Raw genomic sequence first — 126,442 nt, 5'->3', positions numbered from 1 at the left:
TCAGATCAGAAAATTCCAGGGTTGTGGATGAGAGAAAGGCTATGCTATGAAGATATGATTACTGAGACATTGCCAAGCTGAAATTAGAATTTTTGTGAACATACCTCTGTCCTTCAAACATGCAGATTTGTCCTCTATTTCTGGAATTGCTGAGCTGCTTCTGATTGGCTGTATCAAATCTCACAGGATCCTAGATAAATCTCACAGGATCCTAGATAACCAATGTAGATAGAGACGGTATTTACGGTTATTACAGTCTTTATTATAGTCTTCATAGAGCCATATGAGCCATGTGGGGAATTGTGGTGGGGGGAGTGTGTTTGGGGATTGTTATGTGTGTTGGACCTGGTCTTTGGGTGTTAAGTGAATTTCATTGTATGGGTATGCTGTGTATACATGTACAATGACAATAAAGTTGTTATTATTATAGGGTCTGCAGAAGCTCTATTCCAAGTCAATACCTTTTCTTTTCATCACAAAATTAGAAGTATTCAGATCAAAAACACACATTTTGGTATTAGATTTTTTTGCAGACCCACCTCCTCTATACCTGGTTTGCTATTAGAATTAACAGTATTAAATACTTTTTGGGGGGAGATGATGGAAAACAATGGAAAATGGAGGGTTTTTTTTCATGTTTCCAGAACTTGCTTATGGTTGCTAAGTAACTATGCAAGCAAGAGACCTGCACAATTCCTTACTTGGTTTAGCCAAAATATTGCAGCACAATTTTTGCTATTATTCAACTGGATTTTTCTTTGCTCACCATGGATTGAGAATGGTGTTTATAAGCAGGAGAATTCATATATGTTTGAAATTGAGTAGATCAACTATCTGAGAAATACCATAAGACAATCCCTGTTTCTCCCCCGAAGTGACGAATGTGGACGCACACTGGATACTTGCTGTAATCCACAGATTTGGATGCTTGCGACTGTATGGAGATGAGTAGGACCTTCAGTGTGAGTCATAAGACACTTTAGTTCTGTTACTAATGTCCCAACCTAAATAAACCACAAAGTGACTGCTTTGGGGGTGGAACTAATTAAAGTAACCACCTGACTGGTGCTCTACTAAAGTTGATTTCGTAAAGCAGAGCTGAACAATGAAAATTCTTCTTTTGAAATGATGGTGCAGGCAAAAAAAAAATATATATAGAAGACTGTTATAATAAGGCAATGTAGAATCTTATCTTCCTTGATACAGCAATTTTGAATACACTGTTATAAGTTTGGTAGTGGACGCTTCTGAATCTAGTACTGTCCAGAAGTGCCGGGTTTTATATTCTTTAATTTTAGTGTATCTGAATGGCAACAACTTGGAGAACGTTTATAGTAATATGTTGTTGAAGAGATCTTATACCAAGGTGTGATCCTTTTATTCTTCTCAAAGGATTTTTGACATATTAGATGTTAATCTTTAAACATTCACTGATATTTGCATTATGGTTTAATAAATCAATGAATGTCAAGGTTGGATTTATTTACATACAATAACACTTTCAGCACTGGTCAAAGAGAGAAATTACAGGCAGACGAGTTACATCCATCCAGCCAAGATATCTCCTAGTACAAATGGCATAACCTATTCATTTTATATTCCCAGAGTCATCCAGAGCAGGGGTCCCCAACCTTTCGGACCTCAGGAACCACTAAATTCATAATTTTAAATCCCACAGACTACTAATATGATCTGCCTAATGACCAGCTGGTTGGGCATGGCTAGATGGTCATGTGACTGGGTGGTCACTCACATCGAGGGGCGCCTTGCTGGCCTCCACTCACCCCTCTCCTGCCAGCCACTCCTCGCCTCCCTGCCCGGGCTCCTTAGGGCCCCAACAGGAAGCAATTGTTGGAGCTAAGCAGCCACCACAAGAAAGAGTTGGCAAAACAGCTCAGTTCAAATTGGATCTGACCAAGAAGGAGGCTCAGCAAAAGCACCTCATTCAGGACTACGAGCATAGGGTTTCCAAGCAGAGGGAAGACCTGCAGGAGTGCAAGGCCAGGTACTGGTGCCTGGAGGCTCAGCGGGCTGAGATGGTCAGCCAGTTCTAGGCCATGATGCAGTTCCACTGGAACACCGGCTCCTTGCCACCAGCGGCACTTCCGCACCAGGAGGCTGAAGCAGACCCCAAGTTGGAATTTCTGCCCCCTCCGACCCACACAAAAAGACCCTGAAGGGGGAGACTCTCTGCAGCAACGCAAACATTTATTGCATGTATCCGGCCCAGGGGCCATAGTTTGAGGACCCCTGATTTAGTGCGATATAAATAAATGCAAATAATTTTCCTGTGGACCACTAAAATTTTCTTGCAGACCACCAGCGGTCTACGGACCACCGGTTGATGACCGCTGATCCAGAACATGTCTTTATATTTAATTGTTATGTTTTATTGATTTTATTGTAACACTTTTGATTGCTATGAGCCACCCAGGATCACTGATTGTCAGGCAACATACAAGTATAATAAATATTATTATGCTTGATCGCACAGTCAGTCCAATCCTGTAACTCTTTGGATCTTTGCTGTTAATGAAATATTTTTATTCATTATCATCTTACTCATGTATGTCACTGTCTTCCCTCTTACATCAGAAAGAGTCTCATAACACTTTTCAGATTAGCAATTTTTACTAAAAGCATAAGCTTTCCTGAACTAGAGCAATATGTGGGACAAACAGACCAACCTCTGCACAAAGGAATTAATGGATCCAAGCATAACCTCAGGACTCAAAACAAGGACAGAGTAATATCAAAGCATTTAAGTTTCCCAGGAGACTCCACCACAGATCTCATTAACTATTTTAGAAAAACAAACTTTAATAACACAAGTGAGCAAGAGATTGCTGAAGTCACTTGCATGAAATAGTTCCAACAAACACAATGGGTTTTTAATGCGCTCCAACTATTAATTGATAAGGTATTTACAATTGTCTCACCCAACCTGCTCCTGCTTAACCAACCTCCCTTTCCCCTTCCTTTTCCATTACAGTTTAAATCCTAGATCAGTTTAGCCACTACATGCATCTGATATAGCGTATGCCTTAATAAAAAAATTATGTCTGAAAAGGTGCTACCAGACTCCTTGTGATTTTTGGCTACCATAGACTACCATGGGTATAAATTCACAGTGCAGTTTATCTACTTTTTACTCCTTTTACTCAGCACACTGTCATTTTCAGCTAGTCTTGAGTCCAAAAAGATAAAATGTCTGTTTTCATATTAACAGGATGCAGGATCTTTTATTTAAAGCTACAGAATTGTTGATCGCCTATTTGGCTGTCTTTTTTTTTTAAAAAAAATTAAAAATACCAAGGTTAGCTGTGTAAAGTGAGTGTTTATTTTCAATCCCGGTTACTTATCTTTCTACCGGTTTCTAAATAATTACCAGTTTATTGCATGGTTGTTTCATTAATTGTCAGCAGATGGGGCTAATACTTTAACAAAATCGATAAAAGCCTGATTGGCTGGCTGGGATTTACACATTTTATTCTTTACTATTAAAAATATTGCTTCTACCAATTGTGTGACCAAAGAGATGCTGTATCAGCCTATTCTGAGTATGAGGACAGAGCTTAATAATGTGTTAAATTGATTCTTGGCATGCGTTTTTGTTTAAAAGCAGTAAGAAGAACCAGAAATCTAGCAGATGCTAGATGGTTCATCACTACTTTGTAATCTGCTTTCTTTTTGCTTTTTCTTAAGGAACACTTGAATTACTAGCCCTAAAGCTAAGAAACTGATGGATTGTCATCGTGCTCTTAGACAAGATTTTCTTTGCAGGGTCCTTGTTACTGAACTTTGTCAGTACCCGGAGTCCTTGGTGATGAAGACAATGACTTTGTGGAGTCCTTGTTTGCATACAGACCTTTTGTTATCCAACTAGCTAACATTTTCAGTACTGGATATGTTATGCCACAAACAACCAAGCTCAGAGAGCACCAAGCACCCCACAGTTCAACTTGGAGCTACATATATTCTCTTCTATAAGATTTTATATGTCTGAGTGTATCCTGTCTGAGTAGATTAATGTGCTTCCTTGTGATCAAGATAAGCATGTTGTTGAATAGAAAGTAGCTTTGTATGGTGGCAGGAAATGTTTTGTATAATAAAGACTGCATGAACTGCAATTAGTGTTACCTTATCTTATCGTACTTTCTTTTTTGGAACTCAAGGTAATGTATATGAAGATCTCTTCTAATTTTATTCCTATGATCCACTCTTTCATAGATATGCTATTAAGTAGTCCATAGTCACCTGGTTACCTCCATCTCTGGTAGGGATGTGAACATGGATATCCCTGATCCCAGTCTGTCACCTCAACCATTACATTGCAGCAAATGTTTAACTTTGATCCATCTATTTTTGCTGTGTGCAATATTCCTTTCTTTGTTTTTATAGGCAGGGACAATCATTCACACAACCATCCTTCCTTTTTTTCCCTTAAACCAAAATGCCACCATGCATTCAACATCAATCAATAGGCCAGGTGACAACTTGTTGGCTTCTGACCCTTGCCTTCCCATCCTCATTGCCCATTAGCAGGCAAATTAAAGCCCGGGCTTATTACAGGTTTACAAAACTGGACCATTGAAGTATGCAAAGTAACAATCTATGGTTATTTATTGATTATGACTCTGCATGAACTGCATGAAGTAGAACTTTATCTTCTCAGACTTGTGTAAGGCAAAGCAATAAATCCTGATTCTCCAAACACTCAACCCTGTATGCCAGAATTCACAACAATTGCTAATAGCCAAAAATTCACAGGCTAGAAAAGCTGCTTTATTGTAGATGAGAGAGGGAGGGGGGAGAGGGAGAGGAAGAGAGGGGTGGGAGAGAGAGAGAGAGAGGGAGGGATGGAGGAATGGTGGAACAAAGAATTCAAGCCCTTTATGTAAGTCTCCTTCAAGGTTTAATTCTAGATTTTTTTTCCTCCTGTCTTTTCAAGTCAATGGAAATATGATAATTTTCTTACTGCCCTTGAGAATAGGAAAATGCAGAACTTTACATAGTAATTATTTAGGCTGAAAACTGCTAGTTTTCACCTTGTCAGCTTCAGCTCTAATACTACCTTCCTCTATGTTTTCTCTTTCCTCTTGCAACCATTTTTATCAGCATCACCCAGGTATCTCTTCCTTCCTGAATATGTCCTGTACCAGAGTCTAATAAGGGCCACTGTTGCATTTCCAACCTAATCTGGATTTGCACAGAACAGACATAAATTATGATGCCAAGCTTCACTTGGCTGTGTTTTATTTAATATCTGGATGTCGAAGACTCTGGCTCTTGGAGGGTCAAACTGACCCACCTCCCAATAGGCATCTGATTGCAAAATGTCCCCTTCCCCACAAGCACAATGCTTAGTTGAGGTTTCAGAAGACAGTATTAACAAGATGCTTACATAGTCCACTCTGCTATCTATGAAGTTGAAGTCTCAGATGTGTGGGCCGAAGTGTAGGAGCGGGACTACAAAAAAAATAATGGCATCTTCCCTTCCCACTTATCCCTTGCCACAATTTCCTGATTTTCTATCTAGCAGTCTTGGAATCACGTAGACAAAGTTGTTGGGATGTCCTGACAAATGAGTTCATTTCATGTTAGACATTCCCACTTTAAACTGCCCAATCAAACCTTTTTCATTCCAGCCCACATTCTGTGCAAATGGTTCCATATCAATGGTATTACTCTTGTACTAAGTGCTTACCCTGTCAGTGATGATGGATTTTGGGGTTGGTGATCTTTCGTTCTAACTGGATTGTTGGAAGATAAGACCCCAGGATTTTCAGAAAATTGTCTGAAAACTATTCTGCTTCAAAAGATCGGTTGCCCGTTTTGCACCTCTCTTACTTGTTAGGACATTTATAAATCCTATTCAAGTTCAGTTTGTAAGAAAATGTTTACATCTGAGGCATCTGTATGATTAATATTGCTTGAGGAAGGTAATGACTTTGCTGGATTCTCATTGTTTTTGGCAAATCCTTGGGGGACTGTACTTGCTACAAGTGTTCAAGCAGTGGCTGCCAGATCTTCGGTTGAGATTAGTATGGACGCCACACATGTGGCTGATTCTGCCCCACTTGTCAAATTAGCTGATTATCATGGGTTGCAACTTACTTTTGATGTTTGAGTAAGGCACTGGTGACCTGAATATTAGCAAGTTGGCAAGAGGAGCTGTAGCTATTGTTTAACTCTGAATTTTAGGTAGAAAAAGGCAGATCTTGCAATCAGATATCATGCCATTATATCTATCTATTGTCTTCAGATACTTAATCTCATATCCAGGAATATGCTTACAGCTGAAATATATAAACACAATCCAGCTAAATGTTGTTTTATTGCAGACAAGGTAGAAGCCCTGTGGCATAGAAGATCTCTCTCTCTCTCTCTCTCTCTCTCCCTCCCTCTCTCTCTCTCTCTCTCTCTCTCTCTCTCCCCCCCCCCCCACAAATCTGGATTTAAATTATAGGGTTGGGATTTTCAAAGTAATAGATATTATTACTTTCTTCTCAGCCTTAAGTTTGCAAAACATCTGCTCAGTCTTAAGATTGTGGTTCTCTCAAGCCTGAGAACTTTTTGTTCCCACCTTTCCAGCTTCTTCTGTGGGAGCCCCAGCCCTGTGGAATGAACTGCCCCCGGAAATACGTAAGATCTCCGACCTCCGGGTATTTCGCTGTGCACTGAAGAACCTGTTGTTCCGCCAGGCCGGGCTATCGACATGATAATTTTAAATTGGGGTATTTTAAATTTCTGGGGTTTTAAATGGAGCCAAATTTATTTAATAATTTTAAATTTTAAATTGATGTTTGTCTTGTGTTTTAAATAGGCTGTACACCGCCCTGAGTCCTTCGGGAGAAGGGCGGTATAGAAATAAAATTATTATTATTATTATTATTATTATTATTATTATTATTATTATTATTATTCTTTGACCAATGAGTTATTGTTATTACATGGTATAGATTATATAAAACAATTTAAGTGGTAAATAAATATTTAATGTTGGAGCAAAGGGGTTGAAAGTTTAATTTCAAAGAGGACTTTAAAAAGGGAGGGGATAGGAAAGCATGTGTGATTTGCTGAAAAACAAACTTCCAGGGTTTGAAAAATGAAATTGTAGGGAGTTTGATCAGGATTTCTGAACTTTTTGTCTGGGTGTTTGTCTCTTCAAATCAGTGTTGACTCCAGGCAATACCGAGACTAGTCCTTGTAGTTTTTGTGGCAAGATTTTCAGAAAGGGTTTGCCACTGCCTTCTTCTTCAGGCTGAGAGATAGCAACTGGCCCAAGATCGCCCAGCTGGCTTTGTGTCTAAGATAGGACTAGAACTCACCATCTCCTAGTTTCTAGCCTGGTGCCTTAAGCTATTCCACCAACTGCAGAAAGTTTGAGAAATACCAACGTATATAACACGATACCTGAAGCTTATTCTTTGCTTCCTACAATACAGGCAGTCCTTGTTTAATGAGAATTCATAGTTACAACAGTGATGAAAGTGCAATTTTTATGACCAATCGTCACATTCACAACTTTCATAGGTCTGTAAAGCAAAGGAAAGCTGAAATAAGATCATAAGCACAGTTGTGGGGTGGTTTTTTTTAAGTGACTTCACTTAATGAGCGAGTTGCTGGACCCGGTTGTGGTAACTAAATGACAACTGCAAAGGAAGTATCTGGAGAAACATTGGTATTATTGGGCATCATACTGGCACTGCTGGCAGGAGACTTTGAAGTTTATATAACAGCTGAATCACATTATTCTGCTTCCCCCCCACTTTTTTTCTTTTCTTAAAAAATTGCAATAAATTCTTAGCTTAGTCGCTGAGGGATAGGCTTACTTTTAAACTGACAAAGATTTTCGCAGCCTGTTTAACATAAAATCGATACACTTCATTAAAGAAATGCAGCCCTGCTTCGTAGGATTTCCCCAATTAATTGCAAACAGTTTTCTAGAAGCCACCATTATTTGCATGTGTCTTATTTGACTCCTGAACATTTTGCAAAGGATAGATGGAGAAGAAATAAAAATAGTCGAGGAGGGGTGGCCCCGTGGTATATTTCAAAAATTCAAGATGGCCATGGGGGTCCAATTGAAAGCCTGCCTGTGTTTTTTTAAGCTCACCACCATCCTATCTCCTGTTGTTTTGGCAGCTTTTTGAAAATGCGAATTTGGAACATAGAAACAGAAGACAGCTCTTTATCAGCACTGAAAAGCCTTAGTCAATGGTTGACGTGAGTGTGTGTGTGTGTGTGTGTGTATTGTGGGGTGTGTGTGTGTGTGTTGTGGGGTATGTGTGTGTGTGTGTGTTGTGGGGTGTGTGTGTGTGAGAGAGAGAAAGAGAGTGAGTTAGGGACCCATTTAGGATTTAAAGTTTCAAAATCTTCTGCTCCAAATCCCAAAGCTCTGAGCAGGGCCAAATGGTGTTATATAAAAAGCATGAGTATATTTAATGTGCCCATTTTTGTTTCCGTTTTAAATAGCAGCTGCAGGGGCCTGTCAAGAATTGCAGGAGTCAAGGAAGGGTTGCTGTAAAGAAAATGAAAAGCTCTGGTCTCTACATTTGCAAGAACATCATTCATACACCAGGGTGTGAAGCTGGCATTGAGCCAATCTCTTTTTTTTTTTCTTCTTCCCTGGGACAAAAAACAGTAGACATGATTTGGATATCAGTACCATTTAAAGGAGTGGAATTCTGGTTCTGCTCTTATTTGACAGTGGAAATTAGTGTTTATCTTTGATAGACAGTCATTATTTTTTTCCAGCTCAGGCTCCAAGGATTAAAGAGGATAAGCTATGCTGTACCTAGGAAACATCTGCCTTCTCCCCAAAGCATTTAAATCTAGCCTTACTTGCTACAAAAAATTTAAAAAGCAAAAATATAGAGTTGGAAGGGGATTTTTTTTCCTTTTCTTTTGGTTTCTAAGTTGTTTTTTACTTTAAAGGTTGCTTTGTTAATTATATATGTTAAGAATGTTGTAAAAAGCACAGATGTATAATAGATTAGCTGCCAAACTCAAGTAAACATGCCTGGAAAGTAGTTTAGGAGGCCCAGAATAGGCTGCATGGCACATACAACTGTACTTTCTCAGAGAAAAGGATGCTTGGAAGGAGTGGTTGAGCAGTTGTCACTGCTGCTGCCTACCCTTCAATTGCTTCACTCTGTTCCAAAGCAGAGCCAACCCTGCACTTCAGGGGTAAAAAATCCCGGATCAGATCGGATCGCCTGATCCGGTAGCGATTTTTTTCCCCGTGGTTCGGCGATCCAGTAGCGATCACCACCCGGGTGTCATTACTTCCTGTAATGTTTTTTTACCTTCTGTGCATGTGCAGGTTTTGCACATGCCCAGAAGTTCTGCGTGCGCATGTGACGCAGCGCATGTGCTTCCGAACCGGTAAGGAAGGTAAGTAGATTTCACCCCTGCTGCACTTGGGTACTTGTTAAGTGTGCTATTCATTTTCAAGTGTGAGAGACTGTGGGGAGGCTGAGGAAGGAATGGATGAGATGGAGATGAAGATGGAGATGGAGATGATGATGATGATGTATGATCAATTCATTGTTGACTCTTAGCAACCAGATTTTCTCCATGATGGTCTATCCATGATATAAACAATGAAGAGACGATGGATGAGTTGATACCTAATTTTTGATTTGATGGGTATATATATATATATATATGTAAGTTTTCACGGGTATGTATGTGTGTATAGTTAATATTTCGGGTTTCTTCCCGTGTAATTGTGGATATATCCCTAAAAGGTAGAAGCGACGTTTCGACAGAATCCCATCTGCCATCATCAGGCTTATGTCAGCAGTCTTATGTCATCAGGCTTATGTCAGCAGTCCCGCTCGTCATCTTCAGGCTGGTGTCTTCGGCTTCGTGCTTGTGTGAGGAAAGCATGATCGGAGCTGTCGTCTCTCTATAAATACTGGTGAGGAGGTATGGGGTGCTGGCTTTGTTGCTGTGAGCGGGTTGGTTGCCTGTGTTGTTACTTGATGAGTTGATGTTTGCAGATTAGTCAGCTGTTTCATGTCATGTTCACCACCATCCAGAAGCCAGACCATGGCACCATCACCAGCTGCTGCATCCCCCTCCGATCCCCACACAAAGCAAACTGACACACGCCATGAACACATGGCAAGACCTCAAACTCGGAGCCAAACCAAAGCCCGGGATGTGGCATCACAGCCATCTGCTGAGGACATTACATCAAAAAACTCAGGATATCACAACACTGGAACTCAGGATGTTAACACACAGCCCATTACCCAGGTCGTTAAAACACAAAAGACTAATGGGCACACAACAAGGACCTCACCCACACAGGATGTTACGAAACAGCTGACTAATCTGCAAACATCAACTCATCAAGTAACAACACAGGCAACCAATCTGCTCACAGCAACAAAGCCAGCACCCCACACCTCCCCAACAGTATTTATAGAGAGACAGAGGCTCCAATCATGCTTTCCTTGTACAAGCACGAAGCCGAAGACACCAGCCTGAAGATGATGAGTGGGACCTCATCTAAACGTCGCCAAGATATTCTCAATCTTACACGGGAAAAGACCCAAATATACCAAAACTTGCATATGCATTGGAATGGAGATGAGGCAACTGAATGGATTTTGAGCGTTTATTGGCTGGATGCCCTTCTTGACACCTACACAGAGTTTGCAGACAATTACTCATTGCACTCAGAGAAATATCTACCGTTACCTAGGATCCAGCTCACAGCCTCTTGATTGTGAGGTGAGACAACCTCTCGACAACCACGCCACTCATGGGCAGCTATACAAATGTCTTGAATAAATAAAAATCATATAAATCCACTACGCACAAGTGGAGAGAAATCTGAAAAGGTGCATTTCAGATTTCTCAGAGAAGCTTGACTGGTTTTAATGTACTGTTAATGAAGGTGGAAAATTCTTATTTGCATTTCCAAAATTCCATGTTTACTTCTGATTAGCATTAAAAATACCTTCCTGAAATCTGTCTGTTCTTGCTTGCTTGGTCTTGCCAATTGTGTTGGACCTTAAACCAAGGAACTAATGAAAAAGAAGCTTCTAGTATCCTTCAGCCAATAGGTGTTGCATGAGCATATCACATCTTTGGGCATTAATTAATGTTAATATTTAATATTTAATCCATTATTTTAATATATCATGAATATTAATATAGTAACATAAACATTTTTCCTCCAGAAAGTAATTTGATACCTGCAACACAGTGCATGAAAAATAGTTAAGTAGTGAGATTCTATTTAGGATTTCTCTGCGAGCATTGAGCACACGATTCCAGTGAATAGAAATAACTGGGGGAAAGAATTTGGACACCATCCAAATACTTTGCAGGCCTGTGGGTGGATTACATGTACTCTGTTAGCTTCTCAGGGTTTTTTTTTTCCCTTAAGGAGAGCTTCTTTGATCTGCTCTTGAAACTTCCCCACCATTTCTGGGTTTCTGTTTGTTTGTTTGTGTGTGTAGTATTTCTGAGTAGAAGGCTTATAGAGCCTTCTTATAGAGGCCACCAAACACTCTGAGTGTCTCTCTGAATCATGGGCATTGAATATCAAGACAAAAATCCATCTCAAGTCTTTTTACCAAATTCTTCTTTTTCTTTTTCTTTTTTTTCTTTTGTATGTGATTCGGAAGATAATGTTCAGCTTTGCTTTACAAATTCTGGTAGTTCCATGCCTGTATGCAGGTTGAGAAACCCTGATTGTTCCAGTACAAAAACAGGATAAGCTGCTTTAGTGAATTTGTATTTGATAGCAGACAGCAACTGCCCTCTTTCTGCATTGAGAAATAGGAGTCTTCCAGCGTTGTAGTCTAGCAGGATGCCAATCCGGGCAGGCTGTTCAGTCACAATAATTTCACTCATCTCGCCATTGTGCAGAACTTTAAATGCAGAACTGCAAAGAGCAAAAAAATATAAAATCAGTACAAATCTATGGCAAAGGTCCATCACAGAATTTGTTTAGTCCAACACTATCTAAATCTCATCTAATGCCAACCTGACTGCAAAGGCCAATTTGTAACCGACTCCTTGGATCAACAAAAAAGTTTCTGAGATCTGAAAAGTACTATGCACAACTCCACCACCTGTTTAGAAAGAGATCTCAATAGGTTACTCTATTTTTAGATCTTAGGAATAAGGATCTGGAATCCCATCGCTTAACAATGCATTCCAACATTTCTCTTTTCCAATGAGAAAAACCCTGAATAAGAACATAATTTAATTAGAATATATACACAGGATCATTTATGGATTTATTTCAGGCAAGAAAAGCAATACCTATTTTCTCAGTTATTGTATACTCTTTGGGATATTATATATCATTTATCTGCTTCATGTCCTTCCAAATGCATTGCTCTGCATTTACCTGCAGTCTCAGGCAGGTTTCAGGTGGGGAATTTTTATTCTAACTAGGAATTAGGAGAGTTGCAACTCAACAAATTAAAAGGATACCAGATCAAGAGAGGGGCAGCTCTGCATCATGTATTGCCTATAAGCAAGATGATATATCTCTCTTAAGTAGTGGGTTTCAATTTAGTTTGCTACCAGTTTGCTAGTGCGTGCGAAGCTTCTGTGCATGTACAGAAGCATCCAGGCGGGAGCAAACTGGTAGCAACCCACCACTGCCTCTCTTCCTTCTAGATACAGAACTGACTGTACAAAAGCAATTGGTAGATAAGAAGAAGTTGTGTCTTCTCTGGACTCTATCCTCCACACAAAAACACAAAGCTTAGGAAAACAGGCAAGGCACATTTGCTGATTATTGTAACATTTTGCTCCCTAAACCCATTGGCATATTTTAATGTTAGAACTAGTTTGGGGGATTTATTTATTTATTTTGTTAATAAATGTTATTTCTTTAACGATGTTGTTTAACAATGTTATTTGTTTAATTTATTTGGCACTCATCACACCACGGGGCTTCTTTATGTGGCTTACAACAATAAAAAGGAAGAAATAGAAAGAAGTGTAAACAAAACAGAAGTAAAATAATAGAACAAGAAAACAATGAACAAGAAAATGAGAATACATCAATATGACAACAGAAGATGGATGGATGGGAAGCAGAGATTGAGGGGGGTGTTAATCTACCAGTTAACCTAAATTAACCTACAGTATAGGATGACAAATGGGCTATATAGATTCCAGTATTTTTTCCGTATGGAATCTAACAATGGGGCCTGAGGGAGAATACTCTAGGTCTGACCTACTCATCCCCATATATCTCACTTTACATATGCATTTCCACACAGAAATAAGGATCACCATAGTATTAATCAAGATGCTCATTCTTACAGGCTGCTGAAATAATTACTAAGGAAATATATATGCTGCACTTCATTTCATTAAGCACTCATTTTGAAATACAGTATTACAGATACTAACCACCCTTTTCAATGGATGATGAGTGCTAAATTAAAAATACTAATTAGATATGGAGACGAGAAGTCTGAAAACCACCACAATGTGACCTTATCTGCCAGAAAAACGAGACAGAGTATATCACTAGAGTACTATTCCTAGCTAACGATCATCCAGCATTGCAAAGTTCTGGATTCCGTCCAAGGAAACTGGTCTCTCTTTCGCTCTCAATACCAGTTATATCATCAGGATGACCTCGAGCGAAGCAGCCGTGGGAGCAATGTATTAACTAGGCAGCAAATTGCCCCAGGATAAGACAGATGGATCTCATGGTTGGAGGATTCATTACAACAACAAATTGCAAGGGTTCAAAGCTCTGCTCCTATTTCAGTTAATGAAAATTATACAACCAGAAAATCAAGAAGAGGACTTTATGGTGAAATTTTGTTCATCCCATTCTCGTAGAGAGAGAGAGAGATGAAAGCTTGCATTCAAATTTGTTTACAAATTGTTCAATTTCAATTGTAAATGAAACAGCATGGGGATGTTGATGAAAAACTGCCAACAGAAGTATGGAAACAGGCAAAAACAAGAAATCCTAATGCAGGAAAGAGAATATAATCTAGTAGAAACAACCGATGGATGAAATTTGGATTATATCAACAATGGGGTAATGTTAAGATTATGGGATGTGATAGTTTTAGTCACAACACAAAAAGGATGCTGAGGAAGTGGAAACAGTACAGAGAAAAACAACAAAAATGGAGAAGCACATGGAAGTCAAATCCTATGAAACTTGGTTATAAGAACCAGATATGTTTAGCCTAAAGGAGAGAAGACAAAAGCAAAGCATGATAGCAGTCTTCCAATACTTGAAAGGCTATCATAGGGAAGCAGATGTAAATTTATTCAAACACAAACTCAAAATAAGGAGTTATTGTCTGACCATGAGAGCTATTACACCAGGGGTGTCAAACTCGATTTCATTGAGGGTTGCATCAGGAGGGCCGGCGTGGGCATGGCCAGCTCGACATTACTTATGTTGGGGGCACCTATGGTGGCCTGAGCGCTCTGCCTGCAAAAACGGGTTCTCAGGTTCCGTTTTCAGCTGTGACGGCCTCCTGCAACCCTCTGCCAGTGAAAACGGAGCTTGGGAGATCTGCACATGGCCCCTGCATGCTCCATTTTCGGCTGTGATGGCCTCCTATAATCCTCTGCCAGTAAAAATGGAGCTCCATTTTCGCTGGCAGAGGCACTCTGGGCTGGTCCTTCGCTGTTTCCAGGGCGGCCCTGGAAATTTTGAAACAAGTCATCTTCTCTGCTTCTGACGGCGATTATTTTTATTCTCATTTGCGCTAATATTCTATGACTATTACTTCCAACTTGTTATTTTGCCATCAATTCTCTTTTTTAAGAAACTTACCTTGTTTTTGTGGAGCGCTCTCTCGTTCATTTGGATGAGGAGGTCCATCAGAGGAGTGTTCTGTCCCCGTACCACACACGCACCCCCACAGATGGCCCGGAGTTAATAAACCACACGACAAAACTCTTTGAAGATAAAGCTGGCAGCAACCCAGTGGCTAGCTGCCAATTCAGACTTTACTCACACAAAACAAAGATTAGACTGCAAGCATTCCGATAAAACAGGCAGAGTTTCAACAATACAAGGATTAATCCAAATGCAGTCCGATAAAGCAGGCAAAGTCCAGTAACGCAGAGATCATGGATTATTTCCAGTTTTTGCTCATCACAAACTGAACCGGCCACCACACCCATATTTATACCCTGTGGGGTGTGGTCCAGTGACTCAGCTAATCTCTGGCACGCCTTCCCCTCTGCTGTGCACGCTTCTCCCTGTGCCTCTGCCGTGGGTCCAGACAGCACTTATCTTCTTCATCGCTGTCCACCTGTGGCTGCGGGGACGTGCTTGGCTCTGAGTCTATCGTTTGGCCTTCGGTGTCCTCCAGAGGCATTGCCAGAGAGGAGGGTCCTGGAGAGGGAGGCCTTGCCAACTCCTCTCCCTCACTCTCAGAGTCTGCATCTGTCGATAGCCCAGGCTCAGACAACGGAGTCACAACAAGGAGATGGGAGCTGTGTCAGCAACGCTGAAGCCTTCCCACTTTTTACACTCAGTGATTTCTGCCTTCCTGACTTATTTGAAATGCCCCCCTCCCTCTCAGACACAGATGCATCTGACTAGGGAAAATTTGGAAAAATTCAACTTTCTGCTCCAAATTTGGGCATTAATTTCAAAAGACCATCTGTGCCCACTACCGAAGAAAAACATCCAAGGTCCCTTCCAACTCTGTTATACTATTCCATTCCATTCCATTCCATTCCATTCCATTCCATTCCATTCCATTCCGAGAAGTTTCAATGAGGAGCATCTTCGTATTACCTTGTTTTGCTGGAGCAATGTAAGCACCAAGAATTGCTTTTCTGTCCCAGGTCACTACTTTCTAGGAGTGTTGAAGAGCAGATCCCAACCTTGTAAGCTCCACAATCACTGACGGTGATTTCCCAGTAATGCCATCCTTGAGCAGGCAAGAGCTCACCCAACACTGGTGGGCTTCTGCACAAAGAGATGACAAAGAAAAGTGGCCTTGCATTCCAAAACAACCATGCCAGCTCAAACACTAAAGAAGTCTCAAGCCTCCTAGCTTTTCACCATAACCTGGTTTAGCATAGTGGTGGGTTTCAAAATTTTTTACTACCGGTTCTGTGGGTGTGGCTTGGTGGGCATGGCAGGGGAAGGATACTGTAAAATCTCCATTCCCTTCCCATTCCAGGGGAAGGTTACTGCAAAATCCCCATTTCCTCCCGATCAGCTGGGACTCGGGAGGCAGAGATTAGATGGGGGTGGGGCCACCTAGAGATGGTATTTACCGGTTCTCCGAACTACTCAAAATTTCCACTACTGGTTCTCCAGAACTGGTCAGAACCTGCTAAAACCTATCTCTGGCTTAGCAGTGTTTGGAGTGAGAGAAAATCCCTTTCCCCTTTCAGAACCAATAGAAAGATAAGAAATAAATGATGTAAAAAGACTCTGATGTCTGTCAGAAGGACACCTTTATGGAAACAGAATGGAACAAAAGCAAAACTGGAGAGGAGAAGTCATCAAAAGAAAGATTGAGTTTAATAATAGTCCCAATCCAGAGAAAGAAAATCCAGTTTAAATTCCCCAAATGCAGGTGGGCAATAGCTTAGAATTTGGTTTGTTGATTCATAAATCTCTCTTCTTCCAGATGATGTGGTTTAGAGTGGAGCAGGTTACCCTGTTCACCTGCTTGGGCACAAATAGACGTAGATGTACATGAGTGGAGAACAGAAATATACAAATGCAACACATGTGCACCCACCCACACCCACACCCATACAGGCAATACATATATCTCCATTCTGATTAGCCCCTCTCTCACACATACACAACATATCTGCATGCACCCCGATACCACTAACATACCCAGGCAATATATATTCACACATCCTGAGTCATCTCTGGAGAGAAAGTCTGTATGGATGGATGCAATATGTAATTTCATTACACAGAAGAAATATGCAGGCACTTCCTATGGCTACTATTGGTATAGGGGTGGAAAAGGATTCCAGAGGCTTTCCCTAATGCAGTGGTGGTATTCAGCCGGTTCTATCCGGTAGCGGTTGCTGCAGGAAGCTCCGCCCACCCACCTGGACATCATCACGTCCCGTTTTGATGCTCTGCGCATGCACAGAAGGCCCTGCGCATGTGCAGAGGTGGCATGTGCGCTCACATTTGTGAACCGGTAGTGAAGGTAAGTGAATACCACCAGTGATGGATTGCTCTCGGTTCGGCCCGGTTCGGCCAAACCGGTAGCGATGATGATGTGACGTCACCGAACTGGTTCTCTGTGACTGGGAGCTGGGCCCTCCTGCTCGCCCCCCGCTTTATTTCTACCTTTATTTCTTGATTTTTAGCCCAGCTGACAGGCGCGGCAGAGTGGATTGCAGTACCTCAGCTGGCCAGAAACCCAACCGATCGCGCACAAAGCGGGCACGCAAAGAGAACCGCTAGTAACACCGGTTGAAACCCACCACTGAATACCACTCCTGCTAACATGTTATGTTTTCCAAACCAACGGAAAGTGGGAATTAAAGAAATAAGAAGGGGCTCAGAACTCTGTCAACAGGACAAACTCTCCAAGAACAAACAGAATAAGATTGCATTTGGCGTGGTGGGGAGATGCTGGCAGAAGAAGGTTGGGTTTGAAAATCCCCTTCAGATTCCTCCAATTCATCTTTCTGGGAGAGTCAATTGGAAAATAATTTAGAATACATCTATTAGAACGAAAATCCTTTCCCTCCAAATTACATGACCCTGAGTAAAGTATATGTAATCCTCCAGTGCTTCCAATGAGACATACACATACATGAATGCGTCATTGGGAAACAGCAAAAAATGCACACGCAGATGTAACGTGTTATTTCATCACAAAGACAAAATAGAAACATCCTCTGCTTGGTAAAAGAATTGGAAAGAATCCCAGAAGACATGCCCTGCATTCTTCCTCTATCTTGTTTACTAGTTGGGATATGTGGAGAAAGGGTTACAGAGTTCTACAGCATGTAATAAACATGATCTTGATCAAGACCACAAGCAACCTGCTATTTAAAGGACAAAAATAACCTGTGTAAAATTGAAATTCCAGGGGCCAGTTGGTGCTGCAGACTGGCTGGAGAGGGACCCAGAGTAACACACCAAAGCAGCAAAAGAAAAGAAAAATCCAGAAATCATTCGGATATTTTGATGGATTTACATGCATCCAAATGGATGGTTTTCTATTCCTTGAATCCAAACCATTTGGCAAAGAAAACTACCCAACAAAGACTTTTTAAAGATGACAACATATGCTGCTATTTAACTAACCTGAAGTGGAAAAAAGAAAAAAGAGGAAAGGAAAGGAAAGGAAAGGAAAGGAAAGGAAAGGAAAGGAAAGGAAAGGGAAAGGAAAGGAAAGGAAAGGAAAGGAAAGGAAAGGAAAGGAAAGGAAAGGAAAGGAAAGGAAAGGAAAGGAAAGGAAAGGGGGAGGCAGGGAGGGAGGGAGGGATGGAGGAAGGGAGGTTGGAAGGAAGGAATTTTCCTTCTATGCAAGAAGTCTGTTTTCTTTTTTTTTTATGGTCTCTAATCCACATATCCTGTTTAAAATATTATCCAACAGAAAGAAAGAACAGGAGTCAATAAAAACTTACCCAGGGAGATTAGCATCATCCGGAAGGGATATCATGGTTCCATTGGGTGATACTTGCAGTACAGGGTGAACAAGTTCTCTCATTATATGAAATCTTGTTCCTATTGTAATTCATAGGCAAAAAATAAACACCATTTCATGAATGGGGGAAATGGCTGTTCATGTTGTATTATAAAAACTATAGAAACCACTATTATTGTCTAATATTGTGTGAGATTGGTAGGCCTCCCCATTTCTTTTTCAACTAACATTGAGAAATAAGGGTCTTTAAAGCCAACTCTAATACACAATAGCAATAGCATTTAGACTTACAGCCCATTCTAAAGCGGTTTACAGAGTCAGCATATTGTCCCCAACAATCTGGGTCCTCATTTTTCGGATCTCGGAAGGATGGAAGGCTGAGTCAACCTTGAGCCTGGTGAGATTTGAACTGCCAAATTGCAGGCAGCCGGCAGACAGCAGAAGTAGCCTGCAGTACTGCATTCTAACCACTGCACCACCGCGGCTATTTCTGATTTTTTTTTTTATTCAAATCACTGGAAAAACCATCACATTTTCCCAGACTAAGATTTGATCTAAATTTAGAAACTTGGATTCATTCTGCTAACCACCAAACCATTAGAACATTATGCTCAAAGGCAGAGCTCACCCCTTCAGCACTAAAGAGCAAAGGAAAAGGATCATGATAAATTTGGTCTATTTTCCTATCCTACATGAGAAAGGCAACTAAAAATGATTCATAAGAATCACAAGTGCTTCCTTTTGCATTTGCATTTTAGCCTAATTTGCAGAGCTAATGTGCACAATTTTCCACAGATTTTTTAAAAATGTAAATGTGCACAATGCCATCTCAATGTAATATTATTTTTACAATATATAAGTTTCCCAATCAGACTTTTTACATGTAAATGAACACAAAGTACACTTTTAAAAAATGTAAATATTAAGCCTGGGAAGTTGAAAAAGCATCCCAAAGAAGGGATAATGACAAGGTCCATCTCCAAGTCCATGAAGTTACCAGGAGTTCAGTTCAGCTAAAAGGAGACCTTACCTTTTCCCTCTTATATGCTTCCTTTCAAAACACAAACATCTTCATTATTGATTTGTTTTTTCATATAAATCAGAAATAGTCACTCCCCCTCAAACGCACTTATTCATTACACTTTGACTTGGTCCAGAGAAAAATTGACAACTGGAGTTTCTACTAGGGAAGGAGTTGCATTTTAACTCAGATACCTATTTGGAGAATTTCACAAAACATCTGCCACCGAAATTTATGAGGATTTAATTTGCACACCTATCTCTAAAAGCAAGATCTTTTTTTAAAAAATTTTTTGATTTATATGCCACCCTTCTCCGGAGACACAGGGTGGCTTACAATGCGCTAAGCAATAGCCTTCATTCTTTTGTATATTTATACAAAGTCAGCTTATTGCCCCCATAACTGGGTCCTCAATTTACCTACCTTAGAAAGGATGGAAGGCTGAGTCAACCTTGAGCCTTGGCGAGATTCGAACCTGCAGTAATTGCAGGCAGCTGTTCTTAATAACAGGGTGCTTTAGACCACTGTACTACCAAGGCTCTTTTAAAGGCAAATGGCTTGCGTATAAAGAATCCTATTGCAGAAATAATTAGAGGAAAATCAGATGGGGCCATAGTTGTGGGTAACAAAGGTAGGAAAACCAAGATTGATTTAGGAATGTTAGGTATAAACTGATGAAATATATCTATCAATTTTTTTTCCTCATTTCACTATGAAAGATTCTTACAATCTCTGAAAGCATAGCCAATTGAATCAGTGACCATTAACCTATTTACCTCTGAAACAAAGTACTTGGAAAGCAACCAATATAGTATTCACTACCAACTCATATAGAATATGTGTTTGATTTTCTTTTGATAAATGTCCGGAATAACAGCATCCAGGAAGGCAATTAATCCAATCTTTTGCAGAGTCACAACCTTCAAATACTATTTATGCTCCCAATACAATGAACTGACCCATCATAAACTTCCTTCTGCTCATATAGCTATTGTGCACAATACAATTAAGCCAAACAGTCAAGGTTAAACATTAAAAGTATACAAGCCTGCCTTGTATACTCTAGCCTTCAATTGTTCTCCAGAGATATTTTTTTTGCCATAATTCTTTTTTGTATTCTAAATATAGGGGGGATAGTATACTTTTATACATTTTATCAATTTGCTATCAAATGTAACATATGGAGCAGCCTTTTATCACTTCTTTGTATTTCTACACATCTTTACTAAATGCAAACTTCCTATCAGTCTTTACATCAAATATTCCATCAAGTGGAAGATAGCACTTAGACTTATATACTGCTTCATAGTGCTTTTACAGCCCTCTCTAAGTGGTTTACAGAGTCAGTGTATTGCCACCAACAATCTGAGTCCTCATTTTACTGACCTCGGAAGGATGGAAGGCTGAGTCAACTTTGAGCCGCTCAGCATCAAATTCCTGGTTGTGGGCAGAGTTAGCCTGCAATACTGCATTCTAACCAGGGGTGGGTTCTACTTACCTTTACTACCGGTTTGCAATGGTATGCACAGATTGCTGATGACAACATCCGGGGCAGTGGGTGGGGCCTCCCGCCAGTTTTACTACCGGTTCTTGCAAACCGTTCCGAACCGGGGACAACCCACCACTGATTCTAACCATTCTAACCTCCAAGGCTCTGGTGAGATACTGGCTGACATACATGTTTGTGTCTCGAGGCGGGGGGAGAATAGACAGTTTTGGCATGATAATTCCAAAGTTCAGCAGGTCTGATTTTAAGCAAATGGTTTCATCAATCCATCAAATGTCTTCCCAAAAATACCTGAACTACACTTTAACTACACTTTAATATGTTTCAAGCATGTGGCTATTGGTCCCTCATCTGAATAAACAGCTTTTTTTTTAAACCAAAAAAGTATGCTATATGCAAGAAAACATATTAATATTTGTACATTTTCTCTATTTGTTGTGAAGTTTTCCTTAGTTTACCTACCTTTTGTTGAAATCAGAGCAGCTTCACTTTGTTCACTTATTCCAAAGGTATTAACGGCTCTCACATAGAAGAAATAATTTACGTTTGATTGTAGGTGAACCTTTTTTTCAGGCTGTCGAATTCCAGCTAGAGATCTGAAAAAGCAGAAATATGTATGGTTGACATATTAAAAAGTCTTATTTTTTCCCCTTCAAAATTCTGCCTGATCTTCAAAACAGAGCAACAAATGACAGAAGCTGGATCCTTTTTCCTATGGAAAAGATAAGGAAGGAGATAGAAATGTGTTTTTGTATAGCAATAGCACTTAAACTTATATACCGCTTCACACTGCTTTTACAGCCCTCTCTAAGCAGTTTACAGAGTCAACCTGTAAACCTGCCCCCAACAATCTGGGTCCTCATTTTATCCACCTCGGAAGGATGGAAGACTGAGTCAACCTTGAGCCTGGTGAGATTCGAACTGCCAAATTGCAGGCAGCTGGCAGTCAGCAGAAGGAGTCTGCAGTACTGCATTCTAACCACTGCGCTACCGTGGCTCATAATGTTAATATTACAATATTAGTTGAACATGCCAAAAACTTAGAGAAGTGAATTGGTGAGTATTTTCATTATGGCAAATAGGAAGAACAAAATTGAGACCAAATACTTGTCCTCAAAATGATTCCCAATAGATGATTTCCAATTATTAAATCATTCCATAGCATCTCCGTCTGTCTGTCTGTCTGTCTGTCTGTCTGTCTGTCTGTCTGTCTCTCTCTCTCTCTCTCTCTCTCACACACACACACACACACACACACACACAGCATTTTCCCCAATCATTTCTGAAATAAAGAGATTCTGTAATAATTGAGATTGAAGTTGTATATGGAATGACTACAAAGTTTATATTAGATGGAATTTGTGGAACTCCATAATGCAATATGCAAAGCAATTTCTATCATGCAAGATCATTATTGTAATATTTCACTAGTGTCTAATGATGCTGATCAGCTGGATAGCAGGAACAGGAATTAGTGGGATTTGGCAAGATCCGAAGGCTACACCTTTAAAGCAAAAGCTCAATTGCAATTAGCCTTATACTTTTACCAACGTAAGATAAAGGAGCTCATGTTATCATAAGAAAGCAGCACAAGCATGACATTCATTAGTTACAACAGAAATAACTTTGAAATCTCATTTTAGATTACATAATCTTCAAAATAGAATCTTTAATGTTTCTTTTTCATGCCACAGGATTCTGATACTAATAGAATATAAAATAACCTCGCCTACTATACTGTATATATATGTATATTGTATATTCTTGCATACAGTTTATATTCTGTATATTCTCTGTATATTCTCTTAGGCTATATCTGAAGTGTATGGAATTTATCAAGATCAGAGCTTGATTGTGTGCATGGAGTAGTCAAAGCAACTATTTTGCAGCATTACAGTGATAAAAACTTCATTGGTTTGTAGCATAGGGCTGTGGATACGATATTCACCAATAGTTCTTTATCAATAAAGAGACAAAGAAGAAACTTCTCATGCAAGTTAGTCCATATTCCTTTCCCCCCACATGTATTTTACAAGAAATCTATTTTTAGGTTTTTTAAAACAACAGGTAGACCACATCTTGTGTTGGAGGTACTACTTTTCAGTTTATAACAATGTTTTAGTAATATCAGGCAAGTCCTGAAACTGATACTTGCTCTTTTTTACTTTTGTTCTCAAACTTAATAATTAAAAAAAAAAAACACGGCACGGATTGTTTTCCAAAGCACGCATAGACATTTACTTTAGATTAACAGATTTTATAAATTTCTGTATTGTTGCCTCCTATTGGATGAACCAGCAGTGAGAGAAATAAATGAGAGTTCACAACATGGCTAATGCGATCCTCCTCTCACCCCTTTAACAATGTTAAAAACCACTGTCTGACCCCCATTTTGAAAGTTCTAGCTTTTTTTCTTGCCAGGATTTCACCAAAAGCAGTAAAAACTGAAAAATCCAGAGGAATTCATCTATTATTTCTTCCATAGCTTTTGTTTTTCAGCAGTACACATTGTTTTGTAAGTTGTCCAAAAATCCCCTTACTTCCACATGCCTTATGAAGGATTGGTCGCTATGCAACTAGAATACATTTTCTCTAATTGTTCATTATCTCCTCCCTCTTTTTTTTTTTAAAAATGTTGAATTATACACTAACTTCAAAAAGAATGATTTTTAGCCAGGGTGAATTTCAAAGACTACCAGATTCTTTTTAGGATTTAATCTGAGCTAAAGCTCTTTATAATTGGCTTGACCACTCTTCCCACAAAATCAATGCTGTAAAGTAAATACGTGATTTTTTTAAACTTGGCTTGGTGGAATAGAAGGAACGTTCAGGAAGGAGAACATAACCACCTGGGGGAGCTATCCGTCTATTTGCAACACCCCTGGATCTGTAGACCTTCAACTTTTAAGAAAAATGGCTGAAATCTTGCAACATCATCTCTTGGGAAGTCTGATATTCTGAATTAGGGATGAGTGTTAAGAATTTAGTGAGATTTTAGTCTTTTTTATGTTGAAAGAGCCGTACCAGCATCGTTTACCAGGTGAATGAACAGAAGATACAGAATATAATGTTGGGTAAGAAGAATTATCACAGTAGAGGTGCTGTATCTGTACAGTACTCTAAATCAGGGGTCCTCAAACTTGGCAGCTTTAAGACTTGTGGACTTCCTAAAGCTGCCAAGTTTGAAGACCTCTGCTCTAAACCTTCGTAGAAGTCTATCCAAACCTTACATTACTCTCTGCCAACTTGGTACTTTCCAGGAGTTAAAACTGCATTCTCTTCTGCCTAGATTTTTATCAAAGGCAAAGGAAATTTTTAGAGTTCATTGGTAGATATTTTTAAAAATCAAAGGTCCAATTTCTGGATTCTCTTCTGAGCGAAATCACTTGAACCACAGCCTTAGTTAAGATTAGAGCAGTAACATTGCACAGGGCTTGGCACTTTGGTATCAGTAGCCTCCTACACACCATTCCACATCCACAATATTTTCACACAACAAATCTGCTCTTCCAGATCGCTGAGGAAGTGCCAACATATGGAGCCAGCACAGAAAACAAACCTAGGCTTCCGGTGAATGGAAGCAAGCAATTTCATGTAGCTCTCTCTCCCGCATAGGGATGACAGAATGGCACATTTCATTATAGCAAACACCACTTCACAGACTATTAATGTGGATTCTAATATGGATTCAAGGATCAAAATGATTTGAAGGAGCACATTACTGAGGTACACACTCTGTGGGGGTTAAGTAACGTCACACCCATTCTTCACAGAAGCACATAAGAGGTGGTGCTTGTTTGACATTGTTTTAAAAGACACACATACACCCCTTCACAGAAGCAGGAAGGGGTGGAGCCAGGGGTGAAATCCAGCAGGTTCTAACAGATTCTGGAGAACCGGTAGCGGAAATTTTGAGTAGTTTGGAGAACCAGCAAATACCACCTCTGGCTGGCCCCAGAGTGGGGTGGGAATGGAGATTTTGCAATATCCTTCCCCTGCCACGCCCACCAAGCCACTCCCACAGAACCGGTAGGGAAAAATCTTGAATTTCAACCCTGGGTGGAGCCTGGATAACATGACACCATGTTATCTATCTTTATGTATACCAGGGGTCTCCAACCTTGGCAACTTTAAGACTTCTGGACTTCAACTCCCAGAATTCCTCAGCCAGCAAAGCTTTGCTGGCTGATGAATTCTGGGAGTCGAACTCCACAAATCTTAAAGTTGCCAAGGTTGGAGACCCCTGATGTATAGTACCTCTGAATCTAGCAGGTAAAGAATCAAAAAAGTGTTCCATTTAAAATCCAAGGTGCAAATAGGATGGGGGAGGGGGCAAAGATGGCACCGGCACACATATAGCACCCATGAGGAAAGAGACAGCAGGTCACTGAATGGAAGATAAAACAAAAGTCAAGGTGATTTTCAAAGGCATGCTTTGAAGGCATTTGAACATACAAAGAGTGGGACTTTATTTAAATTGATCAGGAGAATTAAAAGATTTTCTGTTGCTGTGTAGGAAGTTAGCACCCACCCCTCTCCTAGGAAAATGAGATATTTTGGGAAATATTAAAAGGGCAGAATATTTCCCCTAAAAGGGAGGCAGAAACTCAGCCCACCCCCCACCTTTATCAATGGGCCATCAAGGCCTGGGCCAGTCTATTCTACATAACAAAGATCTACCTCCTTCAGGCAGAGCCATAATAGGAATCCCAAAGCCCTTTCATTACATCATCACCCAGCAAGAGTCAACCAAGCTTGGGACTCAGGACAGCCTACAGAGTTGCCCCTGCATGGCCCCATGGGAGTCTGACAATCAGTCAGAATACAAACTCAAATTCAAAAGCCCAGAGTGAGTATAAAACTCAGGCACTTTCAGCATCTCTGCTTTTTTTCCCCCAGGACCTCAAACCATGTTGTCCTGTCTACCATTAAAAACCATCTTTCCAAGCAATCTCCATGTTTCCAGTGTCTTTCTTCCCCACTTGGAACTGAACCCAGAAGGATATTTCTTCCAACAGCTGATAGGAAATGAAAAGACCATTTTTTTACAGCAACCAACAGCATCTTATTGTTGGGGCACAGGAGAAGGACAGCAAAGGAAGTTCATCTTCAGATAATTAGTGTGAAATTGTGTGGGGCTTAAATGATTAAATCCAGCACTGAATTTGACTCAAAAATCAGATTGCTAGCCACAGCCAATGGCAAGATACAGCATGATATGATTCTATTGGCCAAGGAAAGTCATCTAATCTAAAATTATGCACAAGGAGATGGACTTAATTTTTAATCGTTGATATAACCAGAAGCAGCAGAGAGCAGGTTACGTTTTCAACCCAATTCCACTCTTAAAACAGGGTTGATCAGTCCAGCAGATAGCATAAAGCCACTGCATTAGGCAGCAGATTCTGGAGTTTAATAAGAAAGTAATAAATTGCTAGTTGTTTATTCTAATTCAGGACAGGTTCTGAATATAAATAGATCAACTCTTACATTCTGGAGTAGACATTATACTTGGTAGGAAGGAGAGCAAAATTGGGTACAGATTGGTCAGTGGTCAGGAATGATGAGAATTGTGTTCCAAAATCTGCAGGATCACAGGCTAAGAACCTTATAATAACTGTGAGATCAAATCAACTTTCCTTGACTATATTGACTGACCAATCTGTGAGCTATTTTCCAACCCGTTGTAGAGACACCAAGCTGAGGAAGGCTAGATTAAATAATATAACATAAGAAATTGCTTCTGGCAAAAAGAATAAATGGTTCACTTAGTTCTTCTGATCGCAAGAATTTAATGTATTTTAATGTATCACAAACGGTTAAATCCTGATATTTCTATCCTGGAGGAGAAATGAGAAAATCAATCTTTAAAAACATTTGAAGTGTTACAGATTATCTGCGTAGAAAATTCTATAAAATAGAGCTACACACTTTCAGTGCTGCTGGCAGAGAATTGCTCCATTGTACTATCAAAGCGTGACAAATTCTGGCAGTTTTTCAGGATGCTTCCTTGAGCTTTTAGGAAGTGATTGTCTACAATAATTTTTGAAAGACTGCAGCAAGCACCAGAAGGAAAAAGACAGAAAGAATATAACTCTGTGGGTTTTTTGGCACCTACAAATAATCCCCCTCTTCTTCCCTATTTTCTACATACATATCCCCAATCACAACCAGAATCTTTCTGAAGTAGAGTTTAAGAAAAAAATTGTGATAATCTATTTTTGTGGTCATTAACATCCTGAATATCTTTTTTTCCCCTCCAGAATGAATAGTGGTGGTGGTGGTAGTGGTGAAACATAAGAAGATTTATATTTTGCCATTTTAATTAGTTAATTAATAATTTAATTAATAATTTAATTAATGGCATGGCAAATTAATTCCTGGGTGACCAAAACAGAGCTAAGGACTTGCAAAGCTATGAAGTAATTTGAGGAGCTAGGAAAAGCATCAACTCATTATATCTCATATAACAGAAGGACAGTCCTCAGATACCATTGGAAGCTGCCAAGCTTTGAAGGACCTTGGTTTGCAAAAGAAAGACTGGATATTTTTAAATACATGGGGAAAGAACAAAGGAGTCCTAATCCCATCAAATTGGGCCCCTGTCCTTTTCATTCTTCTCCAAATAGCTTGGATGTGATCCAAATAAGGGGGAGGAGTGAAGGTCTTAGTTTCTAACTATTTTTGTTCACTGCTAGCACAAAATACAGGTATTTGTGATTTACGGAGTATAGACCCTAAGATTTAACACCTGGAAGAATGGCCACAACTCTGCAAAAATAGATTTCTTATTTTCTGTAGGAAAATCCAGAAAAGAAAACACTCTTGCTTTGACATAAGCACAACCTGGGAAAAGCTGTCTAGCCCCCACTGCGTTTTATCTATTCTTCAAAGCACAAGAGACTGACCTGAGGCCTTCTCCTTCAGGGGAATACTGTCTGCAGTACTCAAGTGTGAAGGAATTTGTTGCTTTCAGGTTGCTGGTGCTCCATCGAATAGTAGCGGTGTCCCAGCAGATAGTGCAGTCTTCTGATTTTATTTCAGGAGTTGGAGGAGCTATGAATATAGGGGGATATTTGCTGAATCACAAGAAAGGCTACAATCGCTGGTTTGTATACACCGGAAGTCAAAAATTCAGACAATTTTCCCCTAACCTATTAAAACTTTGCCATCAGCACTTGATTGTTTGCTTTTTATTTTCATACAGGTAGTCATCTCTTAATTATCACTTGTTCATTGGCCATTAGAATTTAACATGGTGCTAGGGGTGCTATTCAGCAGGTTCTGACAGGTTCTGGAGAACCGGTAGCAGAAATTTTGAGTAGTTCAGAGAACTGGCAAATATCACCTCTGGCTGGCTCCAGAGTGGGATGGGAATGGAGATTTTGCAATATCCTTCCCCCAGGAGTAGGAAGGGAATGGGGATTTTGCAGTATCCTTCCCCTGGAGTGGAGTGGGAATGGAGATTTTGCAGTATCCTTCCCCTGGAGTGAGGTGGGAATGGAGATTTTGCAGTATCTTTCCCCTGGAGTGGGGTGGGAACGGAGATTTTGCAGTATCCTTCTCCTGCCACACCCACCAAGCCACACCCACAGAACCAGTAGTAAAAAAACCTGAATTCCACCACTGATGGTGCTAATTGAATGGTGCTTAGGACCCATCCTATTGCTTAAAATGGTTGCAGTATCCCACAGTCACTGATTGTCATTTGTGACCTTCACTGCTGGCTTCTGACAAACAAAGTCAATGGCATCCATGTGACAGAATGGCAGAATGTCTTAATGACAGAAATACAGCTGTTGCTTAGTGCTGCAGTCACATGATATCACACTTTACAACGGCATTGCTTAGTGATGGAATTCTGATCCAATTACCATTGTTAAGTGATAACTACCGTATTTTCCGGCGTATAAGACGACTGGGCGTATAAGACGACCCCTGACTTTTCCTGTTAAAATATAGGGTTTGGACTATACTCGCCGTATAAGACTGTCCCTCTTCCAACGCACACCAAATAAAAATTAAAAAACATCAACTGGCTCACCCACAATGTAAAAACAGCTGTGCTAGACCCAAAATGGCCCCTGAAACAAGCAGGAACCTCACACAGCCACAAAAAGCCCCCCAAAAAACTACTTTCACACTTTACACACACACACACAACACAACACAACACAACACAACACAACAGGCTCACCCACAATGTAAAAGCAGCTGTGCTAGACCCAAAATGGCCCCTGCAACAAGCAGGAACCTCACACAGCCACAAAAAGCCCAAAAAAAACAACTTTCACACTTTACACACACACAACACAACAGGCTCACCCACAATGTAAAAGCAGCTGTGCTAGACTCAAAATGGCCCCTGCAACAAGCAGGAACCTCACACAGCCACAAAAAGCCCAAAAAAACCAACTTTCACACTTTACACACACAAAATTCCACATACAGCTTTGTGAGATTTTGTGTGTTTGTGTAGTTAGAGTGAAACACTACAGAAACACACTAAATCTCAGAAAGCTGCACAAATATTACTTTATTTTATTTTATTTTTATATGAAAGCTAAATTTAAAACTTCCTAAACTTTAAATGGCTAGGTCTAAAAAAGAAGAACTAAAAAAACCCCAATTGACTATTTTTTTTAAAGCTCCCAAAGGGGAAAAAAACTTACCCAATAGAACAGGGATCTCCAACCTTGGCAACTTTAAGACTTGTAGACTTCAACTCCCAGAATTCCTCAGCCAGCTTTATTTTGCTGGCTGAGGAATTCTGGGAGTTGAAGTCCACAACTCCTGCCTGCATGATTGCAGGCAGGGAGTGCTTGCTGATGGAATGGATTCAGGCAAGCGAAGCAAGGCAAGCGTTGCGATTAGCAGCTAAGGTAAGCAAGCTGGAGGGGGAAAACTTTTCCTTTTACAGGGCTCTGGGCTCTGGTGATCCCAGCTGAGTTGCCTGATTAGCAGGCAACGCAGCTGGGATCGTCAGAGCTTGGATCGATGGCTCTGGCGATCCCAGCTGCGTTGCCTGATCAGCAGGCAACTCAGCTGGGATCGTCAGAGCTTGCAGAGCCACTTAAAAAGAAAAAAGTTTTTTCCTTTAACATGGCTCTGGCATCCCAGTTGAGTTGCCTGATTAGCAAGCAAAGCTGGGATCGTCAGAGCTTCGATCGCCAGAGCCATTTAAGGCTCGTCAGAGTCTTTTGGTTACAGGAGCCTGGTTACAGGAGAACGACACCCGGCGTATAAGACGACCCCCGACTTTTGAGAAGATTTTCATGTGTTAAAAAGTCGTCTTATACGCCGGAAAATACGGTATCTCTATGATATTTCTCTCCTCTCCTTGCTAAGTTTGCTACGTTAATGACTGTTCTAAGGAAGGATGATCAAATAGTAGTAGGTATATTAAAGTGAAGCTACCAGCTTTCAATCTTTTTCAGCAGCCCAATGCCTCAGATGAAGGTAATTTTATATATTTTTATTCTTTCTGCTTCTCTTTATTTTTATTTGTTGTTCTTAATATAAATATTGCAATAATTTTACACAATAGATAATGACAATAATACCAATTACCAATTAAAATGCATAAACTAACCTGTAACATCTTAACACTTCCTCTAATCCTAATTACCACATTTAAGGCTGGGCATGTTCCCAATTCTATATAAGTTTAATATAAGGAAATAATCAGAGGAGACTTTTATGTTATAAACTCTAACATGAGACAATACCATGTGAGTAAAACCTAAGACTAAGACAGTCTTATCTATATTACACCCATGCAAGTGTAGATACAGAATATATCCTTCCCAAAAATCTCTTATTTTAGCCATTTTATTATATGTCCTCTGTACTTCCTTAGGGCACAGCCAGTGATGAAATGTAAAATTTATTAATACCAGTTCTGTGGGCGTGGCTTGGTGGGGGTGGTGGTAATGTAACTGGGTGGGCGTGGCCAACTTTTTTTTTTTTACTTTTAAAAGCATTTTTTCTACAACCTTAAGAGTTTGCAGGAAAAAATGCTTTTAAAAGCCTCTGACTATCAGGCAACTCAGCTGGAATCATCAGAGGCTTTTTAAAGCATTTTTTCCTACAACCTCTTCGGCTGAAGAAGTTGTAGAAAAAAAATTCTTTTAAAAGCCTCTGACGATCCCAGCTGAGCTGTGCAATCATCAGAGGCTTTTTTTTTTTTACTTTTAAAAGCATTATTTTGGCCGAAGAGGTTATAGAAAAAATGCTTTTAAAAGTAAAAAAAAAAAGCCTCTGATGATCATGCGGCTGAGCTGGGCGGGGGGGGGCAGGGATTTTTGCTACCGGTTCTCCAAACCACCCACCGCCATCGCTACCAGATCGGGCGATCCGATCTGAACCGGGAGCATTTCACCTCTGGGCACAGTTGTAAATATTGAGAGAGAAAAAACTATTTATAAGACCAAGCAGCTTACCTGTTCTAAATATGGATTTGTCACTGGGAAAACTACATCCTGCATAATTTATGGCCATGACCCATACGCTGTAGCAGTGACCAGGTTCCAGATCCTCCAAAATGCAGTTACTCTCTTTCACAATGACACGATATTCTTCAACAAAGCCTACAGCAAATAAAAGTAACATGTACACATGCAAGAAACCATGGAAAATCCCCTTTAGCTTCATACAGCAGCAAGTGAAATATTTGACCAAACAAGAGTAGATTGGCAGAAAAATTCTACATAGCAGTTGGAAAGGGAAGAAATGAACCTGGGTCATATTACAAAGTATCTCTCCATCCACTTGATGTATTTTTTTAATGTTCCTCTTCTATCGGAAACAACACACACACACAAAAGAATTTAAACACACCTATGTTTGGATTGATTTAAATTCTTCACTGGATTGAGATCAATATGAGAACTGAACTCCCCTTTGGGGGGCTTTCCAAGGTCAGGATCCCACCAGCCATAAAAACTACCATGTTTCCCCAAAAATAAGAACCTGCCTTATATTTTTTTGAACCCCGAAATAAGCGCTTGGCCTTATTTTCGGGGGAGGTCTTATTATTTTGGGGCGCTTGGGGCAAGACGGAGCTCCTCTTGCTGTCTTACCTGATTTCCACCTCTGTCTCCCTAACCCTAACCAGAGGAAATGATGGGGACCAGCTGCGCAGGCGCTTAAATATTTTCAGGAATGGCTTATTTTGGGGGAGGGCTTATTTTAGCGCATGCGCTCAAAACCCCAATTGGGCTTATTATCCCGGGGAGATTTTATTTTCGGGGAAACAGGGTAGTAGGGAGGGGAACCAAACAATCCCATGCCTCTGACATGATCTCTTTCTGAACCATCATATATTTGCTAAATGTATTTATTTTTATTGTATTTTCTTTGTAGTCTGTATTCATAATAGCAAGAAAATGCAATTTCTACAAACAAATACAGGTAGTCCTCAATTTATGACCACAATTGAGCCCAAAATTTCTCTTGTCAAGTGAAACATGCATTAAGTGAACTTTGCCCCAATTTATGACCATTCTTGCTATAGTTGTTAAGTGAATCGCTGAAGTTGTTAAGTTAGCAGCATGTCTGTCAAGTTTATCTGACTTGCCCATTAACTTTGCTTGTCAGAAGTTTACAAAAGAGGATCACATGATCCTGGGACACTGCAACCGTCATAAATATGAACCAGTTATCAAGCATCTGAATTTTGATCACGTGGCCATGGGGTTGCAGCAACTGTCATAAGTGTGAAAAATGGTCATAAGGCATTTTTTTCAATGCTGTTGTAACTTCAAATGGTTACCAAATGAACAGTTGTAAATCCAGGACTACCTGTGCTCATTGATAGTAACATAGAATAACTGAACTTATAAACAGCAGACTATGTGGGAAAAAAACCCTCCTTAAATCTAATAGCAGTAAAAATCCTGCTTAACAACAATCTTAATTCTTAATTAAGATTCTTAATCTTAATTCTTCCTAGTGTGAAATTACTAACAAGCTGAGTCCCTGATGCAAAAAAACACAATTCTTCTCACAATCTCTAAGAATATTCAAGGTGGTTTAACTACACTTGATGATATTATTGTTATTTTGCTTCTTGTTCTGTTCCCCAGGCATCTGGCTCCACTGGGAACAGGCAGATAAACTCTAGCAAACAGGTTTTCATGCAGATTATATGTGGGGTGCCACAAGGATCGGTCCTCTCGCCCCTTTTGTTCAACATTTATGTAAAGCCGCTGGGCGAGATCATCCGTGGTTTCAGGGTGGAGTACCACCAGTACACTGACGACACCCAGCTGTACATCTCCACCCCAGACCACCCCAACGATGCCCTTGAAGTGATGTCCCAGTGCCTGGAGGCCGTACAGATCTGGATGGGGAGAAACAGGCTCAGGCTCAACCCATCCAAGACCGAGTGGCTGTGGTTTCCAACATCCCGATATAGTCAGCTGGTGCCATCACTGACTATTGGGGGCAAATCATTGGCCCCCACGGAAAGGGCTCGCAACTTGGGTGTCCTCCTGGATTCACGGCTGTCTTTAGAAGAGCACTTGACGGCCGTGACCGGGAGGATTTTTCATCAGGTTCGCCTGATCCGCCAGTTGCGTCCCTTTCTAGATCGGGACTCCTTATGCACGGTCACTCATGCCCTCATCACCTCCCGTCTGGACTATTGTAACGCTCTCTACATGGGGCTCCCCTTGAGGAGCACTCGGAGGCTCCAACTGGTGCAGAGTGCGGCCGCGCGGATGGTAACGGGAGCGATGTGGTGCTCCCATGTAACACCTCTCCTGCACGAGCTGCACTGGTTCCCAGTGGTCTTCCGAGTGCGCTTCAAGGTTTTGGTTATCACCTTTAGAGCACTCCATGGCTTAGGATCTGGTTATTTACGGGACTGCCTGCTACCACCAGTAGCCTCCCACTGACCAGTATGCTCCCATAGAGAGGGGCTCCTCCGGGTGCCGTCGGCCAAACAATGTCGACTGGCGGCCCCCAGGGAGAGAGCCTTTTCTGTGGGGGCACCTACTATCTGGAACGAGCTCCCCCTGGAGATACGGAGGATCCCGGATCTGCGTACCTTCCGTTGCGCGCTCAAGACTTTCTTGTTTCATCAGGCTGGCCTGACCTAAGTCTTTCTCCTTTTTAAATGAAAATTTTAAATTTGGTTTTAAATTATTGGGGTTTTAAATTTGTTCAGCCAAATGATTTAATTCATTTTATTCTATTTTAAATTTTGTATTTATATGTTTTATTCTATGGCTGTTCACCGCCCTGAGTCCTTCGGGAGTAGGGCGATATACAAATTCAATAAAATAAATAAATAAAATAAATTATATTTATTTCGGATATCCTCAAACACACAGACTTACAATCAAGGTGAGTCAAGGTGAGGTTCATCCAAGTATTTCATAATCTATCCCATTTCCTAGTGTAAAATGATGGTAGTTCTATCCCCCTGTTCAGAAAGCATGCTTCTCTCTTCTGTGGTAGTTCAAAATGGCCGGGTCTTTGTTCTGCACCCAGGCAGGGAGCCTCAGTGGCCAATCAGGCACACAGATGGTCACATGTCATGGACTACATTTCCCATAATGCAATCTCTCTCTACATCTCCCACAATGCAATCTCTTAAGGAGACAGCTCTTAATTCTTCAGATAACTAATTCACTATAACTCACTATCTGAAACAGCACACTTCTGTAAATTCTCCTTCCCTCCCCCATCCCCATTTAGAAACACTCACACACCACTTTGCTCTTTGCTTCCCAGGGATTCTTCCATACAATAAACCTGAAAGAAATCAGCGAGATCGTCTTCATTCACAGTCCAATAGACAGCAATCGATGTGCTGGTAGCCGAGTTTGGATCCTGAGGCTGTAATTTTGGAGTATGTGGGACTAGGGGAGAAAAATGTAATCAGTTATAAGGATGTATGGTTCGGTCAAGTATAATTTTATTCTGTTTTTATAATCTTACATTTATTCTGACCTATTTTCAAGTTTTTGGTTTTTTTTAAATCTGCATGACATTTCATATACATTTGGTACATTCTTAGCTCTGTAATCAAGGAAGACTTGAATCTCAAATTCTGCTTCCAAACTCAAATAGAACTTTGAGCAGTGCAAATTAAGTGAATTCACAAATGGAACAAATTTCTTTCGCTTTCCAACTTTTTTTCATTTTTCTAGTATTGAGCAGAGAATGTACCAACAAGACTTTTGGATCTGCCCCTTAAATTCATTATTATTCATATATTATACTTCTTTATAGGAACATAGGATTGGCCTAAGACTTTTGACTGATTGAGACACAGATAGCATCATTTTTTCATCCCATATTTTGAAATCGGATGGATAAATGGTTGAAATGAATTTCTCCATTGGACTATTGCTCTTTATGATACAGCAGTACCTTAGTACTCGTCCTTAATTAAATGTTCACGTCAAAATGCATTCAGCACCAAATTTGATGAGTTTCAAAGCAGTTGAGTACCAATGTACCACTATGCCTGAAATAACATCTTAGTTTAGGAGATCTGGTCTAGCTGGGGATTGAAAGAGAGTAAAAGCTTGCCTTTACTAGCTTTTGTGGCCTGAGACCCAGGAACCCTCTACCTAGTAGTGAGGCTGGGCCAGAATAAATAAAATTAAACGACCCAATTTTATGCATCATCACTAGAGCTCAAGCTGTACAGTACAGTCACATAGTAAAAATGCCTTCAGGGAAAAGAACAAAAGGATGTGTGTGGTGATTTCTGGTTTGGCCTTCAGAAAATATTTAGGCTACAAATACACAATAAGGTTTACAGTTGATAAAACTGCCTGCCTGCCAAGGCACTCCCTAAAGACATGGGAATTTAGCTTAGTGATTATACTACGAACACTTGGATAGAAAAATGCTACTATATTCAAATATTGATGCATAATTTGTCTTGATAACAAATAGAGAGATAGCTATTCATGGAGAAATGACAATATCATTTAACATATAGCTTGCTAGCATTCTGAAGGAAGCTAAATGTATAAGAAATGGAAATGTTCAACAAGTAGTTTAAAAACGTCACACCTCGACATTAAACTTCTTCTTACCACATCTTTTCCCTCTCTTGGTAGATTTGTACTGGATGGAAGAAGGTTTCCCCTACTCACCCACTTTTTAAGTTACTTTCTGACAGAATCATGAGGTTTTTTTGGCAGAAAAAAATCTGCTGACACTAACAGATTCCTTGTGATTAAAGCAAAGAGCTCCCTGACATTCATAATATGCTTCCTTCCCATTACTGAATACAAACTAGGTTATTTATTTCCTGGAAACGCAGCAGCTACTTCAAAGGCAAGAGAATGGGAACACAATTAGGTACCACATAGAAAGCATTCCTGATTAGATTGCCTACTGTTTTCCTGTTCAATAGCAGTTACAGGTAGGAAGTACAGTAAACCAGTCAAGGTCCCAGTACTGGAAAAAAAGGACTGGTTCTAATGCCATTTCTCCAATGAAAACCATTCCAGGTTTATTAGGCAAATAATTTGAGGGGCAGGAGATACAAAAGTACTGTTGCTCCCTCTCTGTGGAACAGGGGTGTCAAACTTGCAGCCCGCGGGCCAGATGTGTCACATGCTGGCCACGCCCACCCCCATTTTAGCAAAGGGGGGAAGTTGCATGACAACATGTCTTAGAATAGAATAGAATAGAATAGAATAGAATAGAATAGAATAGAATAGAATAGAATAGAATAGAATAGAATAGAATAGAATAGAATTCTTTATTGGCCAAGTGTGATTGGACACACAAGGAATTTGTCTTGGTGTATACACTCTCAAGAGTACATGAAAGAAAAGATACATTCGTCAAGAATCATAAGGTACAATACTTAATGATAGTCATAGGGAAACAGTCAATATAAATCTTAAGGATACCAGCAACAAGGTTACAGTCATACAGTCATAAGTGGGAGGAGATGGGTGATAGGAACAATGAGAAGATTAATAGTAGTGCAGACTTAGTAAATAGTTTGACAGTGTTGAGGGAATTAATTGTTTAGCAGAGTGATGGCGTTCGGGAAAAAACTGTTCTTGTGTCTAGTTGTTCTGGTGTGCACTGTTCTATAGCGTTGTTTTGAGGGTAGGAGTTGAAACAGTTTATGTCCAGGATGTGATGGGTCTGTAAATATTTTCACAGCCCTCTTTTTAACTCGTGCAGTATACAGGTCCTCAATGGAAGGCAGGTTGGTACCAATTGTTTTTTCTGCAATTCTAATTATCCTCTGAAGTCTGTCTGTCTTGTTGGGTTGCAGAACCCATCACAATTTTGTCACCCCTGCTATAGAACATCTTGCCCAGAGGTGAGGCTGGCCCTCACTTTTCTGGCCTTCCAAAAGAGTGTTTAAGACTACCCAAAGTGGTGGGCAATGCTGTAGGACTTGGTGCCTTGAGGATGCTCTCTGCACTTTTTAAACTTTGTACATTGTTTGTAAGGATTTTTATGGTATTTTTATTTATAAGCCATTCAGAGTCACTTATACAATGAGATGAGAAGTGTATAAATTTGATAAATAAAATTAAAAGCCAGTATTTCCCACCTAGTGTTATTAAAACCAGTGAGATTCCCTTCTCCTTCAGCCCTTCTGCAGCTACACTTTTAAAAACCTTAAATTACAAGGCACAGATCTGTTGCCTTTAGTTGCCAGTTCCATTGTCATTTGAACTGAAGAACTTTTTTTAAACAAAAAAAACACAACACTACATATTGGCAAAGCAAAAGAAATATGTATAATGATAAGGCCTCTGCCACATGATTTCCACAATGGAGAGTCTTGATTTTTTAACTGCTCTCTATCGCTAACTTTGGGGGTGGGTAGGTGTTGATTTTAGTTTTGGATCAGCTTGAGAAATGTAAAAACTTTTCAGTGGATGAATGTTCACGTACCATGAAGAGTCATGTAATCCATAACAAATTGGGTGGGGGTGGGGGTTGGAGAGATTAAAACAAATGCTACCCTCTTTACTGTTGACCGAGTTACACAACACAATTGATCCAAAAAAGTGTGCTTTGCAATGCTGGCTAGAAGCTCTATTGAGTAATCTTTTTTCATGGACACACATGTTCCTGGTCAATAATCAATAACTCTCTTCTCACTAGCCCAACCAAACTGAATCACAACAGCCTATGTTGGAATTGCAATTTATTTTTATCTTCCCCTCAAGTCTGTGGAGCACGGATGACGTTTAGATTCCAGCAAGAACACAAGAGTGAAAATCTATACGCAGGCAGCTCTATTGACGGAACTTCGGTTCTACAATGTTCCATAATTTAATATCTAAATGAAAAGTACTTGATTTTTTTTCCTACCTGCATTGTTCCATAGCTCTTACACTCCTGACTACATGCAGGAGTGATTTCTTTTTGTTTTTAAAAGTGAGGACAATTGCTTTTAGCCTCTTATATGGAGGTATCACATTAAACAAGACAGCAATGAGCTAATGGCTTGAAGCCAGAAGATTTTCTTTTAAGCATCATGGATAAGCAGATTGAAAGAAATCGTTTTATATATGACAATGCTGGAGAGACTTTGATGTGCACAGAGGTGGAAAGATACACAAATTCTCACAAAGAAAAAGTGGATTGTGAAACTAATGGAACTGGCAGAGATGACAAAACTGATTACTTTGATGAAAGATAAAAGTTTATCTAACTTTGTTTCTATATGGAGACCACTTTTGAATTTCTTGTTTAAGAAAGATAAAAATGAAGTTCTGATTTTAGAATCTGATAATTACATATGTTAAGTTTATAAACATGTTGCATGTTACATCTATCTATCATCTATCTATCTATCTATCTATCTATCTATCTATCTATCTATCTATCTATCTATCTACTGTATTTTGTATAAGGTCTATGATTAAATTTGGAATAAGCGATTATCATGCTGCATAGTTTTAAGGAGTTGTTAAGTTTGTATGTTCTTTTAATTGAGAATAAAAGATTATTATACATTTGTATCTGTACTGAAGGAAGTCAGGAGTCAAATTTATTTTCTGTTGTTGCTGTTCACTTTCTAACTTTTCCCTCTTTTGATTCCCTCCCTTCCTTTTTTAAATCCTTTTTATCTTCGTTATTTTGTATTTTATATTTCTTTGAAACTATAAAGTTAGCTAAGAATTAAAAAATAATCAAAAAGGAGCTAGAGTAATGTAATAGCAGAAATGCTGGAGACAGGATAACTTCCTATTTATTTAATTTCCCCTCAGCAGTGAATCCCATTGGGTTATGAGCCCAGAGTTGAGGAACATTGTCTCAAGGACCATGCATCTGGGAATCTCACCAGCAATTGAATGGACCATCACCTAAACTGGGTGTCATTGCATATAGACACACAAGAACATTTTTTTTTTGAAGCTACATCTCTAAATCACAGTAAGCACTTTCACTAGATATACTACCCAGGGAAGGGAGGAGATGAGAGATGGTCCTCAAGATATATCAAACTAGAACTCTCAGAGTGGGTGGGTAGGGGAGGAAAAATTGAAAAAATCAAGATAGAAACCATGCCCTACAGTTGAAGCCCTGTTTCTTTTATGTCTCTTATAATGCATGCTAAAAGAGGTGGGGATATGATAGTTCAGCAATAGTTGCCATCTCGGTGTTTTTCCACTTCTGTGGATGGTCAATGATAAAAGACAATGGGAGTTCTAATTTAATAACATCTGAAGGGCCAATGATTGCCTATTCCTGGACTGTACACTTACTTACAATTATGTTTTCAACTTTTTGAAAATATCTCTTTCATGTCAATTTAGATTTTTTTTTCTTTTTGAAGTATCTGGTAGTAAAAAAAATAAGTTTTGTTAAATGAAATATCAAATGGAGTAGAAATGGTTCAATTGAAAGAAGGTCAGTAGCATCAGAAGAGGAAGGTTTAGCCTGTTCCTTCCTGGCAGCAGCCTTCTTCCACCTTGAAAAGGCCTTCCTCCTCATGTTCTTTTGCATATCAATTTGGAAGCACTTAAAAAAATAGAAGTGAATTTGGTCTTTTCATCTAATGTGTCTTTATTCACATGGAGTCCGTTATATAATGAGTGATCCAGCTTCCCTTGTTAATATGAATAAAGAGCATGCTGTTCTTTCTCCAGCTTTCTTCTCCACCATAATCTAAATACTTAGGCACAATCAGCCTTTGCTTCAAACTCAGCTGATTACTAATTACATGCACAAGCTTGCAACTCCAAATTTCTTTTCCCAACATGTTCGTTTTTAAGGCATTGATATATTCTCAACATACTCTCAGGGAATGGTTTGAAGGGCTTCTTACCGGGCATGAGTTGTAAAGTCCTGTCACTATTTGTAAAGCCACCCGCACATGGTTCAAACTGTGAGAAAGCAGCAGGCATCTTTTCCAAAGTCACAATATTTTCCACAGCAGAAAGTAGCCTATACAAATGAAAATATATACACCTCTTTAGAAGCATTCTAAGAATATCCAGTTAACAAGACCTACAATTTCCTAGATCAGGCCTGTACAAGTGGTGAGTCATCAGTCCAAATACTGCTTAATTAGCCATTTATAGCAGTTCACTAGTAAATAGCATTCCATTTATTGCATGATGTTGGCACTCTTAAGAATAGCATGTGGCAGAGCAGGAAAGAAATCTCCAGCCCAGCAACAAAGCAGAGATGAGATCTCAAGGAAGCCTTGAGAAGTAATGCATGTCACATGCAATATCTAATTAGATCTGTACTAATCATGGTTTAGTTTTTTTAAAGAGATATATTTCCCCCTTTAAAACAGTGTTTCTCAATCTTAGCAACTTTAAGATATATGGACTTCAATTTCCAGAATTTCCAAGCCAGCATGCAGAGTTTGATAGAATTTTTAAACCATTTTTTAAACCAATAAATAATGGCTTAGTTCACATAACATACCAAGGAAAAAAACAAACAAACCATATTATGGCTTAGGATAATGCACGTACCAAATTCTTACTTACTTGCTCAAATATTCATTGTTATTCACAATAGCATTTCAGATCTTGGTTTAGGTAAAGACTGAGCCTGAGTCTAGGGGATGGTCATGGTCTCATATCCATTTCTTAGTTGAGGAAGCCAGTGTGGACACTTCGGTGGTCATGTGGCCAGCATGATTATATGCTGAAGCTCATATTACTTCCCACCGAAGTGGTACCTATTTATCTACTCGAATTTGCATGCTTTGAACTGCTACGTTGGCAGTGGGGCAACTAATAGAAGCTCACCCTGCCTTGTGATGCTTGGTTCTCGAACCCAGGCTGCCAGCTTTCCAGCTGATAAGCTTTAGCCACTTAGTCTTTAGCCACTGAGCCAGGGGTGAACCAGTTGGGTGAACCAGTAGCAATAAAAGCTACCGGTTCAGATGAAAAAAGTAAAAAAAATGCTACCGGTTCATCTGTACAGGTATTTCCGATGATCAGATGTGCCGCGCGATTTATATTCGCTAGAAAGCAGGAAATCCTGCTTTCTAGCAAATCTAAATCACGCGGCAAAGCTGTTCTCTCCCCTCGCTGTTCTACTTATCTTCTTAAGCCTTTTTCCATGCAAAGCGTGTGTTTGGTGCGCACTGTGCATGCACACACATGCAGCGTGCATTTGGCGCACACTGCATGTGTGACTGCAGCATGCATTTGGTGCGCACTGCTCATGTGTGTGCACAGCATGCGTTTGGCACACACCACGCATGCGCGCACGGCAAACCAGGAGCAAAGCTCGGAGGATTTCACCACTGCACTGAGCCATCGCACAACAGAGATCACTAACCATAATTTGTCAGAGGTTGCTGGTTTGTCTAAAAAATGATGATTTGGCTTTACACAGTATATTTCAACCAACAGCTAAACAATTCTGAGTAGGCTTTTGAAAAGAATGAGTCAGATTAAATTTAGAATACCTTAAGGAATCATTTCTCTCCCTCATTTCTCTCCCTCATCAATGTTCCTGTGTTCCTATAATGCACTAGTCTAAATTGTGGATGGTTGGTTTTAATCCATCCAACTTGACTACTTCAGTAATTAAGTTTAAGTAAACCACAGTTAACTTGTTATGCAAATATAGTTATATTATATTATCTGGGGAATTCTGGGAGCTGAAATCCAAGAACATCTGAAAAATGCCTTAGACATTGTCAGGTATCAAAAGAGGACATATAAATTTACCTCCTCATTGCTGTACTTTTTACCTACAACCTTCTCCTCTTTCCACAGCATTTATGGCCACTCATCCACCCCAGCTACAGGCAGTAAAAGCACAGGTGAATGGCAGAAATGTAGAACAGCTGTTCCCAAAACCTTTTTTGAAAGGGAGGGACTAATGATCAGACCTAACTGTCCAGTTCTGAAGCACAAAGATGTTAAGGTCATAATGAAAAGTATAGAGACTGAAAGAATAAAAACTGTCCTTTGAAATATTTGTAAATATAACAGAAAATAGGTTGAGCAAGGAGGAAATTTAACTGATGCCATAACTGCCATATAAAGGAGCTAACAGTATGGAGCTCATATCAAAAAAGGAGGTAGAAACAAAAGCAAACAGAATTGGAAGTTATTAACTCTTATTTACAGAGAGAAAAAAGGAAAACATTTTTAACTCTAAGACAAGTATCAGAGAGCCAGTTTATGCAAAATAGCAGCGTGTCATCATTTAAAAGCAAAGAATTACTCTTGAAATAGGTCAACCGTAAACACTAAAGAATTTGCATTTTATGCAGACAAATAAAGGCTGAAGAGGAAAGTTGCAGTGAAGTTTTTACACAAACATACACATACACACAGGGGCCAAAGATATATCTCTGTCTGCCCCCATTTAACCATAAAGGTGGTTACCACCTTTAAAGCACTCCATGGCTTAGGACCTGGGTACGTACGAGATCGCCTTCTGCCACTGATAGCCTCCCACCGTCCAATACGCTCCCACAGAGAGGGACTTCTCAGGGTGCCATCGGTCAAACAATGTCGACTGGCGATGCCCAGGGGGAAAGCCTTCTCTGTGGGGGCACCTGCCCTCTGGAATGAATTGCCCCCGGAGATGATCCCCGACCTACGTACCTTTCGCTGTGCCCTTAAGACTCTATTGTTTCAACAGGCTGGGCTGGCTTAGAAAATGAATTTTATTTGAGTGTTTGTAGTTTTTTTAATATAAGGGCCAAATTTTTAATATATTTTAAACTGTTTTTAAATTTTATGGGTGTATGTTGTTTTAGTATGGCTGTACACCGCCCTGAGTCCTGCGGGAGAAGGGCGGTATAAAAATTTAAATAAATAAATAAATAAAATAAAATAAATACATTCCTTTATTCTGGATACAGTAAGATTGAGACGGTTGTTATCTTATTAATTGCAAGGTCAGGTGACATTATTGTAAATGGATTGGAATATAAGTGCCAGCTTGGCCTTTATTTCAGACAATAAGTTGTGAGACAAAGCCAGTGCTGCACATATGGTACTCTTAAGCTAGCATGCTGGGGAAGTCTGGGAGCTGAAGTCCACACATCTTAAAAGTTCCCAATGTTGAGAAACACTAGCTTAACTTCTACTGGATCTTGAAGATGTTCCGAACTAGGACTTAATTTGGGTACTTTCATCAATAAGGAATTCATAACTGAAGGTAGATTATATAGTTTATTGCAGACATGCCCGAATCATTTTAGGCCGATGACCACATCTGAAATTTTGACAGCTTACAGCACTATGCATATTCTCATATAGTGGCTGCCATGAGGAATGAGGTCAATTACAAGCATCAATTTCCTAAAAGGCCAATTGCTCCCATTATGAATCCTGGTTTCCCAAAATGCTCTCTGGTACCTCTATTTTTTTTATTATTTTTTTCTTGGCAAATGGGCATATTTCAAAATAAAATCAGGCCCAATACACTAAGGCCATGATGGCAAACGTATGGCACGTGTGCCAGAAGTGGCACATAGGGCTATCTCTCCGGGCACGCGAGCCATCGCCTGATGCTCTTCCGGGTTCCAATGCGCCGGCCAGCTGGTCATCGTGCATGCATTTGTTCCAGAAACAGGAAGACCAGGTGGCCGGTGCCGCCCGGCGCACACATGCGCACTGGGCAGCTGCTCTTCTGGTTTCTGTTATGCACACGTGCACACTCCTGTTTTGGCACTCAGTGCTGAAAAGGTTCACCAACAATGCACTAAGGAGTTTTTCTTATATCAAGGGAAGATATCTCTGAACACAAAGCAGTGCTATTTTTGAGCAGATAAAATTCTCTATGATCCCATGTGACCTGCATTCCATTGGCTGGGTGTACCTTTTCATACTTAGATCCTCATACAAGGCCTCTCCTTTGTAGCTGTTACTCTATTGACTGCATTCATACATGCTCCTCCATGATACAATTTGTTTTAACAGCAAAGGACTGGCCCGCGGTGCCTCTGCCAGCAAAAATGCAGTTTGGGGCCAGGCCATGTGCAGCCCTCCCAAGCTCCATTTTCGCTGGCAGAGGGTTGCAGGAGGCCTTCACAGTCGAAAACGGAGCTTGCAAGGGCCACGGGTGGACCTCCCGAGTGCTGTTTTCGGTAGAGGTAGAGGTAGAGGATTGCAGGAAGCTGTCGCAGCCAAAAATGGAGCTCGGAAGCCTGTTTTCGCTGGCAGAGTGCTTTGGCCACCACAGGTGCCCCTGACATGAGTGAGGTTGAGCTGGCCACACCCACCCTGGCCATGCCCACTCCAGCCCCCTTGAGGTCAAACACAACCCTGATACAGCCCTCAGTGAAATCGAGTTTGACACCCCTGGCTTAGAACAAAATGGGAAACAATGCTGAGGAATGTATAATAAAATCTTTGAAGTGCAAAAGGATACTTGCTGTCTATTAAATATGGGCAGGTTACTACAAAATCTACCCCCTTTAGTATCTATGTTAATAGAAAAGTATTTCTGTATTTATCCATTTTTTAAAAAAAAATTACAAGCAATTTCATAATGTAATATCTTCTAACATAAGGAGACTATATTCCTCTGATTTATGTCATTCTTAATGTAAGTTGGCCAAGACCTTACATGCTCTGTGTTAAGTGTTCTTTGCCATTTAAATCTTTTTGATGCTCTCTTTTCAAATGCAAATTTCACTATTTTAAAACTCCTTTTTAACAACACATTGCCTGATGGTTGCATGCAATATTCAGTATGATACCTCTTTTTTCCAGAAACCTTTTATAGGAGAAAGATGAATACTAATAGAGTTTGTTGAACTATGAAATCTACTGTGAGCAGAACATCCAGATTCATTTCCTACAAAATCCATGGAACTATTCTTTTAAATCTTTACCGGTTATGGATATTTTCTATCTCCTCCCCCTCCCCCTCCCACTATCCTATCTGAGTTGTTAATGTTTTTTCTTTTAACTTTTTTTAAATTTCAGAAAACTGCAAGATTTCTTGACTGAAAAAGCAGCAATAGATCCAAGGAATTCACAACTATAGCAGGAACAATTTTGGTATTTTTAGATTACCTTTCAATTTTCTAGAAAACATGTGGGTTCCCAGATCTTTTGGAAAGTTATATCAAATAGTGCTTTGATTAAAATTAATTGTTGGGAGAGTCTTTGTGAAAATATCCTGAAGCAATATATAACTAATACCTAATTATTCTGATACAAGAATCAGAAATAAAAAGACAAATTCATACTTAATTGGCATTGGACTTTTCACTGCTCAAAATTTAATTATTTTACCAAACTAGCATTTAGGATCATTTTCATTAACATTTCATCTAATACGGTAATTAAATCAACAAAACCTGAATACTCATGAATATTGCAACTGGAATTTTAAAATAGATTTTATATAACCGCAATAAATGCCCACTTTGAAATGCTCTGTAGCTGCTATTGAAAAAACAATGGAATTGTATCATGCCTTACTTACTAGTATTTAATGAGTTATAAAATTCATGCTGAATATTTCCAACTCTTGACTATCACTGCCAAGCACACCAATTCATTATTATTATTTTGTTTCATCAAGACATTTCTAAAATGAGATATATTTACTGGCAACATGCCTCCAACAGACCTTGACAGGATTAAAGTATTAAAACATGCTCATCCTAATTCTCTGCACAATGCATCAAAGCTACATTTCAAATACCTTTTATTTATTTCTTCAGATGACTAAAAGAGAAGGGATTAATTGATTCATGTTATTCAACATACTGAATATAAAACATGCAAGATTTACTGACATGGCTCCACATATATCAGAGCAGGATTTCCCTTTTTTAAATAAATATTGTATATTTGTACCAACCCTAACCTCCAAATTTGCAAAACTGAAGGAGAAACAGTATCCTAGTAATTTATATAGGGACCTGAATTAAATAATCACTACTAGCAGCAGTTGAGCCTTGGCAAGCTTAAGTTAGAGTATTCTATATTAAGAAGATTCCACCCACACATCCTTCAGCCTTTTATTTTATTTTGCTTTAATTATATACATTACAAGAGCATAGATCTAGATGTTTCCAAACTGATGACTTCCAATTATGTTGGACTACATCGGTGGCTGGTGGAGGTATTTTCTTTTTAGATTCTTTTTTTATCCTACTTTATTATTTTTATAAATAACTCAAAACAGCAAACATTCACTTCACAATCCTGAAGTGAGTTGAGCTGAAAGAGAGTGATTGGCCTAAAGTCACCTGGTGGCTTTAAACCTCAGTCTCCTAGACAGGACTGGTGCCTTAACTGCTGGCCCATACTGCACTTTAGTTTGAATTTAGTTTAGGGGGCTTTTGTTTCATTTTCTGGTGTAGCTAAATGCCAAATTGGAGAAAACAGATCCTTCTCTGTCTTCAAAACAAGCTTGCTGCTTGAATGGCAACAATGAATAGAAAAATAATTTGAGGTCATCGGTGGTTGTCTGACTTTTTGCAGCCTGATGGATAGGATAGGATAGGACAGGACAGAACAGGACAGGACAGGACAGGACAGGACAGGACAGAACAAAACAGAATAGAATAGCAGAGTTGGAAGGGACCTTGGAGGTCTTCTAGTCCAACCCCCAAATAGCTTTATTTGGCCAAGTGTGATTAGACACACAGAGAATTTGTCTCTGGTGCAGAAGCTCTCAGTGTACATACAAAACAACAAAATAATAATAAGCATAATAATCATACCAATAAGAGAAGGAGTCAAAAAGATGAGAAGCATAATAACAATACAGCCATACTATATGGGTAAATAGACATAAGACAGTAGTACTGTGGAAATTAGGTGTTCAGCAGAGTAATGGCACAAGGGAAAAAACTGTCTCTGTCTGGTTGTTTTGGCATGCAATGCCCTGTAGTGGTGGCCTGAGGTAAGGATATGAAACAGTTTATGTCCAGGATGTGAGGGGTCTGTAGATATTTTCTCAGTCCTCTTTCTGACCCATGCAATACAGAGGTCCTTAATGGAAGGCAGGCTGGTTGTAATTATTTTTTTTCTGCAGTCCTAACTATCCACTGAAGTCTGTACCCATCCTATTTGGTTGCTATAACAAACCAGACAGTTATAGAAATACAAATGGCAGACTCAATAATTCCTCTATAGAACTGTATCAACAGCTCTAGGGCGGTCTGAACTTTTTGAGTTGATGCAGGAGAACATACTTTGTCATGCCTTTTTTATGATGGTTCTGAGGTGTCCTTTACAAATCCTGGGAGATTATAGAACAGTGTTGGTGAACCTTTTTGGCACCGAGTGCCGAAACAGGAGCACGCGTGCCATAGGTTCGCCATCACGGTTATAGAACCTACAAACTTTAAGGTCTCTACTGTTGTTACTGTGTTGTCTAATATAGTAAGAGGTGGTAGAATAGGAGAACTCCTAAAATCCACTCTCATCTCTACAGTTTTAAGCGTGTTCAGCTCCAAATTGTTCTGACTGCACTAAAGAGCCAGTTGTTCAACCTCCCATAACTGGATGTACAGTGAAATAAAAATAGGAACTTCCAGTCTCCCTCAACACTTTGAAAGTTTCTGTCCTTAATGGATTTGGAGATTAAGCCCAGGATAGTCCCACCAGTGCTTTTAGGAAGTATGCAAATACAACATAAAATAAACTCAGGAGAATATTATAGAGATGGAGACTGTGTTACAAGCTTTCCTTAATTTGATGTATCTGGCAGGGAATTTTAAGTGTTATCATTCCCGCACAAGCTATCTCATGGCAAAAATCCTATGAATATTATTTCAAAATTAAGCACCAATTACTTCGGTGGATCTAATTCCTCAGTTAAAGTATAGGATTGAAGCTTCAAAAATCTATCTCAATCATAAGCCTGCTGATAAATAATAGCCAATCTGCTTCCATGAAGAGCAATGTAGCAAAGAATATCAATCATAGACTTATTTTTCCATGATCCCAAACTTTGGGAACATAATATAGCTTTGTACTACTTACCTTTAGGAAAGCAAAATCATCAATTTCCTCAGTTTCCTTTATTATCATTTCTAGTGTCTCCTTTGCTGTATCGATATAGTCTTGAAAATTAACCATCTGTTCATAAAGATATTCCATTTTTGTGTTCTTTGCTTCTTCAAAATTCTGTGACTTTCTCTCATGGTGACCAAATATCATCTGTACCACATTTTCATTTTGCTCTTCTAATAACTTCTCCTTTTCCTTACAGTTGTCCTAGGAATAGAGGTCAGAAGAAAACGTAATATTCCAGCATGAAACATTAAATGAAATTTCTTTGTAAATGTTTCTCTTTTAGGAGGTGAGACTTCTAACCTACTTTTCCAGGTAAAATTCTTCAAAATAATACACCACTATTGAGCACATTCAACCAAAACAAGCCTTCACAATGTAACTTGAGCAATGGGTTCTTACAGTTAAAAAGACCATTATATTGCATTTTATGAGGGGAGACTTAATAGATGTGGTCAAAAAAGTAAAATGCCATCCATAATGATGTAATCAAAGTTATGTTTTGTTTTTATGTGTGTTATACTAAAAAACAGGCTGTGCTCTGATCACACTATCCCAGCCATGTGGTTTTTTACGACCATAACCTGTGGACTCACTTGTATCTTGCACTTCTACATAATAGAAGTGATGGTTTTCTTCTACATGAAACGTTTAGGCATTAGAAGAAGGGTTTCATACTATGTTTAAAAAATTTATTGGAAAAAAACTGATGTAGAACAACAATCTTGTTTTTCTGACAAGATAGAGTTGATATCAAAAGTAAATTTACAATTGGCAGGCCAAAAATTACTTTGAAAAAGATGTTTCACTGGAGCTACAAAATAAATTGGCTGATGTTTTAAAATTCAAAAGGAAAATACAGATGATTAACCAAGACAATTTTTTTCCTATTGGATTTACAAAAAGAGCTTATTAAAGCCTTGAAGAACTCTGTACAATGGGACAAAGAAGAGAAATCAAATCCTATGATAATATTTAAATGATCTAAAGACAAAAAGGAAAAGGAAGGAATATAAAATTGGTTTAATTGATCAAGTTAAAACAAAATGTGTTATTACATCTTGGGATGAAGAGATAATTGTTTATAATCTTAGAGGAGACATGGTGTCACAAAACCTGTTTACACTTATGATATAGTATGGAAGTCACTTTTATTTTTTATTTTTATTCTCTCTTCTTTTTTAAGTTTAGTTTGTATTAGTTTTTATTAATATAATCAAAATTCTTAATAGAAATATATATATACAATGAAGAACAGCTTCACATATATGGCTAAACAACAAATCATTGCCAAACATATGATTACAATAGTATTAAAATCTAATAAATAGGTATGGAAATCACAATGCCTCGGTTCACAAAACAGACTAAAAACCCAAAGTAAACATACTACATCATGACTTAGTATGTTATACGAATCCAGGAAAGATAATCCTAATTTCTTCCCACAGCCCACTGTCAATTTTTTTTCTCATGGGTAAAAATACAGTAATCCAATTCCCTCTCTCTCTGTAAGATATTTATTCATTTCCAGTATTCTGAACTCATTGTTTTGGACTCATTCCAAGTAATCTGAATCCTTTTTACATTGTGGTGTATAAAACATGCACTATGTTCAAACAACGAAGAAGAGATATTTAACAATGAGATAAGTAACAAAATTTTGGCTAGTTCATATCACAAATAAACAAGCCATAAGATGACTTCAAGAGCTGTGTGAGCCCTGCATTGTGAGGCATGGTAAAAGCCAGCCCTGACTAGCAGAATGACTAAGCAATCTAGTGAGTTCTGTCTTAACTAAGATGATGGCACTCATTCAGCAGATTCCTTGCCCAACCTACCTCCAGAGTGTTAAACAAAGCTTCTATTTCACTGACACATCCTTCAATTTTCAAAGATCTTTGTTGCAAAACATCTAGGAATCCATTCAACTGGCCCTAAAAGAGATTATATATATATATATATTTAAAATCATAATTGCCTAAAAAAGATTAGTTTATAATGTTCTTCTCATGCATAGAATTAGATGCTAAAAATCGTTTAAGCTTTCATGAAAGGTTTCTCAAAAGCCATCATTGCATCACTGATACACAGCAAGAGCAGGCTCATTGGCAGTCCTGAAATCCTCACCTTGGAATTGAGGTCTGAATGAAATGTTCTATTTCATGCTATTGACCTACATGCTTGTTTCCTAAGTAGTAGGACTTTCTGCTTTTAATGGACTTACTATTGGATGGGATATTTCTTTCAGAAATATGTAGATATATGGCTACACATATGTCAAATTCGGGCTCAACATCTTATTGAGTAACATTTTAATAGCACATGAGTCAAAATGCAAAATCAGGAGATTTAAGCAAATTGTTATGAAGAATCTGTTTGGCAATAAGCTCCATTAAAGTAGAATTAAAATGTGTGCTTTTGTGTCCTTCCTTCCTTCCTTCCTTCCTTCCTTCCTTCCTTCCTTCCTTCCTTCCTTCCATCTTCCTTGCAAGCTTTTGTCTATTTAACCCAGTTTTTTCCAACTTTGTGTCTCCAAATAGTACCTCTACTTCTCATTCAAAAAATTATTAATTTTAAATTAATGCCTCAGAAAGCCCCGAGTTTTGTAATGGTACGTTTAATTATATAGGACCAATTAAGTAGGAAATGTATGTATCAAAGCCCAAGGGCCAAATCCTTCAAACCTATACAGTATCTGACTTTCAACAATTGCCCAAGGTCTGTCAGGCAGCCAGTTTTTAAAAGCACCAGAGATTGATCTGGGCTGTTTTGACAGTTTTTGGATCTATTTGGACATTTAGGATGCTCTGAGCAGAGGATGTTTACAAGTTTACAAGGCTGTCGACTTCACAATGAACCAGCAGCCATTAGCTGAGTACAAGGCATTGTCAAACCACCAGTGCTTGTCATCCAATAAATGATCAGATCTTCCCCCTCAGTTCTGTGTTTAAATGAAAATCCTTCTCCCTCTTCACAAAATTAAATGGAAATAAACAGCTAATATATCTCTTGTTTCAACGTGCACTGTTTTGACAAACTTCTATTGATATTAATAAACTGGTGTGCTCAACCAGGGAAACTTTAAGATATACGGACTTTCAGAATTCCTCAGCCAGCATGTGACAATACCCCCACAGCAGGAAGCGGGTAAACCAAAGATCCCTACCCCTACTCCAAGTGAGAATACAGGATGCCCTCTTAAGCACTTGTCTACAGTTTCTTTATTATTAAATTTATTTTTCACCAATCTCGCAGAGTTCAAGGTGACGCTGAGTGGCATTCACTTCCTTGAAATAGTCCTTCTGCCTCCATAGTACAACACTATTGCTGCAGGAATTGATCGAATTGCACTCAATTGCAAGGTCCCAGTTATAACATCGTGTGATCAACAGGTTGCTCATCTTGTTACACTTCCTGGATTGCCCCTTTATTTGGAGAGTCTTTGTGTGTTTACAAGTCTGGGATAGCAAGCAGTTTTTCATTCTAGCTTCATCAGATGGTTTTCTGGGAGATTCCATATATCAGAGTTTCCCAACTTAGAAACTTTAAGATGTGTGGACTTCAATTCCCAGAATTCCCCAGCCAGCTATGGGTGTTGAAATCCACACATCTTGAAGTTGCTACATTTGGGAAAGCCTACCTTATATTAAAGACACAGGTTAGAGGGAGGCTCTAGAAGAGAAAAGGGCAGAACATTGTATGTGGTTCCTTTAGATTGCAGGCATCCTGTTTAATCAAATAAATGCTATTTTGTCATCTTTATTCCTGATAGGGTGTCTGTCAAAATGGCACATTGGCACGTGGGGTTTTGAACATGCAGTCCTAGTTGCCATCTTGACTTTTTTTTAACTCCCTTGCTGGCTTCCCCTGCTCCCTTTATTGTTTGACTTGCTTTTCCTCCATCTCCAATGCTGCTGTGACAAAACTGCACTTCAAATAATTGAGACAATAGTCATGAAAAATGATGGGTTTTTTTTTCAGATTCCTTCCTGACCTTCCTTCAGAATATTTAGCCCTCTGTCTCCAAATAATTTGCAGACAACTGACCTTAATGGAAACCAAATATCACTATTTGTTTAAAAGGAAGATTAGGCTTTGAAGTTAGCATATGTGATACCCATGAATTACCATGTTTCCCCCAAAATAAGACCCTGTCTTATATTTTTTTGAACCCTGAAATAAGCGCTTGGCCTTATTGCCATGTGCTCAAAAGCCCGATTGGGCTTATTATCAGGGGATGTCTTATTTTGGGGGTGAAGGAACATAATAATAATAGAACAGCTAGAATTAGTGGGACATAATAGTAGAGTCAGTAGAATTGGTTTGACTTGCTGTTTTGCTCCTGTAAGAATTGTTTTGGTAAGAATTAGAATTGACTCTGCCATGTGTTTCTACCAGTGATCTCACCTCTGTGTTATTTTGTTTTTCTGTACCACTCCGTGCCTGGTGGAGGGGTTGCTAAACACCCAGCCCCTCTGTTGCTAGGCGCTCAGCCCCCCTGCCCCTGCTTCTTGCTGCACAGCCAATGCAGGGCTACAAGGAAGGCATGGGCCAGGGGGCCAGAATTGGATACTAAGATGATGTCTCTGAGGGTATAAAAGGTCACCATACCTTCCCCAAGGTGTGGCTATTTCCTCACATGCATTGTATCTGTATGTTCTGGATATAGTCTCATCCAGTATTTTGTTTTTGGCCATAAATAAAATCTGCTTCTTTTTGCAAGCCTCGTCTTGAGTCTTTCTCTTTGGCATTTTGGTGACCCAAGTACATTTTGGGAACTTACAGGGGAAACAGGGTATAAAAATGCATACAGCAGAATGCAATGTTATATTCCAATGTATACATGTTTCAGGTGGAAACATTTGATTTTAAAGAACATCCACTCTTAGAAGCTTATTATGCAGAGCACATTCTGTAATTGACAAAAGCTAAAATGGTTAGTTTCAGTTACCTGTACATTTTTTTGCAGAGGGATATGATCACATATGAATACAGTAGTAGAAATGAAGCAGAAATGCCATCTAAATGATCTTTCTGCCTGGTGGAGCTATACTCGTGAAGGAGACTTTATTACAGAGCTAGAATTCATTTCTGGCTCTCCTTCTAAATTGCAGGGCCAAAGGCAGATGTCACAGAATGTCCTTGGGTCCTTTGACTTTCAAGAAACTAATTTAGGGACAATTCCAAGGCCTATGATTCTGCTGATATTCTTAGCAGCTGCTTATCGTCCACCACAGTAATATGGAAAAGCTACCTTGTCCCACACTAGGTCTTTTTATATGAGCAACTTCCATAATTCTAGTCAACATCCCATGATTTGGAATTATATCTGCCCTGGGGCATCAAATTTGTGAGACTATTATATAAACCAGGACAGCAGCAAACCTCTAGAGCAGGGGTCTCCAACCTTGACAACTTTAAGACTTGTGGACTTCTACTCCTCTAGAGCATAGTGTCATCTTAAAAAACCTCCATTCATATTTCAGCTATTAAAGAAGTTCACTAAGCTCTTAAAATGGTCTTTAAGCCAGGAGTGGGCACTAAGGTAAACAACTGAAAATGTCCAAGCTTTTGCTGTTTACATGGACTTTGTTTTTCTGCTGCTGGTGTGTGGTATTATGCTTCTAACTGTTTTAGGGTATATTACAAGTCAATCAGAAAGTTTCTCAGGTGGCTTTATTTCACAATTAATAAATTAAGCAAAAACAATAAACACCGGAAGGAAGGGAGGGAGGGAGGGAGGGAGGGAGAGAAGCTTGCCTAATAACATTAAAGAGAAGGCCCAGACTATATCTCTGCAATAAAATCAGAATATATCTGAAATCTATAATTATATGCTGCACATAGTACCTACCTGTCATCTGATTTTGGGACTTCTAGAATCCTCTATTGGTACTACCCTACTTTTCATATTTTATTACACATGTTAAACTACATTGCTTGGACATTTAATGTCCAAGTCGAAAATACTCCAGGGGTAGTTTACAGATATCAAAAGGATGGATGGATGGATGGATAATACAGTATCTTTCATACATACCAAACATCCACAAAAACTTATGAACAAACTCATAATGCTTTGTCCAGAAAAAGGCAGGGAGAGCATATCATATTTTAGCATCTGAACTAATGAAGTGAAAATAGCAATTGCAATAGCAATAGCACTTAGACTTGTATACTGCTTCCCAGTGCTTTACAGCCCTCTCTAAGCAGTTTACAGAGTCAGCATATTGCCCCCAGATCTTTAAAATCTTTAAAATTAATATGAAAAAAATGCTACAATTTTTGTTTGCTCTTGTTTTTGACTGAATCATAGAAGTATAGCAAACCTTTGGGTGAATGTTCTACAATTATGCTGTTGCCTTTCTAAAAAATAAATATGGTTAGCATCTTATCATCTGGGATTGTATCAAAGGGTGTGTTTACATTAACAGAAAACATGAGCAATTGCGCAAGGCAGAGCCCTTGATTTTCAAGATCTTCTCCATCCATTTCCTGTTCTAAAGAGCTGCCTTTGAGAGTCAAAAGGATACAAATTCCAGAGTACCCCAAGGGATACTTAAGTAAAACATGTGCAATGGTAGTCCATCCAAAATAGACCATGTTTAAAAGGTTCAGAAAAGAGTTCAACAGTTAAACAACTGAGAAAGCAACATTCTAAACTAAGAATCACAGAAGAAATTACATAGAACACTTATGATCAACTTCTGAGATTTTCTGATTTTATAAAAAAAAAGCACAGTGTGGTTCTAATTTAATTTAATTTAATTAATTCAATTTATATGCCGCCCCTCTCTGAAGACTCAGGGCGGCTGGCTTAATTCTGTGAGATGTAGTGTTTCCCATTACTGCCTGTCTTCTTTACCTGTCTTCATTTCTCAAGAAATAAAAAGAGAGAACCTTACATTTCTGGGGGAAAAATGTCTGTGGAAATACACCATTGTTTCTGAGCCATTTAAGAAGAATTGTCATTCCTCCAAGCCAACTATAAGCATGTCTTATATAACCATAAGAGCTTGTCTTATATTAAGTGTTAAGTGTTTGCTTTCTTCATCTTGCAGGAATGTTGATTCCCTCAGATTTTCTTTACCTCAATACGTTGCCAATGGCCATATTATCTGGAGCCTTAAAGGTCAAAACATCTAGAGGGCACTAGATATATATTGCTGCTTTTGTCTATTTTAGTTAAACACTAAAATATGTCAGTGAGAACAAAGAGCAGTATAACTGCATACTTTTAATGTCTTACCTTTAACACAGTCACAGCTGTACCCAAATCGGCTACATTATGGTCTTTATGTTCCTCAAAAAGCTTATCCTCAGAGGAGATGGGACATTTGCACTGGTAGCAGTACGTATCCAGATGTGCTTGATCAACTTCTTTCTGTAGAAATTCATATTCTGGTACATTTCTTTGTAGCATTTCAAGTTCAAGCGATTCAGTTGCCTTTTCTTCAGCATACATTCTTGCCTCTCCTTCATTCACAAATTCATAAGTATTACTAATACCATCTAGGGATTCTTTATCATCAAAAAGCAATTCTTCATGAGCTATTTCTGAAGAGATTTCTTCCTGAAAGACATCATCGTGGGTAACCACTTCATAGTTTAAGAGCTCAGCTAGATCTTCATCAATGTCACTGTCCTCTTCCTCTTTTATTGAGTATAATGGGTAGGTATCAAAATCATGTGACAAAAGAGGATAGTCAACTTCCCCAAATTGGTTATCAGATTTTACTCCTGCTGCTAACTGGTCTGGTGTGTCAGTCTGCATTAGATGTTGGGCACTATTTTCTCCAATTCTGCTCTCAGGTTTTTGCACTTCAGTGTCCAAACATGGAAGATCTTTGTGATCTAAAACCTTCGTATCTTGTATTGGGGGCTCAACTAAAACATATGTATCTTCTAGTTGTCTTTCACCTTGCCTTTCAGCCTGACCTAATCCTTCAAGAGACTGTGCATTTTTTTCTGCAGTCTTTACAACTTCACCCTCATCCATTCCATGAACTTCTTTTATTTCAGACTGTTGGTTTTGGATGACTGCATATCCAGCATCATTACTTGATCCATTTTGCCCAGATGATTCAGTCTGATATAGAGTTGCTGCATAATCAAGTATTGGACTGGACTCCTCATCACTTGTTTCTTCTGGTGCTTGCTGGCCTGTGTCATCAGATTCTTCTTCTCTTCTCTGACTACTGTCATCATTGCTGGCTCCTGAGCTATAGAACTCTCTTCCGAAAGGAATTGCATGTGTTGGCTGACAAATCCTAATATTTATGTCACTCACAATCTCAGTTACCCCATTCGTAAGTGTATCACTCAGGCATTCCTCCACTTGGGCAGATAGACCAGGTTGAATATCTGCAGATTCAGTCTTTTTTCCATTTAGTTCATAAGCATCTTCTGTGACTTTTGGTTGGGTTAAAGTTTCCTCTTTAAAAGACTGACCATTTAAAATGTCTTCATTCTTGGATTCTTCCACATTATTTGGAGTGTAATCTCTAGGAATTTCCTTCTCCAGATGCGTTTCAATCCCATCATCTGGAATATGTTCTCTGATATGAAAAGGCAGATCAATATCCTTCACTTCCTTACATTTGTGGTTATCTTTTTTAGAATCACACACTGCTTCTTCATAGAAATCTTTACATAAAAATGCCAAGGCAGGTGGCATCTCTAGAACCTCAGAGTCTACTACAGTCGTTGACAAGGAAGCAATTGGAGACTGAGACAACTCATCTTTTTCAGTATTAAATAAGACTGCATTAGTGTTTGCTAAGTTAAACTCATGCTCTATGTTTTTATCATCATCCCTAACAGTTTCAATCATTGTATTTTCATTTGCTGTTTTTGAAATGTCTTGATGGGTAGCTGTTGCATTTTGTTTTTCTATCAATCCATTAGGGGTTTCATTCAATTCTCTTTCTAATAAAGACAGCTCCACAGTATTCTTTGATTTTGCTGCTGGATATGTCATTTCCACATATTGTTTATCTGTGTCATCAAATGGCCTCTCTGTGTCCTGAATAGACTTTTCTTTTTCTATTTGGGTGAAGGATGTATTTTCAATCAAAGTATTCTTTTCAACATAATCAATATTGGCATTATTATAAATATTATCATCCTTGGTCTCTGGAATAACAGCAACCTCTTCCATTTCTGTACTTTCCTTAATACCCTTCCCTTTTCCAAGTTCCTTTGATTCATTTTCTGTCATTTCATGGTGATCTACCTTTAAGTCCTCTGTATATTGTTCATTTGGTTTGTTGACTGAAGGTTCCTTATCAACAACCACATCTCTAGTATCATTACATGCTTTTGTTTCCAACAATGAAATGGTTTCTACTGCCCCTAGTAGAAGCTTTTTTCTATCAACAGAGGAAATGAGAGGAACATTAGTTTTCACAACTTCACAACTTTCAGAAATATTAACTATGTCTTTTCTTTGATCAAGATTAGGAGCTGGTAAGGCTTCTTCTTTCAATTTCTCTTGACCTTTGAATTCCTTCTCTTCACTCAAATAGTTTTCAGGCACTTTCAAAGTATCCTCCATGGTAGGCAAATGTTTTGTTTCTTCTGCTTTTGAAAGATGTTCTGTACTAACGATTCTGTCTACCTGGGGTTCTGATTCAAAATGTGTTGGAGAAAACTCAGTTTTCCTCTCTGCTGTTGCATTTTTCTCAGAAAGGACAGTTGAACCATTTATTGAGTCAGCATCCCCAAAAGGAGCCTGAGTATCTAAAGTGTTTTTCTCTGAGATCTGTGGAGAAAAAGTTTCTATTGTCTTTGCCTCAGAAAGAAGGAATGCAGCAATGGACATGGGTTCTTCTGGGATCTCCTTTGTTATTACAGTTGTGCAAGACTGAGTTTCTTGTGCCTTTTCTGGATCCAATGTAGCAGAGTTGGATGGGCTCAATAAAGATGTTGAGACTAAAGATGGATATGAATTCTCTTCTGGCTCTTTCACTTTCTTAGTGAAAAGAGATGAAATGAGTGGTTCTTGTTCAGAAGTCTGATTTTGTTCCTCAAATGAATAGAGTTCTGGTTGTTTTGAATAAGAAAAATCTGATTGTTTTGTATCCAGGGATGCAGTGAATGATGGATGCAGGTCAGGTTTCATTTCATTTTCTAACAAAACAGATGGTTTACTTTCTATTTGAGCAGCTTCAGACCACGTTATCTGCATTTCTTGTTTTTTTGCATCATCCTTCAATTGTGATAATACAGCATCACCAGAATCTACCTCTTCAATTGTAGGCAGATAATCCGCTTGTTCTTGGGGTTTCATATCAGCCAATTGGGATGAATCTTGAAGAGTTGCAGAACAGTAAAGCTGAATTTCTTCCAGCTGTGATTCTTTTATTGGTTGCAACAAATTGTCATCTTTTAATGGTGCATCCTGGTCTTTTGAAGATTCAGTCGGAGAAGTTCTTCGTTTTTGGTCTTCTTTTTCTTCATGGCAATATAATATTCCTTGAGGCAAGGTGGAAGGTGAATATAAAGCAGTTTCTTGCTTGGGTTTTTCTTCAGTGGAATTCAATAAAGTGAGACCTTCCAGCTCTGATTGCAATGCCATGGGACTATACAGCATGCTATCCTGGCTCTTGGTTTCAGAATGTGGAGTAAAAAGCAAATGAGACCGAATATCTTCCACATGTGCTTTCCTAACAGCCACATCCATTGGTTCTTCATTGAAAATTGAATGAGGCTGCACTTGTTTCTCCTTTTCAGGAACGGAACAAGATGAAATAGGTTCAACAAAAACGTGTTCTGCTGACCGTGCTACAGAAACGGGAGACTTTTCGTTTATTTCTTCAGATGTAGCATCATCTAGAATGGATCTGGATTCCTCAGACACAGTTTTTGTGGCCATGGAGGAATGCAGTGGTTCTTTGCTGACTTCCTCTACAGAGGAAGTTGTAGGGAACGGTAAATCTTGAGACTCAGGGAAAGGGAAATTATTTTTTCCTATTTCAATTTTGTCCATAAGTTCTGAAGAAATAGCATTTGATTGCTGTGAGGCTGGCAGCGAACTTACTACTGATTCTGGAAGTATTGCCTGGGGCTTTATTTTATCAGGGACAAATGGTAAAATTAATGGTGGTGATCCGGATGCCTCAATTAATGTCTTAGACAAATCATTTTGATTTCCCTGTGTTTCTGAAGCAGAACCTTTTAATTTGGATGTTGGAATTATGGGTGCGCTGCATTCAGTTTCTTCCCTATCTTTTTTAGATGATATTGGCTGTTCATCTTCTGATTCTGCTGTCACAGATACAGGCGTTTGAAGGCCTTCTCCTTCTGTGCTTGAAATGGGAAAGGATGCATCTAAATGTTTTCCCAAGTCAGGCATGAAGTGGATCTCGTTCGTGGAAAGAGTCTCCGATTGTGCAGTTATAGGTTCAACAGCATGTTTTGCCAGGTGCTTTGATTCTGGATCGGCAGTGCCATAGTGATCTGCATCAGTTTTATTGAGTTGCATGCTTAAAAATTCAGGATCTTTGGCTTCAGCTCCTGAAATACCTTGATTTTCTTGCACATCCGTTGAATAAACTGACTGAGATAAAGCCTGCCTAGTTGCGGGCAAAGGAGGCTGGATCCCATTTATCTCCTTTTCTTCTCCTAACTGGACTGTATCCCCTTCTATGGGTAGGAGTGTTCGTGATAAATGCGGAAGAGTTTGCTGCTGAACAGCATCTGTTTGTGGTGGCTCAAAACCAGGATGTAATGAATCAGGTTGCAATGGCTTGATGATAGGTTTATCAGGTTGCATAATTTCCTTATGCATTTCATTGACAGAATGCAAAGCAGTTGTTCCTTCCAACTGGGATGAAACAGTAGATTTTTGCTGTATAAAATGCTCTCTTGATTCAGATTCCAATGATCGCTTCAGTTGATCTTCACTTACTTCACAAGAGGATTTAGCTTCTTTCTCAACATCTGACTGTGCTTTTATAGTGGGGTGCAGCTGATTTTTTAAATTCAATTCTTGCATTAGAACAGGTGCTTCACCTGGGTGTTGTGCAGATACGGTGGGGAAAAGTTGCCCTGTTTTTGTACCTATTCCAATTTCTGGCTCCCTTGATTTAGATACTAATTCTTTTGCCAGACCCTCTGTGGATGGCAAGGATGGATTTTCTTCCTTTGTTGTTTCAGCATTTTGGAAAGACCCAGTAGAAAATGATGCTTCTGCTATTACAGAAGTTAATTCGGCAGAATCAGACAAATTGCTTTGTTTTTTCATTTGCTGAGGCAGGCAGGGTATATTAGAGTCTGACTGTTCAAACAATGGTGCAGTAGCCTTTAGTGAGGGTGGCTCTGCTCCATGCATTTCCACACTGGCAATAAGAAAAGATGGAGTAGATAGCACTTGTTCTGATGAGCTGACTGGCTCAGTAACTTTGTCACTGAGAAGTGATATCTCTTCAGGTCCATGTGGTGCCTTTATGGATTTGGAGATAACAAGATGTTCTGGTTCTGACTGTGCTGGTGCTGGTGCTGTAGAATGTTGTTGAGCCTTTTCCTCCTGTGCATTTGTAACTGAAAGTGTGGAATCGGGACACAAAGATTCTGTTGAGGCAAGCTGAGTCTCTGTCTTGTCTCTTAGATGTTTTCCTTCTGAGACAGTGGTCAGAGATGGCTGAGTCTGAGCAGCTTGTCTTGGCAAGTCTGATTTCAATGTTTCTTCTTTTGTGGCTTCTTCTTTAACCATAGCATAAGAAGACTCTGAAAGTCCAGTGGGCTCTTCCGCAGTGTTACAGATTTCTTGTGTTGTGGAAGCTAGATCAGGTGCAAGTTCAGTTTCTTCACTTTCTGACTTGTGGACCAAGGGAAGATAGCCTGGCTTTCTTTGGAAAAGCACAGTGAATTGATCCTCTACCTTTGTTTTGTCTGACAGCTGTTCTATTTCTTGCTCTTCTCCTTCTCTAATAGAATATGGAAATCTTGCCTTTTCAAGGATGGCCTCTTTGGTTTCAGTTAAATAAAGAGGGACTGTTTGCTTTTCTGTTTCTCCAACAGAATGCTCCAAGGGTGTACCGCTGACTTCCATTTCTGAAGGAATTGCAGATTCCATAGTTTGATTTCTAATTTCAGCTAAATCACACACTTCAGATTCACCATGCATAGCTGCTAAATCAAATATGGGTTCAGATTCATGTAGTTGCTCTGACTTTCTTTCAAAAGGTGTAGTTAATTTATTCTGTAACTCTTCTTTTTCTTTATATTCCTCTGCCAGCTGTTCTTTTTCTTCCTTTTCTGCTTCTTTAACAGAAGATGGTAATGTTGATTTTTCAGGGACGGCGCTTTCGGTTTCAGCTGAATAAAAAGAAAACTCTGCTCCAAAAGAATACTCCAAGGGTGCACTTTTGATTTCCACTTGAGGCAGACTTGTGGATTCCATAGTTTGATTTCTAATTTCAGCTAAGTCAGACGCTTCAGGTGCTGCTAAATGAGGTGCAGGTTCAGTTTCAGGAGCTTCAGGTTTGTGGTCTAGGCAGGGTAGCTGGTCTGAGTTTGTTATGAAAGGTGTAATTAATTTGTCCTCTAACTCTTCCTTTTCTGAATATTGCCCTGCCAGCTGTTCTTCTTCTTGCATTTTTCCTTCTTTAACAGAAGATGGTAATCTTGCCTTTTCAGAGATGGCATGTTTGATTTTAGCTGAATAAGGAGGAACTTCTTGCGTCTCGGCTTCTCCAGCAGAATGCTCCAAGGGCTGACCTTCGACTTCCATTTGTGAAGAAATTTTGAATTCCATAGCTTGATTTCCAATGTCAAATGTGTCTGACCCTTTGGGCTCATCACCTGTAGCTGCTAAATCAGATACAGGTTCAGTTTCATGATCTTCAGAGTTATGGTCTTGACAACCAAACAAAGGTAGTTGGCCTGACTTTGTTTCAAAAGGTGCAGTTAATTTGTCCTGTAACCTTTCTTTTTCTGAATATTGCCCTGCCAGCTGTTCTTCTTCTTGCTTTTCTCTTTCTTTAACAGAAGATGGTAACCTTACTTTTTCATCTTTTATTTCAGTTGAATAAAGAGTAATTGCTTTCTTGTCTGCTTCTTTAACTGACTGCTCTAAGGGTGTATCACTGACTTCCATTTCTGAAGGAATTGCAGAGTCCATAGCTTGATTTCTAACTTCAGCGAAATCAGGTGTTACAGATTCACCATGCCTTGCTGCTAAATGAGATGCTGGTTCAGTTTTGTGAGCTTCAGACTTCTGGTCCAAACACCCAAACAAGGGTAGCTGATTTAACTTTGTTTCAAAAGGTGTAGTTATTTTGTCCTCTAACTGCTCTTTTTCTGAATATTGCCCTGCCAAATGTTCGTCTTGTTTTTCTCCTTCTTTAACAGAAGGTGGTAAGCTTGCCTTCTCAGGGATGGTGTCTTTGGTTTCAGTTGAATGAAGAGGAACCTCTTGTTTCTCTGCTTCTTCAACTGAAAACTCCAAGGATGTACCACTGACTTCCATTCCTTCAGGAATTGTGGAGTCCATAATTTGATTTCTAATTTCAGCTAAATCAATCACTTCATGTTCAGCATTCATAACTGCTAAATCAGATGCAGATTCAGTTTCTTGAGCTTCTGACTCCTGAACCATAGACAACGAGGGTAGCTGGTCTGAATTTGTTTGTAAAAGCACAGTAAATTGCTCCTGCATCCTTTCTTTGTCTGAAGATTTCTCTGATAATTGTTCTTTTTCTTGCTTTTCTGTTTTTCTAACAAATGATGGTAATTTTGACTTCTCAAGGTTAGCATCTGTGATTTCAATTGAATGAAGAGAAACCTCTTGTTTCTCTGCTTCTTCAACTGAAAACTCCAAGGATGTACCACTGACTTCCATTCCTTCAGGAATTGTGGAGTCCATAGTTTGATTTCTAATTTCAGCTAAATCAATCACTTCATGTTCAGCATTCATAACTGCTAAATCAGATGCAGATTCAGTTTCTTGAGCTTCTGACTCCTGAACCATAGACAACGAGGGTAGCTGGTCTGAATTTGTTTGTAAAAGCACAGTAAATTGCTCCTGCATCCTTTCTTTGTCTGAAGATTTCTCTGATAATTGTTCTTTTTCTTGCTTTTCTGTTTTTCTAACAAATGATGGTAATTTTGACTTCTCAAGGTTAGCATCTGTGATTTCAGTTGAATGACGAGAAATCTCTTGATTCTCTGCTTCTTCAATAGGCTGCTCTAAGAATTCATCTTTGATCTCCAGTCTTGAAGTAATTGTAGATTCCATAGATTGTGTTCCAATGTCAGTTAAGTTACAACTTTCAGGTTCACCGTGAGTAGCTGCAATATTATGAGGGTCCTGTAAATGTTGAATCAAAGTTTCTGATAACAATGTTCTAACTGAGTCAGATTGATTTTCTGTTTCTGATTCAACATAAGGAAGTGGTTTGACAGGAACTGGGGAACAAGGCTGAGTTACTTGATTCTCTGACGGTGACTTTACTTCTTTTAATAAATCAGAAACTTCGAAGGTCATTGGTATATGATCCTGAATTTCCTTTTTTTCACCAACAAAGTTGAATGATTTTTCCAGTGCGGTATTTGAAATATTTGGAGAAACAGACTGTTTTTCCTTTTTTTCAATTTTGTCAGACTCAGTTGGTTGAATCAGTTCTGGAAGCGAGGTACGAATTGCAGGCGAATACTGTTTGGTGTCTGGCTTCTTTGCTTTGTCATCAAGGTGTGTTGAAATTTTTGGTAGCTTTTCTAAAGGCTTCTTCTGTGTTTTAGGGAGAAACAAGTGCTGTGGTTTCCTCTCCTCTTTACTGTAAAGTGCAGACTTTGAACTTCTTGTCTCTACATGTCTGAGATTATAACTCAGAACTTCCTTCTTGTTATTCTTCTCTGCAGTGTTTTGTTCAACGTGCCGTAAAGATACCGATATGCCTCGTCTGGAGAAGACTTTGGGAGGTTCTCTTGGCTTCCTGGTCACCTCTGAGGGTGGAGGCATATCTTTATTGTTTATCCTTCGGAAAACCTTTTTATGTCTTTCTTCCAATACAGTAGTGATTTGAAGAATCCTGGCTCTTACTGTTCCTTTGATAGGCAGCTCCCCTTTTTTCATCAAAGTATTTTCTTTCTCCTCTGACCCAGTGGTCACTTCCTGTGTGATCTGAACCAAATAGTCTTTAATCTTAGAAGGTTGTACTTGAGAGGGCCATGATTGTGGATCAGATGGATCAAACTCACTTTCTTCAGCTTTTTTCAGCGCTGATGTCTGAGAAAAATCACCTTCTTGGCTGTCTGGTTCTGTCGTCTCATTTAAGGTCTGATGGGTTGAATTGCTCAGCTTTTCCTGCGTCGTCTTTCTCTCTTTCTTCAGGAAAGTAACTTTCCCCGGAGAACAATCTGTGTATGAGTTTTCCATACTGTATACCCCAGATGTAACACTGGCTTCTGAGGCATGGGATGTGGAACATCTACTTGAATTGGTCTCCCATGTTAAGCTACTTTCTTCACTTTGAACAGCCTCCATGGCATCAGACAACTTGGATTTCATCTCTTCATTCTGGCTACGTTTTTTAAAACTGCTAAAGAAACAAATAGTAAGAAACTATAACATTCTTTAATAAACACAAGAAGAACCAAATAATAAAATCTATAAATATTACTTTTCAAAGTCTTAAATCTGTTTCATAAGATAATACTGGGACTGAAAATCTTCCTTGCCCTAAGAATGCAGTGTTGGACTATTGTTATATGATAATCTAAGATAATTTAAGACAGGAGAAAAAGTTTTCCTTATAATCTAAAATTGATTATGAATTTGTAAATGTGTAAATGAGAGAGGGAGATATTTTATGTTCTGTGTGCCAGGTTTCAGCAGTAAGTTTCAGCCTCTTGACTTTACACAGCTTAACTTGGCTGCTGGGCAAATAAATCTCTTAAACTCATAGTGTGATGTATGGCTAGAAAAGAATTTATTTGCCAAACTGGAAGAAACTACATGGACTAGCAGATTGGCATCTGTCAATGAGAGGATACAGTTCCTTTTTTACATCCCAAACAGTTTTAATTTATTGCTTCTTCTTCCAGTCTTTCCCTGTGTTTCATAGCTGAGTGGTTGAAGCTAAGTGGTTGTTGGTTATTGATAAAATTAATAACTTTGCCCTGAGAACTGCTTATTCTTTTCTCACCATTCACAAAGGCCATGCTTTAAGTAATGTGTGGTATAGAAATGTGTGAAAACATTTCAAATTTGAAATATTTTGAGCTAATACTTTCATTAAGGTCAGAAATTTGTTGACCATTTCCAATGAACTAAGAATAGGTGTTTCAAGCTCCAAGAAGCTAATTTGGGTTCAGAATAGAACTTTGAACTCAGAAGTCCTTGAATCCAAAATCTTTTGAAGGCTTTAATATGCTGCAAACTTTGATCCTGCTTGCTTAGTTAAAAAAAAAAAAGTAGAGTTCTTAAAGGTATATGAAATACAAAAACTTCTTCTTGGTTCCTGGTATCTTTCTCATATTTTCATTAGCCCTCGATGAGTTAAGAATATTACTAATTAATAGTAATAGCTACTATTACTAAGGAGTCTGATGTGCCATGGAACCAATCAATGTCACTTGAATCTCAGTGATCCTGAGTACTCATAATCAAATTTATTTATGAAAAACTATAAAAATATTTTCAATTTTTTTTTACCAAGACTATGTAAAACGGGCACATTGTCTTTGAAAAATAAGGTGACTAGTTTAAGCAACTCTAGATCAAAACTCATTTCTCGTGTTTCTAAAATGGATATAAAGGCATAGAGGTTGCCTAGCTCAGTCAGTCACATTGCATTGTAAGGTTTATTCTGTTGGAAATCAGCATCTACAAAGGCCTGTTGTTTCGGGAAGCTTATATTCCTAACTACAAATGGAGAACTGAACCTCAATATGCTTTCTCACTATGAGTCATGTTCTAGTTTTTTTGCAGGAGGCATTTATAATCAAATTGAACCATAGCTGACAACTTAGAATATGTTTATGATTATATTAATCGGCCAATCCATAAGACACTTGTTTCTCTCCCACAAATAGGTTATTTCAATTTATCTATGTTTTAAAAATCCCTTTTAATATGCAGATTTCTCCCAGGCAAATCCAGGCTAGTATTCTTATTCTGAAAGCAATTCTTTCAAATGATAGCGCAGACTGTCCCACATTTCACAATTGGACACTGTTTAGTGTTCCAGTCCTAATATTTGTTTGAAACCTTGTAGTTTATGAAAGCCATACACTTTTTTAAAAAATGCTATTCTATTTGCCCATTCATTACATTTCTTTTAGCAAAAATTGAACTTGTAGACTTCACAACCCAAGAAACTGGTGCCATCAGATTGCCACTTCAAATCTTTTTATCCTACTACATTAATTTATTTGGGGACTGAGTGAGAATTTGTTAGAGTTAAACAAGAAAACAACCTCTGTGTGTGTGATATGGGAATATGTATGTGTGCGATTATGTGTGTTCATGGGTGTATTGTAACAAATATAATACTGAAAAGGAGAAGATACAGATGTTAATCTTTCCAGTGTTATATATTTTACAAACTATGTGGTCTGAATTAAAAATTAAAGAATAAACCATATATAAAATGGAAATGAGAAAAATGTCTGGAACTTTATATTTTAGGGAAATTCTAGTATTTCTTTCATTTGTCTTATACAATTCCATAATGAAAATATAGCAGAGATTGGTCAGTTGTTGTGACTATTTCTAGATCTGAAAAAAAATATTCCAATTCAAGCATGCATATTTACTTGTTTGTGAATCCATAACATTCATTGAGAACTACCCTGTTTCCCCAAAAATAAGACATCCCCTGATAATAAGCCCAATCAGGCTTTTGAGTGCATGCGCTAAAATAAGCCCATCCTGAAAATAAGCCCTCCCCCAAAATAAGCCCTCCCTGAAAATATTTAAACGCATGCACAGCCAGTCCCCACCATTTCCTCTGCTTAGGGTTAGGGAGGCAGAGCTGGAAATCAGGTAAGATGGCAAGAGGAGCCCGTCTTGCTCCACGCGCCCCAAAATAATAAGACCTCCCCAAAAATAAGGCCAAGTGCTTATTTCGGGGTTCAAAAAAATATAAAACAGGGTCTTATTTTTGGGGAAACACGGTAACAGCCAATGAGTACTTGCACTTCCTGACCAATAGCAAAGCTCTGAAAACCTTTAGCCAATCACTGCTTGCATTAGGGTAAACCTCTTTTTGCCCCTCCAAAACAGGCTGCCAAACAAGTCCCTCCCCCTCCTGTGGAAAAAGAAAAACAGAGTATATTACAACCTTGTACTCATCATGGAGGCGAAACTTGCCTTCCAAACATGACTTTTGCTGTCATGCCTTCCATACTTCCTTTATATAATCACACCATCCAGCTACCACAGCAGGAAACCAGGAACTGAGAAGTGGGACAAGGCAGGCATTCTCCTCAGTAACAAATCTAATCACCTTATGACAGATGGTGTAGCAAAAATGCTGATGCTTCAGCACCATTGTTCATGATTTGAAACCATGGAACAGCTTAGTATGATCAGTGGAGAGGTTCTGCTTGATGATGCCCAATTGGACCTGTACCTCCTATGATGGAAGTCATCATAGACAAAATAATTGAAGAAATTGCTTGGTAATCCTTCAATTTACCACTTTGGTTTAAAACAAAAGAGAGGTGAATTCAAATTGATACTAGTAATCCATGGTATCTATCAGGAGTTATTTAAATATAGGAGTTAAATCCTGGTTTGCAGGGAATTATCCAAAAAGTATGATGAGTGTCTTCCTGTATATATCTCTGAGGCAGAAACAGATAACAGCAATATAGTAGCTGTTGCCATATCATTGCTTCAAGAAAAAGCTAGGACAAGTATTACTGATAGGCTCTGCGGGGTGCTGCTTTCTGCTTAGCAGCACCTTCTCCAATAGATTGTTCTTGATTTTTTTAAAAAATTAAAAAATTAAAAGTCTATTTATAGATTATTACAAATACACACAACATGTGTGATTCTCTCCATCCTGGCAGCTTTTTGATATGTCCTCTATTAGCTTTATTTTCACAAGAAAAAGCAGGCACGTTTCCCAGCGTGATTTGGAGCTTTGTACAATTATACTGGGGGCCTGCTTTAGAGTTTCAGATTTATTTTTAATGAATAGAAGCAGAAAGATGCTGCATCTGGACTCCTACCTCTTATTTCCACAATAATGAAAGAATGCTGGCTTAATTGGAAGAAATATTGACTAAGTACAATAATAGCAGCAAATCTTCATTCTTTCTAAGGTGGTGCTCTCTGTCATACAGATTGGCCACCCTCACTGCACTCTATCAAATTTCAGGCTATTTTATTTATTCATTTAATTAATTAATTTATTATTATGCCGCCTTTATACTTTTGTATAACTCCAGGAGGCAAACATACCTTCCTGAATTCACAGTTTCCTGGGTTTTAGCCTGGGCATTAACTACTATATCAAACTGGCTATCCTGGCAGATGTCCTCTGTTTAATTTTAAATGAGCCAAACTTCCCAGTGCACAATTAATATGGAACTGGGTATCCTTGACACTCAGGAGGGAGACAAGCATCTACAAAAGAAGAAAGCAGTTTCTTCAAAATTGGGATTGGATCTACAATCCGTCAAGACTGAGTTAGTTATGTGTTAGGGAAGTGAAACCACAGTGCCAGAGAATGTGAAGAGAACAGTGTGCCAGCTTGCCAAATGCCCTATCAGCTTCCACCATCATGCTCTAAGAGACGACCTTCCTTCTTAATTTGAAGCTTTCCTACACAGAGAAAATATCAGCAGGTTCATGTTTGTAAATTCTAGCCCTGGACATCTTCAGATATAGAGTTCCATGCAATCAAAACTTCTAGGGATGGAATTCAAAATACATGGAAACCAGGGGATGTGCCAGTGTAACAAATATCATCTATTACATAATATCTGCAGAGAAAGAATGACAGACATTCTCCCTCTGACAGAGAGAATTCCTATATTGATTGCAGTATACCCAACTTTTCAGCTGGTGGACACATCTGGAATTTATATGCAAGTTCTGCCATATATGGCCACAAAGAATATCAGCATATAAGACCATTGATGAACTTACTCCTTCATCACCTTTGTCACTCCTTCATCACTGTTTCTAGCCTCTGTCCTCTTCCTCCTCCTCCTCCTCCTCTGGTTAACTGGGAAAACAATATAGCTGCAACCAGTTTTATTCCTTACAAATGTCTATGGATTTCATAGACAGTCCACTGGAGATCTGCCTTTATTTTGCAGCTGATCAACTCGAAAATAAGAAGAATCTGTGCAAGTTTAATGAGTGTCCAGGGAGGTAACAGTGGCATGTCGTATAACTCTGTTGAATTACTGTTCTATCCCCTACCACATCTGTACAAAAATTGAATTGTCTCTTACTGCAGTCAAGTTCCACTGTTCCCCCCAGAAACAGCATTAAGGAATGATCACAAAACAAGTAGGTGTTAATGTTTTTTTGGGAGGCACAGAGGAAGTGCTGATTTTGAAAGCCTCCATTCTGTTTCCCCCAAAATACAACCCTACCTTCAGCACAGGGGCTGACTATACTGGATTTTAAGAATCTTTTAGTAGTCCCAGATTAATAGCAGACTATGATGCATCTTCTGCTCTTATGCCTCTAACTCAATTTTATCTCAGTCTACTGATAAATGTCTAGATAGATTTTGTAAAAAGCATTTATTACTATACAGAAGAAGCACACAGAAAAGTTGGGTGAGTTCCCAGAAACATCCAACATTTTTAGCAACCAACACAAGTCATTTCCATTAAGCACTGCTTTGCAGAAGCTTCACACACATACACAGAGAATCCATTTTGCTAATTAAATTATGTATCCATAGTGCAGAACCCATCTATCCTTAGTAGACTAATACTAATTAGATATTATGAACTTATTGGCTGCAATTAAAAATGATTGAAGCAGGTTTTGTTAAAAAACAACAACACAGTAATGGTAAAATTTAAATTCATTCCCTGTTTGTAATATATGTTTATATTTTCTCCCCTAAAAATCTAATGTACAGCTTCTGTTAATGAAATAAAGATTATCTAATTGTAAATCCAACTAATAAAAACCAGAAGAAATTAAGCTAATAAGTCAGTTCTTTGTGTGGTTAAATCTGAGTTCAAGTTTCTACATCATTTATTTATTTATTTATTTTGTTGCATTTCTATGCTGCCCAACTCCCAAGAGACTCTGGGCGGTTTACAACAGAGAATAAAACAATGCAATAATATCCCATATAAAAATTAAAAGAAAACATTAAAACATTAAAACGTTAAAACACATACACTCCAATTTGTGGCCGGGTCTCTCAAGATCACTATAATGAGATCAACGGCCCCAGGACTGCCGAAAGAGCCAGGTCTTCACTGCTTTCCGGAAGGCCAATAGTGTGGGGGCGGTCCTGAAGTCTGGTAATTGGTTCCAGAGAGCCGGGGCAGCCACAGAGAAGGCCCTCCCCCGTGGGCCCACCAGTCGACATTGTTTAGCTGACAGGACCCGGAGGAGACTGACTCTGTGGGATCTTACCGGTCTCTGGGAGTATGTGGTAGAAGGCAGTCTTGAAGATAGCCTGGTCCTGAGCCATGTAGGGCTTTAAAGGTAATAACCAACACCTTGAATTGTGCCCCGAGACTGATAGGGAGCCAGTGCAGCTCGCAGATAATTGGTGTAATGTGGGTGTATCTAGGTGCACCCACTATAACTCGCGCGGCTGCATTCTGGACCAACTGTAGTTTCCGAACACTTTTCAAGGGTAGTGTCGAGCCTTGCAGCACGCTCGACAACACTACCACGCGATGACAGCAGCAAGGAACATACATACAATATACATACACACGGGGTGATGGTGGCACTGGGTGCAGGGGGTCGTGTGCGGGGTGTGGGGTGGAGGTGTCGTGTGCGACGGGTGTAGGGCGGTTCATGAACGTTGCTGCGGAAGAACGCTCCAGATCACACTGAAGCCCGATATGCTGATGAGGGAGGGTGTGGTACTAATAACAAGGGCGTGGTATTAAGGAGGAAGTGGAGGTAATGAACGGGCGGGCTATTTAAATGCTCACCGTCAGGGATCCATAGCGCTGATTTCGTTCGTTTTTGCGAATCACAGCATGTATCTGGAAGCCGACGTGAATAAACCAGCATTTTGCAAAGAGCTGAACTGTGTTTGCTGAGTTTTGCTTGCGTCTTGCACGGAACTACTGAGAGGTAGCCCCATGTAGAGCACGTTGCAATAGTCCAACCATGAGGTGACAAGGGCATGAGTGACTGTGAGGAGAGCCTCCTGATCCAAGTAGGGTTGCAATTGGTGCACCAGGAGAACCTGTGCAAAGGTCCCCCTAGCTATAGCTGTCAGATGTTGTTCCAATCTCAGCTGTGAGTCTAGAAGGACACCCAAATTGTGAGCCCATTCTGAGGGGGGCACTTTCTGTCCCCCCAGAACCAAGGATAGACAATTGACATAGTCTTTAGAGGCAATACCCAGAGCCATTCGGTCTTGTCTGGGTTAAGTCTGAGCCTGTTGACTCCCATCCAGATCCTCACAGCCTCCAGGCACCGGCACATCACATCTACCGCCTCACTGAACTGATGAGGGGTGGAGATATACAGCTGGGTATCATCAGCATATTGCTGATATCCCACCCCATGTCGTCGGATGATTTCACCCAGTGGTTTCATGTATTTATTTATTTATTTATTTATTTATTTATTTATTTATTTTATTATATTTCTATACCGCCCTTCTCCTGCAGGACTCAGGGCAGTGTACAGCCAGGATAAAACATAGCATATAAAATTTAAAAACATTTAAAAAAACAATTAAATAATTTTGGCCCGAATTTAAAACAACCCAATTAAAACCGAATTTCGATTAAAAACTGAGAGGATGGGATCAAGCCAGCCTAGCTAGATGGAACAAGTGTGTCTTCAGGGCCCAACGAAAAGTCTGGAGGTCTGATATCGTGCGTATCTCAGGGGGCAGGTCATTCCAGAGGGCAGGTGCTGCCACAGAGAAGGCTCTCCCCCTGGGGGTCGCCAGCCGGCACTGCCTGGCCAGCGGCACCCTGAGGAGGTCCTCTCTGTATGAGTGAACCGGTCGGTGGGAGGCTATCGGCGGCAGAAGGTGGTCTCGCAAATACCCCGGCCCTAAGCCATGATAGATGTTAAATAGGAGAGGAGAGAAGACCGAGCCCTGAGATGAGGGGCCTAGGGGATGACCTCTGTCCTCCTATGAGCACCGGCTGTGATCGTCCAGAGAAATAGGAGGTGAACCACCACAACACGGTGCCTCCCACTCCCAGCTCTCTCAGTTGCCCCAGAAGGATACCATGGTCAATGGTATCGAAAGCCGCTGAGAGGTCAAGTAGCACCAAGATAGAGGAATGACCCCTGTCTCGGGCTCGCCAGAAATCATCCATCAGTGTGACCAAGGCAGTTTCCGTGCTGTAGCCAGGTCTGAAGCCGGACTGAAAAGGGTCCAGATAATCCGTGTCATCCAATGACCTCAAGAGCTGAAGTGCCACCACTTTCTCTACAACCTTTCCCACAAAAGGTAGGTTGGAGACTGGACGAAAGTTTTTTAATTCTGCTGGGTCCAGGGAAGGCTTCTTGAAGGAGGGGCCTTACAACCTCTTCCTTTAATGGCTGTGGGAAGGACCCCTCCCTCAAGGACGCATTAACTAAAGCCTGGAGCCAGCCTCGTGTCATCTCCTTGCTGGCCAAAACCAGCCAGGAGGGGCATGGGTCCAACAAACAAGTGGAGGAGCTCATCGCCCCTACAGCCTTGTCCACTTTCTCAGGAGTCACTGCTCAAACTCCTCCCACACAATAGGACTAAGACCCGCCCCATCATCTTGGTCGGTATTGCCCAATCGGAGTCCAGGTCCATCTGAATCTGAGCGATTTTATCCAACAGAAATGGCACAAATTTCTCAGCTCTACACTGCAAGGGCTTCTCCGTTCCCCCAACCTTAAGGAGGGAGTGAGTTACCCTAAATAGGGTGGCTGGGTGAGAATCCGCGGATGCAATAAGTGCAAAAAAATGTGAACATTTTGCCGCCTGTATCGCCACTAAGTCAGTCCTAACAAAGGCTTTCAAAAGTGTTCAGTCGGATTCGGATTTACTGGTCCTCCAGCGTAGCTCTAGACATCTCTTCTGGTGCTTCATCTCCCGGAGCTCCTCAGTAAACCAGGGAGCTTTCCTGGATCCGCTGCCATTGAGAGGCCGCAAAGGCGCAATCCGGTCCAATGCCCCAGATGCCACCTTATGTCAGGCAGCCACTAGGGTTTCGGCCAGACTGTGGACGAGGGAGTCAGGTATCTCCCCAAGCTCCTTCTGAAACCCTTCAGGGTCCATTAGGCATCTGGGGTGGAACCATTTAATTGGCTCCGCCTCCCTGTGATGGAGGAGTGGCATCTTAAAGTCCAACCTCAACAGGAAATGATCTGACCATGACAAGGGAAAGACCTCTATACCCCTTAATTCCAGATCATATCTCCACTGCTCCAAGAGAAATACCAGGTCGAGCGTGTGTTCCCCCTCATGGGTCGGACCCTGAACTACTTGGGTCAGGTCCATGGTTGTCATGGAAGCCATGAACTCCTGAGCCCCATCTGAGGAATCGCCAAGTGATGGTAGATTGAAGTCCCCCCGTACCATAAGCCTGGGGAACTCCACCGCCAACCCGGCTATTGCCTCTAGCAGCACAGGCAGGGCTGTTGTCATGCAGCTGGGAGGAAGGTACATCAACAGCAAGCCCAACTGAACCCTTGAGTCCAGCCTCAACAGGAGAGACTCACACCCAACAATCTCCGGAGCAGGGATCCTGCAAGGACAAACGCTCTTCCGGACAATAGCTGCCACTCCTCCACCCCTTCCCTGGAGTCGCGACTGATGCAGTATCTGAAACCCATCTGGGCACATCTCAGAGAGGGGAACTCCCCCCTCCTGGCCCAGCCAGGTCTCAGTTATACATGCCAGGTCAGCCCCCTCCTCCAGGATTAAGTCCCGAACGAGGGGAGCCTTGTTAACAACAGACCTGGCATTAAACAGTAGCAGCCTGAGACCAGGGTCCTGACATCCCAAGTCACCAGGTATACAAGGTGAGCCCGGGGAACCAGAACCAAAGGGGCCAGAACAAGTAATTACTTTGAGGTTCCCCGAGAGTGGCCTATCCCTTGGCTCCCGCCATATCTACCTCTCCCAGTCATAACCGTGATATTCCGGCTCTCGATCCCCTAGAGATCCCCTTCCCCACCTCAGCGGCCCCCACCTCCCCGGCAAGCAAGGCATCCCACTCATACCGAACTGGGGTTCCCATCTGAGCCCCCATCTGCTTCTGCTTGCACACTCAGCAGAGGGGACTCCATTCCCTGCCCCCGGCTCCCTCATTCTCCCTAATTCCAGCCACTCCAAACCATATTTACTCATATTTATCACTTGTTATTTGGCCACAACAGTTATTATTAGGGAATATTATTAGCCCCCATTTTACTCTATTATAATGTCTAGACAGATAGAAATTGTAGTGAACTGCTAACATTCTGAATAGCTAGATAAAAGGTGGTGCACTTAGGATTTCAATCTATGTATTCATGCCTGAAAATAAATGTCATTGAACTCACTGGGATTTATTTCTTTAATAGAATGCAGAGAATTTTATTGTTAAAATAAATTATTTCTATAGGAATAATATGCTAAGCCATGATAATTGAGAGCCTACATTTCTCTTACATTGTTCACATGCTCAGCAAAAAAATCTGTAGTTTTCTTTCACTTATTCAAGATGCTACACATTTGATAATTATTTTTTTAAAAGGAGTTGTTTTAATTTCAGCATTTCTCATAAAATTAATAAAATCATTAAATACAATTATTCATTGTCTAATCTTACTTGAAGCCATTCATTCTCAAACCAGGAGAACAGACAATTGTTCATCTAACTATATTTAAGCTACCTTTACAGATACAACTGTTTCTTCCAACTAAATCCCATGGATAGAATGGACGTTGTCTTACCTGAACGTCCCTTTTCTGGGCGCTGCGTACACTATCCATGCATGGGTTAATCCTCCAGTGCTTGGCAAACAACTGAGTGAAAACAAAAGGCTTTTGTTCCCCTTTCCGGTTCCCTAGCCACGCCTCTGGTCCCATGATCCCCCAGTCTGAACGAAGGCGCAGCAGACAAGAATCCACACTATGAGTAACTTATAAAACTCAACTTTATTAACTCAAATTAACGTAAGGAAAATAAACTAGTTTCGGCCATAAACAGTGGCAGGCAGCCCTAACGGGCGGGATATGGATAGTGTACGCAGCGCCCAGAAAAGGGACGTTCAGGTAAGACAACGTCCATTTTCCTGTGCGCTGCTCCCACTATCCATGCATGGGATATACCCAAGCTTAGACTCCCTGGGTGGGGGGCTGACTGCCTCCAGAGTCCTCCTCCGTCAGTACTTTTTGCAGAACTCTGCGGCCAAAGGAAGCCTCAGCCGAGTTGTACGCATCGATCTTGTAGTGGCGGATGAACGGTGTGAGAGATGACCACGTCGCAGCTCTGCAGATGTCCACAACCGAGGCTTGGGTGGCCCAGGCCGCCGTGGTAGCCGCGCTGCGAGTCGAGTGCGGAAGGATCTTGCCGGGGTTCGGTTTGGAGTTCAGGTCATATGCCAGGGCGATGCAGGCCTTGATCCATCTGCTGACTGTGGCTGTTGATATTTTCTGACCCATGGACTTTGGGTTGAAGGAGACCAGGAGTCCCTCCGAACGGCGGAAAGGAGCGGTCCGTTGGATGTAAGTGCGGATGGCGCGTCGTACGTCTAGGGTGTGCCACCTCTCCTCTCTGGGGTCACAAGGTGAGGGGCAGAAGTCCGGCAGGATGAGCTCCTGGGCTCGGTGGAACCACGAGTTGACCTTCGGGATAAAGGCAGGATCCAGGCGTAGGGTCACCGTGGAGTCGTGGAATATACACAAATCTTTGCGTATTGACAGAGCCGCTAGCTCTGAGACCCTCCTCGCTGAGGTGATTGCCAGCAGGAAGGTCACCTTAAACGATAGGTACTTAAGGGAGGTCGAGTTTAGGGGCTCGAATGGGGGCCCGGTCAGTGCCCGCAACACAAGAGGTAAATCCCATGAGGGGTAACGGTGAACTGTGGGGGGTCGCAGGTTGGTGGCCCCATGCAGAAACCCCTTGATGCGCGGGTGGTGCGCAAGGGATTGGTACGGAGAGCATGCGATGACCATTGACAGCGCCGCTGTCTGTCTCCTTAAGGTTGCGGGGGCCAGGCCCTTGTCTAGGCCAGCTTGTAGGAACCGCAGGATGTCCCGAATAGTGGCTGACGTGGGGTCGGTATGCTGGTGGGCGCTCCAGCGACAGAACGCCTGCCATGATGACTCGTAGATTCGGGTCGTAGCCGGACGTCTGGCCGCCTGGATAGTGGCAACAACCTCGTCTGGTAGGTTGTCCTTCTTCAGGATGACCCGTTCAAATGCCAGACGGCTAATTGCAGCCACTGGGGCTCTGGATGCGTGACTGCTCCTTGGCACAGAACGAGCTGCTGCGGTGGGATCACCCATGGCTGTTCTACGGAGAGTGCTACTAGGTCGGCGAACCATGGTCTCCGGGGCCAGTTCGGGGCTACCAGGAGTAGGTCGGCTTTTTCTGCCAGTAGCTTCCGAATGAGGCGCGGGAGCAGCGGGACTGGTGGGAATGCGTACAGGAGACCCTCGGGCCACCTGCAACGCAGCGCATCGTGGTCCTCCGCTTGTGGTGTCGGGTAGCGCGATACGAAGCGGGGGAGCTGAGCGTTGGCCGGGGTTGCGAAGAGATCTATGACCGGGTTTCCGAAGCGTGAAGTGAGTTCTTGGAACAGCTGAGGGTGGAGCTGCCATTCCGCTTGGTCTATTGTTTCGCGGCTGAGCCAGTCCGCCCTCACATTGGTTGCCCCAGAAATGTGGTCTGCTCTGATCGAGAGCAGGTGTCTCTCTGCCCAGCTGAACAGCTCCGCGGCCTCCTTCATCAGGGTACGGGACCTTGTGCCCCCCTCCCTGTTGACGTGCACCTTGGCCGAGATGTTGTCGGTCAGGATTAGGATGTGCTGCCCCTGCACCGTCAGCTGGAAATTGCGCAGTGCCAGCTTGATCGCCCGAAGCTCTAGGAGGTTGATGCTGCATTGCTGTTCTTGTTGCGACCACTGTCCTTGTGTGACTAGGTTGTGGAGATGGGCTCCCCACCCCCGAAGGCTGGCGTCGGTGGTGAGTATCAGACGGTCTGGTTCTAGAAAGCTGGACCCCTTGAGGAGCGACGGTGATGCCCACCACCTGAGGGACCTGCGAACCTGAAGGGTGAGGCGCACTTCCTTCTTGGAGTTGGCCCTTCCCGTTCGCTGGAAGGGAAGGAGGAACCACTGCAGGGGCCTCGAATGTCTGCGTGCCCACGGTACGATGCCGAAGCAGGATACCATCTTCCCGAGGAGGGTTGAGAGGTGGATCAGGGCAACTCTCCTCCTCGTCAGGGTCTGCAGAGTTAAGGTCCGTATGCTTTGGACTCTGTCCGGGGATAAGAATACCTGGCCGCTGGCCGAATCTATCAGTGCCCCCAGGTGGAGTAGCCTGGTGGTGGGCAGCAGGTGACTCTTTGCGAAGTTTATGGTGAAGCCGTGATCCTGGAAGACCTTGATCACCATCTTCATGTCTCTGTGAGCCTGGTTGGGTGTGGACGACAGGACCAGAATGTCGTCTAGGTAACAGAGCACCCGGATCGGGACGGCTCGGAGCTTGGCCGCCACCACCGCTACCAGCTTGGTAAAGGTGCGGGGGGCCGACGAGAGTCCGAATGGCATCGCACAATATTGGTAGTGTTGGCCCGCGTATTCGAACCTCAGGTACTGACGGTGATGTGGGTGAATTGGCACGTGCAGATAGGCCTCCCGGAGATCGACTGATTGAAGGAGGTCGCCCTGTCTCACTCCCGCTAAGATGGACTTGAGGGAGTGCATCTTGAACCTGCGGTATTGTACCGAAAGGTTCAGGCGCTTTAGATTCAGTATGCCCCTCCAGCCCCCAGAGTTCTTGGGGACCAAGAAGAGGGTCGAGTAGAATCCTGAGCCCCGCTGGCTGTGCGGGACAGGCTCTATGGCCTCGACCTCCAGAAGGTGGGCAATCTCCTGCGACATTAGGTCCTGAAGTTCCGAGGATCGAGGGGTTGGACAACGGACAAACCGGTGGGGTGGCTGGCCGGAGAATTCGATGGATAGACCTGAAGAGGTCGTACGCCTTACCCAGGAGTCCGAAGTCGATCTGGCCCATTGTTGATGGAAGAGGATGAGCCTTCCCCCTATGGGCCCCATGGGCCTGGAGTCATTTCCCCCTTCTGGCGGGTTTAGGACCAGCTCCACGGAAGTTGCGTTTAGGCTGCTGGTGTCGTCCTCGGTCTCGGAACTGTTGTCTGTCGTGGAATCTGTCTCCTCCCTGGTAATGGGAGCGGTGCAAGGAGGACCCCCTGGGTCCGGCGCCCGCACGAAAGGGCTGTTGGAGCGGGTAAGGCGTGTACCTGCGTTCCTGGCGCCGGTAAGTTGAGGGGAGGATCTTCCTCTTGTCCTTCCCCTCGATCAGTAGGGGTTCCAGCGAGGCACCAAACAGCTCTGGTGCTTTATATGGGGCAGTCGCCAACTTCCACTTGGCTTTGAAGTCGGCTTTCCATGGTCGAAGCCAGAATAGCCTCCTAGCAGTAAGAGTTGAGGCCAGCGCCCTTGAGGCGAACTTGGCTGAGTTCAGGGAGCTGTCGGCAGTGTATTCGGTGGCAGCTATTATCTTATTTAGATCTTGGTGCAGTCTAGTGTCCTCAGCCGGGAGTCTGTCCTGCAGGTGGTGCAGCCAAATGAGCGAGGCTCTATTGAAGAAGGACGAAGCTGTCGCAGATCTGATTGCCCAGCCTGTGGCCTGGTGCGCCTTGCGGAAGGCCCCCTCCATCCTTTTCTCCTCAGCTTTGAGAGTGTCTAGCGGGTCGGTAGAGACCAGGGAGCTGGAAGATAACGCTGCCACCGGCTGGTCTACTGAGGGGAGTGCCAGGAGGTCCTCCAGCTCTGGGGCTGAGCAGTAGAGTTTCTTATCCAGGCTGCTGGGAGTTGCCAGGGAGGCCGGTTGTGCCCAAGGGTTCTGGATCACATCCGTAAACAGCTGAGGGCAAGGAATATAGTCCTTTTGCGGCTTTGCCGATTTGAAGAGCGCATCATGAGGACCCGGGGGCTGCGGGGGTGGCGGTTGCGACGTCCCCTGGTATTCCAAGGTTGGTTGTGAGCCGCGCCTTGTGGAGCAGGGACTTGAATAGGGCCGGGCGAAAGAGGCCTGTGAATGCGGGGGTGTCCGGTGCCAGGCCTTCGTCTTCTGACAGCTCCATCTCCTCCGGTCCCTCCTCTGCTTGGTCTGAATCTTCAGACGAAGAATCTTGCCCTCGTTCTGGGGGAGGGTGGCCTGGTACTCCGAGGCTGGGTTGTGGATGATGTTGGCGTGCCTGGACCTGTGCGGGTTGCACGGGTGCCTGGGATGCCTGTAAGGTTGCAGTGAAGAAGGACGAGAGGGCAGCCGAAAACATAGCCTGGAAGTCCATTGGAGCTGCCAACCCTGGCCCCCTCTGGGTTTGGAGGTCTACCCCTGGGGGCGTAGAACTTGCATCCCTAGCGCGCACGGGCTGTGCTGGTGAGGGAGTCATTGAAGGCTCTGGAGCAGCCCCTGGACCTATCTCGAGATGGGGGGTAAGGCGGTCCAGCCTGGGCGCATCTGGGGTTCTTGGGGTTATTGCAATGTCGGCCAGAGATGTACATCCCAGCTCTGCCTCCCTTGGGGTGACCTGCGCTGGTTCCAAGGACCCAGGCTCTCTGGGAGAGGTTCCGGCAGCCGCCTTGTGGGCCCTCTCCCACTGCCGCTCCAGCGCATTGTGCCTCCTTAAGGCGTCCCTATCCCGGATGGGTAGGCAGCCTTCTGATGCAGCCCTGCTGGTTGAGCTCTCGTGCCTCTTTTTGGATTTCTTTTTCCCCCCTTTTGAGCTTTTGCGAGGGGGGGTTAGCTCCAGCTCCATATCTGAAGACCGGGGGGAGCGAGACATAGCTGTAGGCTGTGAGCTGTTCAGGCAGGCCCCTTGCTCTGTACCGATCAGGTCGAGCGGTAATCCTTCCAAATGCACTTGGGCTGCTCTTACCTCTCCCCCGTTGATTGCCCTTCCAGAGGTGGGGGGGAGGTGGAGGGGGGGTCTATAGCCGGCTCCCTGCTGGTGGGGGGGAGACACAGGCTTAAATCCTTTGCCAAATATAGCGGCCCGAAGGTCCGCCAAAATGGCGCTGGCACGTGGTGCGCTGATCCACTGTGCCAGGCTCCGGCAGCGGACTCACAATGGCGGCCCGAGGGTCCGTCCAAACGCCGCGCTTTTCCCCTGCAATGGGGATTCTGTAGTGCAGGGGGAGGCTGCTGAGGCTTTCGGCTCTCTCTCTCCTCTTTGCGCCCTCGTAGGACGCTCCGATGAGGCGCGGCTCAGGAATGAGCCTTCCGGGTCGGCGCCACGTGGCCAGAGCCTCCCGACCCGACTCCCAGCTGATGAGCGCGCAAACCGCTTGGTTTCGGCAGGAAAGCGGCGCGCCTTTGATGAGGGGTGGGGGCGCTCCGAAAGGCAAGCCTGCAGGTCAGCTGGAAGAGCCTGCTCCTGGCGGCAGCAGTAACGGCGAGGAGAGGGCAGCCGTTTGAAAATCCTCCCCTCTGGAGCGATCAGCGTGGGTGGCTGAGCCCGCTCCCCCCCCTTCCTCTGGTAACGTTGCAGGCAATGCAAATGGTAAAGGAGCCGCGGAAAAAAATAACTAATCAAAATTAACTAAAAAGTCTAGACGTTCTAAGGAAAGGGAAAGCCTGATAAACTTTAAGAAAAGAGAAAAAGAGAAAAGGGAGAAAGTCCCCACAGATGTACAATACCTTCAAAACTGTGGAGCTCCCAAAATCACTACAGTGTTTGCCAGCAACTGAGTGAAGACTGGGGGATCATGGGACCAGAGGCGTGGCTAGGGAGCCGGAAAGGGGAACAAAAGCCTTTTGTTTTCACTCAGTTGTTTGCCAAGCACTGGAGGATTAACCCATGCATGGATAGTGGGAGCAGCGCACAGGAAAAATAATATTTCAGATTACTTAGGACATTTATCATACCTTGAGATTAAAGCTATAAAGCTGCCAGAAATATCTTTTTATTTGGTAAATATAATCTTTCAAAGTTTTGAAAGTTCTACAAGATCTGTATACTACTCCAGATTAGTTTTCAATACTCTTTTTTCTCTCTGTATATAGTAAACCATCTTCAAGCACTCTCTTGAGACTGATGCAAATTTGACACTAGTTTCACAAGGTTAGCCTCAGAGCTTAGGAAATGTCCTAGGAAGCTGGGTCACCTGTTTTCTTTCTGGTTCCTGCACATATTTGAGATAAATGCCCCAGGTTATTCATAGTCTAAAAGAATTCAAAAAAGATTTGTGGGTATGTTTGGCAACCTATGCCTGAATGAAGTGTTTTAATAAAATAGGAATAATAAAGAATTCTTGTAGAGAGCAGCTGTTATGTACCAAATAAGGAGTGAGCTATAGGCTTCACCCAGGTCCTCCAAAATGGCGGGAAAATACTTAAAGCTCATTGGTTAAGCCGTCTGACAGTCTTCTATAAAAGGGGACACTGCCAGACAAGCAGGTTGTTGGGTTGTACCGGTCTGCTAATAAAGAGCTGTTGTTACTGAAAGAGCTGTGTCCGTCTCTTCCATCATCCGATCCAACAGCAGCTAATTTCGTTTACCTGATGGTAATCGGCAGAGAAGGAACAGTCACAATAGAAAAATTTAAACTGAGGTTGGCCATTTGCCAGGAAGACTATAATTGTATATTCCTTTGTAATTCCCAATTTGAGCAGGACTTTGAACATATGACTTTCAAAGTCTTACAACTCTATAATTCCCTTTTACCCATCCCACCCCCATCACAATTTTGGCCATGCTATTTTTCATATTATGTGTTTTACAGAGTGTATAAATACAGAACATGCATATCAACATGGTGCCCACCTCTCTTTTAGATATTGGTTAGAATCTGGATCTACGGTTCAAGCCCATTTATTCAATGTTCTTTTCTAAACATTATCTTTCTTTAAATGTTGAAATTGTTGTATGTTTCAAACTCCACCATAAAACTGCGTTAGTGCTCAGATACTACCAGATTAAGCAAGCCATGCACAACTTGCTGGAAAGTAATTGGTTACAGACTCCAAACACAAATGGAAATGGAATTCCCTAAAAGTTACTGATCCTTTGACTTCAAACTTCCTTCCTATTTTTCATCACTCAGAACCTCATAATTTTCACTGAACAAATTCAAGTCTTTCTTTTACTCTCTGTCATTTTACACTTTTACATTTTTCTCCTGTACACATGTATATCTCATAGTAAATGTGATTGAGATGCATTGACAGCCCAGCTAGCTGAAGAGGAGGAGGAGGAGATGCCAAATCTAAGGGGCTAAACGTCAGATCTTTAAATAGAAAAATGCCTTTGGTGCAGACAAACACAACCGGCTACATTTACATTTACCATGAAAATCTCTCTCATTCTTCACACTTCATTTCTACTAAGGCTCACTGTATTTGCATAAAGCTCTTGCTCCTTGTCCAGTTTCCCAAAACTTCTCAATCTGGCACTGATGGTTTTTATTTTCTTTGAAGAACAATACCTGTTGTTAAATTCTTCACTCTGTGACCCATCCTCTTCCTCCTCTTCATCTTCCACAGAAATATCAAGTGATTCATCACATTCTGAGATGCAGTCCGCCTCCATTTCTCCCCAGGTAGTTCCTCTGCTAGGTTTTCTCCCTTCTACTCGATATTCTCCAGAGTTGCCAGAAGCAAACTGTCACCCACCACAGCTTAGTGGCTCTCCTGACTCAGGAGAAGTCTTTAAATAGAACAGAAAGTTGAAACAAACTGCTACTGCCACCTTGGACTGAATGCTGGGTCCTAACACCACCTTGTTTCGAGGGTCAAAACAGTCTAAACTGAAGGCAGCTCTGGAAGTCACTGACCTTGATCCTGGTTTAGTCACAGGCCATCATTAGCCTTTAGTAACAAACAGAATTTCTCATATACGTCAAAATCAAGGGACAACTGGTTCAGCTGATCTCAAAAGATCTTCATATGTGCTTGCTTGCTCTTTTTCAGATTTTCCCATGTCCTATTTGTTTGTAGCTAAGCAATATGCAAGAGCCAACTGAAGCTGTTGTTAATGATGGTGAGGTTCTGAATTCTTGAGGAAACAGTCTTGTTATTGATTACCCTCTTCAATTAGGAGAGTAATGGTATTTTTTACTCAGGGCAGGTACATTTGGGTACTCAACTGAAAATTATTTGTTCTTTCTTCCTAGATTTCTCTCTGGTTCTTGGAACTTGAATCAATATGGAATCTGAGAGTTTCAAGTTAGTTGTTCCTTCTAGCTTATACTCAGCTAAAACACCCCATCATTTTGATAACTAAAGCTACTGCTGAATGCACTCTAAGTTCCCATCTCTCATTCTTTCTGGAAAACGAAAAGATGCAGAAATGGAACAGTAAAGTGAATATTGAACTGCAACAAAGACTGCTCTTCCAAGTCCAGCTTTGTTAATCAGGTAACCAATCAGGTTAAACAACATTAAGGGCCATCATATTTCTTACCGTCTGAATTTACCGCTTCCTTGAGGAATTGAACACAACACATGAAAGGGCAACAATTTCCAACTTTCCACCAGGAATGAGCATGACCTTATACAAAGAAAGAGTGGGACACAAAAATCCAAAGTCGCCACAACCTTGTGGAGTTTCTTGAGTCCTTCAAAAAAGCTACCAATAGAACATATTTTATGTGACAGAAGGGGGAGGAATTACTAAAATGGAGAAATAACTGGATTCATTATATTTATGTTTTAATCATTTGTCCAGATGGTGTGGGGGTTGGTGAATATGTCATTTGATAGACTACTCATTTGATAGAAACCCTGTATATTTTTTCTTTTTTTCACAAATGATACCGAGTAGTGTATCAAATGACATATTGGTGTAAATAGTCTGTTCCAAAACAGATTACCGCTCAGGGTGGACACTTAGGTTGCAACTGTTTCCCTAAAGTCAGTAGTCCAAAGAACTACTTGTTTTTAAGAATGTTTTTGGGGCTCTTTGGTTTTGAAGTAGGTTGCTGGAGCCCAGGTCATGTGATCAACTTAAATACACAATCAATCCTTCCCTTTGCATATATCCTCTAAAATAAACTGTATATTGTAATTCAAATTGTCTTTCCAAGCCATTAACTAGAAAAAGTTCTGTTTCTCGGCCAAGTTCAAGCCTATGACTACATTGATAGGTACTTTGCTCCTTAATCTTGGGAATGATTTTTCCTGTAAAACTGTGACTGAATAGGTAGCACAATGTCGTATATATTCAGCAACCTTTCTTACTGGTCTGTAAAGCCATAACTTTGAAAATAAAAAGTTCCTTACTTGCAGAAAATGTTAACTCTTACAAGAGAACACTCTGGCAGGTCTCCCCCCCCCCGACCCCCCAATATAAATATCCCCAGATGTACTGGACTATTAGGGAAGTCTGTTTCTGTGCATTTTGTCTTATTGGTGATTGCTAATCTAGAAACCTGAAAATGAATATTGAGATCGAAATTGACCTAAATTGAAATGTTAGTTGGATATGCAAACATCAGCCATGCAATTTGCCTGGACCATTTGGCAATAGTACTGCCTCCGCCTGCCTCTTTCACACACAATTCCCTTTTATTCCCTCCATGGCTTAGGGCCCAGTTATTTACGAGACCACCTTCTGCCACCGATAACCTCCCACCGGCCAACTGGGTCCCACAGAGAGGGCTTCCTTAGGGTGCTGTCGGTCAAGCAATGTCGACTGATGACCCCCAGGGGAAGAGCCTTCTCTGGGGAGGCACCCGCCCTCTGGAACGAGCTACCCCCAGGAATACGACTAATCCCGGACCTCCGGACCTTCCATCGAGCTTTGAAGACCTTCCTATTTCAGCAAGCTGGGCTGGCTTAAAATTTTAATGGGTTATTTTAAGGGTAATGGGTTTTAAATTTTGGGAAGCCAATTTGATTTAATTCTGCTTTTAAATTATTTTAAATTTTAAATTTTGTATGTATTTTAATTTTGGCTGTTCACCGCCCTGAGTCCTTCGGGAGAAGGGCGGTATACAAATTTAAATAATAAATAAATAAATAAATTTACTTTCAAGCAGCTAGATGCCCTCAGAGAAAAGCTAGTACACCTGTGTGACTAATGAATCCAGAACCTATGATGAGGCAGGAAATAGAGAGCCAAATTCAAAAGTGGGATCATAATAGGGAGGGAGAGAAACATAGCTTTTTGTGGTAACAGTTATTTTTTACCTTTCTTCCAACCAGTAGGCTACCAGGAAAATCACTCTTGGCAGAGCTCTAAAACGATTTGCCCAAAGTAGTGGAATTGCTCTAAGGGTTTGTGAAATTAGCTAAAGCTGCAGGTTGTTTTTCCTGCATTCACAATACAAAGTGGAACTTCACTGCCAAGATGTTGCACTGTGCAGCCCTTTGGATGCAGAAGGATGTAAATTTAACGTCTTTCTGCAACTCCTTAAAACCATCACCCAAACCTGGGAAAAAGTCACAGCTGCTTTAAGAGTTCCATAGAGGTAGTATGTTTGTGCACACTAAACTCCAAGGATTGCACAAATCTAATGTGCAATGTTTTAATAGAATAAGGTCATAAATGACAAAATTGTGCAAGGCTAAACATGATTGGTTTAATAGCTTAAGCTAGGAAAAGAAGGGGAAAAAGAAATTAAACTGCTGACTGAAAGAAAACAAGTCCATATAACAAAACTGCTTTATTTTCAACAGAGAAACTTTATTCCACTTAACACAATAAAATGTTTAAACTTCAAAAAAAAAAAAAGCAAGGTTGACACCAATGAAAAGTAATTATTCCTTAACATATTACTTGGTCTGCAATAAATATAAGAGGCACAAATTGTGCTACAGCAGATCTAAAAGAAGTCCCAAACTTTTTTAGAAAAAAAAAGTTAAAATTTAAGATTTGTTTTAAATCCCAAGTTATATAGCTGTTCTAATATTTACATAGAAACAAAATATTTTAAAAAAACTTTATTGTAGCAGTTAACGATTAGCAATCATCAGTACATTATTGATACAGAAAGAAAATGTTGAGAGCCTCACTGAGAGCAGATCCACATCTTGGAGCAAAGCATATGAGAAATGCAGAGGACACTTCTTACATTTATTGTGATGCGAGGATTTTATATAGATGTACAGGCAGCAGTACAACCTTTGCAGGTTTTCATTTTTTCATATTATATTAGAAGTGCAATTAAGGGGACCATCACTCTTGATTGTGCTTGCTTTCCATCTGCTTCATAATAGTTTAAAGCTACCTCTGGTCTGAAAAGAGCAACAAACTCCTGCTACTTCCTTTTGTAAAAAGAAAAAGGACAAAAATTTCAGATCTGCAGTACCTAGGCCTTTTTTTCTTTTTACTCCCTCAGGAAGGCACTACTGTACACGACCACTAGAATATAGTAATCTGACACTACAGCCTAAATATTACTAAACTCCTAGTTATAAAATTTCAACTAAGGTTCCATAGATAGACATTCTTCAAAACGACAGTAATTGCATATTTGGGATCTACTAATTCAGACAACAGCTAGGGCCTCCTGTTACTGAATGTTTCCTGTGATAAAATTCTGCATATTTGGGAAATATCAAATCAAATCAAAATAAAAAAATATATTTTCTCAATATTTACTTTGCTTTGTGAAGATTTTTGTTCTTGTATAGAGCAGCATCTAATAAAATAGATTCTTGTATGCAATTAGCATAGGCCAGATACAAGTCATGATTTCAGTGAGAATCAGCCTGGAACGATAAGAATAATCAGGACCAAGTTGTTAATATTGCTTAAAAGCTGGTGTTATTACTATGGTATTAAAATGGGAATGAGCTAAAGTGCATATTATAATTAGCAGTTGTAAAGCAGAGCCTACTGGCTTGTACTTCTTACTCTTATGGAAAAGTACACCATTATATTTTTTATTATCACTGCTGGCTGTCATACATTCATCTTTCTGTTTCAGTATTTAGTGTGGATGGATAAACTACTACAATACATAGTAACATGAAATCAAACTGCAACAGATTTTGCAAAATTCGTATTACAGCAGTAGTTTCTTTATTGGTCACTGATTTAATAATTCCAGAAGCCAGTGTTCAAATTGATTTAATGTCATAAAGGTTGCAATCTTCTTTGAATTCTTACAAAAAATTTTCCTACCAAAAACCTGAAAGAAAAATATCTTCTTAAAAAAAGTGCAGCAGGGAAGGGAGAAAAATCACATCCCGGGCATTTCATGTATTTATATGCTGTATTTCAGAAAAGTCCAGTTAGTGAGACCAATCATCTTTTTTGTATAATTCCTCTTACAGGTAGTATACAGTTCAAATCCTTCCTGTCTCTCAGTCTTTGCCATGACTACGGGATAGAACAGATCATACAATTATGTTAGTACAGTATAGCCATACTTTTAAAATCATAGTACAACATCAAAAGAATATTAGTACTCAGAATAATAATAAAGACATATAAAAATGCATTAAATGTTTCCTTTAATAAAAAGTCATAGTTTCTGAGAAGCAAAATTTCATGATGTATTAGACTACTTTTAAAAGGCGGGAAAGGGAATTTTAAAAATATATTAGAGCTTTCTGCTCTGCCCTACAATTATCTTCCCAAAATGGATTATAGTCAATCAAAAGAGATACAAAATGTAGTTTTGTAATTAAATTGTAACTGTAATGTAATTCAAAAACAAATAACTTTTCAGTTCTATGGATTCAGAATTGCACAGAAAAAATTACTTCAACTTAGAAATTCAGGTTTTAAGGGGTGATACCACTTATTGCCTAACCCTAATCCTGGGAACAGAAAGACTCCGCTTCAAGTCCAACTATAAGATGTCTTGGGTGACTTGGGTCAGTCATTTTTTACTCAGCCCATTAGGGGAAAAGAGGAATATGAACAAAAGGCAAGATCTTGACTGACTGACTGACTGATTATTGACAGAATGAATTCTTCATTGTCAGCCCTTCACACATTTCTTCGCTTTATAAATAAAAATCAATCTATAGCCGAACAAGATGCCAAAGTAACTGCTTAACCACTTAACCAATTCTTAAGAGTCAATCCAAGGAAAAACAAAGTATATTACAGAGGAATTTACTGAGACAGGCTTACAACTAAAATAATGACGCCACAATCCAGAGAATTTTGGGCTGCTTTTGAATTGATTGGCATAATTTTTTTTGACCTCTGAAGATAACTGTTTGTTATAAAACTACCATATTGAAAGAAAACTTCAACACTGAAAGGCATTTGTCAGGTATATTGGAGTAATTGGGAAATGCAAGTTGCATTTCAGAAAAGCAAAGTCTTAAAAAATGAAGAAAATAGATATATACATTGTGCCTATTACAGACAATTTTTTTCTTGGAACAATTGTTAACACATAAATAACTTAAATAAAACCTTTTATTAGATTGTATGTACTTTTACCTTTTGAAATTCATCTATGATAACGTCAAACTTCTGTTTTTCATGTACTGCTCTAGCAGTATTTGTTCTATCAAAAGGTTCTGGAAAAATTGAATTATATATTATTTTATTTATATTTACATATCAATTTATCTATCTATATATGTAAATGTATAAAGAAGCAGTTCTATAACTATACACCTATGGAAAATCCTGTTGGAATAATTGACATTATTTGAAACTATTTTCACAATGCTGTTTTTAAATTTAATATATTTTATTTTGCAAGGAAAGGTCAAAATAATCTTTTTCAGTGCATTTTATTAACTGATTACATATCCCTTGATTACATCTATCCCTAAAGACAGAATTTTAATTAATATACATTTAGAATGTTTTTTTGCTAGTTTATTATTAAAAAGTCATTTCTAGCAAAAAATTCTCCACTTCAACAGTTGAAAGCAGAGCAAAAATGAAACCACATTTAAAGCGTGCTGTACAACTTGATAGGAATATATAGCTCCCACCCATAAGACCTTCTATAAATAGGTGAAAACATGACTTTCCTGAAAGTTCTTCAGAAATTATTTATAACCAGCAGTGCCATGATCAATTCAACATCCCTTGGGACAATGCTGAACCTCGTCCCATTCTGTGCTTTCTGGGAATGTCTTGGTGATTTCAAGAAGTAAAACCTCTGAAATTGGAATAATTTGGGGTGTTCTGAACATGCTTTTGGCTTGGAAGATTAAGTTCCTGAAACCACCCCTGGAATTGTAAGATGATTCAATATTGTCTGGAGGAAAGGGGGGCAATCCAGAGTTTTCCAGAATGTTCTCTTCCCACATCAAAATTTGGCATGTGTTATATATTGCTTCTAACTTTCTTCAGTGGAGGGCTGTTTTTATTTTGGATAAACGCATTATTATTATTTAAAACAAACTAACAGAGAGGAATATAATTAGCCTGTTTAATAAAATGATAAACAGTGGTTTCCACAAATCAAAATACTAAAATACTAAATACTAAATTCCTAATCACACACAGGGAAAGAATATATAAGCATGAAATTCCTCATACCATGTCCATATAATGGCAGTCTAGGACCTATATATTACTCTTAACACCTCTCTACAAACATTCCCAATTTTTCCATTTTGGGCAGTTTAAATCAAGCAAATTAAAGTACAACAAAGGTACAAAGGAGCCACTTGATATAGAGGTTAAGGCATCAGGCTAGGAATTTGGAGGGGCCGTGAGTTCTAATCCTGCCTTAAGCATAAACCAGCTGGGACCAGTCACTCTCTCTTAGCCCTAGGAAGGAGGCAATGGCAAACCACTTCTGAAATAAGACCATGCCAAGAAAACTTTAAGGACTAGTCCATGCAGTTGCCTACAATCAAGGCACCAAAAAGAAAAAAAGGTGCAAAATCTTGTCTCACCCTTGATGTAATGCCCATGAGTCTCAGAGTGAGCTAGGCTCACCCGGAAGCAAAACTAAATATTATAATTACAAAAAAAATTAAATAAAAAACTAAAAAATGACTTTATACCAGCAGAGAATTTATAGTTTTAGAAAACATAAACTATGACAAGGATGTAGGATTTACCTTCTATGCAAATGAATTTGTTTCTCCATTCAATACCATCCGGTCTTGGAATAGCTTTGCCTTCACGAACTGAAATCATCTGATTGTTCCAACTAGCAAACAGAAAGGGAAAATAGTTGTCTAAAGTGTTTGAATCAAATGTGATATGTAAGTTGTCATGTAAAAGCCATTGGGAAATGATTTTTAAATATTAGAGTGGACTACCATCCTACCAAAGTTGGACTTTAACACAAGTTCCTATCTGTGTCCCTTAGAAATAGAAATATGATTGTTGGGTCCAGGAAGAGGAAGTAAATCATATATAAGGCTGCTGAATTAAAATTCCATTGGACTAGGGGAGGGGAGAACTGGCCCTTAGTCCTGAATTCCTCAGGAGGAGAATAAGATATTCTGGGATTCCCTTTTTTCTAAGTGCAGTCCTCACCTTATGATTGAATCAAAGGCCTCTATATAATCAATTAAGCATCCTATTTTCTTTAACTGAAGCAGTCAGTGGGTCATACTGAGGTGGCTGGACTGGATGCCCTGGCTGCACAACAATTTCGGAATGTGATAAGTTGTCCCTCAAGAAGTTTTATAATGGTAGGCAGGTAAACATTTCTTCCCAGTAACATACATTTCTTCCCAGAAAGATGCTAGCAGATCTCTAAAGCATCCCCTCCCATTCTAATCTAAGCCCAGAAGCTAAAAATAAAAACAACAAGCCTCTATTATCTTCGTTAAACAAGTTTAGAAATGTTTAGAAAACAGAAAAGAAAATATGCCTATACCTGTGTGTACAAGGCACAAGACAATACTTTTGTTTTAAAAATAAAAACTTAAACCGCAAAGGTAGATGCCCAGAGGTCTTAGAAACCCTCTGAATCTTCACATGGGAGTCTATCCGCTGTTTTGGAATAGTGCAACATGGCAGATCCTGCTGCCATCATGTATCTTCCAATAAGTACCCCACCAGACATCGACTCCAGACTTTGAAAATGAAAAAAGAAAAAAGAAAAAACTCCAATAGTGCCTCTTCCTGTTCATATAGAATTGAGTGTAAAAAGTGTTTTGGCCTTCCTTGGGAGGTAGCCCAATTTCATAAAAGGTACAATGCTCCAAGCAGAGCACAAGCTGATGTATTACAAATAAAAAACTAACTTGAAAAAGAACAGAGTGAAATTTCAGGTTACTGTTTTAAAATCACAAAAGGTACCTATTTCCTCAAACACAACCCAAGATATGTATGATATATTGCAATACATACTACTGGTGTACTTGCAGACAGAAATGAAACACCAATATCTAATACAAATGCTTCCCTAATTCCTTCAAAAGCATGTGTTCTAGTTTTTCCGAGTTAGGTTTTTTCCTGGAAATTCCAGATTTTAATCCATGTGTCTGAGGTTGTTGCCAGTCACTTGTTTTCTTAGCCTTGGTCCAGCAATTTCTGGATCAAGTTTTAAAAGCATAAAAACTTTGCTATCCCACTAACACAGAGAAGGGTTGGGGTATCTCTTTGTATACAAGGTAGAGAGTATTTTCTCCTATACAGATGTAGCATCAGTAATTGTCCTGTCTGGGCTGTAGGCTGGCCAGCTGTCAGGCTTGAAGTGGCCAAGCATGTCTGCTAATTTTACCAGCAGCTACTGTAACTCATCCCAGCTCTGAAGAATGCCCTGCCTGGGTCTGGGCACTTTCTGTTAGCCTCATGCAGCACATGCTCTGCCCTCCTGACTTCTCCAGAAACTGGAGCACTGCAAAGACTGTGTTTCCTGTCTATACTTCAACATATCTGTTTCCTTCAAATTCGATCAAAATCCTTCTAGGGGACACAACTCATAATTTTCCTATCACTTATGCAAAGCACAGAGGAATGTTACAAATTTCAAGAAGTTTATAAATTTACAGCTAGCCTCAAAAACACTGGTCACTTCCCACACTATTCTCCAGAATTTATTTACAGGCAATAAAAAGAATGGCAGTGAACTAGAAACGTTTTTTGTTCCAGACACCCACATGTAACTCAGCAGAAACGTGGCTCATATAACTTGATTCAAATACAAAACGAGAGCAAAATTAAACCATCATGCTTCAGTGTTTTACTTTGTATTTTACAGATGCCATTGTACAATTAATTCCAGTTTTGCTATGATGTTATTTTTAATCTTGCCAAACAGTTCAGGCTTACATACTGCAAACTTAACCAAAGGCCAAATCACCATGAAGAGATCACAATTAATTAAATGCATAGCAACATCAGGCAGCAACTTTGCTCTGAAACAGCACTGATTAATTTAATTGCTCTCAACATTCACCCTGTTTCCCCGAAAATAAGACCCACCCAGAAAATAAGACCTAGCATGATTTTTCAGGATACTCATAAGCCCCAAACCCAAAACAAGCCCCAGTTGTCAGCCAGATGGATGCATTTAGTACTGTATTTTCCCCAAAATAAGACCTAACCAGAAAATAAGCCCTAATGCATCTTTTGGAGCAAAAATTAATATAAGACCCAGTCTTATTTTCGGGAAAACACGGTACGAACTATGTTCAGGGATTCTTAACGATGGCCATGCTGACTGGGGAATCTTGGGAGCTGAAATCCACATATTAAGTGTCAATGATGGAGAGGACTCCTATGAATCCTTTCACTGAAAACTGCCTTATGAATTAAGAAATGGCGCTTGGTGCTGAACAGCAGTGAGAAGCACAGAGCTCTGAAACAAAGTAAGGTACCCTTAAAAGAAAAAACAAACTCCAGCGTCACAGTGCCAGAGAGAAAGATATGGATCTTAATGATTCCATCTTAAACTTTCAAGAGAAAATATAGTATCTTTCTAGCTGTAGAAAAGAAGGATAACATAGCGATGATGATGACAATACTACCAAATAATTTTGTCACCATCACTACCATCTGCTTGAATTGGTGTTGATGTGCAACAGAGCTCCTTTAAATAAGGCTTGTACCCATAGATGCTTTTTTCAAGAGGCAACTGGACTTTGTTTTTCTTTGAAGACATTTCGCTTCTTATCCAAGAAGCTTCTTCAGCTCTGAGAAGCGAAAAATCTTCAAAGAAAAAAAAGTCCAGTTGCGTCTTGAAAAAACACCTTTCAGACAACCATGACCTGGGTGACTGAGAATCTCCATAGACATCTGAACCAGAGATTGCCAGATCTAACTAGTAGATTATGTCGTACATTTTAAGCCCACCTGTATATGCAAGCGTTTAGCTTATCTCTATAAACCTCTCTTTTACCATTATAAACAAGCTACCTAAAAGGAATCCTTTGCTCCTTAAATGAAAATAGAGAGAAATTGAAACTCCTCTATATAAACTGCAATCAGAGCAGAAAAAAGCAAGCAGAGTATTTGTAAAAATGAAAAGTTGATCACTCACTCAAATTCTGTAGCGTAGTATTTCAGGAAGCCTAGCAACAGATCTCCAAGTGTAGATTGGTTTTTTGAAATGTAAGGAGGGATGGTGCATGGTGCTCGATGCACAAGATGCAGCTGCATAGTAGGATCAAAAGATTCCTGTAAAGACAAAGAAACAAAAATAGAAGTTAAAGTTCTATTTATGGACCAAAATGTGATGTTATCTATAATCTGTTCAGATATTTTCAAAAATAAACATTCATCTGACATACAGACAAGTTCTACTCACATATAGAACTACTTTAGCTAATATGCCAATTTGATCAGACTCTTAAAAATTCAATATGCAAGCCTCTCATTTACAAAATAAATAATATTAATAGTTTTGAGCATGTTATTGCCTGCTTCTTTTCTCATCTTCATATTACACAATACTGTGGAAAAAAGTATAGAGTCTGTCCAAGAGAGAAGTTGAAAGATTTCTGAAAGTTCTGGAATACCAGCATTTAGTTGGTTTTGGTCATCTTCCTCCCATTTATAAATTTCCTAAATCTTCAGGCATTTGAGCTTTACTGCCAACCTAAGTTATTTCTAATGTAAAGAAAATTGTACACATTTAATTGGATTCTTTTGCTGATTTATAGCAAGTAAGGAAAAAGGTTTGTCATGCTGCCAGGTAACTAAAAATGCCCCTTAAAATGAAACAGGAGAACAAAGTGCCGGAATAAACCCAGCATCCACCTGAACAAGAAATCTTCATATAGGAACACCTGAGTTTCTCTGCAGAGCAGTAGGATTCAAATGACAAATATTTCTAGAGAGTGATGATGGCTTGTTTATTGATTTTACTTTAGTTAACTTTTCTGACAAACTGCATTAAAATCAAAACTTTTAATATCCTGTTTTCTGATTTGAATAAAACTAAATAATACACTTAAAACATGGATAACGGAAATACAGGGAAGAGGTAATATTCCCTGCAATATTTAATTTCTGTATTGGGTAGTTAAAGCTTTAATATTTATTTGAAACATTTATGTAGCCACCCATCTTATATCAAACTCTGGGTGGTTCCCAATCAATAATTAAAACATCAATAATAAAAACAAATAATGCATATATGTATTAAAACAATATACATTAAAAAATTTAGCACCAAAATTAAGCTTCCACATGCAATTCCTTGTTAAATCCTCTCTTCCACTTCATCGTATTCTAATGTTTGGGGAAAAGTCAGATCCTAAGTGCTTTTTGGAAGACTCAGATGGCATAGACCTGCCAAACCTCAGGCGGAAGGATCAGTGGTGAAATGTAAAATTTGTTACTACCGGTTCTGTGGGCGTGGCTTGGTGTGGCGGGGTAATATGACTGAGTGGGCATGGCCAACTTTTTTTTTTTACTTTTAAAACCATTTTTTATACAACCTCTTCGGCTGAAGAGGTTGTAAAAAAAATACTTTTAAAGCCTCTGATGATCCCAGCTGACTTGCCTGATTGGCAGAGGCTTTTTTTCCTTTTAAAAACATTTTTTCTATAACCTCTTTGGTCGAAGAGGTTGTAGAAAAAATGCTTTTAAAAGCCTCTGATGATCCCAGCTGAGCTGCGCGATCATCAGAGGCTTTTTTTTTTCTTTTAAAAGCATTTTTTCGGCCAAAGAGGTTGTAGAAAAAATGCTTTTTAAAAATAAAAAAAAAGCCTCTGATGATTGTGCGGCTCAGCTGGGCAATGGGGGGGGGCAGGGATTTTTGCTACCAGTTCTCCGAACCACCCGCCTCCATCACTACCAGATCGGCGATCTGGTCTGAATCGGGAGCATTTCACCCCTGGGAAGGATGTTCCACAGGGCTGGGGCTGCCATAGAAAAGGCCCACTTCCCATAAGATGACATTGTGTAAGGGAAGGAGTAGGAACATGATCACCCCTATCTGACCTGGTAGGACAGATAGGGGTTCTTACGGAGAAGTGGTCCTGCTCAGAATCCCTTGGTTAAATTGAGCGGCTATAGAAATTAAATATATAAATAAAAGAAAAGAAAACCTGGTCCTGCACCATATAGCTACCCGTATATGTATCCCAGACAATAAATGCATTTTTATTTTGATTGAGCAATATAATGTTTCACCTGCGGTCACCAATCCTGAATTAAATCTTACACCTCAAATAAGCTTTTCTGAAAAAAGGTAGCGATAGGAAGAATCAATTCTAGACTTTACCATTCTGGTTCATTTGTATGTAACAAATCAAAGTTGTTATCAAATGTTCATAACAATTGTTTCAGCTGAACTGAAAAATTAAGCAGTTACTTAAATAATTACTTAAATAGTTACTTAAACATCACTGGATAACATCGCCAGGTCTTGCTGCTTTAGCAGACTAAGGAAGAGACTCAGAGATGATTCACACCCTGGTCAGTGTCTCTTCGCACTTCTGCACGTCGGGCAGAAGACATCGAAGCATAGCCAGCCGAACAAATAGGTTTAAAAATAGTTTCTCTCCTTGGGCTGTCAGACACTTAAACACAACCACAATCACTCCAAGCACACGCGGAGATGTATGACTAGTTTTTCTTTTTCTTTCTTTTTCTTTTTTCCCCCTAATTACTTGCATAGGGATTATTCTTTATACTATTAATGTTGTTTGTATTTTTTTTCATGGATTGCACCATGTCGTTGTATACATGATGTACAATGGCACTAAAGGCTATACTATACCAAATAATGTTATTAACATAGCATTCTAGAGGTAAAGGACAGCTCTGAAAGGTTCTTCACTAGTCTCAAGGTACTACAGCAAGGAGTGACAAAGCCAAGGCCAACAAAGGAAGAAGATAACTAAATTTGAAAACATATTTTTTGCTTTCATATAAACAACATTTTTGCTGTACTTTAGAGCTATTCCTTTCACTATGCCATGCCATTCTGAGGTAAGAATACAACACCAAATTGATGACCTTGTAATGATTCATAAGCTTTTACTTCCTGCTTAAATTATCTATAATATGTTAGGTTAACAACTGATCGTTTTGGCATCAGCCATTTATTTATACCATGTCACCAGTGAAAAATTGAAAAATTGTGGGTTTGCCCAATAACTTTGGAAAAATCATCATGAACTTCAGAAAGATATAGTAAAGAAAAATATATAAGACAAAGTATCCAAGCTCAAGGAGAAAGTACATGATGCTAAATACTTGCATATATATATACATACATACACACACACACACACACACACACACACTTACACGTTTTAAACAATGGATACAGCAGCTGTTCTTAAAGCTGATAATTATCAAGATAAGAGCAGCAGAAAGTGAAAACTGAACAATTTCTTCTACTGTGGTGGCTGGAAAAATAAATCTCCTTTTATATACAGGAAACCTTCATGAGTCTCCTTGCATTTTGTGCCAGTTTGCATTCTAAAAAATGCAAATAATCCCATTTCTAATTTGCCCCACAAAATAGTGTAACTGAGGCTCCTCAGGGAAAATTGATAGAACATTGTAAAAAAAAAGAACTACACACTTAGATTATGTAAGTCAGAGACATAAATTCTGTCAGTTTCAGAAGAATTAAACAGACCATTTTATGAATCTCCAAATTTATAAATGATGCAGGTTGCTATGTGGTAGTGAGAGAAATATTTTCTACTAGCGGGATTCAGAAGGATTTACCTTGCCGCTTTTTCAGAAACGGGTGTAGTAAGAAGTGTTCTTTAGATGTTCAAGGTTGTTATAAAATACAAGTCAAGGAAGTGTAGGGAAATTGTAATTTGTTTTGCATTATATTGCACTGTACCTCTTCCAAACCTAAGGCTTGTCTAAATGCAGCTACCACCTTTTATTTCCATAATAAAACAGTAACATGGGTTGCACTGAGGGAATTACTGCCCAAATTCACCCTGTGAGTTCTGACATAGCACTAATCATGCCAGCAATTAGCCATGCCTGAATATAAATTTGCCTTCATTTGTAATTTTCTAAAATGCAAATGCATTTAGTTAAATGCCTATCCAAAGGAGGCATACAATACAGTCAAATTAAGAACATTTCACTTGAAAAGCTAGGGGAGGGAGGTAGTTATAACATAAAGCCATAACCTCAAAGGACTCATAATTGTGTAACTGCTAAAAATGCACTTGTGCAAAACAGGGGAAGAGATAATTTGTGTGACAATTCATAGAACTTAATCAGAAATTTCATCTGATAGAAATAGCTCATGTTTTAGACTCAGATCTGTTTTTTCTCTACATTTACCACAACAAAATAAATCTGATCCAACACAAATCTAAGACTCCCAGAAATTTACAAATAAATATATATGCATGTCAGGTTAACTTGTATTTGAGATAAGCTCATGATTATTATAAAAACCTGGACTCTCTTGTATCCAACCCTCAATATATGAAAAATGGAATTTCCCAGCAGTAACAGGTAAGAGAACCCCAAACCAGTGTTGGCATCAAGTCCAGAGCCCAGGAAACTATCCCACATAGCAAGGTAATCAGCGTAATACACGATCCTTAGACCCCTGATGGCGAACCTATGGCACATGTGCCGGAAGTGGCATGCAGAGCCATCTCTCCGGGCACGCAAGCAGTCACCCGTTGCTCTTCCGGGTTCCAGCACACCGGCCAGCTGGGTTTCATGCATGCAAGAGCGCCGGAAACCGGAAGAGCAGCCACCCGGTGTGCATGCGGCTGCTCTTCCGGTTTCCTGCACGCGCATGCGCACCAGCCACCTGGTCTTCTGGTTCCTGGTGTGCATGCGTGCGTGAAGACCAGATGGCCAATGCGCACGCATATGCCGGAAACCGGAAGAGCAGCCACCTGGCACACACATGCGCATGGGGTGGCTGCTCTTTTGGTTTCTTGCACACGCGCACCCCCGTTTCGGCACTCGGTGCCTAAAAGATTCACCAACACTGCCGTAGACTGTCCCCATTGCCTAAATTAATATACAGGCATCATAAATTAAATCTAAATTAACATATGGACTAACCCTATATAGCTCTAGTTTAGCTATATGTAAACTATAGCTAAACAAAATCCTAAATTAACATAAAGGCATGGCTAAATTAAACGTATTAGCAATAGAATCCCTGGCTACAAATATGTCTTTGAAAGTCAACCACAGCGTCTCCATTTCCTACTGAAACTGCTATTAATCTGAAATCCAGGAGCGCCGTTCTTAGCAATATTAGCTGCCCAATCAGGTCCTGGTAACACAAACCAAGTCCCCTACTCATCCCCTCAAAGTCACAGCTGAGCATGGTCTTGTCCATATAAATTTGGTAGAAGACTGTAGAGATTCTCAGTCATCCAGGTCACGGTTGTCCCAAAAGTGCTTTTCCAGGAGGCAACCTGGCTTTCTTGTTTTTTCTTTGAAGACATTTCGCTTCTCATCCAAGAAGCTTCTTCAGCTCTTCCATTCCCCACTATCCTGTCAGAGCTGAAAAAGCTTCTTGGATGAAAAGTGAAACGTCTTCAAAGAAAAAAAAAGTCCAGTTCCCTCCTGGAAAAGCACTTTTGGGACATATAAATTTGGTGCCCATATAAATTTGGAAGCCAAGATTCCCCAGACCAAAAGATGAAACTGACACTTGCAACCTTCTTTCCCCTGAAATGGTCCATCAAGTGTCCTCTGACATTTCTTTCTCCTAGTGTGGTAAATATAATCTAGTTCAATGCATCTAAATCCCTCCTCCTTAAATCATCTTATCCTTATACTAAATCACTGTACTTCTGTTAATCAAACAGCAATTCATCCTGAAGACATCAGAAACCAGAAATATGCAGCTCTATTCAGTTTTCAGGTGACTGACTTCCATGTGGGCAAGAACAATCACACACAAGCCTGCCCTCTCCTCAATAAATCTATCTTATGTACTGTATGTAAATTGAAAGAGTTAATGTAGTTTGAGCAACATTGATGTGGGGAAGATAAGGGATATTCCTGGGAATGCTCAGAAGGAAATCCCATTTGGAATGCCCAAATTGAGCTGATCTAAACAAATAACTTCAAATTGGTTGAATGGACCATTTCACTTTTGCCTGCAGTACCTAACTCTTTTTCAAACATTCCTGTAGTTCATAACAGTGCAGCAGCCAAAAAAACTCTCCAAATTGCTATTATGCTTGTTTAATTCTGAGTATCTAAAAATGCCATTTTGTTAAAAAAACAAAAACAAAAGTCCATATCCTTGGCCAAAAGACATTATTCATTCCTTCTTTTTGTTGCTGAAAACACCAGATATTCTAATCTAGTTATGTTGACTAACACGGGAGTATACAGTGAGTACTATAGAGACAACAGGAATTTCTATAGTTATTAATACAAAATGTTTCAGTCAAGCTTTGTTTATTTATTATTTAATTTATTGGCCGCCCATCTTACCACAGAGTAATTCTGGGCGGCTTACAATTTTAAAGCTTTTTTAAAAAACTGTACTGTTTGTCCTCAAAAATGGAGCAATATGAAGACTATCCCAGGAAATGCCAATGAACGCATTAAGGAGAAAATATAAACAAAAAAACCCACATACAAGGCCAAATCATTTAAATAAACACTGATTATTCAGTAATCTTGCCAGATTATGGACAATGAAAACTAAATTTATCCAATGGGTTAAAGTATTCCAGTCTTTACCTAATCTGGCATTTGCAATTCCCCAAAGTGTCCCACATAGCATCTGATGCAGCAAGTCCCTTACCTTTGATTCTGCTTCCTCTGTGGTTTGCTCCCAGGTGCTCTGGCATCTGGTCATTTCCAGGCACCTTGCAACAAAAAAGTCCTTGGGAACATTTGCTTACTTCAGGGTGCTATCATGATTTCTGCAACTAAGCAATATTTTCACACTACTTTACCCCTTGATAAAAATGCAAAATATACTGGATGTTAAGCTCCTTTACTTCTTCCTGGGTCAATTTGTTATATATTTTACTCCAAAAGGGCTGTTCTTCTGAATTTTTAAAATGTACATCTCAGCAGATGTGTATAATAGTACAGTCACAAATTGCTTCTGAAATAGAGCTATTATTGGCAATTGCTGCTTTATTTATTTCTGGTTAAACATGCCTATGGAAGCTGTTTTCAGGTAGTGCTCCTTCCTGTGATTTTGAACAGAATTTTAAACTCAGTTCTAAGTAGACCTAAATGTTGATTTGAGCACAATGATGCATTAGCAATTAATGCCTCTGAGATATTTTCTTGAGGGCATACACTATCTGGATTCTATCGAACATTGAAAAATGCCCAGTAAGATAGTGTCTAGCTTTAATTGGTACTTATACTGATAACAGCTCTCCATCCTTGCAGTAGGATTAATTTTGAAAGTCCTATCCTATCGGCAGACTGATCTAAGTTAAATATCCAAAATAAACTATATTTAAAGCAGTCCAGTTATTATGGCTGTGCAATGCTTTGGATTTGGTTCAAAACTATGGAAACACAAGCCCAACATCGGATAAAGCAGCCACATTTGATTCCAGAAGTGTGGCTTCTGCAGCAGAGACATAAATCTGGAAAATGACATGGTTGTTTTAATGAATCAAAGATGCCATTTTCATACTTCTACATGATCCAAAGAATCTATTCTGAACTATATCCAAAGCAATGTAATCCTTACAATTTAATAAGCAGTGTGAATTGACAAACAGGTGACATAATGCCATTTCAAATGTATTGCACTATGAAAATATTTATGTAGAAAGACATGTATAACTGCAAACTGCAATTGTTAAATCAAATATTGTTTTGTTGATCTTAAATATTACTTTAAGACTTGGTATTCTCACATCTCAGCTAAAACTGCTTGTTTAAAATGCTGCTATGTCAAAAAGTTTTCCACTGATCTTTACAGACATTTTAAAATGTGCAGATACTTGTTTTAGATACAGAACTGTGCATGTCCAGCATTTTAAAAAGCATTGTTTCCACTGAGATTATAAACATATATAGTTTGGATCTTTTAATGATTCAACATAACTGAAAATAGAAATATTCCAATACTGTGAACCTTAATAATTAAAGATTTAAGTATCAAAAACCTTTACACTATACATTAATTTCAATGAAAAATGTTGTTCAAGTTTTTACTTCAATAGCAATTTTATAAAATAAAATTAAGTGAGTGACCCTACTATGTATCTCTTATTTTACCAAACATAATCCTGAAATCAGGAAATTTTAATTAGCTATTTTGATGTAAGAGGAGCAGAATTAGTTTTAAATTGCTTCTACATTTTCTATGCAATTGCCATCTCTTAATCATCCTCTTTGCTCTTAGTATCCTGCATGCTAGTTTACTTCTTTCTATTATATCAATGTTTTGGTATATTTAGCATAATAATTTATCAGTACCATCTCTGCCACAAGAGACTTTAAATAATAATCAGGCAGAAGCCGAGCAAAAAATCATTATGGAAATAAATTCAAACTGAATATAATAAAATATTAAAAGGTAGATGACCATCAGGAAAAGGTGAAATAACACAGTACTGCCATGCAGAATGGATCCCATGTAGTATGACTGTAGTATTATTATTAATCTTTCTTATTATCTTCTTCACTCCCCCCTCTTATTTTTTATATTATTATTATGATTATCATTATTCTGTTGCCTTGCATGTACACTGAGAGCTTCTGCACCGGAGACAAATTCTTTGTGTGTCTAATAAGTATTCAATTCAATTCATAAGGTAATATGATCCAGATTCATGGGTCTATATCCAATTACTCATCTCCCAACACATGCCTCCCAAATCTTCTCAGGGAGATTCCCCAAACCTCTGGAATAGATCTGATAGTGCATAAGACATTGCAGGAAGATAAATCCAGTCAGTCGGTATTGCCTTTTCCACCAGCTAACAAAAAAGACATCCATACAACTTAAGAGAAATAAATACAATAGTTCTTATTTCTCAGCCAAAGATCATAATTAGAATTGACTTTTAAAATTTGATTTGTATTTAAAAAAGGTGAATGAGTCAGTCTGCAGGAGAACTTTCTATACACATGTAGAGCATTGTGGAGTTCTAACAAACATGGTCAGAGGCATATTTTGTCATTATCCCAAGGTAACAGCAACATTCATGTGGAAGATAATCATTTCAATAAACATATTATGTAGTAATTTATAAGAAGCACTTACTGGGTAATTTTTTTGGAGGGATGGAAGGATAGGTTCAGGTAGGGCTATAAAAAAAAAGTTTAAAGTCACTGTGATTTATATATTTCACAGAAAACAACATACCAGCTACACTAGTGGTGTGAACTGAAAGTTTAAGGTCAAATGCTTAACCCAAAACTCAAAGTTCTAGCTTTTTAAATTAAACATATTACTCGCATAAATGTGTGAGAAAACTGATTAAACATTTAAGAATATGACACTCATTTAAGCCAAAGTTGCAATATAAATTTATCCAGGGACATGTGAAATTTTCAACACTGAAGACATTGTATTTAGTTATAAACGTGATGTTTTTAGGTTTTTGCAGATTATGCAATTCTAAATGATCAACATAGGATTAAGGTGTAAATTATGTTCTCAGTAGTATCTGGAATAAGGTCTAGCTTTCAGTGAATGGAAAATTTAACTTATCTAAAAATAGCCACTATCAATATTAACAATGAATAAAAACTTATCTTATTTACAGGTATTCCTCAACTCACAACTGTAATTGAGCCTGTCCATTATAGTTGCAAATTGTGATGGTCATTAAGCAAAGTGACCATATGATCATTCATATCACTTAACAACCTCCATCTCATTCTCTGTGATGCGGCCATTTGATCACTGCACAAGTTGTTAAGCAGAGCACTGGATACCACAGGGAAGGGAGAGGGCCTGGGAAGCCTAGTACAGGCCAAAACCCATCAACGTTGGGCCTCCCAAGCCTCCTCTCCCTTCCGAGACAACATATGCTCTTCCCCCACCCCACCCCAGATCCCACAGACCATGTGCCTGCTTCCCACCCACTGGGATTTATATCCTTTTTTCCACCCCACCTCCCATCAGCCATCATGCACTTACTTTTTGAGGATCTCTGGACCTCCAGAGCTTGCACTGGGGACGGGGGGGGATGAGGCAGGGTGCTCTGTCCCTCAGTGTCTCTGGGACAAGTGCTTCATCCCAGAAGAAGATGCCACTTGTAGAGCAGCCAAAATGAATTGTGACCCTTCCAGAGCTTGTGTTAGAGAAGGAGGAATGGTAGCTCCCATCCCTCAGCATCCCTGGGCTGCATGGCTTCATCATAGAAGCGGCTGCAATGAATTTTGGCCACTCTGAAAATGGCAGCCACTTCTGGGACCACACCACATGACACAGGGACACCAAGGGATGCAGCGGCTTGCCTCCTTCCCCAACATGAGTCCTTGGAGTCCCAGAGATCTTTGAAAGTTAAGTGTGCAATGAGTAATGGAGGGTGGGGAGGAGGGAATGAGACCTAGTGGGGTGGGAAGCAGGGGCCTTGGAAGTGAGGGGGCACTTAAACATTCCTGCAGACAATTGTAAGGGTGAATGATCATAGGGGTTAGAGCAGCCCTAACTGAACCAGGCTGGAAGTAGCTTTGGGGGTCTTAAACAGTTGCTAAGTGACCAGTTGTAAGTCAAGGAATACCTGTACATCTTTAAAAAATATATACTTATTAGAATCCTAAGGGCATGCGATGGGCAGCAATTCCTTATGTCCAAGTTGAAAATGTTCATGAATGACTCACCTATTTTATATGCAATCAGTGAATCTCTCTCTCTCTCTCTCTCTCTCTCTCTCTCCCCCCCTCCCTCCCTCTCTCTCATCTGCAAAACTCTTGAGTGAACTATATAATTCCACTAGGCCAGAGTACTTATGATTTGGAGCATCAACATGTTTAATTGGTCTCAAAGGAAACTGAAGCAAGTATGGCTGTAGAAGGCTCAGTTTCCCAACAATGTCTTACTTTAATGCTCATATTTATACTTAAAGAAAAACATATAATTAATTAGATTAAAGGTGGAAAGTTGTGATATATTATGAGAGCAAGAACTCAGAGTGTTATAGTATCTTTTCTGGCTAATAATTTTATTAAAAGGCAAAGGCTTTTGTGAACTACAGCTCACTTCATCAGAAACATAAAATGGCTGGACCGATAACCTGGACCGATAAAACACAAATACGTGTTTTATCATTACTATATCATAAATAATCCTCAAGATATGGACCCTACCCTTTACAGTCACAAGTGGTGATGGCCATGAAGTGAGATAATCTCACTCAATGACTCCATCCCCTTCTCTCTCTGACGCAGCCATTAAACAAATGTGCAAGTTGTTAAGCAAAGCACAGAGTGCTTTAGGAGTGCAGGAGCCCCAGTTCTATTTAGAACTGAGCCCCAGCTCCTCCTGCTCCAGGTCTCCCCCATACCTGAGACACCCCATACTCTGCTTCCTATCCCTTGGCCCCTGCAGGCCTTTCCCTCTTCCACCAGGTTTCTGCAGGCCTTTCTCTTTCACACTGGGTCCCTAAGGCCCTTTCACCCTTCCACCACTTCCTTGCAGACCTTAAGCCTGATTCCAACCCCACTGAGCCCCACACTTTCCTCCTAATTTACCTTTTGAAGATCTCCAGACTCATTTTGGGGATGGAGGGCAGGCCACATATCCCTGGCTGTGTGGCTGCCTTCTGGAGGCAACCATCATTTTCAGTGTGCCTTCAATTCCACCCAAATAGCATCCACTTCTTGGATGATGATTGCTGTGTAGATGAGGGACAAATAATTGCGGAGCTGCTGAAAATGATTGGAAATTAGCCATATGGCCCAGGTAAAGTTTAGGTCAACTCGACATGGCCTATTTGTCCCAGCCATCTTGCCCCGTCCAACTCACCACAGCCAACTCACCATGGAACAATTCACTGCATAACAATTCAATATAGGATAACTCAAGAGAGAGACAATTTCAGTGGGTCTTGTCTTGCTTTAGGTTTAAACCCACTCAAGTTAAAAGTACTCAGGGCTATGGTGAGCTGCAATTCTAGTTGGCCTTCTCTTGAGTTATCCCCGATTGAATTGTCCTGTGGCAATTTGTCCTCCAGTGAGTTGTCCTGTGATGAGCCGCCCGTAGAGAGTCAGCCATGATGAGACAGGTGGGGCAAGTCAACCGGGGCAAGTTGGCCACCACGAGCTGTCCCATTGACCTGAACTCCTTCCCCATCATGAAGTCTGGATATCTTCAAAAGGTAAATGTGCATTGGATAATAGGAATGTGGGGAATAGACCCAAGGCCTGCAGGGACCCAGCAGCGTGGGATCAGGGGAGTGAAGGCAGGGGCACTACAGCATTTCTGTGATCAATTGTAAGGGTGACTGCAGGGGTTGCAGCAACCATAACTTCAAAACAGGGTTTTAAGTAGCTTTGTTTGGGATTTGTTATAATTTCAAACAGCCGTTAAACCGTTAAGTGACCATTCATATCTCTAGGACTATTTGTATATTATATACTATTATAATGTATAGCTTAACGTTAATGATAACTTATCACATTATAATATCTAAGAAAAGTTTCTACAGTAACATAAATACAACTTTTAAAAAAAGAATCCCCGTTTTTATTTCCCCAATGCCTAATTATAATTATCATAGCTGAAAAACACAACTACAAACAGAATCTGAAAATGATTAGCATAATTTTATCTTGTCCTTTTTCCAATGAGCTCGGGGTTTGTGTACATATATTTCTCTTGAAATAATTTACACATACAGTAAGATCAAGCTTTTCTTGTCTGTAATAAAAGTTTAATGATGGTTATACTGTATATCCTCATCCATTCAGTTTTTGTTCATCATAGAATTCCTGATAAACAAAGCTTGAAACAGAAAACTACAATAATTTATGGCAGCAATTGCTTTTTAAATATTCAAATCCATTTAAAATACACAGTCAGTTAGAAGAATGTTAAAGTAGTTAAGGTTAACTATTAATGTTTAGCAATTAATATTAATGTAAACAGCTAATAAAGTGACTGTTAGTGACTGATTTTTTAAATTTGTTCTCTACTATATTTAAAAATCAGCAAGAAATCTAAGTGATTATATTACAGACTGTTTCAGTATTTTTCATAAATATGCATGTTTCCCAGAGAACACCTTTCATGCATCAAAAACATGGCACAAGTGAAAGTAGTAAAATCAAAAGCAAATATTTTACCTAGAGACATTGCTAGCAGTTTCTTAACAACTGATTCCAAGAAGAGAATTTGACAAGCGTTATATTCAGGGCAAAAGTCATTTGAAAAGTTCAGCGAGTACTTACTTTGTAAATAGTGCAAAACCATCAACACAAGACTATAGCTGTTTAAAGTGCCTCGGCTGGCATCATTTATACCATGAAAGCTTGCCCATTTCTTTACAACCAGCGCTAATGGACGTACTCGGTTCTCAACTATAAACAAGAAATAAAATTTTGACAGGCAGAACACTTACATGATTATTCAATGAGAATGGCTACATACAATTTAATTCAAGACTGACCTCTCAACTAGAGCACATACTCATGTATCATTATTAGGGTTAGGGATGCTAACAAATATTTACCTTTTAAAATAGTTTTGCCCTTCTTTATTACACTAGAAGCTCTTCCTATCTACAGGAATCTATTCTGTCTACCATTTTCATAGCTTCACTCCTAAATACTTTTTTCTTAACTAAAGTGTTGTTGTTGTTCAGTCACTAAGTCATGTCTGACACTTCACAACCTCATGGATCATAGTATGCCAGGGCCCCCCGTCCTCCATCGTCTCCCTGAGCCTGCCCAAACTCATGCCCACTGTGTCAATGACACTATCTAACCATCTTATCCTCTGCCATCCCCTTCTCCTTTTGCCTTCAATCTTTTCCAATATCAGGATCTTTTCCAATCTCATTTGGCAGCCAAAGTATTGGAGCTTCTTAATTAAAGTAAATACAGCTAAAAACCTGAATCTCTCGCTGCCATTCCCTAATACTATTTAATTTTAGGAATTATGAGCATTTTGGAACAAAAAAAAATCCTGTTATATTAACTGCCACATTATTTACCAGTGCTATTCTAGTCCTTACAACCATTCATGTAGCAACCATTCAGTTACAGTGGTAATGAAAAAAGTGACTTACAAGTCTCGCACTTATGACTGCCACAGTGTTCCCGCAGTCACACAATCAAAATATGGGCACTTGGTAATTGCCATGTATTTATGATGGTTGCAGCTTCCTGGGGTCATGTGATCACCGTTTGTGACCTTTCCAAGGGAGTTCCAACAAGCAAAGTCAATGGGAGAAGCCATGATTTATTAAACAAATGGTTGTAAGTTTGAGGACTACCTGTATTAGAATTCTGACATGTTCTTTACAACCATCATCACGTTTGCTTGGTTTTTCAGTACACTGGTTTCTCTCAAGTTTGCATGTATGGCGCCAAAATCTTATGTATCGAGTATCCTCAGTTTTCAAAGGAAGTAAGGATACTAAAAAGAACCCAATCCATGATACAATGAGTAAACTACTTACTGTATGCATAGGTTCTCAGAAGAAATGTATTTCTTATTCCTGCAACATTGTTTACATTCAAGTCAAAATCCATACAGCTAGGAGAAAAAACAAATTCAATTTGCACCAGTACTTTATACAAACAAATCCAAATTATATTACATTAAAAATTTTGATGGGGAAAAACCTCTTTTTCAAGATAAATAATTCTCTGTAGTAGAATAACAATACCTAGAGATAGTCCTTTCAATATTTGGCATCCCTAAAAGCCTCCAATTCTTTGGCTTCGCTCCCTGTCCTATTTGGAATTGGGCAACAACCCCCATATACTTATTAGGATGATAAATGTCCCACTTCACTAGGAATGAAGTTTTCTTTCAAGCATTTTAACAGGGATGCTCCCATGGTGGAAAAAGTATAGTATTGGAAAGCCTGGGATTCCAAAGGCCAATCACAAAAATCAGTATTTTGTCCATTTAAGTGTATCTCTGCATTCTCTTTTTGAGTATGTGAGTATTTGATTATGTACATGATCATAATGGGAAAAAATTATATCATCAAGTCCTCTATTCATGTCCAGTTGCAAAACACTGTATTTAGGTATTGAAGTGAGTGCCTATTTATGTAAGTATGTGGGGTCTATAGTAAAATTAGCATGTGCTCATGGCAGCTTACCTTAGGCACTCTTTGCTCTGCCTATGAATTCTAGGCTGCACAATTGGACCATCAATACTGAGTGGTAAACGAAAAGCACTTGGCTTTTGCTCAAAGGCACTGCTGTTTTAAATGAGTTACTGCTGAGACCAGGCAACAATTAAGTGTTGCTTCTTAGGAAGCCATTTATTTAAGCAGACACATCATTTATCAAGGTCTTGGGGAAAACAGATTCTAATGAATTGTAGAAGAGCTTGAACAGCTGAATATAATTAAAATTAGTGCAATGCATTGATCATAGTTGCTAGTCAAACCTTTGAGAAATAGCAAGTTATAAGAAAGGTACAAAATCTGCTAGTGAGACAATCAGGAGAACCTGACAAACTCTGGAGTAGCCAAAATGCTCAAAAACAAACAAGTCAGTATATTGTTCTGCTGATAATTTAGCAAGCCTGTGAACTACTGATCAATGGCAGGAAAAACATTTAATTGGTAAGATGATTAGATACAGACATACCGGGAAATAGGTAGGATAGTGCAATCTCTTTCTTATTCACACAAGAGGTGGTTTTAAAAATAGCCAGGACTCACAAAATATAAATATACATTATTAGAATATTTGATATTGGAAGGATATTTATTTTATTTATTTATTTATTTGTTTATTGTCATATTTATATGCTGCCCTTCTCCCGAGGGACTCAGGGCAGCTCACAGAATAAACAGTCCAACAATAAATAGAATTAAAATGTTAAAATCTGATTTAAAACCCCAAATCCCAAATTAAAATACACAGCAGATCAGGGAATTTGCTGAAAAAGCCATGTCTTTAGGTCGGCGCGGAAGGTGCGGAGGTATATATACCAGGGGTCAGCAACCTGCGGCTCCTGAGCCACATGCGGCTCTTTGGACCCTCTGCTGTGGCTCTGTCAGGTGATCCCACCACTGGCTGGCCCTGCCGCTTACCCTCCCCTCCCAGTCACTCCTCGCCTGGCCTGAGAAGGGTGACAGCAGGGGATGGAGAAGCGGTCAGGGCAGAGACAGAGAGATACAGACAGAGAGGGAGAGTGGGTGGGAGAGGGAGGGAGTGAGGGAGAGGAGAGAGAGATGTCAAAAGGATTTTGTGGTTCCTGGTGTTTTTTAACAACTGGTTCTTTGCCCTAATGACCGGCTAGGTAGGCGTGGCTAGTGGGTCATGTGACTGGTGGAAGTGAGTGACATCATGTTGGCCACGCCCAGCCAGGTTTCGTGGCTCCCGTTGTTTTCTTTTCTGTGGGAAGCGGGTCCAAATGGCTCTTTGAGTATTTAAGGTTGCAGACCCCTGATATATACCAATCTTTTGCTCTCTGAAACTTAGGTGGTGACCCTTCAAGTAATTTCCTATAGTCCCATATCAATACTCTACTGCCCAAAAATCCAAGGTGCTGACCGCTACATACAAGCTGAGAGTTAGAAAAGAGCAGCATAGCAGCAATGGTCTCTGGGTTTGTCTCAGGGGCTGGCTGTCCAAGTTACGCAATTTAGGGTGTATCAAGTTTTTCAACTTTCAATTTCCAAACATTAGAGGTACTCAAAAGTTGTGACATGCTTTGGGGATTGTAAAGATATTCTGGTTACTTTAATATAATTTAGATGTGCTTGGTAAGTAACTGCATAAATATCACAACTTTTTAACATTTTGTTTGCTTCATTTCCCAGGTTCAGCTGTCTTTCTCTTTTTGTTAAAACGTTATTTTGTCTGAGAGTGTTAATATTGCTGGCCTCGTTTCTTGTGAGTGTGATAAGTGATCTATAATGGCTTCTAAAAAAAGAACAAGACTGAGAACATTCACTCATATGAGCCACCTAATCAGAACTGGCAGAGACTTGTTGCCATCTGAACTCCAACACTGTGAGACAATCGCAATATGGCCTACTGTTAAGAGAACAAAGTAGTAATGATGCCAGAAACTACCCAGCAGCCAGTCTTGCAAGAGACATATATCCAAAAATGCTTGAAAAGTGGAACAAGCGAACAGTTCTTTTGTGACCTGTTGTAAATTCATGGATGATAATCTTGAACAAGATCCAAGAGAGCTGGGATCAAGCCAAAAACATATCTCTTAGTAGAGGAAAGCTAGATGTCAAAGCAACTTTCACTGTGAAACTTGACAAACTGTTTGACATCCTCAACTGCAAGTGTCAAATTGTTCGGTGTGTCAAAGGCTGCCCTGCTGGCTGCAAAAAAGCTTACATTAACTGTACCTGCCCTAAAGAGATAAAGATACCACTGAAGGAATTTGCTTTTGTTAAAGGTCAGAGACAAGATTGGTTCTTTTGGATCGCACCAGACTGGTTTGCCAGATGTGTCCAAACGGAAACGACTAGTCAAAAGACTAGTCCTCTGTGGGGGCACCTGCCCTTTGGAACGAACTGCCTCCGGAGATACGAAGGATCCCGGATCTATGCACCTTCCGCCGTGCCCTCAAAACTTTTCTATTCCAGCAAGCCGGGCTGGTGTACTCTTTTAATTGTTTTTAATTCGTTTTATTTAAAAAAGGGTTTTTTAATTAATATGGGCCAAATTTGTTTAATATACTTTTAAATTGTTTTAAATTTTATATTTTTATGTTTTTATTTTTGGCTGTACACTGCCCTGAGTCCTTCGGGAGAAGGGTGGTATATAAATATAAATAATAAATAAATAAATAAATAATTAAATAAATAAAAGTGGCAAAAGATGAGAGCCAAATATAAGCAGAGAAGTATTCCAGACATTTTGATACTGACAAATGAATTATCTCTTATAATGAAAATGAAGGACAGACAACTGATGCTGAAGATGAAGAGGAATGTGATGGAAGTTATGAAGAGACCTTAGAGCAAACACGTGCCCTCTACTTCAAAAGAAAAGACAGAATATAATAGATTAAAATAACATATGTCAATATGGAGAGCATAAGATACAGAGTTGGTCTATGTGGCACTGCTGCCATTACTCCAGCCACCTTCATAGATGCTGGCTTGATCACCCAAAGATGACAAAAGACTTATAGTTGACCAGAATAAAGTCAAGAGAGCCCAGGAAAAAATTATGAAGTTCCTAGATCAAGAATTTGATGAACTCTGTAAGAAGGGCGAAATAGAAAGCATCTTCTTCAACAGCTGTATAGATGTAACTAAAGTTATGCTGAAAGCAAACAATTCAGACCAGCAATTCCCCAGTACCATCAAAGAAGAACATTATTCTGTGTGCAGTGAGCTGGGTGGAAGATATCTTTATCATTTCACTCCAAAAAAAGGCTCAAAAACAGGAAAACCTGCTCAAGCAACTACAGATAATCTGGTGTATTTTATGAAGAAGAAAGGCATTGACAAAAGCTTGAAACCATTGGAGGAGATTCTACAAATGTTTATACTGGCTGTAAAGGTGGTGTCATGCACTGAGTAGACCGTGACCGGATGTTGATCTGGTTGATGTGTGCACTCCACACAAATGAGTTACCCCTATGACATTTAATTACAAAATTGTATGAGAAGACCTTGTCTAACAACAAATGGGCAGGTAAAATTGGCAATATGCTAGACACTGCAACAGAACTTGACACTGATTTTTCATTCACGTTTTAATTGGTGAGACTCTCATTTCACTGAATGACAGTGATGAAAGGATCTCTCTACTGATTAAGCATATGGATGTAGGATCACAGGCAATAAGGACAGGAGAACTTCCCACAGATCTGGCTCTTCTGGAATTTGGCCTCATAAACCACTCACGCTGGTTGACAACTGCAAATAGGCTTTGTTGAATATGGGCTTCAAAACATGGCTTTAAAGGCAAACTCTCCAAAACTTAAGAATGATAGTGGAATACATCATTAGTGTGTACTACCCTTGCTGGTTCAACATCAAAGTAAAACATTCCTGGATTGAAGGCCGGTCATGTGTTGTTCTAGCTGCAGCAAGTCAGATTGCAAAAGAAGGCTGTAGTATATACTGTTTTGCCAACCATTCAGCACTCAGCATGATACGCTTTCAGTGAAATGATAATCCAGACACTCTTGTGTTCAGATGACATTCAAGAGAGGAGAGCTGGGGTGCAAAAGATCATTGATTTGAGGGGTGCAGACAATGAAGTGCTAGGAGATTTTTATGTATGTGCAAAAAAAATGCCTTTAATCACTGCCAGAGCATCCACTCTGTTGGAGCTGATTGACTGGTCTGAAGGTGTATATGAGCCACCCTTGACGTGTAAACAGACTGTAGTGGAAATAAAAAAGTTCATTGACAAACCAATGCAAGTACCACAGTGGCTCTGTCATGCCCTATCGAAAGAGGGATGTATGAAACAGGTTAGAGAGGCAGCAAGCAGCGTGTATACACATGAGAAACGTGAGGGTTATATCAGAGGCCAAGAAGCAAGTTGGTGGCTGATGTCTAAGAACAAGACTTGATGAAACTTACTTAAACATTTTTGTAATTCATATAATTAGAGATAATTGCTTTCTGATGTTAAATTTATGATTGCATGGATTATTTTTTCTTTAGCTAGATAAGATTCATGCAGAAAAAAACTAATTTTTGTAACATAAAGTGTAATTTTGAGAAGATAAAGATAACAGTATTTGAGTTACAAGAGACTTTTGTAGGGTATATGATCAGACATCGATTTACCATACCAAGCTAAACATTGTGCAATTGCAAAAATAACAGATTTGAATTCTTGATGTAAAAACACATATTTTTAGAATTCCTAACTGAAAAAAATTGCAAAAATTAATTTTCACCCCATTAAATGACACACCCTAAACACATCCATCATTATAAAGCTTTCTTGCTACATAGTTCCACTCTCTAATCTGCTCTCACTATTTGGAGTGTATTTCTGGACATGATACTGGGTTAGTGGGAGTTAGTAGTATGTGGGAGGCCACAAGTTTCCCATTTTTTCTTTTGAATTCTATTAAAACAGTAAATGGAACTAGCTTTATTGTTTGGACTGGATCAGCCATTGCAACATCAGCCACTTCTCTACTAATAAAAGCATGCAGAGACAAAATATCAGAAAAAAATAATCTTTAAACTTCACTGAAATAATGGAATTCACTATAACATTTGCAACTGATTGACACCATTACTATACCAATGAAAAAACAAATGGCAAATTGATAAGAAAACTCTAAGAAACATGTCCCATACTAGTAAGCCCACCCTGTCTAAATGAATATATGAAAAAATAATGGTAATTGCAGTTACTTGCCTGACTTTATCCCTGAACTTTACTATTGGCACTTTTGCTCGGATCAGTTGAGGTCTCTCAATGTAACTTGCTGTAAAGAAAATGAAAAACTCTTGTAACGTCCAATATAAATGCTATTTTGCCGCAGGAAATTTATCAGAACATATTTCCTATACAGTTTCATGTTGCTCAGATGTAATTAAATAAATAGATAAAATTTAACTAGTGATTTTATTGCATAGAACTTCTTAGGCATTACTGCATCATTTTTGGCAGGGTTTTTATTCAATTTGTAGAGATTTTCTTTATGAATGGATGACCCTCTTTCTGCTTGGATTATGTGCCAGCAAATCATTGAATTTTAGCGACCACATATTTTCCATGACTGACTTTCAAGAGGAAACTTGAAATTATACTGCATTATGTTGCTAGATGTTTGTATCCTTAGGTATTGTGGGTTGCTGCTATTGTATTTTACTGACAAGATTCTTAACTTAATCTTTATTGTAATTTCTATAATTGTATGTTTTTTATTATCAAAGAATGTATGATTGAAGCAGCACAGAAATATCGATAAATACAGCAAATTGGATTGCATGTTTTGAAAATTATTCAGAAGTGCTTCAGGCAATCCATCCACCATCCATCCATCTTTCTAATTTAGAAACTGTCCATTTCCCTCACAAATAACTTTGTGAGAGCTCAGTGCATCACTGCTATTCATACAAACATGATTTTGTACAGGATTCTGCCTTAACAGTCTGTATAAATATATGTTGCTTTAATAATTAAATTCATTAAGACAGCATCACCTTCTCTCTCGAACTGACATAAAAAAGAGATCGTCTGCTTTAATAAACAGAAAAAAAGTGATGATCTTATTTATGCAAGGTCCAAAATACTTCTTTGGGATTATATCTGAAATGTGCAGAGTTTAAAATTTTGTTTTAGCTTGAAATTTCATTTACTAAAAGACCATAAACAAATTAACAATATTTATTTCACTAAACATAGTCTAGAACTTACAAAGCTTCCTACAGAAGTGTTTTTGGAGTACGCTGAGTATGTGTCTTGCTTCAGTCTTCTGATTCATCTGAAATAAATTAGTCATTAATGTTTTAATGATGTTTAATAATGTTTGAAGATGGAGGTATTTGGACATGTATACGGTAGAACACTCTGAATCTTCAAGTGGAAACATTTCACCAAATGAGTGCATGAAGTGAGAAAGAAAGGAGTAAACCCAGAAGATGAAAGCACCTTGTTCATTATAGGTTAGCAGGAACAAGCTCTGAGGTCCAACTCTTAGAGCAGCCCACGTGCTGAAGCTCAACCACTATACCAGGGGTTTTTCTTCTATCATGTAAAGTCCCAAGGAAATTTAGAATGATGGGCAATCAATACATTTAGAATTCCAGACAGTGTTAGACAGAGTTTAAAATACACATGGACACACACAATAATTTCATTTATCAAAATGTAGGAGCTTGTAAAAGAGGGTCATTAAAGAAAGGTAATTTTTGCCACATTCTATTGTATTGGAATTATATAACAATTGTTTGGATCAATAGTTTGGATCAAACAGAGAATAGGGCTCAATTCTTCTTAATCTCTTTTACAACTATCCAAGCATTTCCTTTTGTTAATAATAGTATCCATGTCTCCCTAAAAATAAGTCTAATGACTATATAAATCATTTAAGTGGTATTTCATAGTCCCCCTCCCAAATTTGCTTCAAGCTATTGTCACACTCACACACTATTTCAAAAATCCAAACAACAAAACAGACAAATGGAATTAAATCAGAACCCATAGTTTTAGGCAGTATTTCTTAGTATATAAACTGAACCCTCTATATGATGTGTATTTGCATAATTATTGTTTCAAAAGTCACTTATTAGTGGCTTTTACTACTAATGTGAATGCCTTCTAAAAATGTTATTAAAACTAATGTAGCATGTAATGCACCAAACCATCCTTTTAACTTGAAGTGATTTCTTTCAAATTATCTGGTGGGGTTTTATTTTCCATTTTTGCAAGGACACAGCTTCTTTAAAATTGCAGAGCTCACCCCACTAATTGTCTTATTTTTGTTACAGAAAAAACAGCTTGCAGAATGTGTCCTTCTTGTGATCTTAAAAAAGTTGTGGCTGCAGTAAAGCAGGTCTCTATTTTTCTTAGCTGGAAAAGTATTTCCTTAATGTAAACAAGAAAATTTATACAAATCATGCAAGCATGGCCATGGAGAATTCTTATATTGTATATCCAACAGAGATAGGGTAATATATTACATCGTATTATACTATATTAACATTGCTTTTATTTTTCTATTTTCTTGCCCGAAATATTACTTGGAAATCATTAGAATACTCATTTGAATGAATAGCTATTTTCAATGAATACTTTACACAAGCTCAACTTACACCTTATTGATAAATTTGATTTTTTAGAAACTAGTTTTACTTGTTCTTCTATATTTATCTCCCTTTCAGTACTCTCTCTTAAAAAAATATGGATATTTATATTTACTTTTTTTCCTGTACTTACTGGCTCCTCTTTAACCACTAGGCACAAATCACCATCACTGCTACGAGTACCAAATCCATTCAGTGAAGATCCAACCAAAAAGAGCCTACTATCTGCAAGGCAAAAATAATTTTAAAATTATGTTCTTCTTTGAAAGAACTCAAATACCAAAAGTTTAATTACTGAATAATAAAAATACAGAATTGCAACATACTTGGAAAGATCTGCTGAATTTCCCTTTGGAGCTGAGTACGGCAAAGCTCTTTTTTGTTCAAGTCATAGGTTTGTTGTTGACATGCTTGAAATAACTCCAGTACTTGCTGACTTAACTTTATGTATAAAAAAATAAAACTTACATTTAATGTATAAATATTAATAGCAATAGCAATAACACTTAGACTTATATACCACTTCATAGTGCTTTTTACAGCCCTCTCTAAGCAGTTTACAGAGTTAGCATATTGCCCCCAACAATCTGGGTCCTCATTTTACCAACCTCAAAAGGATGGAAGGCTGAGTCAACCTTGAGCCGGTGAGATTTGAACTGCCAAACTGTAGCTAGCAGTCAGCTGAAGTAGCTTACAGTGTTGCACTCTAACCACTGTGCCACCTTGGTTCTTTAATTAATCCAGTCTTTTAAGTCTTATTGAACGTAGACAACTTTTTTAGGATAAAAAGTCATCAATCCTACATTGCTCTTTATCTGGTTCATACTAGATCTGCCTTGCAAATAACAAATTATCTAGATCCTAATGAGAAAGATTAATTATTTCAGGTCTAGGAAGTTAAGCAGCACATCAATCACAAGACCAAGAAACATTTATTCTTGGAAGTTGAAGACAATCAAAAACAAATTGGGGTTTATTCTACAGTAACTGAATACTGATTTTGGATAACCTGGTAGATTTACCTTTAAAATAGTTGCTATACAGCAATAAGCAGTAGAAAATCTTTGCTACTATAATAATCCTTAGCCAAGACGACAAGATTAATGCAGCACGAAACACAGCCTCCTTCCACTCACTTTGATTAGGATTGGAGGCAGTGATAAAAAGACTTCTCTAGAAAGGTGGTGTGATTTTTTTTATTTTTTATTTTAACATTTCCAATTTAAAGAAAATGTCGAATCTTTATCTGCATTTTCTCTTCTACATCTGTAGAAACTCCAGGAATGTGGAGTTTCTATAAACGGATTCATAATTGTAAGAACTGCATTAAGTCAACCGGAGACTTTGAGCTTATAACACTTATTTTGTCATATTATAACAATATTCTTTTCAATCTTACCTTATCTTTGGCTACAGGAAGTGTAGCTTCTATAGCATTACTAAAGGAAGGTTCTTGTAAAGGTGGCACACATCCTGTTAAATCTGAGATGTAATGTGCTTGAAATAATGGCGAAGAAATTGATCCAGGGAATGAATATCTATGATCTTCTATTAAAGGCACTAATTGGTTAGCGGAAGTTAATTCACGATGAGGTGAATGAAATCGCTGACGCTTTACTTCGTAAGGAACATCCTCTTCTTTCAACCTCCTAAAAACATAAAAGATTTGATTATTCCAGTTTTCCACTTAAAATATGCAACAAAACCTCAATTGTAGATACTTCTGATTAACGTGAATATTCCAAAACTGTGCATTATGCTTTATAAGGATGTGCCAAATTCTTTTAAACAGGGAACCCAATTGTGCCCCATGAAAAGGTGCTAAATACAAGTTTTGTTACTGAAAGTTTAATCCGATGAAGACATTCTTACACAAACCATAATGTTTTTGAAATACTCCCTATCCAAAAGAATAAGTTCACATCTTACAAAGTGCACTTTAGTGAGAAGTTGTGTCCAACGTGTACCCAGTGATAAGGGTGATAAGAAAGATAGAAGAGATGGAAAAACTTACCACAACAGCCATTCAAAATGTAGAAAGTGTCTGTGTAGGTTTAGATTGTACAGACAGTAAAATGTTTGATCTGGGCAAAAAAGAACCTCTATTTCATATATACAATATTTATATATGAAAGCAACAATTGTGTATTACAAAACATCTTGCTTTCAGCAGCCTCAGTAAGCTTGATATGATTATTTTTAGACTACAATGTTCATAATAAACAACACACTTGTTTAATACTAATCAAGTATGTTTTTAATTATGAATGCTGTGATCTGAAAATAAAGATTCACACACTTTCAATTACTGAAATACTGACAAAAGTTCCTGCCACTCATACAGGATATCTTGCCATTATTTTTTAATCAAGGCAGCAGTCACTGCAGACAAGATAAATTTTATGCCCATAAAAAAGATTTCAGTGGGTGCTTCTCTTTGAAAAAAGCTTTGACAACGACTTATTTGATGTGACTCTGGGAGACAAAGCAGTAGCCCACAAACAAATCATAATAATCATTAGGCCTCTAGTGAGATTACAAGGATTACTTATCAGAAAAAGTGAAAATGCACCAATGTTACATAAAAGGAATACTCCCCTGAAAATAGATAATCAGTAATTTAAGGTGATCCTTAGTGAAACTTCAGAGCAAGAATATTATGGACCATATCTATTTAGTAGTGGATAAAAATGCTAGTGCTCTACAATCCCTGATACAAGCAAAGGAGAACAGATATGCAGCCAAGTGAATTTTCAGGCATTTGGCTTTCTTGCCATTCAAATGGCCAATTAAAAACAAAACAAATCCTTGGAAAAAAATATTCTGGATATCTCACTGTTGTAATAATCAAATCATTCAGTTACTTAATAAGCTGAATGCCATGTACATGTAGTTGATAATGTAACAGATAAAGCACAAACATTTGAGAAGCATAAAGATACTTTTTAAACACTGCATTAATTCTATCCATGCTTATACAAGAAAAACATTTATTTCAATTAGCTACATTTTGAATACAAGTTGATAGTCTAAGCCAAACTTTTCTTTTCTTTTGATTAAAGTATCAGGTTCAGATACAAACTGCATTTTAATATGCGTTATGTTCTAAATATTTCCATTGGCTATTACCAATTACCAATCCAAATTACTCAAAAATATAGGCTGATCATGCAAGTATTATAATTTGAAGCTTACTATTAGCTCACTAATGCATTTTTAAAAACACACACACATACGGATTCCTCGGATACAGTTTGGCTTATGTATTTCATTTCCCACAGCACATTAAGTGATGAACCACTTTTGACTTGTGGTTCTGGGAAACTGATACTCTTTTCCTGACATTTTTGATATTGTTAGTAGAAAGACAAGAAGTACAAAGCAAGCCATACATATATAGCCATTTAAAAAATAAACCCTATTACAGATGGAGGCATATACCAATGTGAAAATCTCCAAACTTTGAATATGAGAGACCTCCATTATCCAGTGAGGTAATCACCAAGTTAAAATAAAGCAGACTTGGAATTAGTGTTTGTTTTTTCTAAAAATGGAAGGACTTTCTGTGTGGAAATAGCTTCTGAGCCATTGAAACTTTCTCACAAATGAAATGGAAGAACATTTAATCAATTTACCACCAGTCTTCCCTGCAACTAACTCAGATTCCTTATGTGCCTTGAATATCATTGTGAGGATGAAAGTTCTAAGGAATATAGGAGAAGAAAAAAATTCTCATAGCAGAATCATTCTGAATAAAACTCCATTCATGCTGGATCTAGTCCAGTAATATCACATCTAAGTCCCAGTATGCACTGAGCCTCTAAACCTTTCTAAACTTTTTTCTGAACTCTTTTTAGCTCAGTACTGGAGAATTCCGAAAATTTCCATTGCTACTTGTATTCAAACATTTTAAAACTTAGGACTGGACCAGAACAAAGCTAGAACTAAATTTGTTTTCATTTCAAAGTATCTAATATTTAATGTTTCCCTTTTCCTGTATTAAAAATTATAATTTAGTGGGAATTTTTGGAAAGAGATTGGAATGGGTTGCCTCCAATCATTGGAGATGGTGAAAACTCTGGAGCTTCAGGTTGTTTATCTTTAATATAGTGTCACATGAAATGTGAAATGTGTGGCTCATCTTACGATACCTGCTAGTTTCAAACTTACTAAGCAATATTAATTATTTGTTCATTTCATATGACACCTGCTATCATTAATCTAAACTGGAAACTAAAATTGTCAAACTCATCACTGCGCAGCACATTTTCAGACATTAAGCTGCCGATTTGATTTCCAAATGGGATCTATACAAACAATACAAATACAAAAATGTAGGTTAAAAGCAAGTACAGAACAAGCCATTGGTTCCACAGCTTCTATAAATATAATAAAATAATTCTTCCTGTCACGTTTATATATCTTACTTACTTTCTGCGCCGGAATAACATAGGTGTAGGTGATCCATGCGATGGATTATCATTTTGGCAGGCAAAGTGTGGTGGTGAAATAGGAGGGATGGTTGAAAGAGTACCATTCACAAGAGTTCTAAGGATATTAAAGGGCAATATTACTGCTTATGAAACTTACCAAGGTCTTAAAACCAGAACTATATTAAAGTTGCTCTGAAAATTTGTTTTAATTTACTTAATTTTATTATGCTTCTAAATCTCTGGTCCATTTATTTCATGCTTTTATATTTTTTTCTTGTTCTTGTTCTTTTCCTTTTCCCTTTTCTTTTTCCATTATAGGTAGCCCTCAGCTTATGACCAGTTGCTTATTGATCATTCACATTTACAGTGGCAAGAAAACAGGTGCTTTACAGCCCATGAAGAACTCCCTGCTGTTGATTATGGTCACGCAACCATCACCCCACATGGCCACATGACTGCAAGTGTGGCACTTGGCAACTAGTCACTTTATGACCTATCATGGCATTGCATAGTCATGTGACCATGATTCACAATGTTTTTTGCCTGCAAAAAATACCCATTTAAAAATATTTGCACTTACAACTGCAGTGTTCACTTAATGGCCATTGCAAAAAAAGATCATAAAATCACTTCCGGTCACGTGGATACCTCGATTCACAACCCTAGTGACTTATGACCGGATTTCTCTACTTCTAAAATGCCTTCCAGACAGACAGACATTATTTATACACACACACTCAATGAAACTGTTATTTGAATAATTAACAGTTTGTGATTCTTTTATAAAACACATCAGTATCTACCCTAGAATTACAAATATTAACTATTTTATAAAAGAATCACAAACTTTAAACTGATTACACAACTTTGCCTCATAATGCAGTTTTATAATACATATACACACATATACACACATATAAGACTACTTCTCTATAATGATTTGCATTTTCAACATTTCAAGATTTGCTATCCCACATGATTTGTTCTGAAAATGTACGTCTGATAAACTTCATATTAAAATAATGCCAAACTTACGTTGCTCTCTGAAGTGGCTGATGAAAGACAACTGGAGGTACGTTTACTGGAAGATTAACGAAGAGATTATATCGTTGGTGTTCTAGTGGAAAAGGTGGACGACTCAAAGTGGAAGAATTTGGGAACATGCTCTTCTGTGCTATAAATGAACATGTATTCTTCTACCTATATAAATTTTAAATGAAACTGAAGTAAAAAAAAAACCTATTCACAATTACCATAAACTGATATGATTTTTGACAAATATATTCTCAAAATATTTACATTAATATTTACCAAGAAAAGTGCACATATTATTTACAATTTTTTGCATTAATACTTCTATTATACTTCTATTAATATGTTTGGCATTATAATATTGTATTATATAATTATACCTATATAAAATATTGTATTATATTTTATAATAGCTGTATTAATATTGAAATACTTTTTGTATTATAATATTTGTATGCAGTCAAGGCAGATCCCTTTATTGCAGTTTATACACAATCCCTTCAATAAGCTGTATTTCCACTATTCCATTCTATTTTTCATCGATGTTCAGAATAATAATACGAAAAATAGAGACTATTTTACAGAGTTGCAACTATATTGGTCTCTAATTGATTACAAAATACACACCAGAAGCTTTATTAAACTACTTAGGAATTGAGAAAATGGCATATATGGTAACCAATATGACCAAGCAAGATTTTAAATATATTTCCATTCTGTTCTCTAGCACATGCATGTAACACAAAAACACACACACACACACACACACACAAATCTGCATTGAATACAAAAGAAATCTGTAAGGAAATTGATATTGCTCAATTTATATCGCTGTCCATTTACTGTGTAGCTCAGGGCAACTACCAAAAAATGAAAAACAATAAACCAAACAGTTAAAACATACTGCATTGAAGAGAGTTCGTATATGTAGCCCAGAACTTTGTTTTAATAGACTACAGGTAATCTTCAATTTAGGACCACAATTGGGACCAGGATTTCTGTTACTAAGCAAATTCAGCTCCCCCCACTTTGTTATCGGAAGCCAACTGGGAAAGGTCACAAATGGCAATTACATGACCCAAGGATGCTGCAACCATTGTAAATACATGCTAGTTGCCAAATTTTAATTATGTGACCATGGGGATGCTGTGACAATCATTTGATTACGTGACTATGGGGATGCTGCAACAATCATCAAATACGTGACTATGGAGATGCTGCGACCAGCCATAAGTCACTTCTTTCAGTGTCAAAATAACTTAGTTAAACTAATAACTTTAAGTCAAGGACTGACTACCTGTATATATCTTAATGCTCACAAAAACTCAAATGTGGCAGAGAAGCAAGAGTCTCTCCTATTAGTTGTCTTCCAGGAGCCTGGCAATTTCAGCATTGCATTGAAGAACCATTAACAGGATTGCCTTTGTGGATCTGTCTTGTTCTGAGATACAACTCCCAACAGCCTAAGCTAGCATGGCCACTAGCAGGGATACCAGGTGTAAAGCAAGATGGCCATATGCTATATGTCACTGATCTAATATCCTTGAACCTTTAATAGCTGATTATAATTTCTACCATGATGAGGGAAATGAAGATATGCATTTATTTTCACTACTTTTTGTTCAACTTGTACTGCTAACAGCTTTGCAAATAATTTACATTTGCATGCTTGCTGAGCCACTCACGGTACACCACTCATAATACACAAATGGCTAAATGAAGCAATGCTTCCCTTTGGTAACTGTTTTCATTTGATTCATCTTCAATAAAGCTTATTCTAAGATGATGGACATTAAGGCCATTAGTTTGGTAATTTGCTAGCACAAGAAAGATTAAAAATGACTTCCAATATATTTCTGACCATAGCATCTCAAAATTATCAAAATTATCAAGGGGCTGCAGCAATTTTGCAGGAACATCACTTATTTCGTAGGTTTAAAAATGGCAAAGGAAATGTGATGAGATTTATATATTTGTATATAGTGTAAAAACACTTACCTAACCTGGTGTTTTCAAGATGTCTTGACTTCAGTTTCCATAATCCCAGATTAGCATAACAAACAGTCACACTTTTAGGGAATTACAGGAACTGAAATCCCCTGAAGTTTCTTAGTTTGATGGATAATGGATTAGAGAAGGGGCGCATTTGAAGTTTATCAAATAATTGTCAGACAAAAAGAAATATTTAATTATACAACATACTGAAATTATTGAATTTGCTATGAATTTGTTTATAGTTAACCATTCAGAAAACTTTAAAGTCAAATTTGACAAACTGATAGATGAACTATGAAAAAGTACACAAGAATAAAGCCTTCTTATGCAGTTGAGTACAATAGAGGTAAAAACAAATACACTAAAATTATAAATATCAAACTAAAAACATCTTCCTTACCAGATATCATTAATGTAAATTATTTTTCCTAAATCACTTTGATTTCCTTTTAGGGACACTTACTGTCAGGATATATCAACAGTAGTTTTTAAATTTTTCTTAGTTAAAAATTGCTTATATTTTCTTATAGATTTCCATCAACATCCAGAAGAACCAAATCTTCTGGATGGTTTATTATTATTATTATTATTATTATTATTATTATTATTATTATTATTATTATTATTATTTTATTGTCATTGTACGTGTATACACAATATACCCATACAATGAGACACCCTCCTCAATAAAACCAACCAAAAACGCAGGAGAAGCCAATAGATACCCTTTTTTTTGCACTAATCCATCAAAGATGCAGCACACCCAACTTTCAGGAGTTTCCAATTATTGGCTTGGCAAAGCATTCGCCTTCACTTTCCAATCTTTCTTGGATTAAAAAATCAGTCTGCAAAGTTAGAAAGAGTTTCTTCAGGTGAGGTTCGAAATACACTCCCATCCTTTTTTAAGACAATTTAGAAGCAATTGCCAAACTGTAAAGACGACGTAAACCTATGTATAAGATACTGTCATTGAAAGGAAAGTATCTTTTTATACCCAAACCACCATCCATTGACGTGTTATTTGTAATAATAACAATAAACGGCGTAGGGCACCAAGAACTGCATCATAACCCCCCGACCCACGTGAAGATTTCCACTTCTGAGGCCGGTTTGCTGCAGATTTCTCTCTTCCCAGATGCCCCGCCGAAAGTTACTCGCCTTGGCAGGGGCCCTAGGACATCCTAACCAACGGCTCAGAAACAAGCTCTCTTGCCTTTTCTCTCAAAAGCCCTCCAGGCCCAACAGTCCGCTCGCTTGAAAAGGGAGACCCAGCAGGATTCCTGCTTGGTCAAAAAGAAGCCCAAGAAGTGCTCTCTTCATCTCGTCCGCTCCGGGCTACAACCTGCGCGAAGGTTGTTTTAACTTACTCCGACGAGGGCGTAGAATTCAGGAGCGGCTGAGGGGTCGAGGCCCACCCGCTTTCCGAGGCCAGCCGCCTATTCTGTTTTCTTCCCCTCCTTTCTGGAGAGAAAGAGAAAGGCAGGTAGGATTCTCCGGAAGTAAACCGGAAATTCCTTAAACGGGACCATCTCTATGGCTGAGGCTTTGGTTTACCCCGGATGCAAAGAGCTCGGACCGGAAGCGCTCCAAAAAACCCCGCTCTTATGCTCAGCCTCTGTAATCTCACCTCCCCCACCCCGCTCCTCGCAAGTCTTCGACATCTCATTCTGCGCGTGCGCCTTTGGCGCTGCTCCCTTGTGCAAGCGCGTGGGTCGGACCGCTCCGGAGATTTTATGCTCCTGGTTCCTGGAGAAGGAATTCTCTTGACTCTCCTGCTTATCTTACAAAAGATTAGCATGAGTTTCCATCTCTAAATAACTATCGTTTTGGGGCGATATAAAGGCCCCTTACTGCGATAGAATAAACTATTTCCTGAAGATAACGGGGAGATTGTAATTGCCATTGGACAGAAAATTCCATTCATTTCAAAATGGCAAGATTGCTGAACTTCTATCGAATTTTAGGCAA

The 126,442-nt window shown here is 39.4% G+C and overlaps 2 protein-coding genes across 5 annotated transcripts; both read right to left on the bottom strand.

Moving 5' to 3' along the window:
* Window positions 1-10,479: 10,479 nt before the first annotated feature.
* Window positions 10,480-83,533, bottom strand: CMYA5 (cardiomyopathy associated 5). 3 transcript variants are annotated; one of them, XM_070938835.1, is made up of 13 exons: window positions 83,366-83,533; window positions 55,832-65,126; window positions 50,421-50,516; window positions 48,550-48,783; window positions 46,256-46,278; window positions 40,434-40,552; window positions 34,870-35,019; window positions 31,594-31,740; window positions 28,060-28,207; window positions 21,614-21,747; window positions 18,604-18,703; window positions 15,776-15,949; window positions 10,480-11,911 (listed from the first exon to the last, which is right to left on the bottom strand). In XM_070938835.1, exons 1-13 carry the CDS (start codon window positions 83,467-83,469, stop codon window positions 11,659-11,661), a joined length of 10,977 nt encoding a protein of 3,658 aa, XP_070794936.1. In that variant the 5' UTR covers window positions 83,470-83,533; the 3' UTR covers window positions 10,480-11,658. The 3 variants fall into 3 exon arrangements, with proteins under 3 accessions (XP_070794936.1, XP_070794937.1, XP_070794938.1); XM_070938836.1 differs by having other exon boundaries at window positions 55,832-65,123; XM_070938837.1 differs by lacking the exon at window positions 50,421-50,516.
* A 3,274-nt stretch (window positions 83,534-86,807) lies between these two features.
* Window positions 86,808-125,951, bottom strand: TENT2 (terminal nucleotidyltransferase 2). 2 transcript variants are annotated; one of them, XM_070938833.1, is made up of 17 exons: window positions 125,842-125,951; window positions 125,200-125,319; window positions 122,483-122,647; window positions 121,446-121,562; window positions 118,414-118,663; window positions 117,341-117,455; window positions 117,148-117,239; window positions 115,627-115,693; window positions 114,622-114,691; window positions 108,750-108,826; window positions 107,518-107,646; window positions 103,382-103,425; window positions 100,943-101,023; window positions 94,256-94,392; window positions 90,876-90,967; window positions 89,287-89,366; window positions 86,808-88,206 (listed from the first exon to the last, which is right to left on the bottom strand). In XM_070938833.1, exons 3-17 carry the CDS (start codon window positions 122,608-122,610, stop codon window positions 88,132-88,134), a joined length of 1,554 nt encoding a protein of 517 aa, XP_070794934.1. In that variant the 5' UTR covers window positions 122,611-122,647; window positions 125,200-125,319; window positions 125,842-125,951; the 3' UTR covers window positions 86,808-88,131. The 2 variants fall into 2 exon arrangements, with proteins under 2 accessions (XP_070794934.1, XP_070794935.1); XM_070938834.1 differs by lacking the exon at window positions 125,200-125,319.
* Between the last annotated feature and the right edge of the window lie 491 nt (window positions 125,952-126,442).

Source organism: Pituophis catenifer, unplaced genomic scaffold (assembly GCF_029215685.1).
Source record: "Pituophis catenifer annectens isolate HBS135680 unplaced genomic scaffold, rPitCat1.0.hap2 SCAF_2, whole genome shotgun sequence".
In the NCBI taxonomy this organism is placed as follows: Eukaryota; Metazoa; Chordata; class Lepidosauria; order Squamata; family Colubridae; genus Pituophis; species Pituophis catenifer.
Note: the sequence above shows the minus strand (reverse complement) of the source record. Positions and strands in the feature narration are given on the sequence as shown.

Bases quoted from the DNA above. Each gene is read 5' to 3' on its own strand.
- CMYA5 (XM_070938835.1), bottom strand. From the start codon at position 83,469: ATGGAGGCGGACTGCATCTCAGAATGTGATGAATCACTTGATATTTCT. The intron at 50,517-55,831 runs GTAAGACATTAA...AATCTCTTTTAG, and splicing joins CAGCTGTGACTGTGTTAAAG to GGCCAGTTGAATGGATTCCT. The intron at 28,208-31,593 runs GTAAGCTGCTTG...CTATATTCATAG, and splicing joins CAAATCCATATTTAGAACAG to CTCCTCCAACTCCTGAAATA.
- TENT2 (XM_070938833.1), bottom strand. From the start codon at position 122,610: ATGTTCCCAAATTCTTCCACTTTGAGTCGTCCACCTTTTCCACTAGAA. The intron at 115,694-117,147 runs GTAAGTACAGGA...AATTTATTTCAG, and splicing joins TAGTGGTTAAAGAGGAGCCA to ATGAATCAGAAGACTGAAGC. The intron at 94,393-100,942 runs GTAAGGGACTTG...TTGTCTTTACAG, and splicing joins CAGAGGAAGCAGAATCAAAG to GAATCTTTTGATCCTACTAT.